General features: G+C 46.4%; 8 protein-coding genes across 20 annotated transcripts; 5 read left to right on the top strand and 3 right to left on the bottom strand.

Moving 5' to 3' along the window:
• The first annotated feature begins 42,095 nt into the window (after positions 1-42,095).
• tnni4a (troponin I4a) lies at positions 42,096-47,126 on the top strand. Its single transcript, XM_062483035.1, is given in 7 exon segments — positions 42,096-42,234; positions 43,787-43,822; positions 44,839-44,880; positions 44,985-45,116; positions 45,636-45,725; positions 46,195-46,362; positions 46,570-47,126. Coding segments are annotated over 6 exon segments (528 nt in total). The 5' UTR covers positions 42,096-42,234; positions 43,787-43,807; the 3' UTR covers positions 46,651-47,126.
• A 3,515-nt stretch (positions 47,127-50,641) lies between these two features.
• cald1a (caldesmon 1a) lies at positions 50,642-87,177 on the top strand. Of its 10 annotated transcripts, none has more exons than XM_062483004.1 (17): positions 50,643-51,038; positions 54,563-54,612; positions 68,413-68,495; positions 74,587-74,730; positions 75,845-76,244; positions 76,348-76,392; positions 76,476-76,763; positions 77,825-77,937; positions 78,170-78,437; positions 79,154-79,294; positions 80,663-80,706; positions 80,883-80,958; positions 81,061-81,201; positions 81,370-81,462; positions 83,076-83,144; positions 84,320-84,356; positions 85,633-87,177. In XM_062483004.1, exons 3-17 carry the CDS (start codon positions 68,422-68,424, stop codon positions 85,644-85,646), a joined length of 1,947 nt encoding a protein of 648 aa, XP_062338988.1. In that variant the 5' UTR covers positions 50,643-51,038; positions 54,563-54,612; positions 68,413-68,421; the 3' UTR covers positions 85,647-87,177. The 10 variants fall into 10 exon arrangements, 9 of the variants coding, with proteins under 9 accessions (XP_062338993.1, XP_062338988.1, XP_062338991.1 ...); XR_009932549.1 differs by lacking the exon at positions 54,563-54,612 and adding an exon at positions 83,358-83,405 and having other exon boundaries at positions 50,645-51,038; XM_062483009.1 differs by lacking the exon at positions 74,587-74,730 and having other exon boundaries at positions 50,642-51,038.
• Positions 87,178-94,091: 6,914 nt separating this feature from the next.
• Positions 94,092-98,408, top strand: LOC134037623 (troponin T, cardiac muscle-like). 2 transcript variants are annotated; one of them, XM_062483032.1, is made up of 10 exons: positions 94,092-94,127; positions 94,330-94,351; positions 94,434-94,497; positions 94,584-94,700; positions 95,277-95,354; positions 95,442-95,555; positions 95,752-95,864; positions 96,059-96,149; positions 97,072-97,109; positions 98,201-98,408. In XM_062483032.1, exons 3-10 carry the CDS (start codon positions 94,435-94,437, stop codon positions 98,241-98,243), a joined length of 657 nt encoding a protein of 218 aa, XP_062339016.1. In that variant the 5' UTR covers positions 94,092-94,127; positions 94,330-94,351; position 94,434; the 3' UTR covers positions 98,244-98,408. The 2 variants fall into 2 exon arrangements, with proteins under 2 accessions (XP_062339016.1, XP_062339015.1); XM_062483031.1 differs by lacking the exon at positions 97,072-97,109 and adding an exon at positions 96,430-96,470 and having other exon boundaries at positions 94,093-94,127.
• Positions 98,409-98,754: 346 nt separating this feature from the next.
• On the bottom strand, positions 98,755-104,975 carry LOC134037604 (dynamin-1-like protein). 2 transcript variants are annotated; one of them, XM_062483000.1, is made up of 18 exons: positions 104,746-104,975; positions 104,176-104,317; positions 103,906-103,952; positions 103,710-103,781; positions 103,413-103,499; positions 103,041-103,203; positions 102,821-102,941; positions 102,561-102,692; positions 102,272-102,478; positions 101,977-102,097; positions 101,712-101,867; positions 101,506-101,595; positions 101,312-101,404; positions 101,144-101,197; positions 100,206-100,337; positions 99,983-100,092; positions 99,673-99,832; positions 98,755-99,504 (listed from the first exon to the last, which is right to left on the bottom strand). In XM_062483000.1, exons 1-18 carry the CDS (start codon positions 104,845-104,847, stop codon positions 99,448-99,450), a joined length of 2,046 nt encoding a protein of 681 aa, XP_062338984.1. In that variant the 5' UTR covers positions 104,848-104,975; the 3' UTR covers positions 98,755-99,447. The 2 variants fall into 2 exon arrangements, with proteins under 2 accessions (XP_062338984.1, XP_062338985.1); XM_062483001.1 differs by lacking the exon at positions 101,144-101,197.
• Positions 104,976-105,519: 544 nt separating this feature from the next.
• Positions 105,520-107,951, bottom strand: LOC134037620 (dnaJ homolog subfamily B member 9-like). The gene is made up of 3 exons (XM_062483028.1): positions 107,828-107,951; positions 107,088-107,327; positions 105,520-106,738 (listed from the first exon to the last, which is right to left on the bottom strand). Exons 2-3 carry the CDS (start codon positions 107,302-107,304, stop codon positions 106,272-106,274), a joined length of 684 nt encoding a protein of 227 aa, XP_062339012.1. The 5' UTR covers positions 107,305-107,327; positions 107,828-107,951; the 3' UTR covers positions 105,520-106,271.
• A 108-nt stretch (positions 107,952-108,059) lies between these two features.
• Positions 108,060-111,005, top strand: LOC134037612 (THAP domain-containing protein 5-like). 2 transcript variants are annotated; one of them, XM_062483019.1, is made up of 3 exons: positions 108,060-108,412; positions 108,550-108,723; positions 108,887-111,005. In XM_062483019.1, the coding sequence occupies exons 2-3, from the start codon at positions 108,583-108,585 to the stop codon at positions 109,676-109,678; spliced, it is 933 nt and encodes a 310-aa protein (XP_062339003.1). In that variant the 5' UTR covers positions 108,060-108,412; positions 108,550-108,582; the 3' UTR covers positions 109,679-111,005. The 2 variants fall into 2 exon arrangements, with proteins under 2 accessions (XP_062339003.1, XP_062339002.1); XM_062483018.1 differs by having other exon boundaries at positions 108,062-108,412; positions 108,537-108,723; positions 108,887-111,004.
• A 1,684-nt stretch (positions 111,006-112,689) lies between these two features.
• On the bottom strand, positions 112,690-114,181 carry avpr2l (arginine vasopressin receptor 2, like). The gene is made up of 2 exons (XM_062483027.1): positions 113,371-114,181; positions 112,690-113,115 (listed from the first exon to the last, which is right to left on the bottom strand). Exons 1-2 carry the CDS (start codon positions 114,080-114,082, stop codon positions 113,036-113,038), a joined length of 792 nt encoding a protein of 263 aa, XP_062339011.1. The 5' UTR covers positions 114,083-114,181; the 3' UTR covers positions 112,690-113,035.
• Positions 114,182-115,721: 1,540 nt separating this feature from the next.
• Positions 115,722-125,292, top strand: pnpla8 (patatin-like phospholipase domain containing 8). Its single transcript, XM_062482995.1, has 10 exons — positions 115,722-115,893; positions 117,097-118,245; positions 118,385-118,534; positions 118,635-118,786; positions 118,982-119,076; positions 119,346-119,517; positions 119,687-119,744; positions 119,890-120,084; positions 123,642-123,837; positions 124,237-125,292. The coding sequence occupies exons 2-10, from the start codon at positions 117,274-117,276 to the stop codon at positions 124,506-124,508; spliced, it is 2,262 nt and encodes a 753-aa protein (XP_062338979.1). The 5' UTR covers positions 115,722-115,893; positions 117,097-117,273; the 3' UTR covers positions 124,509-125,292.
• The last annotated feature ends 4,371 nt before the right edge of the window (positions 125,293-129,663 follow it).

Raw genomic sequence — 129,663 nt, forward strand, 5'->3', positions numbered from 1 at the left:
ATAAGCAGGATGCACGCCACGCTAGGGTAACGAGCGGAATGTTGGGGCAGGGTGACATAAAAGAAGTGCTTCTGGTCTCGAACATTCCAGAGGAATCTTTGATGGCAGTACGTGATCTACCCTTGTCTGGTGACTGAAAAGTCTGGTCATAAATCTGTGACGCTCCTCATCCCAGTAATGGAGACTTGGAAGTTAATCTCTTGTTTGCCCATTTCTGTACATTTTCTCTATGACATTTATGGCCATTCTCAGGTTCCAGTGACTGCACAGAGGAGAAAATTGATACGAGCTGTTTGATATTCAACCACGGATTCAATATTGCTAATTCCACTTTTGGCCCAGAGAAAACATTAGGCCATGACTCAGCCCGACAGCACAACAGCCTAACAGCGGGGTAAATCTGAATGAAACTACAACTTAAAGAGGTCCCTCTAACATTACTCACCTGCCGACCTGTGATTTCTCATCATGCATTCTCATCCCAGTCCATGCAGACTTCCTGGAGAAGACGACCTTCCCAGTACGGAGGTGGCATAGGACGAGATTGAAATGGAAATCGTCAGGATGAAACGGATCCAAATTTTAAATCCTCCGTTTGACGTTAGAAGAGAAGGATGAGTGGAGGAGGAGGAGGAGGAGGAGGAGGAGGAGGAGGAGGAGAGGTGCCTGTCGTTGTCCTGGGTAATATCATTCATGGAGGAAAACAAAGAGGAGATTTGCGTGTTCACAGGGCGAATCGCAAGGCGTCGGCACCAGGATTGACAGTTTATTTAAGAGGCCATTAACTTTACATACACTGCTTTGAAATGAAATATAGAGCAGGTTACAACTGAGGCCCTAAGGCTCCGTATCCCAGCATGAAACTGTCTGTGACTGTAGCTGGTCGGGCGACTCTCTGATTGCTTATCTACTGCTACATCATCACTTTGTTGGCTGGCCCGGTCTAGGATGGGGGCTCAGGAACATTTACATGATGTTGTTCCTACCCTGACCATTCAACAGCTAATAACAGCTGTATGAAGTGCTGCACATGGAAGCAGCACTTGGCCAATCAAGCGTAACAACAACCATTATTTAATCAGCGCCTATTCCAGTAAGAGTGTGGAGGCCCATTGATGTAAGCCGGCAACAAATATATGTACTTGAATGGCAGTATCTCACTGGATGTAATGAAACACTTCTGTGTGTGTCATACCACACATGAGCAGTGTGCTGTAAATAAACCAAACACTCCTGGTTTGCATGGTTACTTGTGTTACCCAGTGCTGATGTTTGACAGGAGCTTCCTGATTGGATGGATGGAATTCCACTGCTGTAAGCGTTGCTTAAGTGGTGTTGAGCCAATCAAGGCTGGTAGAGGAACCGCTGAGTCAGCACTTTGGGCGGGCCGCCATCTCTTTGGCAGGGCTGAGCTGATTTAAACCTCTGCTGAACCAGGGCTCAACTTTCATTAGACTCAGTCATTATTCCTCTCCGCTGTCTGACAGATGGCATTGTGGGATATCGGATTTTTATGGCAGGTCATCTTTCATATCCCATTTCTTTTCCCATTTGATGAGAAGTTCTCGGTCCAGTCAAATTCATTCAGCATTTTGAGTATTGATATTTTCTCCCTCCCTTTCCCTCTCTTCAAGCTCTCTCTCTCTCTCTCTCTCTCTCTCTCTCTCTCTTTCTCTCTCTTTCTCTGTCTCACTCTCTCTCTCTCTCTCTCTCTCTCTCTCTCTCTCTTTCTCTCTCTGCATTGGATTTTTCCTGTAATATTCTTTCCTTCTTGGCACTCAGACTGACACCGATGCCTGTCGTCCAGATGAGAAGTAAAGTAGAATAAAGTATATAAATAAACATGGAGGAGGATAGGGACTCTCCCTTTATCAATCCACATCGCAGGAGTTCAGAATAAATCAGTTAATGTAAATAGGTAGTACAGGATTGCATCTCTAAAGGACACCAGTAATAAACCATGTCGTAAATAAGGTCAGCAATGTATGGGATGAGTGTAATCTTCTTGGAAAGTACATCATACAGGCAGCGTGTTCTGGGCCAGTGATGCAAAGAGTCCTGGCATCTCAAACACTTTTAGATGTAACCAGCGGTCAGCTGTACGTGGAGAGGTCGCCAGGGCTCAAAAGGACTAATGGAGGTCCTCAAAGGCACAGTGGTCAAATAGCTCACAGAGGTCGCTAGGGGTCGTTAGAACTCAGGGAGGTCACACAGCAGAGCTAGAGGCTGGTCATACTTTTTCATCATCTGTTGGGGAGACGGCTTCTGATTGGAGGACCTAGGTAGCCTATCCTGTTTGTGTTCAGTCAGACCTGATCTGAGAGGGCTTCTTACACCTGTTCCCCATGGAGACCTCACTGACAGACGGGCAGACAGACAGAGAGTCAGACAGATAGAGAGTCAGACAGATAGAGAGTCAGACAGACAGAGAGTCAGACAGACAGAGAGTCAGACAGACAGAGTCAGACAGACAGAGAGTCAGACAGACAGAGAGTCAGACAGATAGAGAGTCAGACAGACAGAGAGTCAGACAGACAGAGAGTCAGACAGATAGAGCGTCAGACAGACAGAGAGTCAGACAGACAGAGTCAGACAGACAGAGAGTCAGACAGACAGAGAGTCAGACAGACAGAGATAAGTGCAGACAGACAGGCAGAACTGTGCTGGAGGAGGTGTGAATCTGCAGTGTCTGGACAATAATCCCAGGCCCCTGGTATGTCTCTCTGCGGAACAGGCCGAGAGCTAGGCAGAGCGCCAGACATAACATTCTCTCCTGTACAAGCTGGGAGCGATGGCTAAGTAGATCTGGGAGATGAATAACTCTTTATCATTTAAATATGACTCGCTTCAGCAGCACCAGGAGATATTTAAGCTGGATGGAAACGAGTTCTTTGTCGCATTAAAATAACAAATGCCTGGCTTGAAAACCGGATTTATTAAAACACCCTCCTAAATGACTTTACGGGCAACCTTGATTTGAGACAATCTGGTCAGAGAGTTTGTGAAGCATGAAGGAACAGATTTGTGCCGCATAGCTGCCATTGTCTTGGCGCAATATTGCAATTTGAAGAGTGATCAAGCATGATGTAATAGAATAGAATAACATTCTGTTTAAATGCGGTTTGAAGAACCACACTCACTACAAAAAACTCTAGCGGCAGGTGGTCAAAGAGACTAAACTAACAGTTCAGAACTTCTGCCGTTTCAATTAATTTTATTCAGGATGTTCCTAAATCGATAGCGTGTCACACCATCATCCTGTAAAATATTAACATCCCCTTCTGAACTCAGCGTGGCTTTGCCATCAAGCATGCAATCTGAATGGAAACTGATAAGCCTGCAGGGCAGTACAACATCCCAGCAGACTGGGGCTTACAATGGCCATCCGTCTCTCCAACCAGCTCCCAGAGGGTCAGGGGAGTCTTGATGGACTGGGAGGGTTTAACGGAATGCGTCACGGTCACACAGTTGGGGAAGGGGGGGGGTCTGTGTGTGTGTGTGTGTGTGTGTGTGTGTGTGTGTGTGTGTGTGTGTGTGTGAGGGTGTCTATGTGTTGGGGGGTGGGAGGGGTTCAGACACCAGGCTAACGGTGTGTGAAAGAGGGGACTCCACGCTCCTCGGGCGGGCTGGGCCGGCACCTAGAGGGGTTCTGATGTTCAGTGGAGCGCTGGAGAGAGGGAGGACAATACAAAAGGGAGAGAGTGACACACACACACAAACAGAGAGAGAGAGAGAGAGAGAGAGAGAGAGAGAGAGAGAGAGAGAGAGAGAGAGGGAGGGACAGAAATAGGAGAAAAACTAAGAGTAAAAACACAATGAGGATCAGAGATAGAAATAATGGAGGAGGCTCTGTTAGGAACGTCAGCTTGCCATGATCTCCGTTGTCCCTTGCACTGAGCCCTGGAGCTAAGCTGCAGAGTGTGGAACACTTTGGAAAAGAGTTCCCATTGGCTGGGAGATGACTCCCGGTGTTGTCCCACACACAGGACAGGAGAGGGGAGGCCAAATCCCATCACCATGGGAACGGGTCCTCCGAGGTCCTTGGAAGAGTCTTCAGTTGAGGGGGATGAAGAGGGCAAGTTAGTGTTTGCGTGTGTTTGTGACTGAGTGTGTGTGTTTGTGTATTGCACCTTGGCTGGCATCCCCAGCTCTGTGCTGAGCGTCTGGTGGAGGAGAGGGCTGTCAGGGTGTCAGGCAGCCCAGAGAAGGGATGTCACGCCTGGCTGCGCCTGGAGATTAGACAGCTGACAGGGCGGTTCTCCAGCCCTAAGACCACGCAGTGTTTACGGTGAAACACAAGAAGGAGAGGATGCTGATAGGCTGGCCAGAGGAGTGCTGGAGCCATCTCTCTGACTGTCATATCAGTCCCAGATAAATGAATATATTTGCATGGAATACAAGCTGGGGTTTTAAAAAGTGCTAGGCCTCCTTGCTCAGGGGACGTACGGGGCCTTGTTCTCGTTGGCAACATGGCGTCTGAAAGCAAGGCTCTCTGACAAAAAAGGACGGGCTCGCCAACCTTTTGTTTTTGTTTTGAGTCTTTACTTGAACATATTCTCCTCCTCGCCCCCTGATATTGATTGAACTTTGACACTTTTCATTAATTTCTTTTCATGCCTCCGGCCTACAGGATAAACAAACAGATCCATACCTGTGACTGTGCGTCAGATGAACTCATTTAGTGTTTTCGTCAATATATCATGGCCTGGTGTACCATGAATACAACTTCAGACTATGATTCAGGGATGGGTTGAGGTTAAATGGAAAAAGCAGACGATTCGATTCTCACCCAGAAGTTCTTGTCACTTTTCTCCCACCAGTCAGATTTTTATTTTTTGCCCACGGAACATGTTTCCAAAGGCTGGGTGCACACCCTCTATTCTCTGCCTGTCACTCTTACGTCTGAAACGACAAAAGCGTGGAGAACTGAAAGAACGAAAGGCAGCTCTTTGAAGTGCTGCAGCTTGCAGAACATGCAGAGTTAAGATCTGTCAGCTCCAAACAGCATAGAACTAACAGTATAGGACCGCGGACGAGATGTTAATTTTTTTAAATGTTAATAATTAACAAAGAATCCCTTTCTTCTCTATGTGGATGTGGTTTTTCCACTGGAGACAAGGATTCATGCTGTTTTACATCAGTGTGTGGCTGCTCTTGTCTGTTCCAATGTAAGGGTTTAGATAAACAAGTTGTTCTTGAACCATAGTTCCCCCTCGTGTGATGACTCTCCTCTGAGTCACTCAGAGAACTACAGCACTAATGAGGTCCATTGTTTAACGTGATGGTCCCACTTGTCTACCACTGGCATGACATAACATCAATAGAGGCCAGGACAAGCTTCACGGGGCTGTTTTCATTTTAAAACTGGCACCTCTGCTGAAGTGTTGTTTTTATTCAAAATGGCTGCCAAACTCCAACTGATTAGTCAGTGGTAAATAATTCATGATGGAGTTGATTCGAGCAGTAAGCAAGTCTTTGTCATCTGTAGTGTATGACAGTATGCAGCCAGAGCTGGCCTGCTGTCCCACCAACCTGCACAACACAAGTTTACACAAGTTACTTACTACCCCTCTTACCAACCTGTAGGAAGCCAACACTATAGGCTGTCCCCAAGAGAGGGCAGCGCCCACGAGTGTTATTGTCCACTTTCAGTCTACCAGGTATGACATGGAACAAGAGTGTTTTCTCATTTAGGAACAAGGTAAGTAAGGGTTCGTGAAGGCACATCAGAAAAATCATCAGGCAGGTCTTTAAGAAACACGAAAGAAAGAAATTCACCTTCACTGTCCTTATCTTGTAGGTGTAAGAAATGTCTGTCTTTTCCTTTAAAACCTTCACTCACACCATACCAGGATGATTTATGGAGAGAACTGAGAGAATTATCAAATTAAGTTTAGTTTAAGACCATAATTGCTACTCTGTAATTGGAGAGTCAGCTAATTTGATCGGGAATCTGATTGGATCACAGTCAGAGGGATGAGAGTGCATCTATGTGTTGCGAAGGCTGAAGACTGAAGACTCGGGTGTGGTGAGGTGTAAAGAATTACCCTCAAATGGGAATAGTTAATGGCCAGGAGCTAATGAGTGACTCATACAGTACACACACACACACTCGCACACTCACGCGCACACACACACTCGCACGCGCACGCACACTTTCCCCCTGGTTTGAGTGAGTCACTAAACAGGTTCAATGTTTCGAGTGAGAGTAAAGGAAGTTTTCACCATTCTTTGAAGAACACCACTATCTCCTAGTTTGAAACGATGTCCTCAGAGAGTCACAAACAGCTGAGTCACCTGTTTGTGACTCAGCTTGGCTCCACCTGGATAAGATAAGGATGGGAAGAAGGAGGATCGCCTCCAGGGAGAAGTATCACTTTAAATTAAGGTTACATTAACTATTGACATATCAATAATAGCAACATTGTAGTTAAATACATTTATTATTTTATCAGTAGGAAATGTTTTTGTGAAGCACATGTTTGCTCAAATAAACTTCACATCCTTATAGCAATCAATAAATCAAATGATCTGACCGTAAAATGAAATAAATCTAACATCTGTAGCCATCGCAGGACTGTAATCAACACAATCAATCATTGTGCTCAGACCGAATGCAATGATTGGACGGCATAGGGAACAAATGCAATGATTGGATGGGCTACTTGCCTGTCTACCTACCTACCTGCGCACACTCTGCAAGTGGACTCATTCAGGAAGCTCCTTATGTGTTTTGAGGGAGGGGCTTTAAAGGAAGGGGGTGGGATATCATTTTAGGTTGGATACTTTCAAACTCAAACAGAAATTGCTAGTTTCGCAAGTTGTAAAGTTAAGCAATCCCTGAAATTCCATAGCCAGTTGCTTGGGTGGTTGTGTTGTGAGATAAACACATTGGGAGAGAGTGTCGTTGTAAGTACCTTAAGTTAACTGCTTATGAATGTTGCATTTGTCCTGCATTATTTACCTGTGCAAATCACTTCAAATCAAGCCTAACTATTGTAGTAAATACTTAAACTGTTTACATGAAAAGTCTTCCTTTGTCATTCCATGTCAAGGAGAAATCAGACATTTGTATGTTCGTTAAATATTTAATGTTGTTTACATCAGCAAGTGTGTGTGTGTGTGTTTGTGTGTGTGTATGTATACAGGTGAATAGAAAATAATATTACACAAATATAATTTACTGTCTGTAGATGTTTATAGCCATCCACTGTATCTTTCCATTAAATTGATAGGAAACCTTCCTATTTACTCCATGTCAGGTGAACCCTCCATTACAAAAATAAATGTGGCAACAGCCTGGCCTTTCACTTCCACATCAGTCCAAGCAGGCATTCCTGCAGTATATAATGTAGGGTGCAACGTCCTGTACGGGGCTGCGGTGTTTTCCTGGTCTACATGCACTCATCTGTCAGAATCTATGAGGCAGTGTTGTGCCTCCAGGGGTTTCCTAAGGGAAGCAGCATCATGCACGGATTCCCTGTTGAACACCTACGTGCCCAGACTGGGCCGTGGAGGACAGCCCTACATGGCCAGGCCCTTCTGAGACTGACGTCCACTTTGCTACCATTCCTGTATCCATTATTTAGAGTGACAGGAAGAACGATGTGCTATGTTTTGTTCCCCAATGCCACCTATCAACATGCATTTGAGATCAAACTCCATGGCAAGAGCATGCTTCAGCGCTTGTTGAGATTGACTTGGCCTGGGTTGTGCTATTAATAGGTAATGTGTTGAGATTAAAACATGACCATGTTGGCAGCAAATTAAAAAAATGGAGAACAAGGTGAGACTTGAATATCTTGTGGCGAAAAAATGATCAACAAAAATTGTGCTTTTTTCTTTTCTTTTTTTCTGCCTGTTAAAAAGAGTGGTCACTGCTCGTGTCCTGCGGTGTATTTCATCTGAGACAAATGGCTCATAAGTTGCCTTCCTGTCATTGTGAGGTGCCTATTACAAGAACTCTCTCTCCAACCTCCCTGCAGGTAGAGCTGCAAAATTGAATGCTGCAGATGTCATTTCAACAATCTATTCTGGAATGAGTTGTGAGCGCATACACAACTGAACACAACGGATGTGTTCAACTATTGTTCTGAAGCGGAATAAATAATCCACAATGCTGTTTCCACATTTAATGTAAATCTCACATGTCACCATGAATTCAACAACAGGTTTGATAACTTTGATCTAAGTGTTGAGATGGAACTGAAAGCATTGTTTGAAGTGTGGCTTGATTGCAAATTTATAGTCATGGTTATAGGTCAGAAGGAAACTTGGACCGTTTTAACTGGTGCAGTGCAAAGAGCACTTTTTCAACTATGTGGAAAGAAATGTCTGAACTTATTTCCCTAAAGAGGAGATAATACGTTTATGCACACAATGTAAAATTTGATACAAGAAATACTTTTCAAATATATTTTCAATCCTCCCTCTGGGTTTTTTTTTATTAGCCAAAGTCGAAACTATGATTTTTTAAATGCTAGGATTTTCCACATATAGTAAAGATTGCATTTTCACTTTATTGGAATCCTAATAATATAATTAATATTTAGGAGACAGACCGTACAGAGTGAAGAGCTCTCAATGCAATAACATTTGTTTGTTGTGGCCTTCATTCTCACTTGAATATAGCAACATTTTAATTATGATAAAAGTAGGCAGCAATGAAGTCCTTGAAGTACACAACACACCACGGTGACATTTGGAAAATAACCAAAAATGTTCAGAGATATAATATTTAATCTCACATTAACCATAGTCAGTGCCGCGAGACAATATTAGTTTTGGAGTATTTCTGTGTCTGAGAGCAGTTTCCCCAACTCCCCACTCATGCTGTAAAATGTTGCAGAACATGCAGCTGAGACGGCTATTTGGGCCTATTTATCTCCAGTTCAGTAGCCCTGAAATGGCATTTAAAAATGTTATAGTGCGTTTCATGAAAGGTCGGCATCCCTCATTGGACAGTGGGTGTTCACTGGACTGTAATGTACCTTGCAAGTGCTACCCCTACACACACACACACAGACATACACACAAGTCTAGGTACACACACACAACACTACATACACACATGCACCCACCTCGCTAACCCCAGTTCCCTGAAGATGGGGTAGTAAGTAAAGTTGTGTGGGCAGACCAGGCCCTACCTAACTCTCTCCAGCCTAGCCAAGAGCACTTAGGCCAGGCGCAGAACAGACACACTCAACGGCCCTGCTGTTTCCAAGCAGTCAGCACACCTGCAACACTGTGGTAGCTATACAACACAAGCACACACAAACGTGAATACTGTACACCATGGTTAGTGCATACATACATACATACATACATACATACATACATACATACATACATACATACATACATACATACATACATACATACATACATACATAGACTACAGTGCATACACACTGCAAATGCATAAACATGGAAACACACAAACATATACAAACAAAAGTATTTATAACCCATACATACTGTGCACACGTGCATGCATGCATAATGTGCCCAAATACATAGATGCAAAGAGACAGACAGTCAGGCAGACATACAGACACACATGCAAACACGTACACGCCTAACAGTGGTTCTTTCATTAGCTAATGGACAGGTGGCACCAAGCCCCCTTTACTGAAAACTCCTGTTTTATTCCTCCCTGTTCTGTGATCTCCACTCTCTAGGCGCTTCAGTTTGCAGAGCTATTGCTGAGCTGTGGACTCATATAAAACGACATCAGTGATAAGAGGTTTCAGTCTTCATCCAACTCCAGAGTGAGATCTGACAGGAACGATCCACCAGTAAGTAGGATCGTGTGTACTGTTATGTTACTGTTCCTGTTCTGTGGTAGTCCTGGAGGTGACTGGTTCCATGTGGAACATAACATTAATGTTACTGTTCTAATCATACTGTGGCTTTGACACACTCTTTACACAAGCGCATTACTCCGGCTGCACATTGTTACATAAAGATGTGCTCTGCTTTACGTAAGGAAGATAAGCACTGTAGAACTAACCACTTTGTTCTTTTTCATTATACTTTTCATCTGCTCTTCATTTTCTCAGAGGGAGAAAGTGGCTGATATTGAGGTTAAAGGTTTACTTTGAAACGATTGCTCAGATTCATCAAACTGTTTTCAATATCCCCACCCTGTGAGGGGGGTTATACTTTATTAAGTGCCCCTCCTGAGGGCCGTGAGCTGAGCACCCTTGTATCCACAGCTCAAAGGATGTGTCGTTGTGTCTAATCAAGTGTACCTGGGCTTGACAAACCTGAGAAATGTCTCTCCACATTCAGCACGTATCCTGTGGATCTAAGCTCTCGACTGTAGTGCTGTACTTGTATGCAAAACCTGCAAGTGAGATCACTTGTTTTCACCTGTCCGGTTTAGAAAAGGTGTGACGGCTCATAACAACCACCTGAGATAACTGTGCTGCTCTGTCTTCGGTGATGGACGAGCAGCTTCCAAACTGCAATATTGGCAGGCCAACAATCCACAGCACTGGTGCTGAGTATTTCTCCAGAGAAATATAAAATACGGTCTCTCAAGGACATCGCCTTGCGAGAGGAGAAGGGAAAGAAGGGGAGGGTGGGGGTGTAAGGGGTGGGGGGGGGGGGGGTTGTTGCAGAGGGCTCGGTTCTGTGTGGCTCCCCAGCTGTTTACTCTCTGCCGCAGTGCCTGTAAATCTGCCTGAGCTGAAGTATCTTGGGCATCATCTCCGGAACCCGTCATTCCCCAAATTACCTCTCTTTTCCCCCACTCTGCCAGGGCACCGTGGAAACGTCTGTCACTCACCCGCCTGGTGACACCAGGATCCACAAGCAACCGTCCTCCATCCATATCTCCAGGTTAGAAGAAAACGTCGGACATTTGCCTCCCTAACAGATGAAAAGGGTCATGAAATGTCCTTCCTAACTGTTTGCCATTCCCCTGAAGGTAGGAGATTGGGGCTTTTAGGATTTAGGCAGAGATCAGAGGAGTATGTCAAACTTTCATTTTCAAAGGAAGCGTTGAAAACATGGAACCTGTCAACGAACCGCAGGGTGCCATGAGGTAGAATGCTGCATCCTTCTACCAGGGTATTGGAGCTAGTTATCCGAACATCAGACAGGTCATGAGGGGATTCAAATCTGCCAACCGTTATTCGCTTGCTTCTCTAAGCCCTGCATAAGTGTGGAGAGACCCTAAAGGCCTGCCTGGGGGCTTCATCCACATCCAGTCATTACCCTGACACTAACTTTCACTGAATCCGAGTCTTTGAAGGGCTTTCTCTCTCTTCGCTATCCCGAATTCTGAAAACTATTGATTTTCTTCGATCGTATCTAGCCTTGTATTTTCAATCAACTTCTCTCTCCCACTTGGTTTTTCTCCTTCCCTTTCATGCCTTTGGCTGTCTAAATCTGTTTTTATTTTTGCAGGCTGGCACAATTGTGATTGTAAACACACATCTACTCTCAGCAATTATCAGAGGGGCAGAGTGGGAGAGGAATTGATCCGGCAGCAAGCTACTTGGTAAACAAAGCCTTCTTCTCCCTTGTGTCCATAGCAATTATGAAGTGCAAGAAGAAAGGGATGTAGCAGAGTGATTGCATGAGATATAAAAAGATCATCATAAACAGCAGCCAGTATTAGCTTTTTTTTTTGGTCCAAGAATACTGTAATTAATTGTTATGTTCAATCACATGCCGATCTTGTTTTTCATCTGAAACGCTTCTTTGACGGTGAGACGCCCTTCCATGGTCAAGTCCCCAGCAGGAAGAATCATGGCTTTGCAACTGAGTTCGCGAAATCCACTGTGTCAAATCTCTTGAGGTCACTGTAACGTAGTTGTATGGCATTTTACATATGAAATGTTATAGACCACACAGCAGCTTCAGGTGTAATTCATTTTCATTATTTTGCTGACTTGGTTTATTCCATAATTTTTCTCCCTCATCCTGTTAGACTCTCAAACGGCATGCATGCTTCTGTGTCCATCCCTGAAAGCCACGCACAATGTTCCATCAGAGTCTGATTCAGAGCCTGATATGGAAGGTATGTGAGCTCTGCACACAGAGATGGATTTATGAATGCCATTCAGAAAACAAATGGATCTTTTATGCTTGTCCTTGAGGGGCGAATTATGGTGACATTGGTTACTGTCGACTGGTTACTTTTCTCAGGTTCCATATCCTGCAGAGCGCCAGAGGTGAAAATGCACTCTGATGTGCGGAGGGAATCACAGTGAAATGGGCTATTATCTTGATGTGTTGTTTTAGAGGCCATGGAAATGGAAAAGGTTTCTCTCATTTGCCCAATAGTAATCAGGTGATAGTATTGTCACAGAATGTCCCAACAACAATCTGTAGATAGCACACAAGTACACCACAACAAATGTAACAACTGGAGTGCTAATTTTACTCGTTGAGTGTTTATATAGGACCACTCTCATCATCACGCTGTGAAATGAACATTTTTAAATTCGCTCTATAGAGATGAGGTGGCTTTGATAGACATATCAACTATGGTGACAATGGCAAATAGTAATGTACACGGTCAGGACAAATATACAGTATTTATCAGAGACAGATTCAGCCTAATAGATCTTTCCGAATCTTAGATTAGGTTTATTCAGCAACAGGAAAGTGCTAATTTTATGTATGTAGTAGTTATCTGAGGAGCTGCAGCATGTGAGACAGTACAGCCATGACAGGTCCAGGCTCTCTCTCTCTCTCTCTCTCTCTCTCTCTCTCTCTCTCTCTCTCTCTCTCTCTCTCTCTCTTTCTCGCTCTCTTTCGCTCTCTGTCGCTCTCTCTTGCTCTCTCTCTCTCTCTCTCTCTCTCTCTCTCTCTCTCGCGCTCTCTCTTGCTCTCTCTCTCTCTCCCTCTCTTAGTTCACACATGAGTGATAGGGACCATCTGCCTAAAAGACCACTGTCAGCGGAAAACATAAAGGACCAAAAAGATTTCAATTATCAATATACCATTTAATACATCGCCTGTAGGCCAAACAGTCTGGCAACCCGACAGGCGGAGATGGAGAATGTTATTCCTCAAACACATCAGCAGTAAACTACAGCGCTCCTCGCCAGCCGTTTGGCAGGGCACATGAAGCAGTTCAGAGTTGAGTCTATCCATCACGGCATGTTTAGAACACGCTGAGGTGGCAAAAGGATTCTTAATGCGTGGCCAATCACATTGGTGCACGTATTTTGTGACTGCTAAAGTTCCAAAGAGAGATGTCTTTTATTGCGATCGTTGGGAATTGCCGTCCGAGCACCAGCACACAGCATCACAAGGGGTGTACCGGATGTTATTGCAGTGGCTCCATTTTACAAAAGTGTGGACGTGTGCCAACAGGCATGGGGAGGAAGATCTTATATAATGTGTTGTGTTCAGTGCCCTGGCTTTGTGTGTTTGCTGTGATTTGGCTGCATTTCCTGGATAAGATGGAAAGTAAACAAACTGTGGTTTTCTATCAGTTTTTAGAGTTGGACTTTTTTTGCATGCAGTATGAATACAAACCCTTTCTCTGCTGCTACTAATCACTTTACGTAACTAAGAAGACAATTATGATAATGTCGATTATGGAAAACTACTTTCTCCCTCTCTCTTTTACCAACCCACCTCTCTCTCTCTATCTCTCTTTTACCACCCCACCTCTCTCTCTCTATCTCTCTTTTACCACCCCACCTCTCTCTCTCTATCTCTCTTTTACCACCCCACCTCTCTCTCTCTATCTCTCTTTTACCACCCCACCTCTCTCTCTCTATCTCTCTTTTACCACCCCACCTCTCTCTCTCTATCTCTCTTTTACCACCCTACCTCTCTCTCTCTATCTCTCTTTTACCACCCCACCTCTCTCTCTCTATCTCTCTTTTACCACCCCACCTCTCTCTCTCTATCTCTCTTTTACCACCCCACCTCTCTCTCTCTATCTCTCTTTTACCACCCCACCTCTCTCTCTCTATCTCTCTTTTACCACCCCACCTCTCTCTCTCTATCTCTCTTTTACCACCCCACCTCTCTCTCTCTATCTCTCATCCTACCTCTGTCTCTATCTGAACATGCTGTTTACTGTAATGAGATTTTAGTACGTGTATCTTTTGTGAGCAGATTCTCTTGTGCAGAACAAAGAGAAGATAACTTTACACAACACACTTGAGAATGCAGAACTTAACCTACACACTATTTATCCAAATGAGAATGTATATAGTACAGTGTCAAGTACACAAAGCTCAGATGATTATATATTTAGTGTATCTAATTCAATGTTAACTTTTAATTGTTCAAAAAGACTAAGGATCAGGCACATTCTAATTAATAGATTAAATCAGCCAAGAGTTAAGGCCATATGATGTAGCAACTACAATGGGGTCTACTTCTGTTGATCCAGTGCATCTATTATGCATTTTAATTTCCCTCCTCCGGTAAGTCTTTCCCCAGTGTTGCTGACAGCATGTGCACCTGAATGAACTAAGTCATAATTAAAAAGGAACAAGTGAGAAATGCAATTAACTTCCTGTGCCCATTCATGGTTCCGATTCACAACTACAAAGAGAGACATGACAGTCGTACATCAATACGCAATGATCGGTTCCTGTACTCCTAAAACGAAAGCCCCTTGTTACAGACCAGGTATTACAGACATCAGGAGAGGCAGCCGTGCACTTTCTTATTTCCATAAAGTTGACCACATTTCCACCTAGTAGGAGTTGCTGGTAGCCCAGTCCAGAGTGCATTTAAGTGTGTGTGAGTTATGCATCCAGGGATGTGGTAATCTGTGTTATTTTTGCCAACATCTGCTCCAGAGCCGCAAGGTTAAAGCAGCCTCTAAGGGATCCATGATTGTTTTGAGCATATGTTGTTTATGAGCTCACTGTGAGCTTCAAAAAACCTACGATGCATCTGGTCCAATACCATCAGGGAAGGGAGAGTGTTAACAAAAATGCAATGCATGAAAACAGTTGCTTCATTTGTTTAGATAGCAATGGTAAACACTTTGTTCTTATGGTAATAACAGTTTATTACAAGCAATTATTTAATTAAACAATAAATTATAGATTATAGATTATTTTATAGATTATAGAGTATTTTGTTTTGTTTACCTCTAAGAGATTATCCAACCTGTATGAGCTATCAGCATGAGAGAGTAAACCTAGCAGACATTTCCCCAACCGTTAAAGTAAGTTGAAAATCACCACTGAAAAGGACACTCACAACAAACAAAAAAAATCTGTCAACAGATGTATTTGGTTGTGTGTTGTTATGCCAGGAGATGCATGATGACTACTGTGTGTCTGGTTGGACAGCAGCAGCTGTGTCTGGAGCGTCCAGATTGCAGCCTGGTCCACTGAGAGGCTGGTCACGTCCTGCCAGGGAGGCTCTGGGGCACGCCAAGACTTCAGCCTAGTGACAGATAACTAAAAACAGTTCTGTCCTGAGGGGAGCGGAACAACATCAATCTAATATGTGCCAATTTGACTTTTTCCCCCCTTCCCTTCCCAAGGACAGGCTACCACCTGGTGAGTGATCGGAGTTTATGTGCATGTTTATGGAGATGGAGGCTCCAGAGGGCTGATGTGAGTGATAGGCTCACAGCCCCAGAGGAAGAGAGGCCCTACTAGAGAAACACCTCACAAGTCATTCATCAAACTGACACGCACAGAAGGGCCACCTGAGCGACCCTCAGTCCTCGACTCCATCAGGAGGACATTAGATCTACCTGCACCACAGGTGGAGGGAACACACAGACAGGAAACACACACATAGACACACGGATATATGAAGAGAGGGTCAAGCAGATTGGTCAGGACACATCTGTTTCAAGGCCGATAAAATACTGCGTTCAGCGACGATTCACATTTTGTTGTGTCAGCCTCAGTATCTCTGGGTTCCATCACACTGGTGGCAAGTTTATAAAGGGCAGATTCTGTTATGCAATGGTGCTGCTCGGTGGGAGATATTTTCACCATGTTAGGAGATGCACCAAGCTTCATAGCACACGTACACATTTAATGTTGACCGTTCTTTCAAATGCATTGACCGTGGACTTAGCAAGGATTACATTGAGCATTGAAAATTTGTCTCACATACATTCCTGCACTTATTATTCAGGAGTATGTATGTGTGGACAGAGAGTTCTTCTTCTTGAGTGCTGCTGGTCAAGACCTACGTTCTTGTACTAAGAATACAGAGTTGCCCTCTGCTCTCATCACTTCCTACATGATAACCTCTGTTCCTGCTCTCCGTATTCATTCTGACACGTGGACATAAACCACCCTTCCCTGAGACAATTTAACCCACGGTAAGGGAGAGACTGCTGGCTGGGTGGTTCACTCTCCTTAAAGGCCCCCTCCATTAGTTTGAAATGTAATTATGCTAATCATTATTGAGGTCAGAGGGAAACCAACCCGTTTTTTTGGTGTGTTTTTTTCCACCTTTACTTTTCCTGATTCACCCTCATCTCTGAGCAGCCTGGCCTTTGAGAATAATTATCCTTAAAAGCATATCATTTAAGCCCTTTAGCAGAGATGAGGTGATTAGGTGACAGAGGTGTGTTGATGATGATGCACTTTAAAATGTTTTTTTCCGTCAGGGGTGGGCGTATGATGTGGATGAGTGGACAAGCAGTGGCATATAGTGCAGAACACACTATATTAGAAAACAATTTGTCTTCTCCATTTTGTTTCATGAATACTCTCTAAAATGTTACTGAAAATGAACACCACTGAAGCTGTATTTGCTCGGATAATCAAAAAGCAAGTCAACAAAGATATACTCGATCCAACCACTGAAACCATATTTAGTGTCTTTCGCCACGCATGGCTGGATCAGTAATTGGGCAGGATTCATAATATTTAGCGGAATTGCCAGAGCTCTGCATCAGATGCATGTGCCTCTGTGTGTCTCCCTTTCCTCATCAATCTGGTCCCTTTCGGCCCCGCTGGGTTCACCCTGGGATAATTAGGCTTAAATGTTCCTATCTGCCTCTGTAATGGCACTGCTTGCCATTCAAGGGCCCTGTTTAAGGCTCTGAGCAGCAGAAGTACTGGATGGAGATGGCCTGCAGGGCCTTGTGCTCTTTTTATCCCCATGTAGACTTCTGGTTGGTGATGAAGATGTAGGATTATTAGGGTCATAGGAAGTTGTGATTAGATTATGAACAGACAGTATGTTGCACTAACCATATCCTAAGGCATTTTAGGATATTAATGAGCAATGCAAATGTGTGGAAGAGAAGACATGTTGCTGTGCATACGTGTATTTCAAAGACAAAGAAAGAGGGAACAGCATGTAACCTCTAGTTATTTATCTGTTTTTATAGTCCATCCACTCTGTTGACTCAGAGCTCCACATTTGGAAGAGAGGTTATCATGGCTGTGCTTCAGCCTCAGCGCTGCAGAGCTGGATAATAATACCATCTGGCCATGTCACCGGGAACGTGGATTAGAGTGTTCCAAAGCCAGGAAAAGGAACCGTGTGGCCAACATGTTGTTTCCAGAGGTCGAGCACATTCTGTGTTCCTGCCCTCCTGCCCCTTCATCACTGGGACAGCAGCCCAATTCTACGCCAACCATCTCCAGCGGCCTGTAATTCAAGAAAAAGGCCTTTCAGAACATCTGTTACTGGAAATATAGCATTCGACTTTCGGCCTTTAAATGGCGAGGACAGTGTTTGATATTACTGTAATGGGGAATGTAAATTGGAGGAAGCCTCATGTCGGATAATAAAATATAGTTTCCGATGGTTTATTTATAGATAAAGCATGTATTGTATGCAAATGTTTAATCACAGATCTGTTTTGCTTTTACCTGATGGTTTACTCTCATTCTTTTCCAATGCAAGTATTCTCTGTAACAAGTCTCTGCTAGGAAGGTACACCCAACTTGTAATGTTTTCTTTTCTTTTAGCAAGGACAGTTATGAATGGATACAGCTTCCATCCATAACATTTATTGAAAACGACACTGCAAATTAAATGGCCACATTACATAACTGATATTATAAGTAGGTTGCAACTTATTAATTCACCAATGTTGTTTTGCTGTGTAACAGCAACGTCTCCTGCTCCCGTCTCTCTCACCCAATCACAAGGTCACAGCAGCATATTACTTGTTTTACAAGAGCCGCGACCACTTTGCTCGATTTCGTTTAGTGTCATTTATTCAGTTATTGAGAATAGTTTACTTGTGCTTCAGATATTTAATGTGACTTATATTGTTTTTAGCCTCCTGTAGCGGGTGGAAGGACTGGATGCTTAATGTACTGAGAAGCACAAAAGTGTTTTGATAATGTATAATTTAATTTGACCAGAAGGCTCCCAGCAGTAGTGTCCCTTCTCAATCTCTGCCAGCTCTCTTCGTTTCTGCTAAGACTGCAGCTATTACCATGTGGCTACCTGATCTGCAATACATTTGTACACTGAATTAGACTCTCGAGACAGTAATTGGTCATTGGATAGAAGATAAATCATTTATGTGTGTTGTCCCTCAGTTGGTGTGCAATTTTATCATTAACAGCAACCGCATAGGCAACATTTATGGGAAAATGTTAATTAGAGGTACTGTCATGACAAAAAAGTACAAATAGTTAATCTGTCTCTGTCAGCATAGGGTGTGCAAAAGGTGTGTGTTATTTGTGCTCTGTCTGTGCTGAGGAGAGAGCAAGAGAGAGGGGGGGGGGGACGGAGAAAGGATGAGAGAGAAAGAGAAGGCGCGGGGATCTATTGGGCAGAGGTGTTGAGATATGATACCCTTTACAGGGCTGGCAGCTCTGGTCAGGCTGGGGACACTGAAGTCACCCACAGTGGGACTTGGCCACACAGGCACTCTCTCTTCTAGCAAAAAACACAGGCAGTGTCCAGGTTCCCTCCACATTCCTTCTATGCATGTATTCGTCTGTAATGTATTTATGGATGTCCATGTGCAGCAATAGAACATTATTCTGTCCACGGTGAATTTGTGTAAAGATACTCAAGGTTTTATGAAATATTGAAAAGAGTCTGACCTTTGGTGTGTTTGCCTCCAACCACACTTAAAAATACAGAAGAATGTTTAACAATGTACACATACTCTAAATCCTTGCTCTTATATGAGAGAAGCTCACCTTTCTCAAATGAGTAGTCTAATATAGAGAATGGTGTCAGCAAGGTTGTTTCTTGTAGAGCCTGCAGGGTTCATGTGCTATGGAATGGGATTAGGTCTTAGATGATGAAGAGGAGAGTGATAGGAACAGTGCTGCCTAGGAATACTACTATTGTGTGTCATTAGGATTGAGCTCAACCACATAAAGACAGTTAATTTATCTGACGTGCTCGTTAGAAGACCAAGAAATTCCCTTCTTTCCATGAACTGAGAGTAAGGCTGTGTCTACGAAGACTCTCATGTCATTCTGACAGCATGTGAACGGTAGCCCATTAATTTTGGCAAGACTGTGCCGCTGACTGCACTGTCATAATGAATGAAACACTTTTGAGAACGCTAGCGAGCCACTGAAGTGTTAAACATGCGAGCACGCAATTAGTATCAATGGCGTTAAACTTAATTTAACCTGCAGGGAGAATGTTGTCCTTCCCGCGGGAAGGTTGGATGGATTGGAACAGCAGATAAACGTTAGGAAGCCGAATAAAACTGACAAGCCGAATGACATCTTGGTAGGTGTCAATGAGACCGTGACGCAGAGCCCAAACACTTCTCCTAATATATTCCATTCCTGCAGCTCCTCACATGAAGACAGGAAGTGTTTTGAAAATTAAAAAAAACAATAAATGAAAACAGATAATGATATCTACAAAGACATCAGAGTGCCCTAAGCATGAAGAACATCTGTTATTGTCCTCAAATAACTGTCCTCATAAGTGCCAGTCATCTGGTGGAGCAAAACTAGTCCAGTGGCTAAACCCAAGGCAGGGGTGAAGGAGAGTACACAAGGATGAGGACCAATCAGAAGGATGGGATGAGAGAAGAGGGGGAGGAAGCACTCCAATCAAGTAGGATGACTATTGAGATTATGTTAGCAGAATGAGCATTCAAAGTGACATAACTGTTTTCTGATTTCTCTACAGCTGCATCAGTTATTCATAATTCCAAAACAGGAAATATGTTTTGTAAATATGAATGAAATTCTGTTTTAGGTACTTTGGCAGAATTATAACCACACTACGCTGAAGTTCATCAAATAAAACATTTATATGCTGACACAAAAATGTAAGGAGCTGGATTGATAAAACTCACATCTCAACTGTGAAACCATTTGTGATTACATTGCAAATCTTATAAATCCCTACAATTCTTTCAACATTCATTGTGTCACACACTTTCCTAAATTACTGTATTTTTTACATACATATTCAGCGCTTCTTGTGAATTTATTTGTCTTATTAATTGACTGTATCAAATTCATATGAAATCAAATCACATGAAATCTCCATCTGTATAAAACATTAATGGATTGAGTGAGTGAGGGTGAAAGTTGCAGCGTTTGTCCTTGAACCCAGTAACAATAGCTGGTAGTAGTGTGACATGAGTCTCCAGGGGCGGGCAAGATTAATCTATCTGCCAATCACACAAGGTACCGGGTCTGCTCATTGGCCCCCAGTGTGTGTCATAATTAAGATGGCGTCGCTGTAAACCAAGAAGAATTTGGTGCATAACAAGACAATACTTCTAAAGTAATTACCATGGACACAACTGGTGTACCAACCTGCTTTTATGTAATTACCTAAGTGACATTTCTGCAAATACTTGGCAAAGCGATTCTAGGGATAGATTGTAAGGGGTGTTTGGCTGTCGCAAGTGCTCTCCTTACCCACATGTTGTTCAAAATCGTTCTCTTTCTAACAGTTTTAGCATCGATTCAGGACCTGCTTGGTTTAAGTGTTCAATATATTGTACCGACATCTGTCTTAGGTAGTATTTTCTTAAATTATTACGAATTAATTATAACATTTTAATGTGATGGCAGCAGGCTGGATTGATGTGTATGAATGTACAATGACTGTTGATGGATGTGCCAAATGACGTGTCCTTGGGCAAGGCACTTCACCCTACTTGCTTCGGGGCAATGTCCCTGTACTTACTGTAAGTCGCTCTGGATAAGAGCGTCTGCTAAATGACTAAATGTAAATGTAAATGTGGATGGATGTTTTGATGTGTATGGATGTGTATAAATGTGTCTGGATGTGGATGAACGTAGGTGGTATGGGTGTAGGTCAATGTACAGGGAACGCATGTGGATGTGTGTGGATGTGTGTGGATGTGTGTGGATGTGTGTGGATGTGTCTGGATGTGTGTGGATGTGTGTGGATGTGGTTGGATGTGGTTGGATGTACAGGTGTGTGGTGCCAGTTGGTATGTGGAGGAGCTATATTAGGGACTCAGGGTAATGTGCTTTCGTGACAGAGACTTGGCAGGGAAATGAGGCTACCTTCCTCTTGGGGTCCGGTCGGTTTTCAATGATAATTGAAAATAATGTAAAAATAGTTGTCTACAGCGAACCTGGGTGGACTCTCTGAGGACAAGGTCAAACCTTCGCCTTTTAGTTTAATTTCCGCATGATTAATTACAGTGTGGAAAGTCTGGAAATAAAATTGTTTTACAAGTTCTGGAGAACGTTGTACCATGTAACTGAAACCTGTCATCAAAGGTGTGTCATGTGACCAGGTCTGGCCTGGAACTGAAAAACGTCCCGAGACTTTGAAACGCAGACCGGCCCACGACCGTGTATTAATATTATTATATTTTTTTTTTTGCATTATGACGTGGCCGTTTGACCGGCCATTCAGGAAATCTCCCGACGGCCAATCTGACCCTGCATGTGACACATAAGAAGAAACTGATGGAGCAGACAGTAAGAAGTTCTGACTTTAACGAACATGTGCAGTATAACACCTAGGATGTTGTTTTACAGCACATAATTTAGCAGTTTTCTGACATGTTGATTGTGAGATTGGTGGGGATTAGTGATTCTGTTTCAAAAGAAGAGGAGAGGCATGTTTTAATATCAGAGGGTTGCCACCTATCAGATGTCAAGTTCCAACTAGATCAAGAGACTTTGTTGCTATGGACACAAGCTTCTAAATGTTGCACCAGTTTGACATATATGACACAAGACATATATATATATATAACATTGTCTTGACTAACAGACGGTTATCACACAGAATATTCACCTTGTCTCATTAGGTTAATCTATAGAAATCTTTGAAAAGCCCAGGAAGTTTTAGGAAGCCCAGACAGGAAAAATAAAGCGTAAAAAGATTTTCCACTAATCTTGGGAATATGATTCTAATCATAAAGTTCAGTAGGATTACATTCACAAAGAACCAGATTACACAACAACATCATGAATCGTTTTAAATTACTAACCATAATTCTATAGTAATCTAATAATTCTATCAGCACAAACAGTGGGATTAAGAAACATTTAGACTAATCTATCCTGTCTTGAATGCAAAGACACAACACCATGTGTTGTGTGTAAATGTCTGTAGTATGGTGATTGAACCCCAGTCTTCTCTTTTCCAGTCCCAGGGATCTACCACTCGACCAAAGAGGCACCGCTGTAGTCCTAAGGTGCGTTTGAGAAAAGTTTGTTTTTTCACACAGACTGCGTCCTGAACTCTCAAGTGTGAATCTCAGTCATGTTGTTTCATGTGTGAAATCTCTGTCAGACAGTCACTAGTTTCGGGTGATGTTATTCATCTCCATCCATCTTAGCGGCTTAATCCTATCATTGATGTTGGAAAGAAACATACCAGTGTCACGAACCCGGCTCAGGGGTTGAGACAGAACAAAGGGGAACACATGCGCGAGAACTATATGCTGTGGTAATTTATTAAAGAATACTAATTTAACATAACTAAACGTGAGGTATGTAAGTCAGTAAGTCAGTGGTGTACATGTGTGTGAGTGTCTCATGATAGTGAGCAGTGTTGAAGGGTGTATTAACAAAAGTCAAAAGGTTGCCACAACTCAAAACAAAACGCGTACTGCGGACAAACGGAAGGGTCCTCTCTCTCTTCCGACGTCCTTTTAAAGGGGAAGAGACACCCCGGCCCAGGTGTATCCACTTAACGGCTGAGGAGGCCATCACACCAGCATCAACAGGTCCTCAACAGGTGGCTCCCAGTGAAACCAAGGCAGAGCAGGACTGGTGGAACAGGTGCCCACAGAAAGAGCCACTGCTGCTCCCATACCTATTTGTATCTCTGGCGGTCTCTCTCTCTCCCAGCAACCTAGCCTGCTTGTCTTCTCTTGGTATCACAGACATGCCCTCTAGGACCAAACCGGCTCATTAAAACAGAAACATGTTAGAGCTTTTTAAAACTTGCTTTTAAACTTTTGTCTTCTCCATTATAGGAACGTTTCAGACATCCACGCATTTTCAACCTAATCACAGGATAGCGTATGGATGAGGGTACTTTTTGTATGCTGTGAAAATGACAATAATGACCATGATGATGTTGCATGGCACAGTTAGCCATTTGCACTACTGTCAAGGGCAAATTATCCATGTACATTTACATTTAGTCATTTAGCAGACGCTCTTATCCAGAGCGACTTACAGTAAGTACAGGGACATTCCCCCAGAGGCAAGTAGGGTGAAGTGCCTTGCAAATGACGTTGTACACAACGTCATTTGGCACGGCTGGGAATCGAACTGGCAACCTTCTGATTACTAGCCCGACTCCCTCACCGCTCAGCCACCTGACTCCCTGATGTATTGTACAGAATGTATTGAAGAGGCTTCACACAGCAGGATCAGACTGCTTCTAGTGCCTCTGCAGGGGAGGGCGTCACGTCATCCAAAAACATGATAGCCACTGCAATGAGGCCATGACCAAAGCAATTGTGATTGTTTTGTAATGGCCTCCCCCACAGACAGAACCGTTCCTCTGCTCGTGATGATAGCGCGTGCGGCTGCTCTATCAAGCTGCCCCACTCCAGCACCGCCCAGCCATATTGCTGATGTGCAATAAAGTAGAGCTCTAATTGCCAATTAATCAGCAGTTCATCAGTGCTCATTAAGGTGCACTTAGGGAGGCCATTGGAAGGTTGTGTAAGCGTTATATGATGTTACGCAACAGCCTGGTTTACAAGGAGGTCATAACAGGTTATATCTTCATCTCCACCACAAAGTCTGCAGTTTGGCAGGGAAATACTATATCAGCAGTTTCCCAACTGTACTTGCTGTGAGAAAGAGGTAAACAGTGAGAGGAAAGAAGTGAGAGGAAGACAATCAGAGAGACAGATAGACTCTCATATTGAAAGCAATGTACGAAAGACCATGATGAAGGTGTTCCGACAACGAAACAGTCTTCAACACCAAGTACAGTACACCACGTAGATTCTTATTTTTCCTTGCTTACAGGATAATAAAAGCGCGCTTTCTTGAAGAGCCTCGAATCGTCCTCTACACTGACACACAGAAGAGATCTACAAATCAGTTTTCTCTGAGACAGTTTTACTGCAGCAGTAACTCTCTCTCACACACACACACACACACATCAGCCATGCAACTCTGCCGCGGCGCCATGGTTGCTAGGCAACACCTCGAGGCCAGCTCCCCTTGTAGCTGACCTGATTAGTTAATTGTGGAATGTAAACTGAGTGAACGGAGAGATCGTTAAAACAGGAACTGATTCGCCATGGCTGGCAGGAGGCGTTAGAGACCAAGACAACTGGCTGGTTCGCTCAGAGGCCATGAGGGTCATGACAAGATCTGGTACAGTTCGCACAAAAAATCTCAGAACATGTAGCATTTGGTTGAAGTTTCGGATGTTGTTACTGTCGTTACTGAGCAGTACTCCATATGTCTACTGGAACAAGGCAGCCATCTTCTGTGTTTTCTACCACGGTTGTAACTAACTTGATTCACCTTATAAACCAAACAATTGATAGAATTAGGTGAGCTAGGTTAGGATTGAGTTATAGGTAAAGGTGTCCGATGACATTGTATTCCATCAACAGCCAGTTGAGAGAACAATATGGTGAAGAATAATCAGTTGTAAAACTAAGCTGACGTGCGCCAGTGCCAATTGAAGATGTGGTGCTGTATGTCCAGGAAACGTGAATACAGATTAATTATAGAAGTATGTGGGGTGCAGATTTATAATGAGAAACATCCTGTGAAATTAATATTGTGTTATTTGTTGTCAACAAGTCCTAGGGATGGATTCATCTCTGAACATATTTTGTCAGGCGTTGCCATGCAAAGTCTTCCCGGCTCAGTCTGATGATGCAGGCAGAAATAATCTGGTTAATTGCTTGGATGCAGATAATATGAAGAAGGAAATTAGAAGATTCACAGGCTTTATTCAGTTAGCTAATTAGCCTTAGTTAACAACAGAAAGTTGCCTGCCTGTGAAAGGGTCTAGTTTCCACAGGGACTCTCACAGGCATGCCCCCTTTCTGCTGGGTCTCCTGCAGTATGTCGTTTTTAAGTCACAGCACAACATTGGCTGATTATCAGTGAATATTCGCCTATGCGAGAACCCTATTGACAGTCAAATCAATTATTCTGCCACTGTGGAAACATAGGAAGAGAAACTCTAACTTGGGCCAGAAAATGACCTTTGCCTGAGAATCCTGGCGAGAAGTCGTTGGTAACCCAATTAAAAGGAAATGTCACGCTGGTAATTATGCCTCACTATGTGAATCATTCTCAGAAGGGTGGCCGCCCAGATTGGATGGAGGGAGGTGACATTGAAGTATCTTACTCTATCCTCCTCTCACTCTCTCTATCTCTACTTTTTCACTCTCTCTCTCGCTCTCACTCTCTCTCCTCTCTCTATCTCTACTTTTTCACTCTCTCTTTCTCTCTCTCACTCTACCTCCCTTCAGGTGATCAAAAAGGGAATGCTTGTCAGATAACCAGCAGACCTCTCAGTGTGTCTCAAACTGTGAGAAAAACAAGACAGAAATAAATAGATGATTCTTAATAAAGTTCTGACATTTGAATCTCAATTTAAATCTCAATACACCATTCCAAAGCCAAGAAAGGTCATTCAGCAGCACACACTGTATTCTCTCACATCCATCCTGGCTTCATCTCACCTTCTGAATCCACATCCTACAGACATCTTATCAACAAGCCCCTTCGTGCTTTGATCTGGTGTGTCCAACCCCAACTTTAACCCTGCAGTGGCTAATCCAATGAGCAGAGTAAAGAGTATGTCATAACCCCGCTCACCATCACTCATTCTACAATCACTGCCACAACAGCACAGGCTCAGTGACATGAACCCTTTTCCCCTTGTTGCAGTGTGCATGAGAAGAGGCCAGATGGCCGCCCAGTCCCTACAGCAGATCAGACGGGCAGTCTAAGCCCCCCGCTGCACAACTAGCCTGGCCTTTGTTCCAGAGGTAAGGCAGCTCCTGATGCCTCTTATCTGGTGGGAAAACAGAAGCTCATCTGACCTGGTGACATGTTTCAGTCAGACATCATAACAAATGTTTGCAAACACAGACTTTTAGCTTTGTTGTGAATTTTATCTGGACCTGATTTTTTTGTCTGGAAACACTGATTGTCATGGAGACACAGCTGACTTGATTACAAAATATTTTGATTGTTCTTTTTAGGGGGCTAAAATGGCACTTCTTGACTGGCAAAATTGTGTTCTGAATTAACTACATGTACTTACTGTTCACAGAGTAACTTTCTCTCTATGTTGATCTCAGTCAGCTTGAATTGGTAGACATTTTGATCAGGTTTGAAGAAAAGTGGTTATACAATCCTGCTCTATGCGTCATCAAAGGATAACTCAAACTGTTTCAAAGCATAGCCACTCTTCCCTGTAACATTTTGAAGGCTGGTTTTAGCAGTAATGGCAGTGAGAAAATCAGGGCCTTGCCTCAAAACCAATATAGAATCTCATCAAAACCAGCAAAAGAAACAGTCCTTTTTCCAGACATCCACGATTCAGATTCACCTCCTATGTTCCTGCATCCCCCTTCTGATTGGATTATCTCCTTCATTATAGAGAAAGCGGCATTAAATGTGTTGGCCAATCTCTTTCATGTATTGTTCCTATCTATAATTGCTTCTTTTCCTGAATATCATGAGGACAGTGACTTCCATGCCTGGTAAATGTTATAGGTCCTGAGTAGATAGAGGGAGCACTGGGGGAAAATGTCACTCTTTGAAAAATACAACAGGTTGACATTCTTCCTGTTGAAGTATAGTGTCGGTTTCTCATTCAATTTTCCAAATTTCCTAAAATACACATATGTTCTGGCTACAGTAAGACATGACGAGAGAAGCCTGGATTCTGGATTATGACAAGGCGAGGATAACTCCAATTCCTGATCTCACAGGTATTTCCATCAGTACCATGAAACAGCCATGGTTGATTGCAGCCTGGTCCTGTGACAGATGCTGTTATAGGAACCTGGCAGAGCTTCAGAAGGTTGGATTAGAGTTAAGGACATTTGAAGCCTCCTTCTGTTTTAATTAGAGGATACCTCTAAAAAAAAATAGCGAGAGATGCTTGGCAGTGACATTGCCATAGAGGGAGGCTCCAAGGGGCAGATTAAGCCTGGGTTTTGCAGGGTTTAATTCCTTCCGAACTACCGAGGGCCTCTCAAATACTTACTATAAGAAGGGTTTAAGGGTTGAGGTTTACGCCTCCCTCTGATTGCTTTGATGTCTAAATGTGATTGCAGTAATGTCTAGATCATAGAGTATTTAGCATAGTGACAGGATTATAGGCATAAGGGAGTCAGTTGGCTGAGCGGTGAGGGAATCGGGCTAGTAATCCGAAGGTTGCCAGTTCGATTCCCGGTCATGCCAACTGACGTTGTGTCCTTGGGCAAGGCACTTCACCCTACTTGCCTCGGGGGAATGTCCCTGTACTTACTGTAAGTCGCTCTGGATAAGAGCGTCTGCTAAATGACTAAATGTAAATGTAATGGAGGTGATATGTGGAACGTCCTACCTGTCACGTTATCCTACCTATTGAGAGTAAATGATGTGTTTACTCACGGTGTACTGTAGCTTTGATTAAAGCAATGATTGCTTTATTGTGGTTTTCTTGAAGGAAACAGTATTGTAGAGAAATTACTGTATAAGTGTAGAGCTAAGAGATGAGCTTTCTTAAATTGTCCACAACAAAAAAAACGTGGAGAAACTCTATGATTCGTAATGTGGTACAGGTCGCTCATTTGCAGTACATGTCCACAAATAGTTCTGGCCAAATTGTGTTCAGAGCCTCTGTAATTGTCCTTGTTTGTAGGGAAAGACCAGCCTCACCCATGTGCGCTCCACTTGCTCTTCCGCTGTCTGCTCTCGTCTGTGAGAGAGAGGGAGAGAGAGAGAGAGATGGAGAGGGAGAGAGAGGGAGGGAGAGAGAGAGAGAGAGAGAGAGAGAGAGAGAGAGAGAGAGAGAGAGAGAGAGAGAGAGAGAGAGAGATGGAGAGGGAGAGAGAGGGAGGGGGAGGGGGAGAGAGAGAGAGGAAGAGGTGAATAGACATTGAAGGAGCGAGAAGGAGAGAGAAAGAGAGAGAGAGAAAGAGTGAGAGAGAGAAGGAGAGAGGGGGAGAGAAAGGGAGAGGGACCAGACCAATTTAGTGTCTCACTGGAAGCTAAAGAAAGGCCCTGCAGCTGATGTCTACTGGTTGGCTCAGAGAGGAGTGTGTCTAAACCAGTCACACAAGACCCAAGATGAAGCTGGAGTTAGTGTCACGTTCTATTTTATGATGGAGACATTTTATTTCGGACATCCATGGTAGCTCCTTTAAATAATGTCCCATCCTTTCATTCAAATCTCTCCGGTCTTAATTTGAAGACAATGGCTGTCCCACTTGTCTTTGCATGCAACCTAGAGAATCTTTTCCCTCCATGATCACTGAGGACTGGCCCTATCCACTGACCTCCCACTGTTCCAACCTATTACCTGCCACAAGCCATGTAGCATTTACCCAGCAGAAATTAAAGTGCAGGGACACACTCTTCCATAATTTATCTGAGAAATTAAACAGTGTTTATTTTGGCTTAAACTGTGGCTGTGCGAGTCTCCTGTGCTATTCATTAGCATTGGCAATTTCCTTTGTGCAGATGAGGAAAGCGGGCTGATTGAATTCTAAATTAAAAATTAAAGAATCGCAAGAGCTGAGCAAACGAACAGTCCGCTGGCTGTAGCTGCTGATAAGGTGTCAAGAAAAGTATGAGAAATGCTGTGTCGTGAAGGGGGAAAACAGTCACTACCTGAATATTAGACACATGCTGTACTGACTACCTGTATTTTCATGTCACTGCAAGTTTAAGGGGGTGGACCTTAAATAATAATGTATATTCTAGGACCTGTTCTTGAGCATCAACATGCATTCAACCTGTAATTTCCTGCAATATTTCATTTTTCATTGCTGCATGAATAAAACATTTCTGAATCAGGACCGAAAGGTAGCACTATGTGTCAATTGTGTCAAAGAAATATATAAGATGCAGTCGTTGACATTAATCAGGAGACTTCAGATAAGTGTTTATTTTGGTATTTCTTAAAGTACCTTGGATGCAATGTAATGTAAATGTATGGTGAATTGCACAGATCCACCAAAGATGTATTCGAATCTATAGCGAAGATTCCAAAAGATATTGGAATCTTGGCTCATCTAGTCTGGGTACTGACAGAACATGGTATGAGACTGATAGATGCAATACTTTTATCATCAGAAATGGGACTACAGAATCTGGATTCATTGGATTGAATAACAGAATCCCTGCAGATTGTCGTCCCCTTCTAATGTCACAAACTGACAGAGGCTGAGAGCTAATTTTACTGCTGCTGTGCAGTGCATTTATCATTTTTCGAGGTAATAGTGTTGAACACGTCATCTCCTCTTCTCAAGTGTTTGGGATTCATCCATTCATTTGGAAGGGATGTGTGTGTCCTCGTCTCCTGGTCTTCCTAGCAGTGCCCCATTAGCATATCAGCAGGGCTCAAATCCCCCACTGTCTCACTCTCAGTGGTGGATCTGGGATAAGTAGTTCCAGTACTGTGCGCCTCATGGATTATGATGATGATGTAATCTCCTGGCTAATAGAACCTAGTCTAATACAGTAAAGCCGAAGCACATGATGATTTATGATGTCAAAGGTAAATTCATTTTCCGAAAGAAAAATACACACTCCCCGACGAGGCCCCCTGTCAACTCTGCGACACTCTGACACTGAGAATTAATATTAGGATTGATAGAGAGCATGGAGGGGACTAGGCCTGATTAATAAGAGTTTTGTCTCTGAGTGTCACTGAACGCTAAGCTAATTACATCCCGAATGCAGAGGTCAAACACAACACTCTTGGAAGCACTGCTGAATGCAAATCCTAAAAGCTTTTTGCCGGACATCAGAGGGATTTAAATACAAAACATGTTTGAAATTAAAGGGCCAATAGGCTATCAAACTCAGACAAACAATTTGTATTATTGTTGAAGAGGTCTAATGTCATTAATGTATTCAAGTTTAGGGGTATAGGGTTGGGGCTAGGCCTGTGCTAGGCCTAGAACTCGAGAGCAGGGAGTTAGTAAGGTGATTGAACTCATCAAAACATGTTGATACAACACTGTGTGAATGCTTTCTTACATCAAGGTTTGAAAAGACAGGAGAGGAGAAGAAAAGAGGGGAAGGGAAAGATAGGACAGTAGAGGAGAGGGCAGAGGAGAAGAGGGGAGAGGAGAGGGCAGAGGAGAAGAGGGGAGAGGAGAGGAAAAGATGGGAAGGGAGGGGAAAGGAGCATGCATTTTTATATTTCTACAAAACCTAAGTGGCAGTACAGTACCTACTGTAGGAATAGCAAAATAAGTGCACATTCGTCAAATTAGATCCCTGACTGTTATCGAGGCAAGGCGCTTCATGTCCCCAGTGAGACTGTGCCTGGCAGTAAGGACATTTTCAATAGGCTCTAATGCGTTTTGCTGTCTCATAACGTTTAGATTTGATGGCAGGCAGCCCAGCAGGTATGGGCTCTCCCCCCTTCCCACCGGCACCACCATATCTCTATTTCTCTCCCGCTCCCTCCCTCTGTCTCTCCCTTCTCAAGTCATCTCCTTCTCTATGTTTCTTCCCTACTTTTCCATCTCTCTCTCTCTCTCTCTCTCTCTCTCTCTCTCTCTCTGTCTCTCTCTCTCTGTCTGCCTCCCTCCTTCCCTCTCACCTCTGTCTGTCAAATTTCATTTTTCCACACAGCTCTTTCTCTGGTCAATTCTGCATTGTAGAGAACGCTACACACCCAGCCCCAAGCGGTGTCTCTCCAGCACAGGAGGCAGCGGTGTCTCTCCAGCACAGGAGGCAGCGGTGTCTCTCCAGCACAGGAGGCAGCAGTGTCTCTCCAGCACAGGAGGCAGCGGTGTCTCTCCAGTACAGGAGGCAGCGGTGTCTCTCCAGCACAGGAGGCAGCGGTGTCTCTCCAGTACAGGAGGCAGCGGTGTCTCTACAGCACAGGAGGCAGCAGTGTCTCTCCAGCACAGGAGGCAGCAGTGTCTCTCCAGCACAGGAGGCAGCGGTGTCTCTCCAGCACAGGAGGCAGCAGTGTCTCTACAGCACAGGAGGCAGCAGTGTCTCTACAGCACAGGAGGCAGCGGTGTCTCTACAGCACAGGAGGCAGCGGTGTCTCTCCAGCACAGGAGGCAGCGGTGTCTCTCCAGCACAGGAGGCAGCGGTGTCTCTACAGCACAGGAGGCAGCGGTGTCTCTACAGCACAGGAGGCAGCGGTGTCTCTCCAGTACAGGAGGCAGCGGTGTCTCTACAGCACAGGAGGCAGCGGTGTCTCTCCAGCACAGGAGGCAGCGGTGTCTCTACAGCACAGGAGGCAGCGGTGTCTCTACAGCACAGGAGGCAGCGGTGTCTCTACAGCACAGGAGGCAGCGGTGTCTCTACAGCACAGGAGGCATGTCTCCAATAAGCGGCTTTCATCACCTGTGGCGATCAACCTTTACTGCGTTGTTTAATTTAATTGAAGTAATTTGAATTAGGTTTAATTTAATTGGACGTTTCTCCTGTTTTTGGCCTTGAGGGCGTTGTGCTTGTTCCGTATGAGACAGAATGACTCTCATGTCTCGCTAATGGTGATGGTGGGGTTGGGAAATTGTGTAGGAAAAGGGCAGGTGACAATCAACACATTGTTGGAGTTATGACCTTTTACAGGTTATCACAGTTTGGGACAATGCATGTGCTATTATAGGAACACTATTCCATGCTCCTGTACAGAAACACACTCATACACACACACACACGTGCACACACAGACACGACACACATACACACATTACATACACTAACATGTGCACAAAGAGATATAAACACACACAGACACAGACACACACAGAGCCTTTGAGCCTTTCATTTCTCTCCCAGAGTGCCTGTCTGAGACGGCTGTGTCTCAGGAGGAGAAGGACGAGGAGGAGGAGACAGAATGAGAAAGAGATGAATGAGAGTGGTAGAATGAGAGAGGAGAGAGAAAGAGAGAGAGGGAGAGAGAGATTACACACACACACACACACACAGAGATACAACACACATCCACACACACACATATATACATGTTTTAGAGGACAGATCTAAGGTGTCAGGAGATCATATTTTCAAGCTTTCTATAGGAGTGCTCTCCCAGTGTTTGACCCCTGTCTTCAACTGGTGTAAACGTACTATCTGTGTGATTGTGCGTGTATGAGCGTACATTTGGAAGTGTGTGGAAACTCAATATTCTGAACACAATTAGCAGTCGGGCAGGGCAAATTGAGCTGATCATCTTTGATTAAGTCAGGACCTCAGGCTCGTGATAGGCAGACTACAAAGGTCATTCAATGTAATCTGATTGGACACTTCCTTGTAATATGTCTGAATATGGTGCAATTCTGGAATCCTAAGCAGATCGAAATAACTTCTTAGTTAAAGATCGAGAATCAGATAGGCCTTTCTCATTAAAATAATTTCTGTCTCGAAGATTTGGTGAGTCATGTCTGATCTTGGGTTGGCATTTCGTATTTTTGTTTCAATAGTAAATAAATACACAGAACTATAAACTGCATATTAATGAATTAAGAGAAAGTACAGAAAGTTCTCTTACATAAACTATACTTACACTAAAGATGTTCAGAAGTTACAACATTTACATGTTGTTCTCATATCTTAAACTATACTAGCATAGCTAGCACGGCTAAGGTAAATAATTTCCAGAATTTCCCCCTTGTGGAACGAATAAAGGTATGTCTTATCTTAGTAAAAATGTGGAGCTGAAATGTGAGGACAGGTGAAGGTGTGGAAAACAGCTGTCTCTGACAATCAACAAGGAGTCTGAAGTTCAAGGGATAGTTCAATTCTTGTTAGATTCCTTTGATCTGTAAATGTTCATGTTCAAGTAAAAAACCCTTTTGAGTTTTATATGTAATTGTGCCACCAAGCTCGAAAGCTTGTCCGCTTTTGTGGTGCTTCAGAACAATCCCAGGTTTCCGGTCCTCGAATGAATCTTCATCCATTTATGTAATTTGTCCAAATTTGTTTCACAAACATGAATAATTCATTCAAGATGCAATAAGGGTGCCTCACGACATCATTGTTCACAAAGCTTTTAACAAAAGACTCTTCTAGAGAGATATCAAAGACAGTCTGTAGATTCACAGAAACATAATTTAAATATAAGCTTTTAATCTGAAGAGAAATGACCCAGAGGACTGGGCTGTCTTCGTTAGTCGATTCATCAGAACGGAATCTCCTCTGTACTGTAGGCGGCTATAAATAAACATGACAAATGTGTCACAGATATGAGTGGACCGACAAACAGAGGAGTGGATTGGATCTACACGTCCGAGCAGAACGGAGAGGCCTCGGTGCGCTCTATGACAGTGAGGTGTTGAAGGCTGAGATGAGGTTTTCCTTGGCTCTCAGTACATCTGGTTTCACATTACACTTCACATGTTCCCTAGTGCGGTTGGCCTATTGTGGGATAAAAAGGGATTTTCAAGATTGCGAGTAACGCTTATTGGAAATTCAGCATAGCATTGTGTTGGAGGAGAGCTGTGAGGCATGTCAGGTGATCCGGAGGTGAGATGGAAAGCCAGGGACTTCTGCTTCCAGGAAGGTTCATGCTCTGCTTCATGTTGTGTTGTTCTGGTGTAGGCGACTAAGATTCTATTCTAGGAGAGAAAGAATTGGAGTCTTTGAGTAACAAAAGCACATTTACTTTAGAACACTTTAAAGAGATTGAAATTTGTGATCTGTATTTAATGGATGTCACTCTTTTCTCTGAAAAAAAAACAGGTTTTGCTGCATCGCAATCTTGCATTGGTGAATCCTTTTTGTTTTGTCAACCCTGGGCACAAAAAATAAACAAGAGCCCTTCTTGTACCACGGCCTGCAATGGCAGGTTTTCAACAGATGTACAGTACAAGACAAAGGCAAACATACTGTAGCGGGGTTTGCTCGTTTAAGATTAGCAATACTTCATTTATAATAAAGTATCTATTTCTTGGGGGCACCACCTCTTATTTGTTGAAGGGACAGAGGAAACCTTATTGAATAATAGCCTTCGTAATAATCAGTCTAATCTTAAGTAGTGAATTCTATGAAAGTAGAGCAGATCAGATAACGTGAGGGATAACGCGAGTATTATAAACAATGATTTATTTAAGGACATGTAATTATAATGAACAAATACCAGAGAAGTTATATGTTAGTTGAGAGTGAGTTGAGTTGAACTGTATACAGTAGGTCCTAAACTATGATGAGGGTTGGTACACGATGGTAGGTTGAGAGCGCGTGGGAAGGGAGAGAGAGAGAGATAGGCTTCTGGAGAACAATGGGAGAGTATGTTAACTAATCCTAACGAAAGTTAGGTTAAATCATTTGCAAACTAAAATCAAACGTAACAAATTAAATCACAATATGCCAATGTTCAAAAGTAAGAAATGTAGCAATATAGCAGTTACTGTTGTCAGTTTGAAGAAGAAGAGTCAAAGTTCCGTTCGTCGTTGTCAAACGGTTAGAGCAAAGGAATTTTTCGTTCAAGTTCCTGGTGGTCCAGTGAGTTGAGGATTGAGAAGGATAGGTCAGATGTGTCGCGAACACTTCCAGTGAATCCTTGCGAAAAAGCGGGGGTGATTGTACGTTTGGGGGTTTTATACTCCAAAGAACAGGGGGGTCCCCGTGAAGGTGACCTCTTTCATTGGTCAGTTACTCCCCACCTGGGCGTCGTCCTGAGATCTGCCCAGGTGTGAAGTGGCTCTTAGCTTTGAGTTCCGTTATTTCAACTGTCCATGGAATGCTTAAACTTCAGAATATAACAATACAACATTCATAAATGGTTTTGTTAGTATGGTACAATCATTTTGATATCAAGATTGGCTGACTTAACTATACCTGAAGGGAAGTTATAATCAAACCTCAATTAAACAACGTTTTAAGTAAATGAGAAAAGCACACATTATAACACATCAACTACTGTCATTGAAATAGTGTCCATGAGCCATGTAGTCCTTAAGATTATGTTCATAAATCCAGAAAAGTTAGTTCTCCCTTAAAATCCTTTGTCTCCATACTGTAAGACCATTTTAGTCTACCTTCTGACCCCATGCTGGGCCAGAAGCTTTGAAGCTCCTGCTCTGGGAAATAAGGACAAGGGGGGAAACCCCCTTTCTCCTTGTCGGGGGTAGGGGAAAGGTGTGATGGCACGTGGTTTGTCGGTGACTTTGCTACAATACATAAAAAACACCTTTCAAAATGACCCACAACAATCTCTGTCCACTGAGAGCTTGTAACAATCTTCCATCTCTCACTAGAAGACAAATAAACAACTGCCAAAGCCATCAAAGAGAGAATGTTGGAAGGACACTGATCTCTGATCTCAGAGTTAAAGCAGAGGCTTTTCCCAGCATACAGTGTCTGGTGTCATTGCCAGCCTAAGGTAGAGATTGCGTTTGGGGCTGAGTTCTCCCAGTTACAGAGTCCTGGTTCCATCAGACTTGTTGCTAAGTGAGGTCAATGAAGCACCAGACGTGAATAACCGTAGCAGAAAAAGAGCAGAAAGACACACAGAGACAGAGACAGCACAGTACTGGGAAGGAAACTCAGGATTGTGGCCCAGATTTCTTTCTCCTCAAGGATTTTAACTTACACACATATACACACACGTGCACACACACACACAGAGAAATGGATGAAAGCCCCACTACACCGACATTGACAGAGCTAAATTACCCTGGCCTTCTGTTATTTGACAAGTGTTGGAATGCTCCCCATTTGCAGAATTTCACAGCACGGATATATTGCACACCACTAAGAGGAATTCATATCCAACCCTTGTGTGTATGTGTGTGTGTTCTTGTGCATCTCTATGCATGCGTGTCTGTGTGTGTGTGAATACCATCCAGACTCAAGTTTTTAACCCTGCCCTAGCTGCTCACTTCTATTGTTACAGATGTCGATACACCTGTGGAATCTGATGAATATGGTCAAAAGTGGTCATACGTTATTTCCACTGATATGTCGTGTTCAAGGACACTAGCCAGCATTCCTCCAGCTATTATGAACAACACTGAAATGTGAGCGCACACCTTACTATGTACCTCGTTATCTTTCTCCCTGTCTAGTCCCCAGTATTGATAATTGCTTTATATCCCCCCGCCCCCATGTGAATCAGACCCTATCTAAGTATTTTGAATAACGCAATCTGGATGGGAGGGTGGTGGTGGTGGGGGTTGGGGGGTGGATGAGTACAGACTCAGAACTGGGCTTTCTCGAGGACTCCAGACGACCGGATGAGAGAGTAAGATAGCATCTCTCTCTCTCTCTCTCTCTCTCGCTCGCTCAATCACATGGCAGCTCTTTGCCAGGCGATGTGTTTGGTATTCCAAATATAGTGCAGATTAAACTTCACACCAAACCACAAAGGACGCTGTACCCAAATTGTCTAGCTCCATTGTGGGTGTGTGTGGATGTAACTGTATGTGTGTGCGTGTATTGGAGTACGTCATGAGATAACCGTATCACGATGTCCGGAGAGCAGGGAAGCTAATATAAATGTGTGCAAAGGACTCTACTCTGCTTGGCTCTGATTTGCTCTTCTCTTCTGTACTGAGAGACCGACTGTGATTGTGTACCATGAATGAAGGTGTGTGTCAACCAATCATAACACCCAGACATCCATGCCATCACTGGAAATATTGTGTGTGTGTGCCTGCAGTGTGTGTGTGTGTGTGTGTGTGTGTGTGTGTGTGTGTGTGTGTGTGTGTGTGTGTGTGTGTGTGTGTGTGTGTGAGTGTGTGTGTGTGTGTGTGTGTGTGTGTGTGTGTGTGTGTGCCTGCAGTGTGTGTACGTATGAGTGTGTGAGTGGATATCATTAGAAGAGTGTGTCAGCACTGTCAGACTGCGGGTCCTTTCTGTGAGCTGTCGTGGGTTTCAGTTCACCTCCGTTTTGAATTAAAACCATATTTATTAGCTTCCAGTCCTCGAGTGTCTTGATGGACGACGTGTCGAGGGATGGATGTCTGTCGCCATCAGGGTTCCTCTCTCCCTTCAACGCCTACACTCCCCAATCATACCGTAACAATAGACGTCTCCGTCTTCTCATTTTATTTGTTGCAATCTATGCAGACAGAGAGTAATTTGTTCAGGGTTATAAGCTAATTAGCAGACACCTTATGGTTCCTGTAGGCTACAGCTTATGTTGTTCCTGGATGTGTGTCTAGGGGGAGTTATGGGAAGTGAAAAGAAATAGAAGAATCTGTGTACCACTTCATCAACAGGAAATTCATCCTGGACCGAAATCTCATCCGACGTAACGGTATTTACAGATGAAACGAGACATTCTCATTCGGCATCACTTGATTGCGCGTCTTTGAACGTACATTCACGTGAATGTAAATCGTATGTTTGTATATGATTAGCAGGATGGAGATGCATGGCAGCATCTCTCCCCTGTCCCCATCCTCCAGTGGGAGTTGGTAAATCCCCCCTGGAGCCCTTCTTCATCGGCTCTGCTGAGGTCTAAAGCCTGACCCACCCTGCAGACTGGGTCAGAGGTCACTTCACCGACGGCCACATCTTAGACAGCCGGGTGTGCCTCCCCTGACCTCTGACCTCTGACTGCGTTCTGATGTGACCCTGCGCTGCCCTCCGCCGTCAGCCATCCTCATCTCCCCCCCTCCTCACCCTCCTCACCCTCCTCTCATGTCTCACGCACCATCAAGTCCCATGACAGCAAACAGCATTTCCTCAAGATCCCCTAGGAGCGGTGCATTTGTGTGTGTGTGTGTGTGTATGTGAGTGTTGTGTGTGTGTTTATGTGTGTGTGTGTGGGGGGGGGTGTCTGCATGTGTGTGCGTGTGCGCCTGTGTGTGATAAATGACGCCACCCCCACACAGCCAGATGTTTATGTATTTGAGTACATTCAAGCACAAACACATAATCTCTGCATGAGTGGCAGCTATAGATGCCACTGTTCACAGCATCCTGCTTTAGAACACCACAACAATTCACAGATGGGACTCCACGATAAACCCTTATCTTTCCATTCCTTTGTGTGTTTGGGGGATATGAATGCATCTATCCATTCCTCAGAGTACATGGGATGGAAGTCCTTGTGGTTTGCTCTGTGGAGCCCCTCTAACTTTGTTTACATATTTACAAGCCTCTCATTAAGAGTTAGCGTTCAAAGCTTCTTCCTCTCATTCTGTCTGCAGTCCTTCAACGCTCGACCCAGCGAAGCCCTGCCCCCTAGTGGTTGAACTGAATTACGCACCACTGCATGTTCGAGTGCCAGTCCAAGGACAGATGAAGGAACCAGAAGAGGTGCTGAATAACAGTGTGATGCCATAACTATAGACTGATGAATGTTTTCTCTACTCAGAAGACCACACTGATTGACTCACCCACACATGAAAGGCCCTGGCTTTCACACACAGACAACCTTGCCTCCCTTTCAGCTCTCTGAGGAATATTTCAAATGAATTCTGGGTAGCTGTAATCCTAAATGGCTTCTAGCTAAAAGCACACCTTAATTGCTAGCAGTTGGAATGGAATTTCTGGAGCTTAGAGTCGCTGGTGTGTGGTGGTTTACCCAACCATGGTGCCAGGATTACTCAGCACAGCGAGAATCATACATATGGAAATTCCATCACCTCATGATCCCCACATTGAAAGAATCCGAGAAAGAAACTAGCATAGTGAAATACCCACCATGCTGTCCTATTTCTTCACTCGGCTGGATTGAGGGCAGGGAGAAGGAGTAAAGGGAGCAGCCTGTATTTATCTCCGTATCCCCCACTGAGAGAGGCGGACTCGGAGCAGAGCTTGGGCCCGTGGTTCACAGATGCTTCAGAGTCCTGTTCAAAGGGCCCCTCTGCCGAATTTACTCCCCGCGCGCTGATTGGTACACCGCTCGGTAAATATTTGATGTTGCGTCCTCCTCGTGTCTGAGAGCCTGGTATCGTCTTCCCACAGTTGTTTTTAGGTCAGACTGAGACATCGCCTGGGTTGCTGTTTCACAGAACGGGACAGGGGGGGGTGGGGGGGGGAGGGTTGTTTGAAATGTGCCCCAGTTCAGAGGAAGGCTTTGACTTTGTGTAAAGTGTGTCAAAAGCTGGTTGAGGGATGGAGCAAGCGAGCGAGGGAGCGAGCGAGGGCCCCCTGCCTCCTGACGCTTTGCTCCCGTGGAGCTCTCTTCCTCTCTCTTTCTTCCTCTCTCTCTCTTCCCCTCTCTCTCTCTCTCTCTCTCTCTCACCCTCTCTCCTTTTCCATATATGAGCCTTTCATCCACAGTGAACCGTACTGTAGACAAGAGCAGCCGAGGCGACACCACCAGAGAGTGAGGAGATGTGTTGTTGACACAAAGACTTCTGTGTGCTTCTATGACTGGGTACCCACCTGTAGGTGAGGGGGTGAGGTGAGGGGGTGAGGTGAGGGGCTGAGGTGAGGTGAGGGGGTGAGGTGAGGTGAAGGGGTGAGGTGAGGTGAGGTGAGGTGAGGGGGAGACTGCACGCAGTGTGAGGCATCGCCAGGATTGTTAGTGTTGAGGGGGTGGGGGAGAAGCTATCTACTACAGGATGGTTCGTTGGGGACCCAGTTAATAGGAAATCGTTATGTAAATCCAATCTAATTAAAATGAGACCCACAGTACTGTAGTCTTAGACACACACAGGGAGGCCTGTGGTAAATCATATTAGAACTGCAGCTCATTTGCATCACCAGTGTTTTTATTCAGGAAGGATATTAGATGCAGTCTTTCAATAAATATTCATACTATTAACATGGGTGTTTGAGGACAGATGTTGTCTGTGCTAAATGTCATGAGGCCTGAATCTGGGCCATCTACTTGGACCAGTATAAATAATTTGTTTTCTTTTAGCAGTAGAATCAATGCAGGATCCAGTCAGAAGGCTCATCAAATTCACCTCTTGGATTATTTCCAAATACTCTAAGGGGTTTGATCAATGTATTTGATGTGCTTGATGTCTGTTATTATGCAATATTTGAAATTGATGTGTCAAATGACTTGACGGAATTGGCCGAGAACCCCGCGCCCGTGCAGCTCAGAGGAGAATAAACAGCCACTAAGCTGTGGGTAATTCCTCTGACTGGTGTTATTATCCTGCTGGTTAAGAAGGGAGCTACGCAATAATAATGACTGGCATTTCTCTCCATCTGCACGAGCCGCGTTGAGACGGGCAAAGTCAAATCAAACACGGGCGCGTCAAATCACTCCAATCAGCAACACACCCGACAGCCTATTAAACCTCTTATATACCACCACACCTGGCTTAGTGTCAGATCAGACACAAAGAGAGCCTGTCTCAACCCCACCCACAGTGTCCAAATACTGGAGGTACGTTTGTTTCATCTAGGAGTCTTGAGCTATTGGGTCTGCTCCATGGCCTGAATCAAGCGCACCCACTAACTGATACAATAGCTGTGATCTGGGACATGGGTCTGTTATCTGATAATTGTGTTGGTTTAACCCCCTGCAGAAGCTGAGTGGTTAACTAGGCTGGAAACGACCTGTATGCGGAGGGGCACGTTGAGATCATAGTGACCCCCCCCCCCCACCCGCACCCCCCACAGGAGGTGTTGTGTTGCCCTGCATCACACCACACCATCAGCTGCTACTGAGCTATTCTGGACCCGGGAACAAGACCAGGGACAATTGCAGGCATACCTGCCTGACCTGTGGCGTGTTTGTGTGAGTCGATACAGAAGGGAGTGGGGTTGAGGGGCGAAATGTGTATGTGTGTGTATATAGTAGTGCCTTTGTTTGTTGGTACATGCCCTCTAACGTTCTATTGTGGGCGGAGAGAGGTCAACAGGGCTTAGGACACAGAGTACCAGTCCTGTGGGCCCTGGTCTGGCTACACACACACACACAATTTATAGATTTCTGCTTCATGGGACTACAGAGTAAATGCACAAAAGCACACACCCACACATATCATCTTCACCTGTAATTAGCCCCTCATCGCTGCTCTGGTCTGATCTCATCCAAGGGCCTGAGGCACCGGTGAATCACAGCAGCGGACAGCCTCGTAAAACGCTCCATTAACCAGTTATGAGTCTTTATGAGCCGCCACCTGACCAGCGGAGCTGTGTTGTCTTTGGAGGGGTCATCACAGGAGCAGATATGAGCGTCCTCCAGCAGAACGGCCTCTGGAATGACTGTTAGGGCTTCCCAGCAAACAGGGCCCACATTTAACACGGCACACTCGCCGAGACACAAGGTTCTCAAGGCCGAGAGAATATGGAGGACATCTCTGCAAGGGGAGGGAGGAGCTGGGGAGAAAAATGTATAGTTCGAGATGCAAGAATGACCTCTTGAAGAGGTCTCTTTCAAACCAAGTCAATCTTCCACAGTGTCTGCTCCATCAGCCTGTGTGTTTGTGGAGTGGTGTGGAGGTGTCTGGAGTGTTCCTGTGAGGGAGTTAGGGTGGGAGTTTGGAACAGGGGTTGGACCAGGGGTTGAACAGGAGAGAACAGGACAGGGAAGGACAGGTGTGTTCTATGGCACAGGTAGGTCAGAGCAAAGGTAGGACATTGATAGGACACGTTTAGGTCATGGGTAGGACAGTTCAGGAGTAGGGGAGACGCCTTGAACTTGGTGTGCCTGTGATGCACTCTAATGTGACCAATGTGGAGCCGAGAGGCGTTGCATCCGGAGGGACTATTTTAGCCAGCCCTGCTCTCAGAGGGGGAACACAACCCATAAATCAATCATCCATATTCACAAACAGCTTTCTGCCATCCAACATTACAGCAAAGCTCACACTGGTTTCTTTCTCTACGGGTAAGTGATCTGATTGTGTAGGGTAGATAGAAATTCTGGATAATGGAAGGGTTCTGACAGAATGTTTGTTATGATAAGAGTGATAAGTAATTAGCCATGTAGGAATGTTTTGTTTGGTAGTTGTTGTATTGTTAACAAGAGGGTTCTGTAGCTGACGCTTTAAGGTCATCATACACAAAGTTTACGATCGGTGTGTGTGTGTGTGTGTGTGTGTGTGTGTGTAACCTCATTCTAACTTGCAAGGCTGTTGTGTTGGAGGTCATAGACCATATCTTCCTTACAATCTTGATATTTCCAACCAAAACTGAATTTATAATTTGTATTTTATTGTATTAGAATATTGTATTTGAATAATGTTAGAATGTTGGAGCACAACATTTAGGGTGTGTGTATGTGTGTTTCTATGTATGTCTGCCTCACACCACCACATGTAAGCCCTCCAGAAATGCGACTGTATGTGTGTGTGTGTGCACGCGCTCAGGGCGTGCGTGTCTGTGTGTGTGTTAACAGAGAGCTAATAAGGCCTGCTGCGCTGTGTCACAGTGAAGGTCACCAGTTCGATCCTTCTGTGTAATGTCAGAGAGCTGACATTAAGGCAGACAGGCCTTTCCTCAGTAGGAGCGCAACGCCTTGGGAGATGAAGCCCCGCTGCTCTCTACGGTCCTCTAAGCCTCAATAACCAGGAAGGATTAGCACCTGTGTGGTAGCACTTTGCTTACGGGGTGTAGGAGCATGCGGAGGATGAGAGATGGATAGGTGAAACGTGTCCACCTGACGGGTAATGTCAGGTGGCTGAGCGGTGAGGGAATCAGGCTAGTAATCCGAAGGTTGCCAGTTGGATTCCCGGCTGTGCCAACTGATGTTGTGTCCTTGTGCTGTCAACGTGATGACCGGAGACAGTAGACTGACAGACCGGCATACTACAGAGAGACAGACAGACAGACAGACAGACAGAGAAAGATAGAGCGAGGGGAAGATCAAGAGAGAGAGAAAATAGATAAAAAGAGACAGGGTGAATGCTAAGAGAGACAGACAGCTTAAAGCGAGAGGAAAATAAAAATCGGAGGGCCTCGCTACAATTACAGCCAGATAATCATCCAGGCTGCAGTCCAATAGCTGCAGCCATGAGTGTGATTTGTGTTCAATTACACCGGCTCATAATGTTTATGGGTGCAGGACAGGGATGGTGCTAACCTATTGGATTCCTTTTACAGTATATGAGAGAATCATTGCTGAATGTAATATTGCTACCTGTGTGAAAAATGATCCAGTAGATAGGTTTTATGTGACCTTGCAGAAGGTGTCATATGCTACACCACACGTCATATCCTAAAGGTACAATGCGTGAATTTATATTATTATCATGTCACACAGTATCTCACACATTCCTGTTCCAGTCTGTGACGGTTATATGACGTGATCATGCGGGTTGTAATCTGTTGTGTATGCCATGTGGAGCCCTCTGTGTGAGGCACTGCCAACTTGGCTCTGCAGTCTACTGGCTGCAGGCTTCTAACAAACACTGACCTCAACTATGTTGGCTCTCCACCAGGGACCCTAGCCCAGCACAGCCATGTCTGAAGGGTAAGTCTCTCCACTGTCAATCAGCAGGAATTACTTTATTTTCACCCTGTGATGGAACAAAGTAACCACCTCTATTTTGGCTTGTTTGTTTGTCTTCTTTTTGTCTTTGTCCTTTGGACGTCTTTTGTTTTCTGATTTCCTTCATGCTTGGCGCAGACCGGTGAGTGTTTTGAAGATATGGATCCACATATCTATGCCCTGTTGTTGTTTGCGTGTGAAATAACAAACCACCTTAAAAGGACCAATTAAATTTAGCTCAGTAAATGGTCCATCCGTAAACATTTTTAATTTTAGTCATAAAAAACTGCACACCATGCCTGTCTAATTGCCCTAACAACCTGCCAACAGCTAAAAGTGCTACATTTAGAAATCAAACATTTACTGGCAATTTCAGAACACCAGCGGGTATTGCGTCACCACAGCCCTGGTCAGGAGTTAATCCACTGCATAATGAAGAGGTCCATCCACTACACTCACACTGCACTCAACTCCACACGACCATTAAGCCGCAGGGCAGGGCCGGCCTCCACAGCCCCACAGGGCCTCAGCCTGGGTTCACCCCCTGGGATTAACACCCCACACTCTCTAATCTACAAAGCAGCGGATGGGCCTATCAGCCCTTGGGGACTAAGTCCATCCAGCTCATGTCTACGTGAACACAGCAAAACACAAATCCCCACTCCCTCCATGGGCAAGACCGTGTCTCTGGGAGCAGAGGTGAGTGTAGGGTAAAGGTGGAACACCTGGACTGAGGCAGTCCTAATCAGACTAGACATCCTGAGCATGGTCCCTGGCCTGTCTGTAATGAGCCCTCAGTATGCAGGTGAGCTAACATCGTTAGCCTGGCTAATGGAGTCTGCTCAACTGTTTGTCGGTGCGAGAGAGAGAGAGAGAGAGAGAGAGAGAGAGAGAGAGAGAGAGAGAGAGAGAGAGAGAGAGAGAGAGAGAGAGAGAGAGAGAGAGAGAGAGAGAGAGAGAGAGGAGGTCTCTGACTATGTCTGTTCTGCTTCTCTGTTTCAGAAAAAACCCAAGTACTCAGCAACCCGCAGGCTATTACTGAAGGTATTGTGGGTCTGATACACACACAAACACACACACACACCCACTTAAAAGGTCTTGTAATGGTAAGACTATTAAAGATGCTCTGTTCTGATCCCTGTTCACAGACCAAACTTTTGAAAAAGGCAGACAGCTTGTTGGTGGAGGAGGCGCAGAGACAAATCGAAGAGAGAGACACCACCCTAAAAGAGAAAGCTCCGCCCCTCAAACTATCCGGCCTATCCATACAAGAGCTCCAGGTTGGTGGCCAATCACAGACCTGGTCAGGAAACATGCACCTGCACAACAAGGAGATTTGACTGTGGTGAACAGGTCTAAACAAGATGTCAGAAACAACATTTATCTGGAAACAATGCTGATCAAAGCCCGTTCAAATCTCCCTAATGACAGCTTCACTGCAGACAGACAGTCTCCTGTCTGATCCAAACACAAATAACTGGGGCACAGACAGACCACTGGCACGTCAGGGGGTGGAGGTGGTGGTTGGGTTGGGGGGGTGTATATGAGCAGGACAGCCTGACACTGAGCCAGTGAAGTTCTCGTCAGGACTAATCCCTGGTGCTTTACTAGAAAACACTCCCTTCATCTCTTTCACATACGCCAGAACAGCTCCACGCAGCCTTCTCCTGTCTGTCAGCCTGACAACTGACTGGAATCCCAAACCTGTTGCTTTTAAAGAGCTTTTGATAAATTTCACACACTTACTGAGCAGTCCTTGGTGGCTTAGATTATATTGAGTGTGTACTATGTGTTCACAGGACCTGTGTAAGGATCTGCACCAGAAGATTGACGTTGTGGATGACGCTCGCTACGATATAGAAGTAAAGGTGGCCAAGAATGACAAAGAGGTACTCTCTTTGTGATGGAAATGAACCTAAGTTTACACTCTTGGGTTTATGATTCACCGAGACACACTCTGTGATTACCTGAAGTAACCTGAAGTCTTTGAAGGAAGCTCCTTCTTCCAGCCTTTGAAAATATTTACATCTCAACAGCTTTTCTCTTAGTAGCTTTTCTCACCATTGGCTTGTGGACCGATTTACCAGGCAAAGATTGCACCCATTCTAGAAATAAAAAAGACTTCTGATTGAAATGAGGTTTATAAAATGAAAAATCATTGTTTGTATTTGTGCTCAGGTCTAGTCCAGACTGAGGTAGCCTGCCACTCAACTGCATCAGTACTTTGATATTTTGCTTCACATTGTGAGCAGCTCTATGTGATGGGTTGACAGTTGGTTGGTTTGACAGTGTTACCAGACAGGCTGTTGATGAGGCTCTGTGGTGTGGTTCTGATGTCTGATGTGTGGTCCCGGACAGATCGAGTCACTGAGCCAGAAGATGTTTGAGCTCAAGGGACGTAAAAGACCTAACCTTAAGAGGGTGAAGAAGTCAGCTGATGCTGTGCTCGGGGCCCTGACTGAAACCAAGTCCATGAAAGCAGACTTCAAGGCCAAACTGAAGACTGTGAAGAAAGAGGAGGAGAAGGTTAGTCACAATCTGGAGAGAAAAAAAAATCATTCTAATATTTTCTGTTTTTTGTCTTGTTTTTGCCTTGGGATTGATAAAGTACCAACCTACCTACCTACAGTATAGCAACAATAGAGGCTCCCAATGTGGTTCATAATACATCACGTGCTTCAAGCACGACTTTTCGCTGCTTCCTGTCTACATGATTTGACTTCCTGTCCACAGAAAGAGGAGACTGACTGGCGTAAGAACGTGGAAGCCTTGTCAGGGATGGAGGGCAGGAAGAAGATGTTTGCTGCACAGTAAGAAACACCAGACCAAGGAGAGCCTGTTTGAGCGTGACCTTGGGACATGGCTAGCAGCTACCCTATCATTCAGCTATTGTAGGAGTTCACCAAAATAAAACGTGCTGTGTTGTGAGGATTATGAAGTGTTTTAAAATGCAGAGGATGTGAGAGACTGACGGAACGAAGCAAACTTTTTGTAACAAAATGTCTGTGAGAGAAGTTGTGATTTTTATTTCGCTGAGAGTTTTCTGCTTATTTTTGGTTGGGAATATTACAGTGGACTGACCATGTGGAACAACCTAATATTATACTTTCATCATATCATTTGTGTAAATACATTTGATTTAGCCTGACGTCAAGCAATCGTTATGTGAAGAATCAATATGTGTGCGTGCCTGTGTCATTGAGATTTATCATTGATTGTCTTTCATTTGATACATTGACATGATGTAACTAAGCATTATGTATAAAACAATAAAATTAATAGCCTCTGTATTTCCTAATTTCTCTTCTCTTCTTCCCAAACTCAGACCAATAAGTTCTCACTCTGGGCTGCAGATGGGAGTATAGGTCATGACGTTGTACTAAGTTGGTTGAACTGAGGAAACATGACCGTTATCACTGTATTGCAGGGCTTTTTCCTCACTGTCCAATTACCGTCCCGAAGTGCAAAATGAACCGTCCCAAACTGAACTTGACCTGTACCAAAATGTAAATTCTTGTGTGTTTGCATTTTGACATTCTGACATGGGTCTAGGTTATTTGCAACACTATTTAAGTAATCCATACAGTCGTGGGGCTCAAATAAATGTCTAAATTTCAATGTGAATACACATTAAACACAATAGAATACACAATGTTCTTGCTTGTTTCATGGTGGGGCTAAAACAATTATTCGTGTGGCTGTAGTAAAAAGTTTCTAAAGGTTTGAAAAAGGTTTTAATTTATTTTTTTATAAAGGTTTTGAAAAATAAGTTTAGAGAAAAAAAGGTTTAGAAAAAAAAGGTTTTGAAAAAAAGGTTATGAAAAAAGGTTTTGAAAAAAAGGTTATGAAAAAAGGTTTTGAAAAAAAGTTTCTAAAGGTTTTCAAAATGTTTTGAAATGTGTAGATGTCACTTGTTATACATGATGATCACAGTAACATACATCACCAGCATCACTGCTTTACTTTATAAACCACTTTCCTCAGGCCTCCAGGGAAATGTGTTCCCCCAGGGAAATGTATTCCCCCTGTGTTCTCAGTGTAAAACACTGATGTATAGATGTAACTTGTTATACATAATGATCACAGTAACATACATCCCCAGCATCACTGTATTGCTTTATATAATTATAACACTGACTTTCCTAATTATTGTACAGTACAACAGTTTATTTGTGCCTTCAACAAAACGTAAGGTTGTGTGTTAAAAACGATACAAACACAATAATCTCATTAATAACAATAAACTAAAATACAAACAACCGTCCTAACAAGACAATGCTAACGAATAACTAGGCATGTTCAGTTCAAATTTGGATATCTTAGTACTGTAAATTACAGTAGTGCTTCTACTGTAGGCTACACTAGACGGATTAGCACTAGCTGTTACAGACTCTGAAAACAGTGACTGACTAATGATTGAGCAATACAACTTATTATACTATACTTTAAAGCCTGTATTTGATTGCAAATTGACTAACCAACATCAAGAAATGTACCTTGTGCTCATGGAAAGTAGGTAAAGTACACTATAAACTAATACGATGATATAAATCACATTCAGCTCAACCAAGCAACAAGAGAAAACTTTTGCACACGCATAAGAAAAGGGGAACTGAATTCTCTGGAACACCGGACAACGGGACGCCGTTAATTTAGAGCCCTGGTCATGAAGTTGGTTGAACTGAGGAAACATGATGACCATTATCCCCTTTCTGGTGTTGTAGTTTGCTCATTTCACCACCAGGGGACACCCAATACTATGTAGACACTGTCCAATGTTCAATGGAGATTAACCCTGACTTCTGAGATCTGCACCTTAAAATGTGTATAACTCAGTCAACGAGTCAATATATGTAGATTTTCTGTGTAACTTACTGGATCCATACTTGGTCCAATGTAAGGGATGGTACACTCTGAAAAGGGTTGTCTGCTTAAATAATGTGGCAGATATTTGCCTTCTTTGATAGGGAAACCATTTAAAGCAAATGTGATCACTGCAAACAAGAGATAGTGCTGATAACCAAAGACTGTGAAAGTTACAGCCCATTCACCACACTGGCCTCTTGTAAACCGGTCCAGCACAATACATGTCAGTGTTTTCCTATGGATCGTAGGCGACATTATGACCCGCTGAATAGCAGACACTCATATTAATGTACTTTCTTACATTTTATGATCCACAGATGGCCATGCTCTGATTGGGTGCAGATGCGGTGTCCGTGGTGATATCAAACATCCCCCTCGATGTAATATCTGACATGGAGGTGAACCCCTGCTTCAACGAGACTTGTTTCACTGCTGCTGTGGTCTGTGTCACTGTGACTTACACTGACACTGCAAAGAAGCTAGACTTGCAAACTCTCGTTTCGATTACCTAAAACGGCTGGTTATCGAGGGCAATTTTCAACATGCAGTTGTGCGTGAGATGCTTTGAGTATCTACAGTATAGAGTATCGCCCTCTTAGCCACAAAGTCAGATGAGAACCAGACAATTGTAGTGTCCCATCCTCATTCTGCTGTTAATGATTGTCTGCACAGTGACGGCAATGAGTCAGTCTTCTACCAGGCTGACAACACCATACAGCAAAATCACAGGTGTTATGTTCCAAGCATTCGTCCAACAATGTATTCAACTCTTCTGTGTCAAATTATTGGTTGGATTTAGGATACTCACAGATAATCTTTCTATTGGTGATACATGTTATGTTCACATGATGTCTCCTATAATGACTTGTTGTCAGTCCTCTTTACAGAGGAGACCACACATGTCTACAGAGGCAGGTGGGTTTCTTTTCCATGCAGGTAAAGCTCTTACCACAAGCTCTATGCATAGCAACGCTCATCGCTACCCAGACAACAACATAGCCATGTTTAGCTCCGGAGAAGTCTTTGAATCTATGAAGCCCCAATCTCCAAATATGTCCATGAAGTCGTATTGATAAACCCGCTGCTCATGTTGTAACTCCATCAGGGATTAAGTAAACCAAAATCTACTGTGCTGTGCTGAACACATGATGTCATCATGTAAATGTGGAACCTGCAACAACCATTATAACCTGTATACATGTCCCACATCCCAGGCCCAGTAGATAATCTAGGGAAATGATGCAGCAGGAGAGTGACGGTGGTTTAAGGTCCAACTGAGCGGGGTCATGTGTCTATCTGAACATGTTAAACTGGAGAGGTATTGACAGCTGTGACTGTACTTCAGTTTCTAATCCTCAGGGGGGTTTTAATATAAGCCGCACAGTAGCATGTTTGCTGCTGCGTGTGGCATTGTTGCTGCAAGGGATGTAAATTTCTGCTCCAGTGAACTAATGTTCTTAAGCACATCCTTTGTCCTGGTGATCATTGTTGCAACCATGGGACAAAGAACAGTATCCCTGTTCTAGTTCATGTAAAACAACAGCTCTATTGTGTTTCCAGGTTGGCCCTGCATCCTCAAGCTTGCTGACAAACAAAAGGTCAATGAACAGAGGGATGGAGGCCTGGTGTGATGTGTGGGCTGGAACTACTGGGGTGAAGAGGGACGTTTCCATGTCTGTGCAAACACGCGCACGCACACGTACACACACACACACACACACACACACACTTGAGTTGTCAGAAGTTTAAAGTGCCGTTGTATCTGCCTGTATCAATCAAAAGCACATCCAGTAACGACTTCAATACATTTTACGCTGCCTCTAAGTGCTTGTGCAGACGGACCCTTTTTCGCCAAGATTAACATTTCATATGATCGTTCCTGACGTAGGATTTTCTTCTAGAGGCCCCGTAAAGGATAACCAAAAAAGGGCATTCTCGCCTCAAAGGGAGCTCTGGCTGCTTGCTAAGATTCCAATACTTTCACTCCGTCAGTATTCATATCCCGACTTTAGCTCTTTGAAAACTGGAAGGTTTAGTTCATAACTTCTGCACTCGCTTCTAAACTTTTTTTCTTTTTTCTTGGCTACTTCAGTAACCGTTTTGGTTGGTGTTGCAATTAAAGCGGACCGCGACGATGTTCAGAGCCGGCCAGCTCATATGAGAGATGTGCGATTACTGTTTAAAGGGAGGGGCTTGCACAGTCCTGTAGTAGGCTATCATTGAATCCTGAGAAAACCGAAGCTCAACTCTGTTCCTCTCCGCTAACTGGCCTTCCTGGCGTTGTCTGTCTGCGGCGAACCCGAATTAAGAACAATAACTGTCACTCAACTCAACAGGTAAGTGCCGCGTCTTGAACAAGTAGTTTGCGATTCTTTTATTGTTGGATCGCATCAGAAGAAAAGTGTGCAGGCCTGGACGGCCACAATGCTTTGTATCCTGTAGTTTCACGATTCTCCACTGTAATTTTGTTAAAAAGCTATGAATGCACATCAGCGGGCGACGTCTATCCCATTACACCACTGTAAACTACATGCATCATGTGAACTAAGTTATTTGAACATAAATCATAAGCTAATTTACTTAAACTAACGAAAGCTTGAGTTGTAGTTTGTCTGTAGCAATTGTTGTGGGCCTTTTATTGATTTATTCTATAAAAAAAGTAGTGCTGTTCTCTCTGCTCTGTAGCCTACTTTGCTTCTGATTCTTATCTGAGGTGCAAGCACAGACCGGACTCAGGTGGGCCTCGAGCTATCTCCGTAGTACAACAACATAACAATCCCAGTTTACCAAAATGTGGTTTACGCAAGCAGTTGGGTTGAGGTGATGATCAAATCGCATTTGACATGGGAAATCAAACTCTACTGTTATGCCAAAGATGTTCTCATGTGGGGTTACTCTTTAGGCTTTTTAGTCGTGCAGTATGCAGGGCTACTCATCACAAGAGCGTTGTTCTAGACAGCCTCGCATACACCGGGACGCGGGGGAGCACCTGTTTGCGGTGTTTACTCCCAATTCCTGCATCATGGGATTTGAAGTTCTTTTTTTAATCTCTCCAAACCGTCTTGGAACAAAGAGCTGCCATACCACCAGGTGAATCCACATCGTTTCAATGTCACATTCCTCATAATCCCTCAGTCCCTGAGGCAAATCTGCCTACATATTCCACCTCACCTAACTGTTCTCATGTAAGTCTGTCTCTGATCTCTCTGCTTTCAGCCTGCAGCTCTGTCAGAGTGTGTGTGTGTGTGAGAGAGAGAGAGAGAGAGAGAGAGAGAGAGAGAGAGAGAGAGTTTGTTTGTGTGCCAGAATGTGTGTTCAAGTATGTGTGTCTCCAGCTCTATAGGGGCTGAGATTTCTCTGAGCAAGACAGGGCAGTAATTGTCCATGAAACGTCATCTGATAAGTCTGCCGTGTTTGTGAAACATGCAGGGAATGCCCTGACCTTATAAGGAGCAGAACCAACCTGGTGACAGCTGATTGGAATAGCCTCTGGAATGCATAACAGCTCAGGGTCTTCAGGCTGAGAGGGGAAAGAGAGGAGAGAGGAGGAGGAGGAGGAGAGGAATCTGGAGGTAATTCGTAGCAGTGATAACAAGGGTTTGGCAGCATGGGCTAGGCCAGGCAGGATGTAGGGAACACTGCCCTGTGTTTCCGGAGTCTGATGCCTGGCCTGTGCACTGCGGTGAGGGCTCTTGTTACGCACTCTCTCTCTCTATCACTCTCACTCCTTCCCTTTCCTTTTTCTCTCCGTCACTCAAGCTCACTTACTGTTGGTTTTTATCTATCTATCAAGCTGTCTGTCTCTCTCTCTCCCTCTTTCGCTCTCTCTTTTTCTAAGACTGTTTTTGGATCAGCTCTGTTCACTATCGGAACCATTGTCCTAAACCGCACAGCTGGGCCAGGGGTGTAGGAGGGGGTGGAGAGCAGGGAACTCACATACCCAAGGCCTGGAGGTTAGAGGAAGGGGGTTGGTTGGTTGGTTAGTGAGTCAGCCCAGAAATGTGGCCTCAGACTCTGTCCTGGACGCAAGGCTGGACCTGGAGCTAAGGAAGTGGATGTGGGCGTTATTGGAGCGTTTATTGTGGTGAAAGAGTGTTGATGTGTCAAAAGTAATCCTCCTGACATACCCTTTGTCACTGTCCATGTTTTTACAGTGTAATTAACATTGACCATATCATATAGTATATTGGATACGGTAATATGGCTGTGTTCAGGGTGTCAGCAAGCAAGGGTGTTTGACCGGGGCAGAGGGTTCTTGCAATAAGTAGCTTTCACTGGAGGGTTCTGTCACAGAGGGGTCACAGGAGAACGTGTTCACATTCCTATTCTTTAGGTTCTGTTCTAAAAAAATTGTGATTGACAGGCAGCTGGAGAGCCAGGGAGCGAGTCCTGGATGGAGGCCACGGTAGCATACTCCCTTTCAGTCCTCCAGCCTGCTCAGCCTTTGAATCCAATAGCATGTAATTTGAATGCACTGTACCCAGAACCGCACACTAGGTTCAATAATATGATGAGGTTGGAGCACATTCAGGGTGGAATATGCGGAATCTGTGTAACTCTGAACTGGGTGTCGTTCAATAAGTGGGAAAATCAGGGCATTCCTTGTTTGTGAAGTCAGAACTGGCTCGAGCTGAAACTCAAGATTCTATTTATTTAGGTTCCTTAAAATGTGCAACTAGAGGCTTTCATATGTTTGGTTAGTAATATATAAATCAAATCTAAAATTCCTCTCACTTTCTTTTTTCATATCTTTCCTCTGATGGAAATTCCTCTCTCTGTAATTTAGCTTTGGTTTGTTGTTCTTCGTTATCCAGCTAGGTTCTGCCAGAGAACGGTTCTGCATCAGAACCAGTGCCAGGATGGGTTCTCATGTTCCTGCAGTGCTGACGGTCCTGTAGAGTAAGCATGGAAGCCAGGTTCCCTCCTGGGTAATATGGAAGGAGGCTGTCAGTATTCACTTGTACTTGATTAATAGGGTTCAAAGTCAGTTGTTCTGGAAGTCAATTAGCTCGGTGAGCTTAAGCCTGAAACTGTAGCTCGGGGGCAATCATTGGAAAGGTTTCGGGGCTTAGAAAAGGCTGGCTATGGTTTCAAAACATCTTTTTATTCCCTTCAAGACACAGTGTACTTTTTCTCAACGCCCAACACTCTAATAGCCTGAATGGCAGTGTTGATAACAGGCACCTTAAACACTCAGACATATGTTTGCCAACAGTGTAGGCTTCTCTCCAGAGGTCTAACCACAGTAAAAGGCTATTTTCACATCCATCTGTTTTCACCCAAACTGTCTTTAAATGGTTGGTGTTGCAGGATCTCCCCGACTCCGACCGTGGTCTTATAAGGTAAAACTTTCCTGTTTGCCCTCCAGGTCTGGATGCTCAGCATCATGGGAGATGGCGGGTGCTGAGTTCACCATCCTTCCTCATCCATCCACCATGATGTCATTCCTAAAGACTGTTCTTTAACTAGAGCAAACTGTGTGTGTGTTGGAGAAGCAGGACATTGGCCCCTGGGCATCTCTTCATCTGATAAAGCCAGTACAGGAAATGTCTCCGTGAGCTGATTTGCTCTGTGTTTTCCTCTGGCCTCCTCCCTGTGAGACCCAGGCCATGCCAGTGTGTACCTCAGACTGCTCCAGTCTCTCTTCCAACCAGCACAGTTCAGTTTAGGATCCTACAACAGTCTGGATGATAATTCATTACATTCTTTATGTGAAGGCTCTTCAAATTGATTGTTAATATTAATAATATCCCCCTAATCACCCTTTTTTCTATTCACCCTTTCTATTCGGATCGCCCTTTTCTCGACCATCCATCTCTTCATGCTCCTCTTCCTCACCCCCTTCATCTTCTCACCCCAGAGTCCCCTCCCCATCCTCGTCCACAGCTGCCCTAAGCCAAACAAACACAGGTAATCACATGTTTAGTCCCATAATGGGGTACTCAGGGCTGTGTGTACTTAGTGAGGTAGGGGTGATTGGGGTGATGTGTGCAAACACTGAGAGCAGTGAAGTCATGTATTTACAGAATTAGCTAGGTTAGCTTGGGATACCGGGAACAGACACAGCAGTGTATGGCTTATAGGCCCTGTGGAGGCATAGGGAAGGTGTGTGTGTTTGTGTGTGTGTTTGTATAGGAGGTTGGAGTGTATGGTTTGCATGGGGGAGCGTGGTGATTTTATGATGAATGCAGGCTCTCATGGGATGCAGTGTAAGAGGACTCCTAGGTAACGAGCTCTCGGGGACTGACCCCAAGTTCACGCTCTGGCCTGTGTGAAGCACTCAGGCCTTACATGGTAACATGCATCCAGCTCGTACCTCTGCAGCATGGATCAGACAAGGTACTTGTGTTTGTGTGCGGAGCAGGGCCACATAGCTAGCAGGACTCAATGCAGTATCTTTGCGTTATGATCTGAACGTGAGCTATATATTTTGTCATAGTCTCTCCATCCATCCACTCTGCCTCTCTCTTTCTCTCTCTCTCTTCCCCCCTGCATCTCCCTCTCTCTTTCCACCTCTCTCTCTCTCTCTCCTGAGCAGGCCTGCCAGGCTGCAGCTTTCTGGCAGGGGGAGGAGCAGTAGTTACTGTTTAAGAGAGCATTTATAGAGTGTAGTGACTAATCAGAAGCATACCCAGCTATTTACATGCAAGCCTCAGAGGGAAGCGCAGGAATGCAGCGAAGGGAAAGAGGAGCGAAGGAGCGCGCGCCTCTCCTCCTCCATGTCTTTCCACTTCACATGTCACTGCTCCTCGAGGGGGGGTGAGGGGTGGGAAGGGTGAGGTGAGGTGGGTAGGGCAGGGTGAGGGGTGGGGGGTGGGAGGTTAGAGAGGGGGGGTGGAAGAGGGAGAGTGAAATTGATTAAAGCTGAAGATCAAAGACTTAAAATGGCTGACATGAAGTCCCCCCCCCCCCCCTAACACACACACACACTCAATATAATTTTGATCTGTGCATGTGGGTGTAAGAGAGAGAGAGAGAATGCCAGTTTGTACTCTACCATTCCATGGATCCTGGTAATCTATCCACAGAAGAGGAAGAGAGGAGTACAGAAGGTTAGTTTAGATTTGAATCAGTACCCCCCGGGTGATTCATCATTTAGCTTTGGTTTGTTGTTCTTCATTATACAGCCAGGTTCTGTCAGAGAACGGTTCTGATGTAGAACCAGTGCCAGGATAGGGATGCCGCATTTTGGCATGGGCACAAGCACTCCAGAAATACAGCCTTTCAAAAAAGCCATTTTAATCAGACGCACTCTGTAGGGAGAGAGGTTGGCATTGAACAGACTCTGACCTCATTAGAGACCTGCCAAAGGTAATTGGGCGAAACAATCAATCACAAATATTATTAGATACCCATTAGATGCCCGTTACAATTAAATAGCGAGACCTGGGGATAGGTGCAGAGACAATGACTGGATAGTGGCATGGCTGGAACATTCTGCAGGGCTACTTTCCTACAAAATAGATTGCAGAAATGTTAGAACAGAAGTAAATATTAATGTCAATGTTTAATATATTTAAAGAATCTGAAACGATTTTCTATTAAATGCAGTGTGTGTATATGTGTACTGTAGTGAGATGAACATTAATCATCCCTGAGTGCTGGTTCATTATCAGCTCGTTAGCTAATGATGAAGTTATTAGTAATCGAGAAGTCTTGTCTCGTTAATGCTGAGTTGTCAAATGCAGCCCTGTCTTATCTGTTCTTTACCTGCAATCTGAAAAGATTGAGAGTGTGGTGTATTGGCTGGATAGATGGAGGGGTGAGGTAGATGAAGGGGTGAGGTGGATAAAAGGGTGAGGTAGATGGAGGGGTGAGGTAGATGGAGGTGTGAGGTGGATAAAAGGGTGAGGTAGATGGAGGGGTGAGGTGTATAAAAGGGTGAGGTAGATGGAGGGGTGAGGTAGATGGAGGGGTGAGGTGGATAAAAGGGTGAGGTAGATGGAGGGGTCAGGTAGATGGAGGGGTGAGGTGGATGAAAGGGTGAGGTAGGTGGGGTTAGAATCGAAGTAAAGGGGGTTTAAATGGGAGAGGGAGGGGTGACAATCTGGCTGGCCTCATTAAAATCTGCTTTAATGAAACAAAACACAGAAAGAACAATGAGGTGTTGTTATGGCGAGCCTGGCTCTATGTCTGGGTCTGTCTGCGTAAGCCTCGACTGGCAGCGTTTCATGGGACAGTGTGTGTCTGGCCTGACCCCCAACCCCCACCACTACACACACACACACATGCACTGTGACAGCCATCTAGGAGACCACCTGGGATAATGGAGCCATTAGTTAAGCTTGGAGGTAATGACCAGTAATGGTACACCAGCAGAGAGCCTGGACCCAGGCCGGGGCACTGCCCCAAACACCCGTCACTCACACACCTAGGTAAACACAGCAGGAGAGTATGAAGCGTGTGTGTGTGTGTGTGTGTGTGGTGCAGGTGGAGATGGGTGAAGTCCCTAGGCAGCCCATATGCAGAGGAAGGGGTTGCGGGTTTGGACCCGGTCCTGTTCAGAGACTGGGTCTGTGTTCTTATCTCATTTACAGTTTTGCCACCAGCTATAAGAGGACCCACCGCCTCCTCACCACAACCTGAGAGACTACCCTCCAACAGCAAGGCTCAATTATTTACAATTTCATGCTTGTCTGAGATACGTGTTATTCTAATAAATGTAGGAATTAGGTGGTTTAAATACCATACGTTAACCTTTTGAGGTAGAATTTTATCCTCCATTAGGCAGAGAACGTCCCTGCAGCTTGATGGGAACTGTGGTAGAACAGTGTTGGTAGTGTGTTATGTGTCAGTGGTTCAACGTAAGCACTACTATAAAAAGACTTTATGGTTTAGAATTGTACAACAATGGCACAATGCCGATATGTTAAAGTAACTGAGACAGTCAAACACAAGAAAACTCAACACGGAGCTTCCTGGCCCACTGAGAGAGACAGACTGACAGACAGGAAGAGAGATATAGACAGTGAGCGAGAGAAAGGGAGACAGACAAAGAAATTGAGGGACAGAGGGGGAGAGGGGGAGAGAGAGGAGTCTTTGTTATGTGTTACTAGAGCTCTAGGGTTTCCTGGAATTTTCTGGCAGTGAATTCTTCGGTCCCATAACCGCAGAGAGACAGGAGGAATGGTGAGGCTTCCTGACAGACAGACAGACAGACAGACAGAGAGACAGACAGACCTCCTCGACAGACCCCAGGACAGACAAACGTGGAGGAGAGTAAAGAGCGAGCGAGAGCGAGAGGAGGAGACCTACCTCCCTGTGTACCTGGTAGATTAACGAGCCATTCTAGCCCTAGGGGGCCACACACATCCCCCTCCCCACCTCCCCATCTCCAGGACGTTGGCCGGCTGCCAAGCTAAGAATAACAGCCCGCAGAAATATGCTGCTCCAACATGAGCTGTGCTGCGGAGTTAGATGGTCGTAGAGGGCGAGGCCTAGCGTGGAGAAGACTGGAGGCACGATAAGGGTTGTGTCTGCTCACTATGGAATGTGTGGTAGTGAGACTGAGGACTGAGACGCCCCCCATGCTCCCCCCGGCCCACCAGTCTCAGAGCTGCCCCATGTCTTCTCTCCTCTTTACATGAGCTCGTGTCGTGAAGTTATCCTGCCGCTGGTGTTTTAATACAGTTTGTTTTCGTGGTGAACCAGTGTTTCCTACAGAAGACCTGTCTCACCATCTCTGTCTCTCACCCTCTCTGTCTCTCGCCCATCTCTTCCCCATCCCCTCACCTCTGTCCTGTATTCTGGTGAGGTCATCACTTGGCGCTCCAGTCCTCCTTATCTCCTATCTCCCCCCAGGAATGCTACCCCTTAGCTTGAAAGATCTCTTGTCACGTAATACCCTTGAAATCTTCAAACAGGCGCATTCCTCCAGCTGATTTACACATCTGAGCGTCATTCAAACCAGAGGTTGGATGGAGTTATACGCACCTCCCAGGAGAGAGAAAGTGTCGGACTGCGGTGCTAAGATTAGGTGTGGGGAGTAGGGGTAGGGGTGTCAATCATTTTTGGGAGGTGGGGGGCAGAAAAGGTCCTGGGCCCGTCCGGCCAGTGAAGCAGGATGTAGGCTACACAGGGAAGGGCCAGGAGCAGATGTAGGATGTGTCCTGGGGACTGTGGTCCTGTCAGTCGAGGGCTGGAGGGGGTAGAGGGCTGGTGTCTCCATGGCCTGATGGAGACTCCCATGTTTCCATGTAAGGCATGACTGGAACACGTTTCTCCCTGTGTGGGACTGACTGACTCGCCACTCTATCTTTACCCCGTTTTTTTCCTGTTCTTCTCGCCTGTTCTTTTTCTGTTCCTGAAAAACTTGGTATTTAATGGAGCCTGTCAGAAATGTACAACAGATACTTTACTCTTTTTTTTTTTTCTTCTTACTTCTTCTTCTCTGTTTGCGTTGTGGGCCCAGGGTCATTTATTTTACGGGATGGCAGGTGTCCGGAAATATGTCTCTGCAGGAGGACAAATCTTCTCGGAGGTAGAGAGGAATGGGGAGAAGGGGAGACAGGAGGGTGGGCGTGGAGGGAGGAGGAGGTAGAGAGGAATGGGGAGAAGGGGAGACAGGAGGTTGGGCGTGGAGGGAGGAGGAGGTAGAGAGGAATGGGGAGAAGGGGAGACAGGAGGGTGGGCGTGGAGGGAGGAGGAGGTAGAGAGGAATGGGGAGAAGGGGAGACAGGAGGTTGGGCGTGGAGGGAGGAGGAGGTAGAGAGGAATGGGGAGAAGGGGAGACAGGAGGGTGGGCGTGGAGGGAGGAGGAGGTAGAGAGGAATGGGGAGAAGGGGAGACAGGAGGGTGGGCGTGGAGGGAGGAGGAGGTAGAGAGGAATGGGGAGAAGGGGAGACAGGAGGGTGGGCGTGGAGGGAGGAGGAGGTAGAGAGGAATGGGGAGAAGGGGAGACAGGAGGGTGGGCGTGGAGGGAGGAGGAGGTAGAGAGGAATGGGGAGAAGGGGAGACAGGAGGGTGGGCGTGGAGGGAGGAGGAGGTAGAGAGGAATGGGGAGAAGGGGAGACAGGAGGGTGGGCGTGGAGGGAGGAGGAGGTAGAGAGGAATGGGGAGAAGGGGAGACAGGAGGGTGGGCGTGGAGGGAGGAGGAGGTAGAGAGGAATGGGGAGAAGGGGAGACAGGAGGGTGGGCGTGGAGGGAGGAGGAGGTAGAGAGGAATGGCGAGAAGGGGAGACAGGAGGGTGGGCGTGGAGGGAGGAGGAGGTAGAGAGGAATGGCGAGAAGGGGAGACAGGAGGGTGGGCGTGGAGGGAGGGAGGAGGCAGAGAGGAATGGGGAGAAGGGGAGACAGGAGGGTGGGCGTGGAGGGAGGAGGAGGTAGAGAGGAATGGGGAGAAGGGGAGACAGGAGGGTGGGCGTGGAGGGAGGAGGAGGTAGAGAGGAATGGGGAGAAGGGGAGACAGGAGGGTGGGCGTGGAGGGAGGAGGAGGTAGAGAGGAATGGGGAGAAGGGGAGACAGGAGGGTGGGCGTGGAGGGAGGAGGAGGTAGAGAGGAATGGGGAGAAGGGGAGACAGGAGGGTGGGCGTGGAGGGAGGAGGAGGTAGAGAGGGTCATTAGTCAAGCTCTGGGGTACTAAGTGTTTGACTGGGTATTTCTTGTCTTGGTGGGGAGCGTTCACTCACTAGAAGTCTGTCGGGTACATCGCCGACATGCTGTATTTGTATGCTGAACAGTATACATTGGGCCAAAACAGATACTTGGAGTGCATTTTGACAACATGTGTTCGCTGTAGACCAGACTGTTCAGTCCAGCCCTGCGCTGTAGACCAGACTGTTCAGTCCAGCCCAGCGCTGTAGACCAGACTGTTCAGTCCAGCCCTGCGCTGTAGACCAGACTGTTCAGTCCAGCCCTGCGCTGTAGACCAGACTGTTCAGTCCAGCCCAGCGCTGTAGACCAGACTGTTCAGTCCAGCCCTGCGCTGTAGACCAGACTGTTCAGTCCAGCCCTGCGCTGTAGACCAGACTGTTCAGTCCAGCCCTGCGCTGTAGACCAGACTGTTCAGTCCAGCCCAGCGCTGTAGACCAGACTGTTCAGAGACTGCCGGCAGGAGCGGCTCAGCTCAGAGAACAGCGACGACGCCTCATGACAGGGGCTTGGGAGTGTATGTATTGAGATTAGCTGACACTCTGGCTGTTTGGATCCAAACCGCCAACATATTATTTCAGGCGGTTTCGTAAGAGCGTGAATCTCCTCGAGCTAAAACCCTCCCAAACTCTAGCAAATACTTGTGGAAGGAGACGTAGCTTATTTATCACTCTGTTCTCTGTCGGACTAAACCTCCTTTCATCTCCTAGCCTAGGGTCTTCTACATCTGTGACTCTGTGACTTTATTTGACTTTATCAGCCTGTGTTTTAGTGTTTGTCAGGTACCCTGCTAGTCCCACAGTGTAGCAGCCAAACCTATGCTAATAATACTCTGTGTTCTTGACATGGTCCCAGAGATGCCAGTATAGAGTAACCATCACTCATGGAAGTCAGACAAAAAGCCAACTCCAGCCCTCTTCTGTGGTGTGTTTGCATGCGTGTTTCTGTGTCTGTGTTTCTGTGTGTGTGTCTGTGTGCGTGTCTGTGTGCGCGTGTGTGTGTTTAACTGTGCGTGCCTGCGTGTGCGCTCGTGTGAGAGCTATATCTCGCTGCACAGCATGTTAGAAAGGCACTTTTTTTTCTCAGTGAGGTTACGAGAAAAGGAGCTTTTTTTCCTTCCATATTTGGTCATATGGAGCGCGGCCAGCTGCAGTAGCCGTTTGATGCCGTACAAACATCCATGTTCTGTGGGATCTGTTCTTGTTGGCCCTTTCCCTCTCCCATAGAATCTGATAGAGGCTAGGACTAGTAAGAAAGTTGGTTTTCAAAGCACAAGGCCCCAAACCTCAAAGAGGAGAAAAGATTGCCCTTCTAAACTTGATCACCCCTCTTAAACCCTTCTGTGTACGCTGCAGTACATGTAGATAAAGTCAACAGTTTCCCTTTAAGAGGAAAAACATTTTGAACTGCATTATATACATTATATAATAAAAAGCTTTTTTACTGACATCCACTCTAGATTGTTGAGTCTCGAGTGTGTTTCTAGTGGAGGAGAGCCCATATGCTAACCTACCTCCAGAGGAGTGGACTGCATGTCGCCTACTCACAGTCCTAATGGATAGATGACTCACTGCCCCCATTGTCAGAAATCCGCAGACAAAGCTTTTTTCACAACCCTGTTTGTAGAAGGTTTGACTAGATTCCCTGGCATGTGGAGGTGTGTGTGTGAGTTCCTAGCAAGATGTTGGCTTGTTTATGGATGCAAAGAAAAAACGGTTCAGATTGAGTCATGCTGTGGATAAAGCGTGTGGCTCGGGCCTTGTCCGGTATCTCTCTGGTATGGAAAGTAATTTATATGTTAATAGAAAGTACATCATGTTTTTATGACATGTTAATGTAGTGATGTGAAGTTCATGAAGGGTGTGTTCCAGTTGTGAACAAGGGTGAAGTCCAGCATGAAACTTAACAATGTGCTCATGGATGTTAAAAATAGATGTGATTCATGGTCTAAATATACTAGAATATATCTCCCTCACACGCGCACGCAGACAAACACACACACACACACACACACAACAGCATCGCCAAGCCAAGACCAGGTTATCTCCCTGCCAGTGGAAAATGTCTTAAACCTTCCACTCTGTTCAAGTCAAAGAAAGGAGTTCCTTATCAGGATGATTGAGTGAAAATAGAGAGGATTGCTAGCCATGTGTTTTTGTATCGAGTAATTATGTCACTTATAATGAATACCTGTGGAATAAGATCATGACAGCAGTTGTGTAGTTCACAGTTGTGGCCAGCTGGCTCTGTATCCTGTGTGTTTCAGGGTGTTTCAGGGTGTTTCAGGGTGATGAGTGTGTTCCAGTGCTGTGTGTTCCAGTGTCTCCATCAGTGTGTTGAGTGAACCCCTTTGTGCTCTGGGGACACAGTGTTCAGGTAACCTCAGCAGTCTGTCTGTCTGTCTGTCTGTCTGTCTGTCAGGCTGATTCACAGGCTGAGGAGACATGGTGAGGAATGTGAACCATTGTCTGGGAATGCAGGGCTTTCCTTCTCCTTCTCCTCTTCCTTTCCCTGCCTCTGTTCCCTTCCTCTACTCCTCTTCTTTCCGTCACCCCATCTTGTCCTTCTCCTCTTCTCTTCAATGGAAACTTCCAAGGCTTGGAGCAGATTTTGATCCAGTGTGAATCTTCCTCCACCCTTCTCCTTTTTCATCATGTTCCTCATTGTGCTCCGCTTTCTATCGCTCATCTTCTACTCCTTCGCCTCATCCCCCTCTTCCTCCTCCTCCTCCCACTCTTTCAGGCAGCCGTGGTCAGCAGCAGAGAGGGGTGGAGGCAGTAGTTTGGGCTTGTCCCTGGTTGACCCGCCTCCCCCCTCAAAAAACTGCCTCTCATCCACAGCTCTGCCTCAGTAAGGCTGCCTTCGATTATTATGAAATAACCATCAAATGCTTGATTGTTCTTACCCACTGTAATAAAACGCCAACTGTGGACCAAATCAAATGCACTTCAGATACTTCCAGATCCATTCATGTAATCAATCCTCGTCATTGGCCCCCAAATCCGCTCTCAGGACCCTCGAAGAACAGAGCCTGGTGACATTCACAGAATTCCTTCTGGTTTGAGCTCGGCCACATGTCTGTGGGAGAGAGAGTTAGTGTTGGATGAGAGGGAGGCTGCATCTGCAGCAGCTGGTTTAGAGATCGAGCTGAGCTCCGATGCCTCTCGCCACCTCATATCCTGTCTAGAACGTGTCCTAGCTAAAGCCCTGCAGTTTGACACCACAAGCTGGAAGCTGGCTGCCTTTGGCATCAGGGTGTCTGGGTTGTGCAGTCAGACACACACACACATGCAGACACTCAACACACACACACACACACTCTCCTGCTGTAGGTAGTGGGTATGGGCACATTGTCAGCAACTGCCAGCAAGGCATGTCTTTATTTTTGGAGAGAGAGAGAGAGAGAGAGAGAGAGAGAGAGAGAGAGAGAGAGAGAGAGAGAGAGAGAGAGAGAGAGAGAGAGAGAGAGAGAGAGAGAGAGAGAGAGAGAGAGAGAGAGAGAGAGAGAGAGAGAGAGAGAGAGAGAGAGAGAGAGAGAGAGAGAGGGGATGAGTGAGAAAGGGAGAGAAAGAGACGGAGGAGTTGAAGCAAAGAGAGCTAGAAATCCTAGCCTTTTATTACCAGAAACTGGGGTGGATTTATGTGTGGTTGTCCAGGTTGGATCCAGGCTGTGTAAATACATTGGAGCGTCAGACGACTGAACGTGTGAGAGGAGATGCACTTCACACAGAACCAGAGCCGACCGCAAACACACACACACACACATACATACACATACACACAAATGCCCTCAGAGAGAGGGAGAGAGAGAGAGAGAGAAAGAGAGCTATGCTTCATGTATGGAGGACGTTGGGTGCTGAAGTGTCTGTGATGATGCGGGGCGTCTTGGCTCAGTGTGGTGGTGCTGAGAGGTGGAGCACACAGACCCGGCCTTGTGCCAGCACTGACACAGCAGACACCTGGGACACCTCTTCCACCTGCCGCCCAGCGCACCTGCGCCGTCGTCACAGCAACACATTCTCCACTGACCTGCAGCTACAGGCCTCTCGTTGACCCCAAATTCCTTTCCTAGCCTCTCTTCTCCTTCCCTGTCCTTTCTTAAACTCGTCCTTGTGTCTCCTTTCCTCTCCTTCACCTAACTTCTCCTCTCCTGTCCAAATATCTTCTAATTCCTCAGCTTTCCTAACCTCTCCTCCTCCTCCCCTTTCATCTCCTACTGGATCCTCTCCTCCTTTTCTAACCTCTCCAAACCTCTCCTTTCTTAACCTCTCCTCCCCTCTCGTCGGTGCTTCTCTCCTCACCTCCACCTCTATAGAAACTGAACAGTATGTTCCTATGTGTGGTAGGGTTGTTCATATCATGACAATGTTTGTTTCCATGGCTTTTCGTCAGTAAACTGAGCAGTACTAACACAGCTCTGCTGGTGCTTTTTAAGGATGTATTGACAGAAATTCTTATTTGGGAGATTGGTTTTTGTTGGCAGGGCAGGTCTATCTCCCTGCCCCCTCTCTCTCTCATTTTTTCTCTCTCCCTCATCTCTTTGTCTTTTCTCAACAGTTCATTTACTTCTATGCTAAGTGCTCCATAACAGCTATGATCCAAAAACCAGTGGGTGGCACTGTAAATATGTTTTCTTTTAATTCTTTGGACTCAGTCACAGGAAAAGCTGTCTCCTTAAAACTACCCCTCTCTCTCTCTCTCTCTCTCTCTCTCTCTCTCTCTCTCTCTCTCTCTCTCTCTCTCTCTCTCTCTCTCTCTCTACTTTGGTTAATCCTAAAGATCCCCCTCTCTCTGGTTTAGCCTAAGGGTAGACCTGGACTGTGCTTGTATCTCCTCTGCCTTCACACAAAGCTAACACACACAGCTAAAACCAGCCCACTGCTTTCAGATCCGTTTGTCACTTTCAGTGGAAGAATTTTAAATGTTTCTGTTCACAGAACTGTCATGGCATGACAGTTGATGTCATGACTTCACCCCCTGTGTGGAATTTTCTGGAACTATTGAAGGGGCTGGGTCAGGGTCTTTTACTAACACCCAAGGTTCAATAGCAGCATTCCTTACATAGCTCAAGAGACATACTGCTCAGATTGATGTGTTTGTCTAAAAGTTAAACAGGATGGAGTGAGTAAACTGAGTATCACTCAGACAACTCTCACAAACAACAGTGGGGATTATTCTACATGCAGCACGCTGGCCATTACGTTACATTATAACCATACAACATCTCCCACAATTTCCCGTGGCATCATTTAAATGCTGCACAGACCTGTTCTCCTCTTGGTTACATTTAGTCATTTAGCAGACGCTCTTATCCAGAGATCCAGAGCGACTTACAGTAAGTACAGGGACATTCCCCCCGAGGCAAGTAGGGTGAAGTGCCTTGCCCAAGGACACAACGTCATCTGGCACGGCCGGGAATCGAACTGGCAACCTTCTGATTACAAGCCTGCTTCCCTAACCGCTCAGCCACCTGACTCCTTGGTTGTTTGAAGTTGTTTGGTTGTACATGTATGTTCGAACTGCTTGTTGCCCTTTCTCTGTGTCCATATATGTCCATATGGATGGCTATGTCCGTGTGCATGTAAGTTAGCTAGCAGCCAGCATGGGTGGTCTGCTCCAGAAACACCCAACTCTACATTTCAGTATTTTACCAAAGACCCTCCCTGGAATGCATGGGCCTCTTGTAGACAGTGTGGTTCCATGCAGATGAGGCAGGGCATGCTGAGAGGCAGTTTGACCAGTGATGTCCTAATCTCCAGACGAGATCTGCTGGGCCGTCTAGGGCCTATAGGACAGGCATAGTCAAACACGCTTGAGAGTCCAAATGCCCACTGGGCTTATGAAAGTCATATTCCTTACTATCTATCAAACCATGATCAGACTGGCGTGTAGTAATAAGTGTAGTTAGCTACAGTAACAATGTCCTGGCGCTGTTTCTAGGAAGTGTATGATTATGTTGTTGGCTTTCAGGTTTTTAGTTATTGCTCTCATTTAGCCTAATTACAGTTGTACGAAGTGCCAGAATCCAAGTGCCAATTTTCCTCCCGCTGCAAATGGCATAAGTGCATCTAAACATAGCTAGCAAATTCTTGCGGTTTTGGAACTATCTGCTCTGATAGGAGAAGGGGGGAGACAGGGGGAGAGGGGGCCAGGGAAACCGGACCTGTTTTTTTTAAATTCTCTAGTACAAGTGAGGATTCTGGGAGAGGGGAAATAATGGATAAAGGAGGAGAGAGGGATGATGGAAAAAGGAAAACAGACAAAAAAGAGAAAGATATTGCCTACAAGGAGGTTAGGGTTAGGGTATCGGGCTAGTAATCACCCGGCCGTGCAAAAATGACGTTGTGTCCTTGGGCAAGGCACTTCACCTTTCTTGCCTCGGGGGATTGTCCCTGTACTTACTGTAAGTCGCTCTGGATAAGAGCGTCTGCTAAACGACTAATTGTAAATGTAAATGTAAGGAATAAGGTGGACCGAAAAGCTTGCAGAAAGAAAAGAGGGAAGGATGGGGACAGAGAAAGAGAGATAAAGAGAGAGAGGAAGGGAGGAATGGAGATGGAGTGTTACAGTTAGAAACATGGGTTTAGGAGCATACTGTAACTCCTCTGTCCATGCTCTTCCTGTTCCCCTGTTTGTGTGTGTGTGTGTGTGTGTGCAGTTGGGCACAGTGGAGCAGGCTCAGTTCTGCAGCACACACAGGAAGTCTCCAGCACTGATCCCAGAACAGTTTCTCCAGCCAGCCACTGACAGCCCCGTAAACACGACAGGAAATACTGGAGAGAGGGGAGAGAAAGAGAGAGGGAGAGAAGGAGGGTAAGAGGGGGGAGAGATGGAGGAGAGAGGAGGGGGGGGGCAGTGAAAGGGGGGTTGGAGGAGGAGGGGGAGGGAAGGCATGAGAGAGTAGGGGGGGAGACGACGAGAGACGAAAGACTGCAAGAGAGCGGGAGTTGGAGGGAAAGAGGGAGGGATTGTTGGACAGAAAGAAGGAGGGGCAGAAGTAGAAGAGGAGAGGCAAGCGTCTGACTTCTCAGGCAGTGGACTATCTGGACAGAGACATTGCTGTAGATGGAGCGTTGTAGCTCTGTTGGCAAACAGTAGAGACAGTCTGATATGGTACGACAGGAGGGAAGCTAATCAATAACTGCTAACTACTGCTAAGGTAGGTTTCCATTGTATTCCACTGCCTAGTGGTTCGCTAAGCTACTGTCATGTCTGTCTACTAGACTGTGGTTCAAAGGCCTGTACTGAATTGTACTGTACTTGTTGTAGTTGTACTGTACATAGGCAGCGTTCCTACCAGTGTGTCTGTAGATATAGTTTTCCTGTGTCTGTAGACAGTGTTTCTGGCAGTGTTTCTGCAGGGGGAGAGTGTTGATGTTCAGAGTGAGGACTCTTCTGGGTGGTCCAGCTTCTCTGCACTCCTCACTGCTCAGTCACGTAGCTAGCGGGATATTTTTACTCCCTGTCTTTCTAGCTGATTGGGTTAGCTTCCTGTCTGCTTGTATCCCTTCATCATCGCCATCCTCCCTCACATTCTCTGTCCCTCACAGTCTCTCTCCCTCACATTCTCTGTCCCTCACAGTCTCTCTCCCTCACAGTCTCTCTCCCTCACAGTCTCTTTCCCTCACATTCTCTGTCCCTCACAGTCTCTCTCCCTCACAGTCTCTCTCCCTCACATTCTCTCTCCCTCACAGTCTCTCTCCCTCACAGTCTCTCTCCCTCACATTCTCTGTCCCTCACAGTCTCTCTCCCTCACATTCTCTCTCTCTTCTTCATACTCTTTCTCTTCCAAACGGTCTCACTTTTAATCCTGGCTCAGAGGCAGCAGCCGATGGTCAGTACATACTTATGTTTCAAGAACTTGAAAACCAGTTTTCCCTGTTTGAGTCAGTGCACACTGGTCAAGGTAGTCGCTAAACATGTGTGAGGAATCAATAGCACACTTAGATTCTGTAAACATTGTCCACCCATCCAGGCTGTACTGTAGGCTGCCTGTTGTGTGTGTGTGTGTGTGCGTGCATGTGTGAGGACTGGCAGATAACCGGACGGGATAAACATCCCCTGGTCCTTCCCTCCTTCCTTCCTGTCTGTAAACTAACACACGATGATGTCATCCTGCAGGGCGTAACCATGGACGACGACTTTGAGCGCCGCCGTGAGCTGAGGAGGCAGAAGAGGGAGGAGATGAGGCTGGAGGCCGAACGGTAAGACTACTCTTCATCATCATCATCATCTCTTATTCCTCCTGCTGTCTCAGGTCCTCGAGTAACTGTGGTGGTTGGAGGACCACTCATAACAGTGCTCCTCTTGGTCAAATGGGAGACCTCGCATTTTCCTGTACATGTGACTCAAAACCTTTGGCTACAATCGAGGTGACTCAAAATCCACACAGACATTAAGTCTGCCATAGTACACCTCGAGTCCTCATAGAAAGTGCTGGCTCAGCATGCAAATCACTGACCCTGCCTAGTCCTCATTAGGAAGTTGCAGTTCCGTCAGTTGGCCAGAAGGGGTGCAAGTGGCCTAATCATCTCCACCTGGCCTGATGACCTCAGTGCTCTCTCCTCTGTCCATATATGGGTCAGAGGCACTGCCTCACCAGACTGGTTTTGACTGTGCTGCTACTTCTATCTGTTAAAACCCTTCACAATACAGTACCAGAGGAGTACAGCCCTATTGCATGGTCATAAAACACCACTGACATCAAACAACTTCATGTAGAGGATGGACATGCAAATGTTTCTCGCTGTGACCTGTGTACATAGTACAATGTACAGGGGCTATGCACAGCTCATGAGTTGATATGGACACTCGGCAAACAGAGGTTGAGTCTGAATAACCCTTCATCAGATATGCTTCTGCGGTGGCCATGTTTACTTCCCCAGTGTTGATAAGCTAATGATGGCGTTCCAGGGCAGTAGATGAATGCTTGGCAAGCAGCATCCCATGCATGTGAGAAGTGTGTGTGTGCACCCTTGCAGCTCTTGCATGCTCGCTCTTGGCTTTGTCATGCAGTCAGTGTTTATTTGAACATTGCTGAACGTATTGTGGAAACCGAAGACTTCTGCCAGAAAATGTACTGACCGGGAGCATTAGTTATGACTTAGCTCCTATCTCATCGTAGTCATCTCCACTCACGTCCAGCAGATGTAATCTAGTGCGACGTTGCTTGATGTCTTCACCATCAGCCTGCACTGCTGCCCACTCGACTGGGAATGGGGGATATTGTTTCATAAAGCGCCTCCAAGTCAGGGCTTCGGGATGTTTGTCTGAAATTTGGCAGAAAATTTCAAGTGAGAATGAGGGAAAGTGTAGAGAGAGAAAGGGAGACAATGGACTGAGATAGAAAGAGAGAGTGAGTAAGAGGAGGATAGGGGAAATGTTTCCATGGTGGGAGTATGTGCACAAGTTTTCTTTTTTGGGGGGGGGGGGGTTCAGCTAAAGGAGTCATTTCAGTTGGCAGGCAAGACTGGAATTCTAGTTGAACATTGTGTTATTGATAAAAGATCTCTCAATTGAAATGTTTACATTTTTGCCAATATGCTGTAACACACAATATTTACATGTCACGCATAATCTAGCTAGTCAAAAGCACGTCTTTGGCCTCTGCTTAACCACCACCAACTTGTAAATATGCTGCAAGAATGTAAAAATGTATGTGTGTGTGTATGATAGGAGCAGCAAGACTGCCAGATGTCTTGCTATGATAATACACGTTAACTGGAAAGGTGACCAGCATCAGCTTCATAGCTGAGCATCACAGAGCTGTTTAATGAGCTACAGCTTGGCATAGATGAATCTGAGACTTGAGATTGTGTGTATACATGTAGCAGATGGCTGAGAAGGGTGTAGCCAGCCTGGACCAGCCAGAGGCGATGAAGCCTTGACGAGCAGCATTTACCTCCTTTATCTATGTGAGCCTAGATCTAGCATCCCGTGTGTGTGAGAGTGTGTGTGTGTGAGGGTGCTTGGGCGTTTCGAGTCCCCTGTCCCTGTTCTGTGTTATGTCAGACTCAGACCAGTCTGCTGACAGTGAGGTTCAACCAAGCCCACCATGTTACGAGTCTCTCTCTCTCTCTCTCATATACACTCTCACACACATGGTCCCCTTGTATCACAGCAACACTGTTTCTCACACCGGACTGTGAGCTTGGCCCTTCCTGTGTCCAAGCAGCAACCCCACCCCCCACACACACACACACACACACACACAAACTGGAATGTTTTGACTGCTGTTTTTACTTCCCTTCCAGAGAAATGGACATGGAATGTTCCCCAGTCTTAGCAGTGAGGGTGAGCAGCATCCCAGCTGGCCTGTGTCTTGTGGAGTGTCTGCCCCTAAGCTCCAATGACATGTTCCTCACAGTGTCCAGCAGTGGGGACAAGCCAAGGCCTTGTTTTAATAAGGGTTCCCAAAGGGAAATTAATGCGAGACCGTTTTGACTCATGTCACTGAAACCAGGGATGCTGACATGACGTTCATGAATGAAAAACATGACTTCAAAATGACGCATGGCATGAGAAAGTCATGAAACACCACAGAGTGAAACGAAATCTCAGAGATAATGAATAGTTAACCCCTGTGAAAATAAATAACTTTGAATGACTGAACTCGGAGACATATTTATCTGTGAGTGGAGCTCAGCACACCCATGTGCAGCAGCCATGGTGCTTCCTGGTGTTGGTGTGACCCCGCCTCTCCTCCTCCACATCTGCTCCAGCCCTCCTGAGAGACCAGGAAGAGCTCAGGAAATAACAACCATCCTCAGTGAATGGGCCCTTCCAAACATCCCCGTCCTGGAGAATGGACCTGCTGTCTGTCCTGCCCCTGAACTGGGGCTGGTCTGTCAGGGCCTCTGGGCCGTGGGGGCTGGGGGACACGGATCTTCCCCTCTCACTCATCTGCCTCTCAGGTCAGTGTTTGGTGACCTGCTCCAGCGATGGTTGGGCTTCCCCTCACACCTGACCCCAGACTTCCCAGAGCTGCAGCCTCTGTCCTGGGCTGGGACTGTGTAGTAGACCAGCAGCAACTTGACCTGAATCTGGACTGAGAGGCCAGAATGTAAAACATTATTCTCTGGGTGTAAAATGACTGTATAGCCCCGAGCTCTCTCCTTCTCTCTCTCTCTCCTCTCCTCCTGTCCTTCTCTTTCCCTTTAGGCCTCTTCCTCTCACCTGTTCTCTCTGGGCCTCCTCCTCTCACCTCTTCTCTCTGTCCTCTGGGCCTGCTCCTCTCTGGGCCTGCTTCTCTCTGGGCCTGCTCCTCTCTGGGCCTGCTTCTCTCTGGGCCAGCTCCTCTCTGGGCCTGTTCCTTTCTGGGCCTGCTCCTCTATGGGCCTGCTCCTCTCTGGGCCTGCTCCTCTCTGGGCCTGCTTCTCTCTGGGCCTGCTCCTCTCTGGGCCTGCTTCTCTCTGGGCCAGCTCCTCTCTGGGCCTGTTCCTTTCTGGGCCTGCTCCTCTATGGGCCTGCTCCTCTCTGGGCCTGCTCCTCTATGGGCCTGCTCCTCTCTGGGCCTGCTCCTCTCTGGGCCTGCTCCTCTCTGGGCCAGCTCCTCTCTGGGCCTGCTCCTCTCTGGGCCTGCTCCTCTCTGGGCCTGCTGCTCTCTGGGCCTGCTCCTCTCTGGGCCTGCTCCTCTCTGGGCCTGCTCCTCTCTGGGCCTGATCCTTTCTGGGCCTGCTCCTCTCTGGGCCTGCTCCTCTCTGGGCGTGCTCCTCTCTGGGCCTGTTCCTCTCTGGGCCTGCTGCTCTCTGGGCCTGCTGCTCTCTGGGCCTGTTCCTCTCTGGGCCTGCTGCTCTCTGGGCCTGCTGCTCTCTGGGCCTGCTCCTCTCTGGGCCTGCTGCTCTCTGGGCCTGCTGCTCTCTGGGCCTGCTGCTCTCTGGGCCTGCTCCTCTCTGGGCCTGTTCCTCTCTGGGCCTGCTCCTCTCTGGGCCTGTTCCTCTCTGGGCCTGTTCCTCTCTGGGCCTGCTGCTCTCTGGGCCTGTTCCTCTCTGGGCCTGCTGCTCTCTGGGCCTGCTCCTCTCTGGGCCTGCTGCTCTCTGGGCCTGTTCCTCTCTGGGCCTGCTCCTCTCTGGGCCTGCTGCTCTCTGGGCCTGCTCTTCTCTGGGCCTGCTGCTCTCTGGGCCTGTTCCTCTCTGGGCCTGCTGCTCTCTGGGCTTGGTCTATGGAGGAAGTAAAGTAGCTTAGTTACTGGGGGAAGCGTGGGAATGGGTCAGAATGTCTGATAGGGTACGCCCTCTCTCCCCCTGTCCCTCCTCCCTCTCTCCTCACCCTCTGACTGCTTTCTTCCTCCTCCCTCTCTCTCTCTCTATTGCTCTCTCCATCCCCCTCCCCCCTCTTTCTTCCTCCTCCCTCTCTCTCTCTCTCTATTGCTCTCTCCATCCCCCTCCCCCCTCTTTCTTCCTCCTCCCTCTCTCTCTCTCTCTCTCTCTCTCTCTCTCTATCTCTCTCTCTCTCTCTCTCTCTCTCTCTCTCTATTGCTCTCTCCATCCCCCTCCCCCCTCTTTCTTCCTCCTCTCTCTCTCTCTCTCTCTCTCTCTCTCTCTCTCTCTCTCTCTCTCTCTCTCGTCTCAGGGAGGTGAAGAAGTCTTTTCTCATGGGGCTCTTTCTGCCTAAAATGTTTTCTCTTAACATTTCTGAGATGTTTTGCTGTAAAGAAAATATTTGGACATATTTCTGCTAATGTTTCCGCTGAGTGGCTGTGTGTTGACTGGAGGTTTTGTAGTGAGTGTCGTTAAGGAGGGGTTTACTGGACCTAGCGTTAGTCCTAAATCAACTTTATTGTTCTCATTATGAAACAGAACGTCGTCGCAAGTGTAGGTTTGGGGCAGTTAAACAAACACAGATCTGTTTACTGGGGGGGAATGTGAACACGGAGTAGACATGTCATAAAACAATTAAGTTGGTTTCCAGCCACAGTATTGTTTCCACATGCTCAACATGTTGGTGTGACGACAACTTATAAAAGTGGCTCTGCTCGTGCCGTGTTGAGGAGAGGAGAGAGTGCTGCAGCTGAGGTGTGTGCAGCATGTTATGAACTGTCTGTGGCTGCCTCAACAGAGGGCTCCGGTCCGAGACAGACCACCCAATGAGAGATGGCTGTGGCTGTACAGACAGACATACAGACTTGCCTACCTGCTGGTTATTAAACAGACTAGCCTCTCACAGTCCGACTGCAGACGGAGATTTATTATCTGGAATATATGATAAGATCTCTGCTGGCCTTTGCTTGCTTTTTTATATTTTTTCCCCCTTCTCGCTTTCTCTCTCTGTCGACATGTCTCTCTCCATCTGTCTCGATCTCTCATCCCCCATCTCTCTTCCCTCACCCCTGGCCCTACATTCTTCCCAGAGATTTGTATCTCTCATGCAGGTCTCCAGGAGGTCGTGGGCAGGAGGATATTACATAGGGGCCTTCTCTGGTCTGCCCGTCCACAGGCCCAGAGAAGTGATGGACAGGAATGCTGATTCACTTCTGAGCGGCTTGTTCTTGTTGTCCTTCTAGAGAGCCTCCTTACCGCGCCCCGCTTCTCCATCGAGGGTTTGTCTGTTCTGTTGGGGCTTGTCTCTGTTTCCCAGGACAACTCCACTGTTTGGAGGACTGTTCTCCAGAGACGGGTTCTCTCTGGAACCGCTGGGTCTACTCCAACAGCACAGGGAACAGAGCCTGCCCATAGTCTCCATGAGGGCTTCAGCTACAGAAACATTTGAAACTGTTGTGAAATATCTAGTTTTTCTGTGAAAGATCTGGTTTTGATGTGAAACATCAGATTTTGCTATGGAAGATCAGGTTTTAGTATAAAAGATCTGGTTTTGATGTGCTTTATTATTACTAGCTCCATTGTGTCGGATTTCTAGTGAGTTCATATCTCTATTTGAGGGCCCAGAAACACACACACATACATGCTGACTCGTGCAGATGCTTGTACTCGTACACACACACACACACACACACACACCATGAGTAGTGAGAAGGAGAGGGAGAAGTCTGCTGTGGTGACATCAGGGTCTCCCAGGTGGAGTCTGGGTGTTGACAGTTCTATTATGTCAACGTTCCAGAACCCGTTCTCGGGCCAGAACCCCAGGATCACCTCTGGTCTGTGCCTGCACACCTGGCCCCTCGCTCAGGCTTCTGTCAGCGAGCTCAGCCCATGTCTGTGTGCCTGACCTCAGGAGGAGGAAGAGGAGGAGGAGGAGGAGGGAGAATACACCCAGGCGGCACCCTCTCTCTCTGCTCTTTTTTTAATGGCCATACATGTTGAGTCTGCTGCGGCATCTCCCTCTCTCTGTCTCTCTCAGAGTGGCCTACCAGAGGAACGATGAGGATGAGGAGGAGGCGGCCCGGGAGAGGCGACGCAGGGCGCGCCAGGAGAGGATGAAGAGCAGGGAGGGGGAGGAGCCTAGCGGGCAAACAGACACCTTGGCCATAACCAACAGCCACAGGTATTAATAATACACACAGACACTCACTCACACAGAGGGCTACCCTCGGCCTTACAGGGCTGGGAGGTCGTTAATAATAGATGCGTGTGTAACCCTGATCCACATGGGGAACAGCAACATCGGGAGTGAGGAGGTCAGGTGAAACAGCCCAATCACAGAAAACCAAGTCTTGTGACTTTCCTAATCTTTAAAACACACAAAAAAAGCCTCAAGTGTGATTTGTGAGCCGACTCAGGCTCTCTACTATCGACAGACCTCTGGCTGTCAATCAAAGATAACCCAGCTGAAGCCCCGCCCTCGACCCTGCCTAGATGAGGTCATTGACAGTGGGATATGGACATGGTGGGAGATGTCTGACATCCAGACAGACAAAAACAGCTTTGTAGTATCAGCGTTTCCTACCAGTGAGGTCACACAGACACACTCACACACACACAGATACACACATCCGGTGGCTGTGGAACAGGGCTGGGGCTGTGTGATCTGCTGCATCAGAGGCAGCTCTGCTATTGTCGATTGTGTGCTGGCGATATCCTAACGTTAGGCAAACAGTTGGGTCAGCATATCTACTTTATTGCTGTTCTAGCAATGTCAATGATGTTACAGGTCTTAGACTCTCCCTCTCTCTCTCTCTCTCTCTCTCTCTCTCTCTCTCTCTCTCTCTCTCTCTCTCTCTCTCTCTCTCTCTCTCTCTCTCTCTCTCTCTCTCTCTCTCTCTCTCTCTCTCTCTCTCCCCCCGTTTCTTTAGTTCACACTTATGACAGGGAGCGAGTGTGAAAACATTGTTTGGTCAGTGATGGTGACTCGGGAAACTATGCAGAGTGGACATACAATCCCTTAACAATATCCTCTAGTGACCTTGTGCTTATCAGAAGCACCTGCTCCAGACTCACACACTACCTTCTACCAGCCTCACTGCTGACATCATGTGAACTGCTCCAGCTCCTAGTTCACAAACAAATTCCGACAGATCCACTGTATAAATAACAGACCAGATTTCACACCTGGAGGTGTGTGAGTGTCTGGGCATGTGTGTGTGCAGGCGCGTGTTCGCACTCTATGTGTGTTCACGTGTGGATCTTGTGACTGAGGCGTGATCTCTCCCTCTCCTCAGCGTGACGGAGAGTTCCGGAGGAGGAGGAGAAGGAGGCGGAGATGACGAGGAGCAGGCTTTGATGGAGCGCATGGCCAAGAGGGAGGAGCGACGCCAGCGACGCCTGAAGGAGGCGCAGGAGAGACAGCAGGGGACGGACGCCCGCGACAACGACCGGGACCACGGCGACGCCGCGGCCAACAGCGCGGAGGAGGAGAGGCCGCTCGGCCGCAGGGGGCGTTACCACGACAACGAAGAGGAGGAAGAGCAGGGGAGGAAGACGACGGTGGCGCGTGGCAGAGAGGAGGAGGAGAAGGAGGAGGAGGAGGAGGAGGAGGAGGAGGAGGAGGCTGCCCCAGAGGAAGAGGAGAAAGAGGAAGTGGAGGAGGACAAGCCCAGCAGGTCTTACATGAGAGAGCAGGTCAGTCTATTGGTCTCTCGGTCATCCCCTGCTTTGACATGTGGCTTTTAGCTCCTCCGCGTTTGTTTGTAAACATGTTCCAACTCCTTGTTTACCCCCATAGGAGTCCTGTGAGGAGAAAACTAACATGTCACACATGCAAAACGAGGTACAGTTGTTGGTTGGTTGATGTGGCTGAGGCCTGGTGCTGGGATGGTGGTCCTGTCTGAGTCTCTCTCATTCTCCCCCCAGGACCAACAACAACAGCTCAACTCTAACTCAGTATTAGAACAGATCCCAGATCAGCATGAGTCAGATGAGGAGCAGGCAGGAGGAGGAGAGGAGGATGAGGGGATAGACAAGGAGGAAGAGGAGGAGGAGGGGATAGAGAAGGAAGAAGAAGAGGAGGAGGGGATAGAGAAGGAGGAAGAGGAGGAGGAGGAGGAGAGACTGCAGGAAGTGGGAGAGAAGAGGGAGGGCAGGATACGAGCCAGAGAGCAGGAGGAGGACTGTGAGAGAGCAGAGAATGGCGTGGGCCTGGTAAGACATCAGGGTGTGTAGAGGTGTGACAGCACCCAGGAGAACCTCCCAGTCTGGGAGAGGGCCAGCCCTGTTCCCTCTGCACTAACAGCATATTAAAAGCAGGGTTCAACCCATATCAACTGACTAGAGTAAACCTCAATTCCTAGTATTGAGCCCAGACCCAGACCAGAACCCATTGATATGGTTCCCAGACTGGCGTCTCTACCCCAGGGCTGGTCTTCATCTGTAGAGCCCCCCCCCAGCCCCAGCCCCAGCCCCAGCCCCCCCCCCAGCCCCAGCCCCAGCCCCCCCCCCCAGCCCCAGCCCCAGCTCCAGGCAGGGTGAACAGACCTCTCCCAGACAGTGAAGTTGTCCATGTTCACCGTGTGGTTTGCTGTGGTGGATACGGAGCCTGCACGAGAAGGTGTGGCCACGACCGTGTGGTCATCAGTAATGGCGTTCTCATGCCATGCCATGAGTGGTCAGGGTGCGGTCTCGGTCACAGTGTGCTGCATGTCTTCCTCTGTTGTGTTCTGCCTCGACTCCATGGTAACTAAGGGGAAGTAGTTGACTCCATATTGCAAGTCTGTATTTCAAGTCTTGAGTTTTATAATTAGTACTGTATGGCACTGTAACTACACCCGGGTAGATATACATGTAATCAAGTCATTTGGTAACAAGCAGGTACATGCTCTTAAGCAGAGACAGGGCCAATGCAGACAGCTTCAAACTTGACAGCTCTATTTAGGAAGCAGGGAGGAAGGGATGGGGTGACTGTTGGCTGGGGGGGAAGGGTATCGGGAGTAGTATGAAAAAGATAACTAAATACACTGTTGGAGTACATGACCTGCTAGTTACTCTGGAGTAGGGGCTGGCTCATGTGGCCTGAGATTCTTCATAAGACCTCACACACTCACACACACACTCACACACACACACACACACTCACACACACACTCACACACACACTCACACCCTTGCTTTGCTCCATGTGTGTCACCGAGTGGAACCACTGTTGCTCCCGAACATTCTGTGACCTTCCTCCGCTGCGTGTTGATTGGCTGGTTCTGTGGCTGCAGGTGTCCCAGAGGGGCGGGGCCAGGGAGCAGGGGGAGTGGCAGAGGAAGCAGAACGGAGGCCTGCATGAGGAGACTCCGCCCATGCAGAACAGGAAACCAGAGAGAACCCTCAGGTGCCGTACAGAGTCTCAGTCCCAGTGGTGACATGACAACACACATCCCACACGCACACACACACTGAAACACACACTCAGACACACACACACACAGGCAGCGAGTGTCCTGGGGCAAAACTGCTGTATTTGACACGGGTCACCTAATCCACCTCACAGAGGACAAGGACACTGTGGACTGAAACCCTACACGTACTGACACCTGAGTAAAGGTGTGTGTGTGTGTGTGCAGTCGCGGCAGCATGCGCGCCCCCGAGCCGGGGGTGGGGGAGGATCCGGACGACGCAGCGCGCCAGGAGGCGGAGCGCAAGCTGGAGGAGCTGAAGCGTCGCCGTGACGACGCGGAGGTGGAGGAGTTTGAGAGGATGAGGCAGAAGCAGCAGGAGGCGGAGCAGGAGCTGGAGGAGCTGAAGAAGAAGAGGGAGGAGAGGAGGAAGGTGCTGGAGCAGGAGGACAGGCAGAAGAAGCAGGAGGAGGAGGAGAGAAAGGCACGGGAGGAGGTGAGGACGACAAGCAAACCCCCTCTCTCTCTCTACTGTCTTCCTCCTTCTCTCTCTCTCTCTCTCTCTCTCTACTGTCTTCCTCCTCTCTCTCTCTCTCTCTCTCTCTCTCTCTCTCTCTCTCTCTCTCTCTCTCTCTCTCTCTCTCTCTCTCTCTCTCTCTCTCTCTCTCTCTTGCTCTCTCTCTCTTTCTCTCTCTCTCTCTCTCTCTCTCTCTTTCTCTCTACTGTCTTCCTCCTTCTCTCTCTCTCTCTCTCTCTTTTCTTCTGCCCCTCTTGTTCCTTCCCTCTCTTTCTCTGTTCTTCTACCTTCTACCTTCTGTCTTCCTTCCTTTTTCTCCCTCTCCCCTCTCTCTTTCTCTCTTGCTCTATCTCTGTCTCTCTCTATTTCTCTTTCTCCCCCCTCTCTCTCTCCCCAGACAGTGAGCTAGATAAAGTGGTGTTCTGTGTAACACCTGGTGGAGATAACAGCCACTCCTCTCCCTTCGTCCAGCTTCCCCGTGACATCATCTTGCTGTTCTTCAGACTTATCTGTCCTCCCCCCCCCCCCGTGTGCAGGCGATAACTCTACTGTCTGTCTGCCATCCTTCTCTCCGCTTCACCATGACCTCATACTCGCGTACAGCAGCTAGCGTAGCGTGTGTGCGTGCCTGTGTGTGTGTGGGTAGCAGTTGAATCCTCGCAGCGAGTGACTGTTCGCCTCCCTGTGTCCATCAGGAAGAGAAGAGGAGGATGAAGGAGGAGATCGAGAGGAGGAGAGCAGAGGCAGCGGAGAAGAGGCAGAAGGTGGAGGACACGATGGAGGGAGGAGAGGCCAAGCCCTTCAAGTGTGTCAGTCCCAGAGGGTCGTCTCTCAAGGTCAGACCCCCCCCCCCTCCAGCCCTCTGTGACCCGTCTAGCCACGCCCACACAGGGCCACGCCCTCACAGGGCCACGCCCTCACAGGGCCACGCCCTCACAGGGCCACGCCCTCACAGGGCCACGCCCTCACAGGGCCACGCCCACACAGGGCCCTGCATTCGCTGTCTTCTCCGTAGACGTCGTATTTGTTCTAACCCTCGAACAGAAACCTGAAAGCCCAACCCAATCGCTGTGGCAATAAATATTTGTCATGGAAATGTGGGTTTAATCCACTTAGATGTGAGTGAACAGTCCAACTTCGAATCAGCTCTCACGCCGTGAAACCCGGGGGGGATTCACAGAGGAGAGGAGAAAATCACATTACTGCCATTTAGCTGTAATGACCATCTGGTTGTGTTGGCTAGCCTAACCTCTCTGGCTTGTGTGCTTGTTGAGGCTCCATGATTAGGTATAGCTATGTGTGTTTGGTTGTTGTGTGGGTAAACATTAACCTTGTCCTGCTCCTATTCCTCCTCACAGCTTTACTTTGTCGTCATGTTTACTGTAGGTACCGCTGTTTGTGTTTGTTTCTTGTTCAGTTCACTTTTGACTCTGTTTTCCTAAAGATTAACACACCCCAAAGTGATGTGTTGATTTTGTTTGTGCTGTGATGCTGTGGGGTGTCTGTAACTGTTCTCCGTCATCTATCTCTGCACTGAAGGCCCTTCCCTAGACGTAAACTACAACTCCATGCCGTCTATGGTAGCTTCCTGGGGTGCAAACCCTCCTCTGTGTTCTAGAACACTCCGAGGACACCGGGTTCCAGAAGCTGGAACTGCTGTTGAGTGAAGCTAGATAGATACTAACAGCCCAGTCTCTCAGTAGGGGCAGGCTTACGCGGATGCAGGAAAACGATTAGGGTTAATAGGATAACTGGAAGCGCCTTCGTACGCCTGCAGCACCACACAGCATGCATGAGAATGGGCAACTTCCTGACCGGGGTATTTTAGGAACTCCCACAGCACCAACTCCCACAACCCAGCAGACAAGATGTGGGGTGTCCAGGGAGGGGTGGAGGGTAGATGGGGGGGGGGGGGAAGGAGGGGGTCGTGGGATGGTGGTATTTTCCTCCAGGGGTACTTGTGTTGCCCCTGTCCCAGCCCTGTAGGTGGTCTGTCATGAACAGCAGCCTGACATTCTCACCAGTATGGCCTGGGAGATTCACACACCGGTCAGTCAAACAGCCAGTCTAACCACACCAGAGAACTGTCAGTCAACAGTGTTTGTGTGTGTGTGGGTGTGTGTGTGTGTGTGTTTGTGTGTGTGTGCATGCGTGGGTATGCACTGACTCCTCATTGACGTCTTTCCTCTGACCTCTCCTCCCAGATCGGTGAGAGGGCAGAGTTCCTGAACAAGTCGGCTCAGAAAAGGTGAACACACTCCACTCTTGACACCACACTGCAGAAGTGCAAAACCCCAGTCACACCATGCTGGCTTTAATCCTGGTCTAACTGTGTGTTGTATGACTTTGTGCGTGACCGTTTGTGTGTGACTGTGTGTGTGGTGGTGTGTGTGCAACTGTGTGTGTGTGTGTGTGTGTGTGCAGCTCTCTGAAGCTGGCCCACTCCCCTGTGGTGTCTAAGATCGGCAACAGGCTGGAGCAGTACACCTCAGCAGCCCAAGTAGGAGCAGCATCACCATCACTGTCATCATCCAGGGACCACGCTGTTCCCACCACCCAGGCTAACACTGTGTCTGCCCCTCTCTCCCCCTCCCTCCTCCAGAGGGAGAACAAGGACTCTCGCTCCCCGCGCTCCGGGGCGGTGGACCTGCCCATGGTCACAGACGGCATCCGCAACATCAAGAGCATGTGGGAGAAGGGCAACGTGTTCACCTCCCCTGGAGGGGCAGGGGGAACCTTCAAGGTAGGTTTGGTGTGTGTGTGTTTGCGTGTCTGTGTGTGTGTGTGTGGGAGTGTGGGAGGGGAGGAGAGGAAGGGGCACATTTGACTGCCGCTTCCTGTTCGGCCCCCGTTGTCGATGACGACCAGGCGTCTCTGACCTTCGACCCCCCTCCTCCTCCTCCCCAAACAGGAAGCAGCTGGGATGAAGATAGGCGTGGCCGGCCGCATCAACGACTGGCTGAACAAAACCCCTGAGAGCAAGACCCCAGGAGGCAGGCCAGCGGTAGGTCGTCTCCACGGCAACCCCTGCCCTGTCTCAACTGTGGGAAACATATTTCCTCGTCCTCTCCCACTGCAGTAAACTGCATAAGTCAACCCATCCTCACAGTTCCCTGCATGTTGCCGTCCCTCTCACACAATGGAGGATGTGTGGACTCACACACACATAGCAGGCTGGCCGTCATGCTACCTTGCTGTATGTGTGTGGTGTACCGTAAATGGTAACGTTTTGCAGAGTGTGTCGGTGGAGGTTTGTACACTTCAAGCAGGCCTCAGCTGAAGCAGGCAGTGATCCACTATGTTATAAAACCCCCCAAAAAGTGCTAGGTCAGCTTGTGTGTGGTGATCTCACTGTCTCTTAAACCTGTAGCGGCAACAGGCGTACATAGACCAGACATCACAGCTGTGGACATAATGATGAGATATGGAGCTTAACATCCACTTTATCTTTCCATGGTCTGACTCTATCACTGGGAGCTGCCCTGTCCTCATGATGCATGGAGCTGTAATCGCCTGATAGCGCTATGCTGGTTGGCCCGGGTGCTAGATGTGGTCTGTCTCCCCCTGGTGGACATAAATCACACTGACGTATGAATACAGACCCTCCCCAGAGCTATCAGGGCAGAAGGTATTAGACGTCTTGTTATCAGAGTATGTGATATATAGTCCCATATCCGTTGTGGTGTTAGCTTAACACTAGCTCTGTGGGTCCTGTCTGGATCACATGCGGGTTATCAGGGACCAGGCCAGACAGAAGGCTCCACCTCTCTCACTGTTCTCTGGAAATGGCCACGTTCCAATACATCCATACCTAACCTTCTCTCACCGCAGTCCTACCCAAGAACTGTAATGCATTCCCTGGGTCTGGCCTCGTTCCAACACGTCCATACCTCCTCTTCACTTGCCCTTGTCCTGGACTGTAGATCACTTCAGATCTGTGTTTATTTTAAGGCGTTGAGGTTATTAGCTGCCAGTATGTTCATACCGCTGCAGACAGTCTGAGGTACGAGGATATATGAATGGAAACTAGCACAGCCCTGCCTAGCACAATGACCATGCTGGACTTTTCTCTTCACGTTGGCGTGATACCACTCGTGGCCACCAGAGGGCCTGTTACTATGGTGATACGGGGGTCGTCAGAGGAGCGAGAGAGTGTGGTCGGATCTGCAGTAACATGACACCTGATTCAGTCTAGTGTGTAACTGTGGATGGTTCCACATAACTTTGAAAGGGATTGTGGGAAAGTGAAGTCTGGCTTAAAATGTGCGTGGAAGTCTGTCTCCCTCTGGTGGTCCAAGCAGCTGAAGCAATGACTGTCAGAAATACACTGTTATAACTTGTGTGTGTGTGTCTTTTCTTCTTCTCTGCTAGCTATCTCCTTGATAGTCTCTGTCAGCTTCTCTTCCCAATGGACCTCTCTGTCCTCTGCTCTGTCAAAACCTTTCTAGGCGCCAAAGGTATTGTAGATAAAGCAAAATGACTTTTCTTTCCAAAATAACAGTTTCATTCAACTTCATCAACCCAGTGTGATTTGAGTTTTATTCCCTCCCTCCCCCCTCTCTCTTTTTATCTCTCTCTCTCTCTTTCTCTCTCTTTCCATCCCTTCCCCTTATCCAGGACCTAAAGCCAGGTGATGTCACCAACAAACGGAGTCTATGGGAAAACAAAGGAGCCTCTCCTACCAAGGTAAAGAGCTCTCAAACACACACCTACACACACACTCACAATCACTTTCTCCCAGAAACATCTCTCTGTGCGTGGAGAGTCAGTTCGGAGCTCTGAGGAGGCTGACCAGATCATGTGACATGACAAACGGTTCTGTTTGTCAGCTGACTGAGACCAGTATGTTTCTCAGCAAAGGGGAATAACCTTTTGTTGCTTTTCTTTTTGTGTTTAAAGATGTCTCTTAGCTAGTTGACTTCTCTTCAATCTGGAAAGCCTGCAGAGGTAATAATATATATATATATAAAAAGACACCTCTCCTCCCTGCCCCACACCTGGTCTAGATCAACAGTGTCACAACTCTGCTTCTGCCACCGCTGCTCACTGGCTGCAGGTGAACGGTGCTCCCCTCCTGTGTGTCAGCCAGTCCCCAGGGGCTCTGCACGCTTTGCTCTCAACCTGTCTGCTGCTCTGAGGCGCTTTCACAGGTGCTTCCACACAAACGCCTGCTCTCTGAGATGTCTCCTATTTTTGTCCACGTTCCGTATGTGTCCTGGCTTCCACGCTTCGTCCCGGGCAAGCCCACGGCCCTGCTGATGGTGTTCATAGAGACCCCTTTATAGCCAACCATGTCCATTGAGGCTACTGTGTCTAGAATATGCCCGCCATCCACTCCTTCCTTTTCAGGCATCAGTCAGGGCAGCTTTGTGGTTCTGGTCCTAGGGCCCTCATCCTGGCAGTGTTCTGTGTGAGAGGTAGTGGAGGTATTGCAAGCCTGCCAGGCAAGGAATAGACATCTCTTAATGGTTAGTTAGCGTGATGCAAAGAACAGGGAGGCCAAGTGAGGCATTGGATGGATAAAGGTTTGTTCCTGCTATAGATGCTGTGTGTGTGTGGCTCCAGCACTGGCCTCTGCAAAGGTCCCAGTTCATTCTGAAACGCTGTGTCTGAAACAACTTCCATAAACTCTACTGTTTGGTGTTTCTGCTCTCTATATAACTTTCTCCATCCTTCTCTTTGCCTGATTTATCTCTTTCTCATTCTCTCTCTCATTCTCTCTATCCCCCTCTCACTCTCTCTTCTCTATCTATCTCTACTCTCTCTCTCTCTCTCTCTCTCTCTCTCTCTCTCTCTCTCTCTCTCTCTCTCTCTCTCTCTCTCTCTCTCTCTCTCTCTCTCTCTCTCTCTCTCTCTGACAGGTGACAGGCCGAGGGGAGGCTAAATCAGTCACCAACGGTGAGTCCTTTTAGTTTCTTTAGAAGAAAAATTGAAATGGGGAGAGAAAGAGAAGGAGAGAGAGAATGGAAAAAGGGAGTGAGTGAGAGTGTTTTCTAATGTGTTTCACGAACAGAAGCCAGAAGGACAGAGGTTATGGTGAACCCGACTCTGTAAAAGGACAGGAACGGGGGTCTGGTATAATTTACAGACCGGCATGTGTCCCTGCAGTCATATCTACCCCCCCCCCCCCCACCCACCCCTCCTCCAGGGCCCAGCCTGTAGTAAATCACCAGGCCGTGCCGCAAGCTTCTGCTGGCTCTGCTGTGTTCAGATGCCACGCTGGCATTGTTTGCTATTTTTTACAGCCCCCACGTTCTGACGCCCCCCCCCCCCCCTCCGACCCGCCCCCACTGTCCCAGCAGTTCGGCCTTCAGGGATACCGTACGTGCCTCTGTAATGTGTCGTTCACTCAGCACACCCACACCACCTCCACCCTGGCCCACTCCTGTCCCTGACCTGGTGTCTGTTCCTGGGCCCGGGGCGGGAGACAGCTTGCCTGGCTGGGTGTGCAGCTGGGCCACCTGCTGAATTGTCACATTAGGAGGTGGGCTTGTAGTAGATTAGCAGGCCATGCTACACCATCACCATGCAGGCAGACCAGCGGGGGAGGGACACATTAAACGTGTGCAGAAGATGGGCTTCTGTTTGGGTCAGTCTTGGAACTCTGCACAAGTGGTTGTAGACTTACACGCACACACACACGTACACACATACTGTATGCCAAGGCACACACACTCATAGACACATGCACTCATATTTGACCTAGGCTCATCTTACATAGGGTGTTGATGAGTGAAGGACAACATTTTTGTCAGTTATTTAAATGGGAGCCGAGGCCAAGACCCCAGGGGAATCTAACACAACATCCACACACGCACACACACACTATCACTTTGTATCATGGACTACACACATTTGAACCCTCTCACAATCTACTGCTACCTAGGCAATAATGACAGGCAGCTAAACTCAAACTGAGAAAAAGAAAGCAAAGTAACAGTGCCATGCGATATCCATGTCAGATTAAATTTAGCCAGTGGAATACTGATGTTTCAGTGTGTGGTGCAACCTCTGCATGGGAGGTGAGTTAAATCAAGTTCTCCTTCAGGTCTGATGTGGGGGGTTTAACATGGTGACCTCCCAGGCTGCCCAGGGCAGAGTATTCTGCAGCATTACTGGTGTCCGGCATGTGGTGTGATAGACTTGTCTCTTTTTGCCCACCTTCTGTCATCAGGCATGGGACACTAATGCTTCAGAGAGATGATGCAGGCGGGACCAAGACAATCCTAGACTCTTCTTTACTACGTGCATGTAACCAAAGCTGCCCTCCTAGTCCCAGCCACCCCTGTGGAGGAGAGGAGACACGAGTCACATCCAGGACCTGTGCTGGGAACTCCCAACCATCACAGCACACCACCTTTGCACATTGAATTTACCTTTCTAAAAGAAAACAAAATGCTGTGAAATTTGGACGTTTATGATTCTATGATATTCTTTTTTTTTTTTTTTTTTTTTTTTTCTTTCTTTTTTTTTTGAAATATATTTTATTTCAAACCTGCAAGAAAGAAAGAAAAACAGAAATTGAAATTAGATGTATCCCTTGACACTCAATTGTCTTTTATTTGTTTTGATGAGATAGAGATCGCTCTTAAAGATGACTCTATGTCTCAGTGTTACAAAGAGGGTTCAACATCAACACTCTGTCAAAAACACTCTATCTCACCAACTTTATTTATATTTAAGGCAGAAGCTTCACTCATAGATATTTTATACCTGGTCACCAATTCAGGACATACAGGAAGCACTTATAGATCTAGCTTATTTCACTTTTATATGTATTATCAATAGTGCAACAATGGTCTGAGTAATATATGTTAGCATATACATGTTTTTGATATATGAAAATCATACTGTAACCTATACTACAGCTTTATACTCTAAATGTTTTGCTTTTGTACTCATAAAATGACTACCAATCAAGAAAGGGGAAATCAATGGAAAGTAAACAAATGATAGAAACATTAAGAAGGCCAATATAGCTTTTACTATACTATTGTCATTTTAATTTATGTTTTTTTTTTTTACATTTTTGTCTTTTTTTCTGGGCTTATTTTTGTAACTTTTATATCTGTTGTTTGTAACTTTTTAAATTACAGACACATTCCACTTCGTACACATTCCTCTGCCTACACACTCGTTTTGGGTTTAACAGATGAACTTACGCAGGAGGTGACACATCACAGAGAGACAACACTGTTCTCAGAGGCTCCTCTGATCTCTCCCACTGCAGATCTGTACACCAGCTGAACCAGACCCAGCTGGACGATTTAACCATCCACCATGGCCATACATCTACTATTTTACTCTTGTGTAGCTTAGGTATTAAGCCCAATTTATACTTAGGTCGCAGACACTTTTGAAAAGGTCGCCGACAGAAATGACGTCTCGGTCGACACTTTTAAACGTCGCTTAGAAGTGTCGCCTACCAGGAGAAATTTCTACTGGCGCAGATGTCGTCACATAGTGAAAAATTAAAATTGCCAGTTTCTCCGATTGATCACCTAGGCTACAAAGCGTTAACAATGTAACCATAGCTATGAATGTAACTGTAAAATTATTCTGTTTACGTCACGCGAACCTTGAGCACAGGCGACTGTTTTCCGAAGTATAAATGCAGCAGCCTGAGCGACACTTTTTGTTTTCGTCGGCGACCATTTCAAAAGTGTCCGCGACCGAAGTATACATAAGCTTTAGTCAGCTTGGTCTCTGTTGGCTTGTCTAGGCATTGGAAGCTTGTCTAGGCATTGGAAGCTTGTCTAGGCATTGGAAGCTTGTCTAGGCATTGGAAGCCATAGACATAGGCACAGGCTAGTTACATAGTACTGTAAACCACTAAATCATCTTCTTGGCCTTGTGATCTGACCACTGGTAATAGCATTTAAGCGCAATGTACTCCTCTGCACTGTACTGTTGCCTGATACCTACTAAGTGGCATACGATTTGGTTAACTGCAGTTTTTTTTATACTTCACTTTCAGTAATTTAGTTAATTGTCTTTCACATTCCATTTTTTTTTATTGAATTAATATTGCATGACTTGCTTGGTTAAGGGTGTGGCAGGTTGTCAGAGGCATTCGATTGGTCGATGTTTTACGCTATACTATGACACAACTGTGACAATCACATTCCATGACTTCTGGCGTCCACCAAGGGGAAGTCTGACCAAAGTCTTTTTTGTTGTGTTTCTGTATGTGATATTAATAATAATGTTCTTTTTCATATTTTTGCTATTTGATGTTTTGCTTTTTTTCTGTCTTTGTATTTCCATGTTAAACACCTGCATGTATATGTAGAAACCATGAACATATGTAGTGCTCACTATCTGTAGTGTTCAGACACCTCTAGTGTGGTGGCAGTGATGGGTTGACCCATGCTGAATGAATGTTTTAAACATTGTACCGCTGACCCAGCAACAGAAATAAAAACATACAAATATTCAAATGTAGCCTGATCTGTCCATATATTATATCGTTCAAGGCGTTTAGGACAATGCATTGTCTACAGTAAAACCAAATGTAAGGATTTAGGTAGGAAACATTGAAATACTAATGATAATGTAGTACTCTTGTCTATATTCTGTCCTAAATACATTTACATTTTACAGATGCTCTTATCCAGAGCAACTTACAGTAAGTACAGGGACATTCCCCTGAGGCAAGTAGGGTGAAGTGCCTTGCCCAAGGACACAACGTCAATTTGCACGGCCGGGAATCGAACAGGCAACCTTCTGATTCATAGCCCGGTTCCTTAACCACTCAGCCATCTGACCCACACTAAATAGTTACACGTCTAACAAGTAGACCCATGGACGAGTCATGACAACAGGTCTCATTGTCAAGGTGTCATATATATAGTATTAGGGCTTCCTCTCAATCTAACAATAGACTTCCCTCTCCCAGCCAATCCAGAGAGGCAGGGGGGGTCACATGGGCGGGCATGCTTGTATTATGTGAGTCTGTGCAGAGTGATTGAGATTATCTGGTTCTGGACCTGAGAGAATAGGACCATCTGCCACCATCAACTCTCTCTGTTGGACCCCTAGGTAAGGCTGATCTCACCCAGGACTGGTACCGTCCGGCCCGGTCCTGTGAAGGGGTCTTCCGGTGGCTTCTTGTAGTGCATGTGGCCCTTGATCTTAGTCTGGCCTGGGAAAGTAGAGAGGGAGATGCAGCTTGTTCAGATGTAATAGAGTTGAGAAATGCTGTACTTGCACCGCTTGATCAGAGAGGTTTGAAACTAGGTGTAATATGAAGAAGTGAGCTTGATTCGATTTGTTTGATTGGATTGATCTGGTGCAACCTGGAGGAGTGGGTGCTCAGCTGGCCTCTGGTAGAATGGGGTGTTGGTAGATTGCTTTGGGCTTTGGCGTAATGCTGCTTAATGCTGACAGCAGCAGCCACAGCATTCCTGCCCCTGTCAGAGAGTGTTATTCCACAGTTCCTGCCAGGACGGGGCTGACCACACACACTAAAACAAACACACTTTTAATATTGCCGTCCACCCGTCCTCAGAGGCTGTGAATTCTTTCTGGATTTTCAGTTAAGACACGCTGAGACGCAGTTCCAACACTGATGATCCATCTGCAGCTCTCTCGCCCTGCTGCGAGCTCTGTCAAATAACTGACTGGAACATCTTACTCATCATCACACAATCCTTCATTATCACACTGTCCACGTAGCCCTCCAATAGAACGTCACGCGCTGTCAGAAGGGTTTTATGCAGAAGCCGTTTACAGTTTTTGAAACAGCACAACTGTGTTTTTTAATTTTTTTTGCTTGAGAGATTTTTATTTATTAATTTTATTTGACAGGGACAATGCAGATAAACATAGCTGTAGAGCAAAGTTTGCAGCCGATGTAATGCACATAGAGATTATAGCAAGTGCTAATTTTCAACTCCCGTCCCTGGATGGGCCTTTTCTACAATAACACTACAATAAAAACAATATACAATTTTAAAAATCCAAAATAAAGAAGTACAAAAGTTCAAACATTTACAAATGGGTACAGTTTTGGTTTGTTTTCAGCCATGCCTTAAGCTTAGAGATGAACATTTTAAACTCAGAAATGTTCTTAATCTCTGTGGGCAGTGAGTTCCACAGTTTACAAGCCCTGTACGGTAAGGTCACTGTGAAAGGGAAATACATACGAGACGAGAGGGATGTCAGGACCAGGGAGAGGAGGTCAAAAGAAACAGATGGGCTGGAATGTCATGATTTTCTAGCCCAGGTCTCAAGAGTAGTGGCTACTGTCACAGCTAAGATGAATAATACTAAAACTAGCTCCAAGCTCCTTGCTCTTAGTGTCATACTGGGATCAGTATGTAATAGGATGTTTGCTGATGACACACGCTGAGGTGATGGCTGGTGCTGCATGTAGCTAGTTTCACCGGCTGTCCACATTCACAGCTCCGAAATAGCTCTTTGTAGGAAGGGAGGGAAGGAGGGAGGGAAGGAGGGAGGGAGCATATAAGTATTGTCGTTGATTTACAGAGCAGCCTGGACCACATGAACCAAGATCATTGTCTGGGAGAGACACCACACACCTGTTCAGAACCCTACTTTATAGTTCCTATGAATAGACCTCCTCAATAGATCAGACTACTGACACCGGGTTTACGATCATATGATCTACTTCTCAATGGAAATATGTCAGACAATGTAATTGTGCGCAATAACATTCTGACATTCAGAGAGTTAAATATAGAGATTTATTGCATGTTGTATCTGCTCCTGTCTGTAATGATGCTGACCTTGAAGTTGTGCATACACATGCCCAAAAAAGGCTTAAACTCTAAAGAGTCTCAACAGCATTGTTAGAACAAAACATTGATGCATACACAGGCATATTGTCCTTGACATTAGGACATTACCATGTTAGTTTAGTCTGAAGTTGTGAAGGTTGTGGTGCTCCTTAGAATTTTCTGGTTTAAAAAATGTAACCAACTTTAAGTGATATAGTTTACTGTATGTCAGTGTATTTAATAAGGACACCTAATTACCTACTACAGTTGTATGGTAATATATATTTCTCTGTGGGTCTCCTACATGCAGGAAATCCAGCACAATCATGGCCGACACAGAGGAAGTTGAGGAGGTCCAGTAAGTATAAACCATTTCCAAAACGCCTGTACTCTCCAAGCAGTTTTCAATTCCCAGACAGAACTGAAATATTGATTTTGTGTATTTATGTTTTGTTTTCCAGGGAAGAAGGTATAGTAAAACTTTGAGACTCCCATTCTTTCTTGACAAATTGTAGATAACTGCTTCAGGCTTCCTTGTTTCCTTATTCTAAATTGCTGTATGTCTACCCAGTGGTGGAGGCAGCAGAGGAAGGTAAAAGCGTGCATGGCATATGGGCTCTGGCAACTGAATACACCCCCAAGCTGTCTGTCCATAGCTGCTGTGTGCTGTGGCACTGTGGGAGACCTCGAGTCATTGACACCCTTGCATCATATTTGTTTGTGGTAGATTGAAGAGTTTTCTTATGGAAAATAGACCCTTTGATACAGAATGTGCCGTATTTTGAGTGTCTTACTTTGTGCACTGTTCATTTTAATGCATTGAATGCTATGTTTATTTTGTCGATGACGTACATAATGAATACTGAATGTTGTGTCGTCCTTATTCTGTGGATAGACTGTTCACATGCTAAATGTGATTTGTATACATTTTTTACCCCACACCCACTGAAGCAGTTCAGCGTAGTCCATCTCTCATCACTTTAGTCCATTAACATATCATTGTCAATCTTTACACAGTTTGCACTCTAGAATGGACCTCAATGTTCTGACCAAGGTTGCATGAGAGGCTTGTAATTCCAAAGATTCCAAGAGTCCAAAGATCTTTGGATGAGATTCACTTTGATCTGAATCTGAATTATTTCCAACTCCACTTGCTCAATTTGCCATACAGTACATAAACTCTGACTCTTAATTCTTAATGGATTGTCTGCACAAAGCGTTGTTAATCCACTAATCCGTCTCCTGAACAATTGTGGAGGCCCTGGCAGAAGTAGGTAAAGCTTGGCTCCATGTTGGCTATGTTGTGCTGTTCAATGCAATTATATTGTTTGGTCTGTAGCAATAGTCTTTAGGTTACTCAGAGTGTTATGATCTTCAGAATGCATGGCAGCTTCCAGCTTTCCTAATCATTCTTGTGTTTTTGCTGTAGCACCCGCACCTGAAGTAGAAGGTAATGCTGTTCAACACTCATTCATGTAGTCTCAAGTTTTCTTTTTTACAATTACCCAGCTGACACATAGTTGTGTACATTGTGTATTATATACAGAGGAATGAAATATGGTTTACTTTACAAAACATAATACAATACTGTCATACTTAGTAATACTACATCTGCTTTGTGCTTCATTAGCTCACTAAATCTTGCTTTTCTAACAGAGCCACCTGCTGAAGTAGAAGGTAAAACCGTTGGCTTGGTTGAAATGACATGAGCAGAAAATATGTATTTCTTGACTCCTCTCTTGCTGACTAATCTACGACTTTACAACAGAACCTCCTGCTGCTGTAGAAGGTATATCTTTTAACTGCTTCACACTTTTAACATGTTTTATCAACATATTTTAAGCATTAACCATATTTGATCAATCAGCTAATCATTCTCATGCCTTTTACCATAGAGCCCACACCTGAGGTAGAAGGTACGCATGGCTACATTTTTTGGGGCGCATGCCGGTATGGATGGTGCTCCAGTATAGCTGCTCGACAGGCCTTTTAACCCACTGCCATGGGTCCCTTTCTATTATTGTCAACCAGGAACTTATGTTATGTAGTCCAACTGTCAAACTATAATTAATTACATATTTTCAAAAAATGTGTAACAGGCTTGCGGTGTAGTTCCCTGGTTTTGACCTGCAATTTAAATAATTCTCTTTTTATTTGATATTAATTTCTGATTATGTCGATGTCCTTCTTTTACTCTGACTAACGACTTCACTTTAGAACCGCCCCCAGAAGTAGAAGGTAAATGCATATTTTGTCAGATTTCACACATACATATTACTGCAGTGCTTACTGTGGCACTTAAAACCATAAGAAATAACTATATTGAACATACTCTACCTCATACGACACTGATGAGTTGTCTTTTCCATACTTCATCATTGGTGGATTGTCGTCCTGCTTCAATCCATCGCTCATATACATATCCTTACACAAGAACCTGCTGTAGAAGGTAAAACACCTATCTATGTTTGTAATTATCCCAGCTTTCAAATTACATTGAGCCTGTGTGTATTTCATAAACGGTTTAGATAACAAACTTTCTGCCGCTTTTATTCTAACCCTTCACAACAGAGCCACCACCTGTTGTCGAAGGTAAAGCTTCTATTTGCATTTACTGACCAATACATACAGCATGTGTTATATTTATTTGTTTCATGCTTTGAATCCTCACTAATCAATCCTATGCTTCCCTAACAGAGCTGCCCCCAGCTGTAGAAGGTAAAGATTTCCTTAGCTCTCTTTTATGAGTGATCCAGCAAAAGGCAAAAATCAACAGACCTTTTCTGCTATACTATCAAATATTTACAAGTTACTACATAACCAGCGGCTGTCTGATGCACTCATCTCTCTCATATCCTTTACTATAGAGCCTACCCCTGCAGAGGAAGGTAACTGTTGGTTTGGCGTATCTAAGCTACTTGCAGAGCACTGTCATTTAACAGCATGTCACTGTGGTTCTATGGTATACATGAGTGCACAGTGTCATTTTAGTTTACTCCTATGTGTCATTAAAGTTTTTGGACGTACCTTTACACTGTCCAAAGATATGGGTTCATGGTGATTCTAAGCTGTGATGGGCATTCATTGATGACATACCTGTGATTCGTTAAAAGAATATCTTACAATTACTAGAGGACCTGCATGTTTTATGTTCATTTCATCCATTGTATTTTAAATATACTTATTCCATGCTCACTTGTCTGTTGACTGCCATGTTCAAAATATCACCTACACAAATGGATGCATCATAAGCATGGACACTCCATCTTTGGCATCTAATACCTGTTCCATACCATTCCTGTTCATACCAACTGTCAGAACATTGAGTGTGTCTATGTAACTCAGCATCACTCCATCTCTTATTATCTCTGCTGTGGATGCTGTGGATATCTCTGCTGTGGAAGTCTGGATACGTTTCACACTCCTTTATGACAGGCTACAAGCAATATTTGACGGGATGACTAAATAATCTGATTTTTTGTTTCTTTTAACTCTGCTCTGTTTATCTTCCGTCCCCTCTTATCTGTTGGGCTTCCATCTACAGAGGAGAAAGGTATATCAATGACCAATAACGACCCTTCAAATTTGTGCCTACATATGAATCCTTTACCATGTCTGTTAAGATAATTAATTCAGGTGTTCTCTCTTTTTCCAATCTTCATTGACACAGTCGAGGAAGGTATGTCTTGGCAGTCATTTTGTTTTGGATCATTGATGGATTAAAGGATTTCCTGTCATTGATAACACTTCCTGTTGTTGTTTTTTGGTCCTGCTCTGCTGCTCTGTGCCACCAGGAGAAACTCAAGGTGAGTGTCGCCTCTGGTTGATACCGTAATCTAGTTACGTAATGAACTAACCTCTGATTGTCTCAGTCTAAGATCAGCTCTCTATTCTCTTTTTGTTTCATGAACAGCTGAAGCAACTGAAGGTAACTTCAGATGTAGCTTTGAAAAATGTTAAGTTTTGAAAAAACAGCTCTTGATGAACTTTTCCAAACCCATAAAGGGTTTGGAAAACCGTTTCAAAACTTCAAGATTTTTCAAAGGTAGTTGGGCCACTGTCTTCTCTAATTTGACAGTCTTCTCTAATTTGAATTAAACACGATTGCTTTGTTTTCTTGTCAATTGCAGATGAGACGAAACCCAAACCAAAGTAAGTGTGATGGTGCACATGACCTGTGGACAGGAAGTACAGAAGTCACTGTTGCAGGCTAACTAGGATGTCTTTCTTTAAGGATGTTTGTGCCAAACATTGCTGCCCCCAAGATACCCGAGGGGGGGGACAAAGTCGACTTCGACGTGAGCGATCACTTCATATAAAATATCTAGAAGCTAAAGTAATGTTATGCAAAACACCAGTCACATCTGTGTGTGTGTGTGTCCAGGACATCCACAGGAAGCGTCAGGAGAAGGACACGGCGGAGCTGACGTCTCTGATCGAGGCTCACTTCATCCAGAGGAAGAAGGATGAGGGGGAGCTCATCGCCCTGGTTAACAGGATTGTACGTCCTCGTCCGTCTCCCCTCTCCCCTCACATGTCCTCCTGGTCTCCCCTCACCTGTCCTCCTGGTCTCCCCTCTCCCCTCACCTGTCCTCCTGGTCTCCCCTCTCCCCTCACCTGTCCTCCTGGTCTCCCCTCTCCCCTCACCTGTCCTCCTGGTCTCCCCTCTCCCCTCACCTGTCCTCCTGGTCTCTCCCCTCACCTGTCCTCCTGGTCTCCCCTCTCCCCTCACCTGTCCTCCTGGTCTCTCCCCTCACCTGTCCTCCTGGTCTCTCCCCTCACCTGTCCTCCTGGTCTCTCCCCTCACCTGTCCTCCTGGTCTCTCCCCTCACCTGTCCTCCTGGTCTCTCCCCTCACCTGTCCTCCTGGTCTCTCCCCTCACCTGTCCTCCTGGTCTCCCCTCACCTGTCCTCCTGGTCTCTCCCCTCACCTGTCCTCCTGGTCTCTCCCCTCACCTGTCCTCCTGGTCTCCCCTCTCCCCTCACCTGTCCTCCTGCACCACCTGGACACCCACATGAGACTGACCGGCGAGTCTCAATAGCGTCATGTGACCTTCTTCCTGTGTGCGTGCGTGTAGGAGAAGCGACGCACGGAGAGAGCGGAGCAGCAGAGGATTCGTACCGAGCAGGAGAAGGAGAGGCAGGCTCGTCTGGCGGTGAGTCGGTCAGCCGTGCGACAGCTCTGAGGCCTGGTCGCTGTGTCTGACCTCTCGTGTTCCTCCCCCATCGTCTCACCCCTGCAGGAGGAGAAGGAGAGGAAGGAGATGGAGGAGCAGCGCAAGAAGCATGATGATGACGCCAAGAAGAAGAAAGCTCTCACCACCAAGACTCACCAATTTGGAGGAGTCCAGCAGAGGGTAACTATTCACCTAGCACACACTCTCACACATTTGTTTAAGGGACTGCTTTTTGCTTGTCAGGCAGGCAGTCTTATTATACGGTGCACAACTGCCATCTAGTGGAGGTCTGAACTATTGTGTCTAATTTCTTTCTGCATTTCTCTCTGTAACTTTCTCTGTCTCACATTCACTCTTGTTTCCTTTCCTAATACAGCAAGAAGGTAAGAAGGGAGCCAAGAAACAGACAGAGAGAGAGAAGAAGAAGAAGATTCTGGCTGACAGGAGGAAGCCACTCAGCGTGGACCACCTCAGCGAGGACAAACTCAAGTATGCCCTGACCCCTGACCTCTCACCCCTGACCTCTCACCTCAACACCTTGTGTTGGATGACTTATACCCACATTGAACAGAGTTCATGTTTGAAGTTGGCTTAGTTCTCTTTCAATGAACGAAAGCCGAAGTGGCGCACCAGCAAAATCACATGTCCTGACTGCTTGTCTGCTATTGGATGCTTCCCTGCAGGGAGAAGGCCAATGAGTTGTGGCAGTGGATGATGGAGCTGGAGGCCGAGAAGTTCGACCTCAGCGAGAAGCTGAAGAAACAGAAATATGACGTGAGTTGATCAGACATGAGACAGAAAGCAACATTATTCAATGTTTTAATTCATCATCCCCCTCGATGAAAAAGGCCTGATGATGATAACGCCATGGTAACTTTGGAGACACGATAAAAAACAAACAGCTACACACACCAAACTCACAATACACAGCAGGAATTCTGACGGTGTTAATAAAAAGCCATGAGATTGACTCAGTGCTAAAGAGTTTCTCTGCGCTGGCCTGCATGGCTGTCTGAGACTGTCCTCTCTGAAACCTGCTGTGACCTGCCTGCAGATGAACGTGTACCAGACTCGCATCAACGAGCAGCAGAAGTTGTGAGTAGACGCTGCCGAGGGTGTCACATGGTCCGGTTGTCCTGCCGCGTTGCCCGTGTACCGTAGCACTCGCTTGAGTGAGACGTTGCTTGTTTGTTTAAAGTCGGGGTCACGGTTACCTGCCACGCCACCTGGTCAGGTGGACTTAAGGTGAACAGGTTGGATGACAGGGAATGGGCTACGTAAGTTGAAAGGTTATTTGCTGGTGTAGACACAGAAGTACGGTCTATTCAGGAAAGTAGTAAACAACCCATCCAGGATCACAGCTGGACAACTGAACCAACCACAGGTGAAAGGCATGTGGGACGTGCTGTCTCTGATGACACATGCTACTGTAGCGGCAAGCGTACAAAGACTACCATGGTCAAGTGGACCTCAGTCAGACCTCAGGTGAAAGACTCCACAGGGGAAACACTCTGTAAGGCCAAGTGAGGATGATGGTTTAGGTGTGAGATGATGGTGTCCCAGATCTATCTGGGGGGATCTCTTTCCAAGTGTGTGTGTGTGTGTGTGTGTGGGGGGGGGGGGGGTGAGAGTGTGTGTGTGTGTATGTGCATTCGTGCCCCGGTCTCAGCCAGCCTTCGCTATGTGTCCTCCACAGATTAATCAGCTCCTGGCCAGAGTTCAGGACCACCAGAGGTAAGATTCAGAGTCACACTGGTCACTTTCTCCTTTAAACCGCCTGGGGGAGGCAGGTCCCAAATTGAGATTCCCAACATCTGGTTTACGAGACCAACAAGTCTCACAAATACAATCAGGACATTTTAAACTGGGGGTTGCCCAGTGACAATTTAATCACTGGGCTCATTTCCTTGCCACGGATCTAAGACCTGAGGGAACTAGGAATGGTATGGGTCCTATTGCCTACTGTGTATCTGCATCCCTTTCCCTCAGACCTTGAGTGGTGTGCAGAGGCTCAGTTGTTTTCCAGAACATTCTCTATCCTGCCCAGCTTCACCCCCAAGGCTTTTTAAGGTCACATGATCCCAGGTGGGGTAGACTCTCATCATGTAACCCATCCTGTCATGTGACAGAGGAGAAAGCATTAGGATCTTGGTGCTGGATGATCCTAAGATGACCAGTCTGTTCTGTGGCTCCTTCTTTCATTCCTCTCATTCATCTAGAAACTTCCATGTAGTCATTCACCTTGACGTCCTCCAAATAGACCTCCCTTTATTCACACCTTCACTCCTTCATTCATCCTTCCATCTAGAAGCTAGTAGTTTGGTCAGATCTTGATCCTAACTAGCTGAGTTGAGTGTTTTGTGTTTTCTGGAGAACATTCATGGCAGGTAACAGTTTTCTTTTCATACTATTTATAGTCCAGGCTACCAGGAAAAAAAGCTTTTATACTTAAGTGTAATGATAATGGTGATAGTTTGCGAGCAGAGCAGAGCTTCAAGGTAAGACAGCTAACAATAGGACACGATCACCTGCTACTCATGTTAGTGCTCACTTATCCCCCTGTGGTGCGTGTGCAAGATTTGCCCTCCCTCTCCACCAATCGCATGACTCTCCCGAGTATGGCTCTTTCTAATGCTATCCATTCTCCCTCACTTTCTGTTTAACCTTTCTCTTTATCTCTCCATTTTCTGTTGACTTTCTCTTTATCTCTCCGTTTTCTGTCATCCTTCTAAGTATTCCTCACACCAATTTCAAACATTTATCTATCTCTGATCCAACAAAGATACAAATGCGCCCTGATTTCTGGATTTTGTGTTGTTGAACAGTGCCAAAGGCAGAGGCAAAGGCAAGGCGGGCCGGCTGAGGTAAAGACAAACAGGAAGCGGGAAGCCTCCAGGAAGCCAGAGGACCCATATGGGCTTATTGTTGTTCTTGTTGTCACTGTACACGCTAGTGATGGAAATGTACAATTACAGTTTATTGTACATGTAGATACAAACAATAAACAGAGATCATTGCTTTTGATTGTGATTTTCATTTATAACCTGTGTAAAGGAATATTGTATATATGAGCTAATGCCACACTAAATGTCCAAAATATTAAAATATGAGCATCTAGCGCCTTGTATAGATGTTTCTCGTAACTCGTAAGAATATGAAATAAACTCTTACCTCTGCACTCTTAGAGATCATTATTATAGTGGATGATCCATGATAAATCAGAAACGTTGCATCAAAATCGTTCTATATGTTACTGCCTTGAAGGCAGTTTCCGCAAAGCGCCGGTGCATTTATAGATCGTCATGGATCAGAGATACATGATGCCATCTCTGCTACTTAATAAACACCACAGGTGCCAAAACATCACTAAGCCATTTCATTTTGGGAAATAAAATCTTTTTTAATGAAAAACAAACAGAGCACCACAGCGCACCATTTTACATATGAGCTGCACACATGTACAGTAAACACCGAAGATGAGGACATAATCACATTTAAATAGCATATTTAAAAATAAAATGCAATGTGGGTTTACAGTATTTAAGTGTTCTCTATACATGAAGTGGGATAAACAGCGTATGAAATCAAGCCAAGTGAGTTCTGTAGTATTTCTACAGGGTGCATGGCTGGCGTTCTTTTAATGTAGGTCGCAGAGAACAACCCATTCTTGAAGGAATGGAACTTAACTCAGACTAGTGGTTTCCCTGATGTATAACCCCCAAAACACAGTGACATTTACATGAAGGATCATTTTGTAAGAATGACACGGTTTAGCCTTAATGAACCCCTCCATGAAACTCTGGTCCTTAATTCCTAAATGTTCATACTACCTGAACCGCAATAGTGCACTTTAACAGAGGCAGCCTTCTGTCTCTCACAGACATATAGTATTTAGCTTTCCCATACACAATATCAACATCCTCCCATGACTCTTAACGCTAACAGTTTATATACTCTTGAATGTAACCGTAACAACAGTGCATTTGAACATTGGCAATTTGGAGTCCTTCAGACAAGATGAATAAACGTGGACCTCCTTCCAGGCATGATAAGAAGATGGCAGAGCAGGTCCTCACCACAGATGCGTCTCTCTGATCTCGGCAATCACCTGGCTGGCCTTCTGCAGTGCCTATGGACACAGAAGATGGCCTGGTCAGCCAGTACAAAGGCTATGCTACGCTACATGACAACAAATCCCATCACTCTACATCAACAATGTGCGGTAAATGGTGAATTCAAACAGGTTCGAAGTCTGAATACTGATTGGTCTAGGTGAGACAAGGGGGTGTTCCCATACCTGCAGCATATCTGCAGCCTCCTTTCGTCTCTGGGCCATGTCCTCCGACTCAGTCAGCAGGTCGTTGAGGAGGCCGGACTTGTAAAGTTGACCAACCAGCTCGCTCTGGAGGCTGTCCTTCACGTGGTTCACCAAGAAGTGCATCACTGCCTTAGGCACACTGGCGGACGGAGGATGGGGTGTAGGGATGAAAGGATGGAGGGAACAGAGAAGTATTATTATAATTGAGGTAGAAGATGAACTAAATGGTTTGGGGAGAAGAGGGGGATGGAGAAGAGATTACAAATATTTGTGAAAAGCAGGAAGTCACCTGTCTTGGATATTCTTGCGAACGATGAGAAAGTAGGACTTAATGAGGCGCTCGATGACCTCACAGTCCCGCTGCTCCCTTGACGACAGCTTCCTGGCAACAGGCACCGGCTGGGGAGTGGGGAGGGAGAAGAGCTTCAACCAATGACTCAACAGAATCACTTCCTAGACCTTTGTACAACAGAATGCCTCCATCGTTGCTGTACCAGGAAAAACACGCTTACCACGTCCAGCAGGTTAACGGCTCCTTTCAAGGGGCTTCCTGGTCCGGAGGAAGGAGCCTCATCTCCCTTCTTCAGCATGCCTCTCCAGTTTCCCGTCCCCTCCCCTTCTCCTGGGGGGGCAGCTGATGATGCCTGGGGGGGGGGGGGGGGGGCACAGAGCACGGAATGACAATCTCTAAAGCTAGCAAGACTGTTAGCACTGTTCGCCATCAGCAAGGTTGTGTCCTTTTTGAATCATCGCCAACACCACAGCCAGCCTGATTAGTGCCAAGCTGAACAACACAACGACGGACACCTCAACTTTCCCGGAAAGCAAGAGATGAGCTGAGTGTTAATACAGGATGTTGAAGAGCAATGGAGGACAGCAGAGAAGAGCAGGGCTGGAGTGTAGAAGGTCAGACAAAGACTCGACCTAATGTTGACTACAAGATGCATGACAGTCAGCTATCTTGAATGCTCGACATGTCTTCAAACAAAGCTGACACACACACACATACAATCTCCATCAGCATAATAATCACTACCAGACTGACACCCTGCACATCTATCTGAACACACGGTTTTTGTGCTATACTGTAGCATGACACTGATTAGAGCAAGGACCATGCCAACATCCATGCCCAAGCCCAGACACAGCCAGCCAGGGGTGGAGCCCACCTTGGCACCCTCTGCTTCCACAAGGCCAGGGGGGTCGATAGGGAGGGGGGACTGGCCTGGATGACCTTTAGCAGACTAGGAAGAGGAGAAGAGGAGGAAACCAGAGAGAGAGAGAACTGAGAGGAGGTGAAGAGCAGAGAGATTGGCAGGGACATTTACCAGGTGAGTGTGAAGATCTAGATGGATACAGGAGATGAGAGGGGGAAATGCAGAACATCAAAGACTTGATCCTGGCTGTATTCTACCGGGTACATTAGTGGGTGCTACAGGGCAGTGTTTACCTTGTCCCTGGGAACTGACGTGGGCAACTCTCTCATCCTGTTCCTCCGGGCCTCCTGGTATCCACGAACATGACAGGTTGGAAAGACGCTTGGTGTCACAACCTTATTCAGGCTTTTTTTGTTGTTTTTATGTGTTGCGATGAATGAACAGAGAAGCAATCAAGTCACCTCTATGTTGTTGTTCATGACTCCACACGCGTCAGCAAAGTCCGGGTGCTTGGTGTTGATGTAAGCCAACTCTATGGCAACCAGGTTATGAACCTACAACAAGACAGCCACAGTCAGACAGAGTGACTGACAGTGAGACGGACGTACTGGAGAGCCTGGATGCGGCTCATCTTCCTGCGCCAGGCCGGCCTCACCATCTCGTTGGTGATGGGAAGCCTCTTCCTCAGAAGTGACGTCACCACCTCCACGATGGCATCATGGAGCTTAGGGAACCGCAGAAGCTCCTGGAGATCACACACACACGCCAGGCGGTGAATAGTCAGGGGTTGTTTGTGTGTGTATATGTATGTTTGTGTGTGTGTATCTGTGTGTGTGTGTGTGTGTGTGTGTGTGTGTGTACCTGTGTGCTGTAGTTGCTGCAGTGCTGGATGATCCTCTGCATCTCCTCGTGGACCAGCTCCACGCAGCGCAGGCTGGGCTCCTCCAGCCTCTTCACCTGCTTCTTCACCAGCAGCTCGAACGACACCTCCGGCACGAACAGGGAGGGCCGGGGGCCCTGGGGGCGGAGATGGAGACAAGAGGGAGACAGATTCATTCACCCTGTCTGAGCTGGTTTTCTGGGGGAGTTTCCCCATAGCCAGTCGTCCCCCCTGTGCAGGACTGACCGTGGCGTTCCGGATGGCGGTCAGGATGTCCAGGGTGTTCAGGCCTCCCAGAGGGTCCACAGACTCCAGCGTCCGGCCAAACGTCTCGTGGAAGATATAACAGATCCTGGCTCCACCACACCTGAAGCACAGAGAACAGCACCAGGTTTGACTCTACTATAGGATTGTGGTCATTCAGGTAGTGAACATGGCTATGAAATGAGTCTCAAGCTGCTACAATGGGCTTGCATCGTCATGTATGGTGGCAGGCCAACGGCGCCATCTGAAGGCTGGTGGTGGTCCTAGTTCTACTCACAGCTCGGCGGTCTCTATGTATTTGGCGGTGCCCTCGATGGTGTTGCAGTATTCGGCGGCAAACTTGGTGATGAGCTGGAGCAGTGTGGCACTCTGGTCCTCCACGGGTTCTCCGTAGCTGTTGAGCAGGGACTGGTACTGGGCTGCCAGCACGTTGATCCGGGTCTTCAGGTCTGGGAGGCAGTCCCGGATGTGGTGCATCAGTAACCTGGAGCAAGCATCACCCGGTTAGTTCACTTAGTCGGTCGGTCGGTCACATCATTGAATGAGTGTGTCCGTGCGAGTCAGACCTGTTGAGGGTCCTGGCCAGGTACTTGGTTCCGTTCCTGTTGGCCAGAGATGGGTACTTCTTCTGCAGGAAGGCATGTTCATCTCGGATGGCATCGGCGACGGTTTTCTTGTTGTTGATGTCCAGCTGGCTCCTGGACACACGGGGACAAAGACAGAACGGAGAGGGATGGTTGACATGATGGTACAATATGTATGTGTGTGTGTGTGTGTGTGTGTGTAAGCAGGCCTTCATTTCGAGCCCTGGTTCTGAGGTGCGTACCGATTGACCACGCCAATGAGGCCCAGTTTGACAGGGATGACCCGGCCCATCAAAACATCCATGGCATCGGTCCCAGCATCCATCAGGTCCAGCTTAGTCACCACGGCCAGGGTTCTCCTGCCTAGACACACACACACACACACACACACAGGAAGAACTTACACTTCAGGGAACATAGGTCTGGGCCACAGACACACTTATAATTCCGCAGTGTTGGTACCATCGAGGTCGACCTCGCGGGCCACCTTGAGTGCCTCTGAGGTGGCCATGTCTGTGTTGGCGGCGGTGACGGCCAGGATGATTGAGTTGGGGTTGGAGATGTGCTTCACGATTAGATCTTTGATCTGAAGCTCAATGTCATTGGGCTGGTCCCCCACTGGCACCTGGCGGAGGAGGACACAGAAGCACCAAGGATGAACCTCAGCAAGGTTCTCTTCAGCCCTTCTGACTTCCCTCCTCTCCTCTATCCTACTCCCTCCATCTCCCCTTCCTCTCTCTCTCTCTCCCTCCCTCCCTCATCTCCCCTAATCCTCAATCATCCAATCATACGGCAGATATTACAGCGTGCCTGTGTGATTTATGGTGGTGTTACCTTGGTGATACCTGGCAGGTCCACCAGAGTGAGGTTGACCACGTGAGGGGAGAAGATCTTCAGGTGGATGGGCTCATCGCTAATCCCCTGTAGAATACAGAGGCAGACGCTGGATCTTTATCTCTCATTATTTTCATTATAGAGGGTGACAATTAATATGACCGGATTAGTCCCAATCCTGGATTGATGAGCCCCTTCAATAGGGATTAGACGGGTGTTCAGTTCTACAAATAGGTTTATTCAGGTTCTGAGCAACTAATACAGTTAACGCTATACTTCTCTGTCTGATCGTCTCACCTTGTTGTTTCCTGAGATTCTTTCCGTTTCGTTTTCAATCTCTTGCCGGATTTCATCAAAGTCTGTGTATATCTACAAAATGGAAACCTATTTAGTTAGGAATGTTCTGGAAGACAAGCATGTTGTATAAAACATAAACATGTAATAAACCTGTAATAAATGTATGTTTTGATATCTTGACATTTGACAGTCATACCTTGTTTTTGGTGTGTAAGAATTTCCCCCATTCTTCACCCTCTGTGCCTGCAGATTACAGTGTGCTTCATCATCTTTACTGAACGTTCAGTTTAGACCGTTTCAGTGATAGGGGCTAACAGAGGCGTTACCAGATCCTGCTCCTCTAGCCTACTACTGTGACATTATTGTTGAGAGTCACAGTAACCAACAGCATGCATGCTACCAGCCTATAGAAGAGAATGTTATTAGGCTTTAAGTGGTCTGTCTATGTGTTCTCTGTGCTGCCTACCGTTCTCATCACTCTTTCTGACATCTCCGGGGTCGACGTGCACCAGCTGCAAGATCAGAGGCCGTCGGGTCACAACACCGGTCCCGCGTGGAAGCAGGTCGCGACCAACCAGGCTTTCCAGTACCGAACTCTTACCACTGCTCTGGAGACAGAATGGACAGTCACTCGATAAACAGTGCTGAACCGAGAACAGATGCAGCCTGATGTTACATAATTACGCTGAACTGACGTGAGCACTGTGTTATACGCTTCACCTGCCCTGAAAAACGTTAACATTGCTAATGAGCAAAATAAATAAATAAATTGAGTCAATAGCTCGACAAATGGATAATCAAAGCGCTACTTCCAGATGAGACTTTGCCAGAGCAGCAGTCTCTGAACAGCGATGGCCACACTATCACTGGCGTGTTTTCAGATTGTTTTGAAAAATTGAAATGTCTTGGAATTAGACTGGACCGAGCAAGCCAAACAAATAGCCAAATGGCTAGGTGGTCTCTATTCGTGTATGTAAGGAGATGTAGCAACACCGCAGATGTAAAATGTTTCGCCCCCTTATCGAGGTTTGCTTACCTGGGTGCCCACGACCGCGATCTGCGGCAGCTGAATGATGTCCGCTCCCACTGTGTTGAAGACATCTTGAAGCTTGTTTATGACGGGAATTAGGGCCTCCATGTTCAAGAAGACCAGAAAGACTTTTTTCGCTAAATGTAATGATCTAAATATATTTTATGTCCTCCTTATTGCGGGCACTGTCATACAAAGTCATTCAATGTCCCGAAGACACCATTGAAACAGCCCACTCTGCGTGCAGGCCGAAATTAAATGAGATACTGGGACTTGTAGTTTAAAAGATGCAAATTATTGTTACGACAATCGGAAAACGACTACATCTCGAAGGATCCACCGTACGCATGTCGTCATTTTTATGTTCGTCATGGGAATTGTAGTTTACTAACCTCCTATCGCAAGGAATGCACTCAGTCATGGATTGAGTAATACATACTGGGATGCAATTCATATTTATAGCTTACAGTAAATATTTTATTTTCCAACATTTCTAATCACTCACCAGATTTTAACACACACACACTCACTCACACACAACTTAGCAAAAGTGCAGGTATGTTTTACAAGACAGCAAGGTCTGAGGCAACATGAATTTAGCTATGACGCCAGTTGTCTATATTGCACATTATCAGAAGGCAGATCAGGCAACATTACAGAAACAAACAAACAAAGGAGGTAACAGTCGATTATGGTGAACTGTGCTGAAACTGTTTTGTTTCATTAAGATGTTTTACGATCTGGATTGTTAAGAAGTTCTTGTGATTGTTCTATGTGAAGAATAGAGAAGTGTAAAGATGTCCTTTACATGGAATTCCTCTGAGTTGAATAATACAAAATTGGATTAATACAATCTTAAAGGGTTTGGCACTTTGGTGCCCTGTTGGTAAAAATATTCACAATAGCCTACCATTCTCAAGTGAAAAATCCAATCACAAAGCTCAGAAACTCACGTCTCTGAAGAAACCTTATTACTTTGTGGTCTAAATATGGTAGGCTAAATCCTGAGAATGGAGGGTGAAGGCATCAATATGATAGTCTCTGACTGACTGATGTAAACAAAAACTATTCAAACCTAAGTCAGACGCAACATGCAACGACTTTCAAAATAAAAGATGAGTCCAGCTTGACAGGGTCAAACATGAGCATTATTGCTTCCAAGCCTCTTATTGTACCATGAAATCAAAGTCGTTTGTTTGTAGAGATAATAATCCTAACCACACATTCCCTCAAAAAGTGATAATTTAACATCAATTCAAAAACAAAACCAATCAGTTCTATCCTACTTCCTAAGTGAAAATAGGAATATTATGTTTGAAAATCTTTGTCCAGATACTTCCTCCCAGCAATCACACAAACGTGTAGGTCTTAAAGGGGATTGGACAGGAGCAGACTCAGCTAACCTCTGATAGGCTAGCTGATCTGTCCCCATCTTACTTAAATATCCAATCCTTTCTAGAAAACACAGTAGGGCCTCTGCGTTTGGGCGCTCTGGGGGATGTATCTGGGCAGAGCGTGGGCTAGGCATTGCCTCAAGAGCAGTCTGTGTATGTTGTCACCATGTTCCCTCTGCGCTGTGTCACTGTCCTGCAGTGATGCTTTGCTGAGCCTTGGAACCTGCTCTCAGTCCTTGCAGAGTGCCCGTTGAAGGAGAACATCTTCTCCAAGTCCTCAAACATGTCATCAAACAGTCCTTCACCTCCAAAGCCACCCTGGAGTGGCCTCTTGTGTCTGCCCTGGGAGGCCTCCTGGTGGGCATGGAACTGACTCTCAAAGTGCCTCTTGTGGTGGGAGTGCTGGTGGTGGTGGTGCTGCTGTTGCTGTTGTTGGCCGAACGAGTCAAAGTCTGCAAACATGTCGTCAAAGTTGAAGCTGAAGGGCTTGTGGTTGAAGTGCTGACTGCCCCCTCCCCCTCCTCCTGCTCTCTCCCAATCAGATGGCCCGTGGCCAACTTGGTCATACTCCCTCCTCCTCTGATCATCTGATAGCGTCTCATATGCTGAATGAGAAACAGAGACACACCGTTAACTTTTCTATAGTTATGTGGACAAGTGAGCATATAGGTGTGTGAAGAACTTAATGTTTTGTCACCTAGAAACGACAGCCATACATTTACATTTAGTCATTTAGCAGACACTCTTATCCAGAGCGACTTACAGTAAGTACAGGGACATTCCCCCCGAGGCAAGTAGGGTGAAGTGCCTTGCCCAAGGACACAACGTCAGTTGGCATGACCGGGAATCGAACTGGCAACCTTCGGATTACTAGCCCGATTCCCTCACCGTTCAGCCACCTGACTCCCCATAACCAAGTTTTGAACACCTGACTGCCTCTCAGGCTAGACTCACCTTCTGCTATTTCCCTAAACTTGGCCTCGGCCCCTGGGCTCTTGTTCCTGTCAGGGTGGTGTGTCATGGCCAGCCGGTGGAAGGCCTTCTTGATCTGGCGCTGGGATGCATCTCTGGGCACCCCCAGGATGTCGTAGTAGTCCCCCTTAGCCAGAATGAACTCTGTGATCATCAGGATGCACACTGCTAGCAGCAACACAGACTGGGTTGAGGCCATACTGGAGCTTCACCAGGTCTCCAGTGCAGAAGAGAGGGTCGAGTCTGTGTTACCAGTTGTTAGTTTCTAATGTCTGCAAATGACACAGTTGAGAGTGTGAATGAAGTGTGAAACACGTGGTGAACTAGAAGCTTTATGAAAGTGGTATTTTAACTTCTCCATTAATTTTGTGCATATTTGAGCATATTTGTCCGTATCTCAGACTGAGAGTCAACCTAAGATATAATTGTATTCTCTGTATCGATAACAATTACCTGTTCCTTTTAAAGACGTGCACTCATGAGCACTCATGAGCTCAAAAGTTACGATGATTCAGCAAGCAAGATAGCTACTGTACAGTAGCAAGTTAGTTAAAGTTACGGCATACAGTAGGTTACTGTAAAATTTAAATTAAATACAACTGCATGTATCGGTCCATACCACTAGTAAGATACCAGCGTTAACATCTATAACATTTATAGAAACTAAATCAGGATATTGACTTAGGCTACTTAAAGCAGAGGCGACAACACCCTCGGGCAAGTAACGTTACCTTCGAAAAGATTCCAGCTGATGATGTCGAACCGAAAAACTGTCAAACCTTAGCAGCTGCATGCCAAAGCAGTTACACCACGAATCGCAACACCATTGGTTCGTTTCTTCTGACAGTGACTCACATCCCTGTGATTGGATCGTGCCAGGAGCACGTGGAAGCTCTACGGCCAAAGTCCACGGCGGAGCGCTCTGCTTCTGAAACCCTTTTTGGGTTGCCATGTTTTTTGCTTAACGAGCGAAAGATGATTTCTTGATAATAAGTGTCATAAAATAAAAACAAAGATTATCACTATTTACTGCATAAAAATTTATAATTATAATAAAAACCACAAATAGCATACTGTCCTTGGATATTATTTAGTTTCATTTCACAGAGACGGATATACAGGGATTATTAACACTTCTGGCAACCACGAGTACACACTAGGAAGTCGAGTGTTTTCCAAAATATTGAGTCTTTGTGTGTAAATGTAATGATCTTCAGGGCAAACATGCCGCGTTATTGTGCAGTAAAAGTTTGCAAAAGTCGCGGAGGGACTGCTTCTAAAGACAACAAGAGAATCAGCTTTTACCCGTGAGTATTAATTTTTTCAACACAATGCCATAGGACTAAATAAAGCAATGCATGTCTACAGCCTAGCTCCGTAGGCTATGGATTATTTGGTGGCAAAGTTGTTGCATAATCAATTCCGTGGTAGGTTTCCTTTGCAGGATCAGGCCAGACTGCAGAGGTGGGTTGACAATATGAGGCGAGACGAATGGGCCCCCAGCCGTCACCAGTACCTCTGCAGTGCGCACTTCACTGAAGACTGCTTCGATGTCAGGTGGGGGATCCGATACCTCAAAAATACAGCAGTCCCCACCATCTTCCCTTCCAGCCAAGGCGTAAGTCAGTGCAGACTTAAATTAGGTGTAATCTTATGTCAGTCAATATATTAAAATGTAGTTATACACTTGACCAAAGCCCATATGAAAGGCGGGGTTGGCACTTTAATAACCGTTTTGTTGTTATCTTGCGGTTGTTAGTAACACATCTTTTCTGCGTTAGGATGGGGAGGAAAGATCCCCTGGTAGGAAGACATCCAAGCCCAGGACCAGGTCTTGCAACTCTGAAATCCAGCCTGTCAGACCAGACCCCCTACCCAGTAAGAAACCAATCATCCTCAGAAGAAGAACTATACCAGCTGATTTGTCAAATGACAACCCCAGTACTCCCAACACTGTGGTCAACCAATCAGCTGTCCCCGCAACCTCAGAAAGAAGGCTGTCATCGTCCCTCAGCAGGGTTGCTTTAGATGAAGTGTTGCCCTCAGAGACCCAGACAGAGGTTTTTAGCTGTTCCAGCCAGCTACCTGGAGACATCGAAGGGGCTCTGCCTTTGTCCTGCTCGGTTCTGTCAGTAGCTGTGGAGACCCAGCAGGCAGACTCCACCACCGCTGAAGTAACGGTACTCCGCTGTGAGTCCCTAGGCCCGGTCTCAGAGAGACAGACCCTTCCAGCTACCCTGGAGGGACAGATGTTTAGGATAGTCCCTGTGGAGCTGAAGGGGGAGGGTCAACCAGACGACCCCAGCTTCAGGGAGTGGGTGGTGCCAGACGAGGCTGAGCCTATGTGTGCATATGAGCACTCCTACTCCAGACAGGACACGGACAGAGAGCAGCTGTGGAGCCGGATTATGAGCCTGCACGCTAAGATCGTTGAGCTGGACAGACGAGAGGAGACCACCGTGGCCAAGATCCACTCTCTGGAGAGCGAGATTGCTCATCTGAAAAGGGACAGCGTGGTGTTTGATGAGAAACAGAGAGTCTTGGAGGATTATATTTCGTCTGTGTTGCTTTGAAGTCTTGTAGTATATGTCGTTTTGTGGCTATTTAATTTAATGAAGTGTGTGTGTGTCAGTCATACATCTTCCACTTGGTGGCACTGTAGCTCTGAGAGCTAAAACACTGTGTAGTAGACAGTGAGTCTTGCATCCCCAACCATCTCCTCATGAGATATTATCAGGGGAGTCTTAATGTGGGATGTATGTTGTCTGTTCTCATCTCATTATTCTCATATCAAGCATTCCATTTTTGTGGGATATCGTGTATCGTCTCAGTTTAGTGATGTGCATCAGGAAGTTTGCAATTTGCGTCTTCTGTATAATGATACGAGTTTCTAATTTTATCTCTGAGAGGTTTGTGTCGTCAGTTATTTAAGAGTTCCATTATCCTTGTATGAATCAACATTTCCACCAGTTTTTAGACTTAACGTGTTATTCAGATGCAGTGTCTTGAATTGGAGGTGTTTCATAACAAGGTCATTTATTTCACACATCTTGGTTGGTCTACCACTCTACTGCATGTGGAAAGTATTGACAATGTCTGTTTAATTTTATGATGCTGGAGACAGTGGGATACTGTTTTAAGTGTCACATGTTCCAGTAAATAAGGATATCGATTTTTTTTATCTACACTCTGATTAGAGTGAGTGTCTTGTCTGGTCCCTCAGTGCCAAAACAGTTCCATTCAATATTATTAATTGTCTAGCATACTACCTAGGCTTTAACCACAGTTTACTGGACCACCTTATCGGAAACAACATCAACAATAGCTAATGTAATGTTATCAAAAACTCATTTGCCTTGACTCCCCTTTGTATATGCATGTCTCAGTAGAATAACAGAAAATTGTATAAACTTTAGATGGAAAAATTACCCTCAAATAATTGTCCTGGAACAACAGAAGACTGTGTATAGTGTTTGTATTTTCCAGTACAAAGCTCTTGTGTCCTCAGCATTTCTTCATGAGTATGACATATTCTATGAGCTCACAGCTCTCACGGCAGGGTGACCAGTGTCCTGGTTCATCAGGCCTGGGGCTCGGTCTGAATCACCAGAAATCTTGTGTCTCAGGCCCAGTAAGAGAACTAATCCTGTTCCAGGCTGCTATCTAGACTGCAGACAGCCATGGGCTCTGAGACTACAGCATACAGCCCTGATAAGAGCAGAGAGAGGTGCCCTGAATGGTGGAACAGTTATGCCCCACCCAAACAGAGGAAAAAAACGGGATATGTTACTAACTAGTTTTATCCTTATGAAAACCATAAGGAATGACAATAGGAACAACCATACACAGTGGTGCAACACAGGGCTGCACCATCAAATGAGTTACGCTTTATTCAAAATAACATGCGACAAGAGGTCTGTAGGTGAGTCTTTGATATAGACTTGTATCAAATACAGTTAGCAAGAAGTCCCTTGATATTAAGAAGGCTGGTACTAGCAATGAGAGGCCTGGCTTCAGTCTCCTCTGTTATACTTTACTCCTCTATAGAAAGAGACATGTTGTTTATCCTTCCCAGGAACTGTCTGGTTCCTTTCAGCTGAACCTACAGTATGTGACGCAGGAGATCTCCAAACTCTGCTTATCCATTAGTCTTTACAAACATAATTCAGGGAGGGGGGGCATTGCTCTCTAATGAAAGTTAAATTATGTTTATAATAATTGCATGTTGCGTGGTTGATTTTATGAAAGCGTAATGCCAGTCAAATCAGAACTAATCCTGGCTGTGACAGAAGGAAAAACACTTTGAATATATCAAACAATTCCCTTAAGAGTCTGTATGAAGAAGGAATAATATGTATGGGTTTCCTCTGGGGTAATTGGGTTTACTGGGTTGTAAAACAAGTTACAACATGAGGTGAGGATTACGGCTATAATATTTTATACTTTTTAGATGACTATAGGGGGTTTGCCGTCCACACAATATCCAGAAGTACACGTTAATATCAATGCATCCCACCATTTATGATCTAGGATGAGGCGGTTTTAATACATTGGCGAGATTCTCCTAATCCATATTTGTCAAACTAAGGCTCTGTCTTGTAGCACCAGCCCATTATCCTCGGTCTAAAGAACAGTCATTATCAGACATGTGAAAGACCTCATGCTCTGGTTAAGTGAGTTAGAGATACACCTGAGGAAATGCCAACAATAGTTTCCAAGTGAAAGGAGAGAACCAGTTTCTTTAAAAGTGTATGATTAGCACTGACACATACTTGGATCAGATCTTTCCACTCAGATGTTAGATAACCAACATTATTAACTCTGACTGACACTAACACATACTGGACAAGCTGCAGGCACTGGGCAGGTAAGGAGCACAATAATCGTTCTAATTTTAGATTAAGTAATTATGCCATTTGCATGAGTCAGTGGTATCCAATGCTTTAAGAAAGAACCTGCTTCATTTTGGCATATTATTTTGCCATCATTCTACACAAAATCCCCCAGGTACAATTATACATGTTAAAACATTAAAAATAGTTTTACATTATTTGCAAATAATAGTTTCAAGTATATTTTACATGAGACCCTTTGCTATGACACATGTAGTTCCTTGTAAAATATTTTGGACACAATTTAGAAAAGGCACATTTCACTTGTCAGAACAAAAACCAAGCCACAAAGTCTAAGGAAATATGTTTACACCTCGGAGATATTAAAGAATTGTCTCTGGTCTAAAACTCTACAGTTGAGTAAAAACATAAATTAGCATTTTAGAAAACAACTGTGGAAAAGAACAATAGTAGGCAACTAAAAAGAAAAATACACACTACTATACACACAGTCTAACCTAAGCAAATTGTACAGATTAGCATTAGTGTATCCTAAAACCTCACTAACATCAATGCAGATCAGTTTTGGAACAGTGTCCAGGAACTATGACTGACGAAGGCTGAGATTAGCTTCATGGTTGGCTGAATCCATACTACACTCTCCAAACTTCATTCGGTTCAACATCCAAACAATAGCATGATCCTCAGAACTTTCAACAAAGGAAGTCCCAAGACATCCTGCATCTGCCTGACCAAACTCCTCTCTTGTGAGGAGCAGACACGTGGTTCAGCTTAGGCCTGAATACGAGTCAAACTGCCAGTAGATGTGAGTGTAATAAGGTTATGGATGTTTTAAACAACAGTGCCAGGCACGATACCAGCCTGTAGCCCATGGGCACTGCTCGTCTATCAGTTCTGGCCTCTGCACACTGAAACTGAATGATGTTTTAGGTTTGTTTATGGCTGTTTTAGCTTAGACCGATCAACTGTTTATAGTGTGTAGTTTAATTTGGCAGTGTGTTGTTTGTGTAGGATAACAATCCCTTTGTCTACTGGGAGGTGGATTTCCTCTCCATAGAAGGTCATCTTTAATATGTCTTAGCTGTAGTAGAGGTAGATCCAGGGATTGGTGCAGCTGTTTAGGCTAGCCAGCAACATGATGATAACAAACACTGGTCCTGGAGGAGAGGACAGGAAAAGAGAAGGCAGGAGAGAAGAGGAGAAAGGAAAGGAGAAGGAGAGAAAAGTTGGAGAAGAGAGGCTTCAATCATGTGAAGTAGGTTTACTGGCCTATGCAGAGGCATAAACATTACATATTCAATTATAATTCTACAAAACATTTGGCTAGATTACAATTAAATTATAATATTTATTGCATTTAATAGTTTACTATGATACTAAATGTGTACTTTTCTCCTGTGTGACTGACTGACCGTTTATAGGTACGTTACTTGGACTCCAGGCAGACCACAGCTGGACCACGAAGAACGGGCTCCAGCAGATGGTGTAAACAATAATAATAATAAACGTCATTTTCACCGTCTTTAGCATTGCACTGGACATCCCTTTGGTGCCTGCGCGGCGTTGGCTCTCGGTAGCCTGCAATGACTTTTTTTTAATGTTGAAATAAATGGTAAAGCAGATTTTGATTTGGCAATAGAGCAGTATCGTTACTGGTAGAAGGAACACCGATAAGGTGATCCAGCTTATGTAGATCTTGCCACCCCAAGGTTCTATGAAGGTAGCCCAGCAATCGTACAGGTTGTCCTCCACCTCTTGGAGAGAAAATATGAAAAGTTGTGGCGTGCTGAAAGCAAGAGAGATAAGCCACGCCGCGCCGATGGCCAGGTACCTCCGGAACGAGCTCTTGAAAAACGAAACCATGGGTCTGCAGACGGCGTGGTATCGGTCTATGGTCATGGCTACGATCATGTAGGTAGAAGCGAACATGCCTACTACCTGGAGGTATTTAACCGCCCGGCAAACGAAGTCGGAGCCGCGGAAGTGGTGCGTAATCTCCATGGAGAACTGCGGCAGGACTTGGAAGAAGGCGACCACCAAGTCTGCTATGCACAGATGCAGGAGGAACAGATGTGTCCGAGTGTTCCTCTTTCGTTTCTTCCACATAGCGTGCAGAAGGAACATATTACCACAGGTGGCCAGGACAAAAATCAGCCCCAATACTGCCGCTTTGACAAGCGCAAAGTGTCCCACCGCCTTGACCTCTTCCGTCGCCCCTGCCTGTCCTCGTTCACCGCTGCCATTACCAGTGTAATTCGCCTCCAAACTCATGTTATGTTCTTTGACTAGCTGTGCTCACTTAAAAATATTTTGGGGGGCTGAACGTTGACGTTGTAACCCGTCGTTGGACTGAACCTCCTCTTTAGCGCAGCAGCGCTTCACATCAGCAACAAGTGTTGACGCCAATCAAGCTTGGAGACCTGCGGCTAGTGCTCAAAATGAGTCAGAATCCAAGTTTCCTGACTGGACCCCACAGGCTACTAATCTACTATTGCCGACGTTTTCAATGTCTTTCAGTCATAAGTACATCTTCCAATTTGACAGACTTCTTTTGATATTTGGCAAGTGCATATTAATAGAATGTCATTATTATGCAAAAACACGAATGTCAGGACACACGTGCTTTCTGATGATATGTCATCTACTTACCTCTGAAATTGTTTTTGGTGACTTGGAGTGCACCAACATCTTAGAAATTGTGTAGATGGCTTTCTTAAGGATATAATTACAGGATGCTTAGAAGCACAATGCGTATTTTGCTGTGTGTGCATTTGTGTGCATTTGTGTGAGTGTTTAAGAGAGAGAGAGAGAGAGAGAGAGAGAGAGAGAGAGAGAGAGAAAGACAGAGACAGAGACAGAGAGAGAGAGAGAGAGAGAGAGAGAGAGAGAGAGAGAGAGAGAAAGAATGTTTCTGAGAGAATGTTTCTGAAAGAATTTGCAGACACATAGCATGTAGCCCATAGATATATAAGTCTTTATATATATATATGATGTAGCCTACCTTTATAACAATAGAAGAATGGTCTGTAATTATACTGAAGCTGTGTGGTTCCATACATTTACATTTAGTCATTTAGCAGACGCTCTTACCCAGAGCGACTTACAGTAAGTACAGGGACATTACCCCGAGGCAAGTAGGATGAAGTGCCTTGCCCAAGGACACAACGTCAGTTGGCATGACCGGGAATCGAACTGGCAACCTTCGGATTACTAGCCCGACTCCCTCACCGCTCAGCCACCTGACTCCCCATACATGGAGTGGTTTGGAACCCTTTTTTTTTTTACCACAAATTACTTACTGTTACAAAACGGCCAATTTCTTCTTTGAGTGCATGGCTGAGCTGCAAACTCAAATCACAACCTGTGTTCATATTCAATCTTTAACCACTTCAGCATGTTCTCTCAGGTGGTAGAAGTACAATACCTGGTTGCTATGGGGATGTAAAAAAGTGGGGTTTAAACAATAGCCTCAATTTGGCCTCAATCATACATACTCACCTCACAGGGGACAACAAATGTTATTCTGTATGTTATTGACAGCGTAGAGGTCAAGGATCAAATTCCCAGATACACTTTAGGCTTATCGGCTTGACCAAACCTTAGGTTAGGCCTACACTACGAAGATTAAAAAGAACAAAAATTGCGGTCGCTATCCTTGGTGTGTTGGTTATCCCTCTCCATGGTGCTGAAAAGATTTCTCTAGAGATAAACAGTGCGATTTGATTCTTCTCAAGAGAACGATGCTACCATCTAGTGCTACGAAAAATACTTCAACGGTAAACACACTCAACATGTAATCCAATCAAAACGAACATCCTTGTCACATGGTGTAGTGCACTTCCTGTTTTTTTCCGATTTGTCTGACTGAATGAGGAAGCATACACAACAAGATAGAAAATGATACATTTAGTAGCGGTGATACAGTTTTGACTCTGGTAAGGATTTATTTTTACAACCAAATTACTTCAGTCAGGTCTTTATTAATTTAAGTTGCATCAGTGCTCTCTTGCTTGCTCGCAGCAGCAGGACAGTAGCTATCTGCTAGCTACTGACAATATCAGACTAGTAGAGAGCTAGCTAGTAGTGGTACGTACGCTTAAGTAGTAATCTGTTCAACTTAATTATATCGCCTTTTACAACGTGTCAATTTTTATTAGTTTAAAGTGTACATATGGTCATTATTTTATATTTTATCTGTAAATCCGTAATATTACGACACGGTGAATGTTAGCTAGCAACGGTTAGCCTCGCTGTACAGGCAACAGCATACAGACAGTACTGCACATTTGGGACGAATTTGGTCTAGTACTGTTGCTAAAAGTTCACTGTGTCTTGAAGCAAAGTCTTGCTTTCGATTACATCCTTCAGCCACTTCTCTCTGAACCTGGATTTCCCCGGTCTGTGAGCCAGACGGTTAGACTCTGTCATGAAGTAGACTTCCACGGGTAGGGTCTGGGGTTTGATCTTTGATATTTCGATGACAAAATATACACTGGCAGTGGCCTTTGGAATAGGGGTGCGCCGAGTTGGGATGCTCCACTGAGCCCGGTAGTGATACTGTTTGTAAAACTCCAGCACGCTCTCCCGGATAAATTCAAGACTGAACAGCCAGCTAGGATGCACCTCCCAAGTTTGAATGTATTCTTCAATTTGCCTTTTCCCCAGTTCTATGGTAAAGTTCTGGCAAGTAATCCAGTCGATGTTTTTCATATCGTATTCAGGAAAGTCCACCTCTTGCTCTGTTTTAGAGAGTGAGCTGCGTGCGTTCTCCAAAACAGTGTTCACAATTTCATTCGCTCTCAAACTAAGATTAGATGATGGGCGGTCTTCTATCGTGTCTTCCATGTCTCGACGGCAATTTGCAACCAAACAAGTACTTTATTCTTGGCAAATAAATTAGGCCAGACTACATGACTTCTCCAACTTTGTATTGTTGTTTTGAATCGTCACCATGGCTACCATCGAACTGGGTAGGCGTACATCCGGGTAATCCAGCAGGGCTCAGTGAAATACTGTAACCACAAACAAATGTTCATAATCAATCGGTGCATATGAAACTTGGCACTATGATCAAAAAGTACTTATTGCAACATTTTAATTCTCTATTCAGTTGACATGTAATTTATCTTCTTTGTCAGAGAGAAAATAGGGTACAACTTCCCCCCCAGGCCTAGCCAGCCAAACGGCTGACTGACAGAATTACCCATGGCAAATTGCATACCAATATGGCAAAACAATATCCACCTACGCTGTATCCAGTCTAGTCTGTAGACTAGCCGTTTAAATCCATCGTTGTCCTTCAAGTAAGCTGACGCATGTCGCGGATCAGAACCACGCTGGACACCGTTACCAAAGCAGTGGGAAGCACGGACCTCATCTCCAAGTTCTCTCGCCTTAAAACCAGTTCTGGATTCGGCTCCGCCTCCCATGCTGATAAGGTTGTCGGGCAAGAGGAGTCTCCTGCCAGCGAGTCCGTTGCCTCTGGAGATATGAAACCCCCCGAGGAGGACAAGGGGAAAGTTCCAGAACCACCGCAGCAGGAGCGAGAGGGGAAGCAACAGCAGCAACAAGAGAAGCACTCTGCAGAGAAGCCCTTTATGACACCTAAGCAGGTACCATCCCATGTGGTAGCTAATGCAACCTGCACAGGATCCAGCTCCTCCATGGTGGCCAAGCAGACCCTGCAACTCTTTCACCCAGCAGCGCTGTCTGCCAACATTGAGGATACCTACAGCTACCTGTCCCAGCACGTCAACAGCTACTTTGGCAGCAAAGCACCCGAAGATGACGGCAAGAGGGTTCCTCAGAGGCAGGACAATCCCCCAGCAGCTTCTCTGGCTGTTGGGCCTAGCCTGGTGCAGAAGAGGCCTGGGGACCATATCCCTGTGTTGGTCCCTGTAGCTGAGGCCAAGGCCATAGAATCTGGTTCTCCTCCTCCCACTGATCCAACCTCAGGACAAGGCAGCCCAGCGTCAGGTGTACCCACCTCAGAGCCACCACCTGCAGACAGCAATGCCACAGTCACCCCTGCCCCAACCACCTCCCCCAAGAAGGGAATTAGCCAGTACCTGTCTTACCCCGGGCCCAGCGTTCAGGCCTTCGTGGGCAGCTACTTCGCCCCACTGGTGCCTAAATTCAGGGCGGAAACTAAGAGCGTTACTGTGGAGAAGGAGGACTTGTCTCCTGTCGACGGAGACTTGGCTAAGAAGACCAGAGAGAAGGCAGAGAAGGAGGAGGAGAAAACTGCAAAGGACAAGGCTAAGCAGCTCCTGAGCCAGAGAGAGAAGGTACATGACATTCAAGCAGCTTTATATCCACTGTAGAAGCATGACACAGACCAGTCGGCCCCTCATTAGCACACACTCCGATCTTGTCAGCAGCATTAACAGATGTGTGTTTACGATGGTGATGTGTGTGTTGTGTTAGATCATAGCCAGGGTGAGTGTGGACAACAGAACCAGAGCTCTTGTCAAGGGTCTCCAGAGGGTGACGGAGGTACGGCTGCTGACCAACAGGGTGGAGGAGCTGGGATACCACCTCCTGGAGTTCCCAGAGACACGAGGAGTGGCCGTCAAGGTGTGTGTGTGTGTGAGACACAGTCCATTCCCTACTGTCGGTTGTTCGTGTGCACCTATACATGCCATGTGTTGTGTCCCGACCCTCACCCCCCCCCCAGGAGCGCGTGCTGCCGTGCTTGCTGCGTCTGCGCCAGGCCAGGGACTCCTCCCTGCAGGCTGCTGTCCAACAGGCCCTGGCCCTGCTGGGCTACACCGACCCCGTCAGGGCCAGGGGGATACGGGTCCTGGCTATCGACGGAGGGGGAACCAGGTACAGCGACCACACCTGGCTCGCACCACACCAGGAGCTTAGCCAGTCCAGGATATGTGTCATGCTGCTGCAGAGGGAAGATTTTACACGTGCATTCCAGATGCCCAGAGACAGCATCCGGTTTTGATTTCCCCTCCAGTGTGAGATGATGTGTGTGTAATGTAGTCTGTTCACTCATGGCCGCTTGGTTTGCAGAGGCTTGGTGGCTCTGCAGACTCTCCACAAGTTGCAGGAGATGACCGGCAAGCCCGTTCACCAGCTGTTTGACTACATCTGTGGGGTCAGCACAGGTAGGACCACCTCTCCTGCTCCTTGCCTTCTAAAACACTCTGAGGACATCTATAGGAACCATTCACTACCCGTATTAACCTAGCAGCCTGTATCTTTCAGTCTGAAGTGGGATACAGTTCGCTTCAACCTGATTGTACTTTTATAAGTCTTACATACAATTAAAGCTACACAAGGGAACATCAAATAATACTGTAGACACATGACCTTTGTCCTGTAGATAAAGCCACCATAAAGTAATGATTCACCCACACACACACACCCTCCACAGGTGCCATCCTGGCCTTCATGCTGGGGGTGTACCGCTACCCCCTGGACGAGTGTGAGGCACTGTACAGGAAGCTGGGCTCCGACGTCTTCAAGCAAAACGTCATCGTAGGGACAGTGAAGATGAGCTGGAGCCACGGCTTCTACAACAGTGAGACCTGGGAGGACATCCTCAAGTCAGTATGGGTGCACCTCCATACTCTGTGCTGGCTTCCTGTGCCTCGTCTCAATACTTTACTCTGGTTACCTCCACTCTAGTTTGTTCGACCAGGCTCCTTCCATACCGCAATGATGGAGGATACCCACTGATGCAGTGTCTTATGTTGTGTGTTATGTTTGCTCCAGGGAGAGAATGGGAGAGTCCTTGATGGTAGAGTCTGCCAGGGATCCAAAATGCCCCAAGGTGAGCTGGCGCTTTCTTCATCTGTTTACCCGACACCTTGCATGACACTGGACGTAATCCCACTACACACTGAGAATGATAATCAGAATGCAGTGTGTTTTCTTGGCATTTAGTTTGTTTTTGCCATTCCGCATGCGTCCACCAGGTGTCAGCAGTGAGCACGATAGTGAGCCGTGGGCTCCCTCTGAAGGCCTACGTGTTCAGGAACTACAGCCTGCTTCCTGGGGTCAGGTCCCATTACCTGGGAGACTGCAGACACAAGATGTGGCAGGCCATCAGAGCCTCCTCTGCAGCTCCCGGGTACTTCCAGGAGTTTGTCCTGGATAAAGACCTGCACCAGGTACATCTCTCGCTCTCTTGCTCTCTTGCTCTCTCGCACTCTCTCTCTCTCTCTCTCTCTCTCTCTCTCTCTCTCTCTCTCTCTCCCCTCTTTCTCTCTCGCTCGCTTTCGCTCTCGCTCTCTTGCTCTCTCTCTCTCTCTCTTTCTCTCTCCCTCGCACTCTCTCTCTTTCTCTCTCTCTCTCTCTCTCTCTCTCTCTCTCGCTTTCTTGCTCTCTCTCTCTCTCTCCCCTCTTTCTCTCTCTCATATTCACACAGCACTGCTCCACAGAGACTATGACATTGCTGCAGCCCATTAGCTTGAATGTGTGTGTTTTCCCCCCACCTCAACAGCAGTCAGCAGCTTGGCACCAGCATGTCTTTGTGCCTCATTCAGAGTAGCAGGCGTGCCCAGCTCTCATCTCTCAGTTCTGGGAAGGCCCTATGCGTCAGTCCCAGGTCCCCTCCTGGAGGTTCCGCCAGGTCATGAAGCAGGAAGTCAGCAACCGGGCCAAAGCAGCTGTCAGTCAGGTTCATAGAGATGCTGGTTTCCATGGACAATCCCACATTGGACCATGTGGAGTTGGGCTGGTCATCAGCTACCTTCCTTCCTCTTAGCACACACCTACACATGCATACACACACACAAACACTTTTTGTCCCTCGCTTCAGTTGTTTAAAATGCAGGGTCTTTAAAGAGACTCTGGTGCAGCCTACTCAGACCCGAGCTGACTGACCTCCTCAGGGGGCTTGTTGTTCTTGTAGTCCAGCATGTTTTGTAGTTTTAATCAGAGCTGCGCCAGTACCCGGGGTAATCCCCATAGGTCCTGTTTGTTGTTGTTTATGGCAGTCATTTTGTTCTCAGGCCCGATGACCCTCCCTTGCCCTCCTCTTAAGCTTCCTTAAATATACGACTCATTACATCTCTAAGATACACATAGCTGTAGCCTGAACCGCCATGGTCAGTACTGACTCTAATGGTCAATAATCCCCACATTCATCATGCTTGTATCGTTCCCTAGCGAGGTAATGCTTACATCCATTCACACTGGAGAGTGAGCCCCTGTCCTGACTGGTAGATCCATGCAGAGAGAGAGCGAGAGAGAGAGAGTAGTTGATAGTTATCTGTGTTGCTCGATACATTCCTCTTGGAGGTGTGTTGTGTACCTCTGGCTGCCTCGAACCCCTGACAGAACCTCTGGACTCACACATACACTCCACTTCTCATTTCCACTGCGGATATTTCTGCCGTGACTGAAGAGAGCAACAAACACACACACACACACAGTGTGACTGAAGAGTTGCTCTGTTTCTCACAGTGCTGCGCAGGTCTTAGCAGTGTTGTCTCAGTAGAGATACTGAGGAAGGGTATTGAGTAGAGATGAGGCCGAGTTGATGTGTTGTGAAAGAGTCGGAGCCGTGTGCTGCAGCTCACTGACATCTGCATCACGGCTTTAACGTCGTTAGTGAGGTGGTTAGTGCCCGGACGGTTTGCTGTGGCAGACCCCAAGGAGCTGGGCTGAAGCTGTCAGCAGCCTGTGGGGCTGTTTCCCCAGTGGGCTTGTTATCACAGGCAGCGGAATCTCTCAGCCTCAGGTGAAACCCACCCTCCCTCTCTTTTTCTACTTTACCCTCCCTCTCTCTCTCTCTCTCTCTCTCTCTCTCTCTCTCTCTCTCTCTCTCTCTCTCTCTCTCTCTCTCTCTCTCTCTCTCTCTCTCTCTCTCTCTCTCTCTCTCTCTCTCTCTCTCTCTATGTCACTTTCTCCCTTTCTCTCTCCCTTTTTCCTCCTTTCTATCTCCATCTTACAGCTGAGGAGTGAGCAGAGAGGTGTGTGTGTGTGTGTGCTGATGGTAGTGCAGGAGATGGACCTGAAGGACAGTGCTGTCAGACACCCTGGCTGTAGTCTAAAGTCCCTTGCTTTATACCGCTAGCTATGCCAGCTATATCCATCACATTAACTCATTAGCTAGGCTAGCAGCTGCTACGGCTACCATTAACCTCGCAAGTTGTTATGGTCGTGTTATTGCGCAAGTCTTAATTAGGGACTAGCCGTTAGCTTACGGCCTGTTTAGTCTCCAGGCTTACAGCACAGTGTCCAGTCAGGTTAGAGGAGCGCTCTCCCTTTTGCTTGCTCTCTCTTTCTCTCCACACAGCCACAGCCACACACACCCCACACTCGTTATCTCCTTCTCTCTCTCTCTCTCTCTCTCTCTCTCTCTCTCTCTCTCTCTCTCTCTCTCTCTCTCTCTCTCTCTCTCTCTCTCTCTCTCTCGAGTACAGCCCTGCTCTCTTTCTCCCTCCCTCCCCCTCTGCCTGAGTTAGCCTTGTTGTCCCACTCCGGTTGACTTTCACAACTGCTTACGTAAATCATTTGGTGAATAATTCATTGGGCTACGTCAACATTAAAGGAGGTCTCTGACTCTGGGGAGAGGACTTTGTTGTTGAGGTGGAGATGTTGTAGGCCAGTACCTCCACATCACGGTGAACTACTGTGTGATGTATGGTTCCAGTTTAAGGAAGGTAGAGCAGTATCCTGATATCAAACTGGCCTGTCTCCTTTAAACAAGGTGCTAGAGGTTACAATCCCGACAACTGACAGGTCAGCCTGCCCATCAAGGAGCTACTTCGCCAGGGAGCCCTTCCCTCCAGGCCCCCAGATGCTGCATATAGCTTATCTGTGTTTGATTGATTATTATGGTCTGATGTGGAGATCTCAGAGCAAGACCTGGAGCTAACATGAGCCCCAAGCTGCTGAAACACACTCATGAATGCCATGCTGTGTCTGTGTGTTATTGATTTGATGGCAGGGTTGTTTCATTAAATCCTGATCCCAGCAAGAGACAAGTAGCAGGAGACACACTCTGTCTCTCTCTCTCTCTCTCTCTCTCTCTCTCTCTCTCTCTCTCTCTCTCTCTCTCTCTCTCTCTCTCTCTCTCTCTCTCTCTCTCGCTCTCTTTCTTTCCTCCCCTTGGGATCCCCATAGGTGACGCCCCTGGCAGAACAGCTCTGTCCCTAACGAGATGTTGCTTGTCTCACACACACCCTCGCATACACACACACGCACAACTTCATAGCTCTAGGTAAAGTATGAGTCCATGCAAGTGTATCCCCAGGGTTATGGCTGGTTAATTGGCACACATTAAAGCTGAAGTGAATAGCTGTCCCTGGCTCTGTCTGGCCTCCTCTCCCTCTTTTGGCCGTCCTCCCCAGTCTGGTGTGTCGATTGCTGGAAGCGGGTACGTTCATCAACCGGAGGCTCCGGACAGGAAGCTGTGTTCATCTAATCGTTTTGTTGAGTGCCGTTTCCTGTCTGTAAACCTTTATTGGTACGGTAGGACACTAGGTACTGACATATGGAGCCGTCACATTTATTTTAAACACATCGACTCAATCTGAATGGGACTTCCTCACTTCCTCTACCCCAGTCAATATTAGCTTTGTCCTTTGTCCTTGAGTGATAACACCAGTGGTAAAGGTTTGGTTGGGTCCAGATAAGGGTCGTCTCCATTAATAAGCATGGTAAACACTGTCCGGGCATGTAAACATGGAGGTGTGCCGTTGTTGTGTTGTTCATTCAGGACGGAGGCCTCCTGATCAACAACCCCACAGCGCTGGCCATCCACGAGTGCAAGCTGTTGTGGCCCAACACGCCCCTGCAGTGCGTGGTGTCCCTGGGCACGGGCCGCTACGAGTCAGCCGGCAAGAACAACCAGACCTCCACCAGCCTCAAGGCCAAGATCACCAACGTCATCAGCTCAGCCACCGACACAGAGGGTGGGCACGCGCGCTTGTTGTGTGTGTGGCTGTGTGCCGTGCCTGAGTGGGTGCGTGCATGTGTGGTGATTTTATTTTTTTCCCCACATCTGTCCTGTAACAGGGATTAAATCCCATGTGTTTATTTATAAACTTCAGATTAAATCCGGTACACCCCCACTCCCTCCTCCCCACTTCCTGTGAATCACTCTCTCTTGCTGTCTGGTTTCTCTCTCATCCTTGAGGTGTTTGGATTCACTGTGGTTTTATCTGGGCCTCAACACTGCACGATCAGAACCTTACTATCCTAGACAGGCTTTAACTAAGTCCTAACGTTTAATCAGGGCTCTGACATTACCCCCCCCTTCCTCTCTCTCCCCCCTTTCTCTCTCCCCCTCCTCCCCCCCCCCCCCCCCCCAGAGGTGCACACCATGCTGGATGCTCTCCTCCCCCCCGACACCTACTTCCGTTTCAACCCCTACATGACCGAGGACATCCCGTTAGACGAGAGCCGGCGCGAGAAGCTGGACTTCCTGCAGAGCGAAGGGGAGCGCTACCTGATCCGGAACGAGGACAAGCTGAAGAAGGCGGCTAGCGTGCTGAGCCAGGAGAAGAGTGCTATCCAGAGGCTGGCGGAGTGGGCCAGGCTCAAGGCTGACATGTACGATGGACTTCCCTTCTCTAAGCTCTAGAGGCCATGTGTACAGTACACTGTCAGATCGACAGCTAAAGGTTTAAGATTTGATGAATTGTACTAAAGGTGTGTGGGTGTAGGTGTGTTTGGGTGGGTGGGTGGGTGTGTGTGGTAGACATGAGGATTTGTGAAGGGAACTACCTACCATCGCTACCTAGCATGTATAGTACGTCCAATTACTGTAAGTATTTGTGAGTTACTGACCTTTCACCCGCACCTCGTGTCTGGTAACTTGAAGTAGGTGTTAAAACACGTTAGGCATGTACGACAGTGTTAACAAGCATGCTGCCTTTCACTTCACTTCTCAAAGAAGACAAGCACTTTGTATCTCAATTTATCTTACCTTATGTCTCGTGTACATAGTTTGATAATTAGATTTTGATTATCAATTAATTTATATCATGCTATCGATTTTAAATTTGATGATAGACTCTGAGTGTAGTCTATTTTGATTAAGCTTGAGAATATGAGTGCTGACTTTATCCCTCATTCAGTGTCTGATACCAGAGAACAATGACTAATGTTACAATGAAACTAATATGTAATAGTAATAGAAAACTTGATACAGTGTAATTCACCCTTGGAGGGGATTCATTTAGTTAATACTTGTGCTTTGCTACTGTGTGAGGACACAGAGCATGCCCCATACTCATCAGCCAGGAACCAATCACTGTCTTTCATCCTGTCATTGTTTGCTGACTTATAAAAATGAAAATCTTTAGTATTACTGATAATATAAATTATCATTCCATGAAAATTCAATAAATGTTTTTTGAATTGTATTCCTTTCAAATCAGTATTCTTTACCATTAACTCTATCTCTCTCTTGTCAACCCTCTCTCTCTAACACACTCACATGCTATAGAGATGTCAGAATGGAATGCTCGTCGTCCTCTCAGTGATTCATTGCTTTTCCAGGCCTTCTCTGACCTATTGTTTTAACCTCCATTGTGGTGAGAGAGATGACATCCCCATTCCTCCCATTCAGATGAGCATCTCCCCAATCAACCTGAGCCAGAGAGCAGGGTCGTTACATCTCACCCCACCACACAGGGCCTCATCCTGCTCCCACCACAGCTGTCAGGGGCCCGGCCCCCGTGGACACTCAGCACAATGTCTCCTTCATCTCTTTGCTCTGGGCTGTGGAAACAGCCAGGGGCCTAGTAACCGAACAGGACTTGAGGTTTGATCCCAGCATGGTGTACACACACTTGAACCCTGTGAGAATTCGATGGCTATGTGGTTGTAAAGTGCATGTTGTGTGTGTGTGTGTGTGTGTGTGTGTGTGTGTGTGTGTACTTAGACGTTGTGACCTCTTGGTGAGGTCGGAATTCTTTGTTTATGTCGTTGGTGGACTAGCACTACCTCGTTCTGGAATGTTCCTCGGCCTCCTCTCTCTCTGAGACTCACTAGCATGAGGAATCCTACAGGTGTGTGTGAAGCGGCACTAGAAAGCAGTGGAGCTCTGAAACAGGCACTTGGTGGGCCTTCCAGATGGAGCCTATGTCTGGGGCCTTGCTGGGGAGCAGGAGAAGGCCTCGTCTGCGTTGTGGTTGTTTGGTCGGCATGGAGAGCTGTGGGCCTCTAATAACATGCAGGAACAATCTGCCTCTCTCGTCTGTGGCCATGTGGACAGAGCTGGCTTCTGGGCCAGATCCCAGGCCCTGATAGGACACTGGCCAAGATTCTCAAAACAGGACTAAAAATCCCAGCAGTTCCTATACCTAAACACTGTTTTAACCCCAGACTGTGGCATAGATCTTAGAAATGCTCAGTCTTCTATGGACTGGGCAATGTCATGCATGAACACTTTTGGATCCTATGAGGTGACTGAATAAAAATATTTTGGCATTCCACATTCCAGCAGATGCTCTGACAACCACTTCCTGGTTCACAGAGAGGTTGTAAGGCAGAGGTCAAGTCCTGCAAGTGAGAGTTTACAGAACAGAGCAGCAGGACTGATGATTCTCAACCTGATGGTGCCTTGTCCCCTGCAATGGACTCAACAGCCTTACCCCATCTCTTTCTTTCTCTCTCCCTTTCTTTCTTTGCCCCTCTTTCCCTCTCCCTCCCTCCTTCTCTCTCTCTCTCTCTAATTTTCTCTGTGTTGTTCCCTAGCAACCACCCCCAGCCTCCTCAGTGTAATGTATAGGAGCTGTCCTGAGCTCTCCCAGTCTGGCCCAGACATATTACACAACCAGCCTGTTACCAGGCTGCCTCTGAGGTTTACATTTACATTTATGCATTTAGCAGTTGTGTGTTTCCGTCTCATGACACCTGTGAATTAGAACATGATTGGTTCTACTTCTCAGACATTTCAGATGTAAACAATGGGGGGTTTGGTTATGGTGTTCCTAACCTTCTGGTTGCTAGCCTCTCTGCTCTGCCCTCAGACTGAGCAGGGTCACTGGTCACCCTCTCCTGCTGCTGTGGAATACAGTTCATCCTTCTGATCGACTTTACTGGTACGTTGGAATGTTTGTTGTTGTTGTTGTCGTAGCTGTGTATTTTTGTCAGATTCTCTAGGTGGTCTTCTCGTTGTGTTATCTGTGCTGGATGTTTTGTGGAGATAAGGCCAGATCCCGGTAGTATCAGTAGGCACCAGTATCTACTCCTGCCCTCCATTCACTGAACAGCACCCACCCAATATGTTCTCACATGTAAACACATGTAAACAAGCACCGAACAATCTCTTATCAACAATAGATTACAGACACGTGTCTCAGAGTGAAGTCGAGTGTTAGTGTGTCGGTGTGCATGTGTGTGTGCTTTCATGCGTAGTAAGCGTGGGATTATTACGATTTTGGCTTAAAGATTCTAAAACATTTGTTTTTGATTGCTCAGAACTCCTAATGGAAGTGACAACCGGACTGTTACTACCGCCACATCCTCAATAGACAAAGAAGCAGCATAATGGAGCACAAGTGATCTGCAGTGTTTTCCTCCTGACATTCCTTCTCTTCTAGCTGGCCCAGCAGCGTGTGAACACGAGCTGCCATTACACTTCTCTGTGTTGCAGTGTTGAGAAGAGAGGAGAGTCATCAGTCATGCAGGTCTTGCTTTCCCTCCCTCTTTCTCCCTCTCTCTCTCTCTCTCTCTCTCTCTCTCTCTCTCTCTCTCTCTCTCTCTCTCTCTCTCTCTCTCTCTCTCTCTCTCTCTCTCTCTCCTCTCTCCCTAACTCCCTCCCTCTCTCCCTAACTCCCTCCCTCTCTCCCTAACTCCTTCCTTCCCTCCCTCTCTCGCTCCTTCCCTTCCTCCACCTCGGGCCAAGCTAAGAGGTCTGAGGTGTATACACCAACGTTTGTCGCAGCTCCCTGCTTCAGCTCATACTGACAGGTAAGCACACAGACAAGAAGGCAGGCAGAAAGACAAGCAGTCAGACCAACAGCCGGGCTGGTAGGCAGGCAGAAAGGAAGGAAGGCAAGCAGACAGACGGACAGACCGGCAGGCGGGCAGTCGGGCAGGCGGGCAGGCGGGCAGGCGGGCAGGCGGGCAGGCGGGCAGGCGGGCAGGCGGGCAGGCGGGCAGGCAGGCAGGCAGGCAGGCAGGCAGGCAGGCAGGCATTGTTTACAGTTTATTATTCTTATTAAGCTGTATTTATACTGGTAGGTCAGGAAGCATTTTATTAACACTGACAACCTACACAAACGCTTAACAAAAAGAGAACAATGTGTTTTAATCCTGTGGTGTTTCAGTCCAGTCTGAGAGGTCTCTGCTGTGTCCCACTGTAAAACAACACGTGTCCTCTGGCCCCTCCACTCAGTGTGCACATGGCTGAAACTCTCTCACACTGGAGTGGCTCTCCACACATCAATGGCTGTCAGTCACACACACTCCCTAGCACACACACATACTCACACACTCTCTTTCACACACCCTCTCTCTCTCTCTCTCTCTCTCTCTCTCTCTCTCTCTCTCTCTCTCTCTCACACACACACACACACACACACAGACCAACTGAACCTTACACACACAACACTAACTTATTAAAACACAATCTCTGGGTCCTGTCTTACTAACACACACAGTCATAACTTATACACACATGGGTACACCAGGAACACGCGTGTGCAGTGCACACACACTCGAGGTCCCCGCATCTCTCCCCTCGAGCCTCACACAGCTCGGAATAATCCTATTACTCATAACTGTTTTACTGTGTTACACACACGTACACACACAGACTGCCCTGGAGGTGAAGATCCAGAGCCACAATTAGCGGCAGCAGCAGCAGCATATGACTCCAGTCCAGAGGTTATGGTTCACCCTGCAGGCTCTCACAGAGACAAGGCTTATTGGACTGAAAACTCTCAGAAGAAAGATGAACTTGACATATGGTCTGCATATTAGTCTAGCCATTTCCCTGCTGTTTTGGTTACCTCTGGTTACTGTGGTGTGCTCTGAAGCAGAGCAGACACCATGGTGATGATGAGTGCAGTGTGTGGCAGAGATGGATGTGTGTGAGTGAGTGAGTGAGTGTGTGTGTGTGTGCGTGTGTGTGAGTGTGTGTGTGTGGTTTAATGGTGGGACATGCTTGGGCAGCTCCAGACTGAGAGGGGGATATGTGGAGTCCATTTGCATAATGACAAAGATGTCTATAAGACAGACCTCCATTTGGACTCATCCCTCCTCATTTTCCCTGAATGGAATTGTGATTTGAAAGCCATGCAGCCTTTGTGTCTGTGTGCAGTGTTTGTGTCACTTGTTGTGTTAGTGTGTGTATATGTGTGTGCATGGCCGCGGGAACTATGGGTGCTGAGGGTGCACGAGAATTTAAAATGATATGACTTGACAATCCACCACCGCAGCACCGCCCCGCAACATTAAGCCCCCCCCCCTTGATAAAATATGTTCCCGCGGCTATGTGTGTGTGTGTGTGGGTGTGTGTGTGTTTGTGTGTGTGAACAATGAGTGTTCACACCTGTGCACCTGAAACGTTCTCCAAGTAGAATGATCATTTTCTCATATTATATATATATACTATGTAGGATGATTTGGTAGGATTGTCTGATAATATTTGTATGGGTTCCTCCAAGCGGCTCAGAAGCACGATTATTATCCTCTTTGTGTGTCCTGTAAGAGACGACACCATTCAGCATGATGCTTTTCATCCATCTCATCATCATCATCATCATCATCATCATCATCATCAT

Source organism: Osmerus eperlanus, chromosome 17 (genome assembly GCF_963692335.1).
Source record: "Osmerus eperlanus chromosome 17, fOsmEpe2.1, whole genome shotgun sequence".
Taxonomy (NCBI): Eukaryota; Metazoa; Chordata; class Actinopteri; order Osmeriformes; family Osmeridae; genus Osmerus; species Osmerus eperlanus.

Bases quoted from the DNA above. Each gene is read 5' to 3' on its own strand.
- avpr2l (XM_062483027.1), bottom strand. From the start codon at position 114,082: ATGTTCCTTCTGCACGCTATGTGGAAGAAACGAAAGAGGAACACTCGG. The intron at 113,116-113,370 runs GTCAGTCAGTCA...CCTCTCCTCCAG, and splicing joins AAGTAACGTACCTATAAACG to GACCAGTGTTTGTTATCATC.
- LOC134037623 (XM_062483031.1), top strand. From the start codon at position 94,435: ATGTTTGTGCCAAACATTGCTGCCCCCAAGATACCCGAGGGGGGGGAC. The intron at 96,150-96,429 runs GTGAGTTGATCA...ACCTGCCTGCAG, and splicing joins TGAAGAAACAGAAATATGAC to ATGAACGTGTACCAGACTCG. The intron at 96,471-98,200 runs GTGAGTAGACGC...GTTGTTGAACAG, and splicing joins ATCAACGAGCAGCAGAAGTT to TGCCAAAGGCAGAGGCAAAG.
- cald1a (XM_062483004.1), top strand. From the start codon at position 68,422: ATGGACGACGACTTTGAGCGCCGCCGTGAGCTGAGGAGGCAGAAGAGG. The intron at 80,707-80,882 runs GTGAACACACTC...GTGTGTGTGCAG, and splicing joins AACAAGTCGGCTCAGAAAAG to CTCTCTGAAGCTGGCCCACT. The intron at 80,959-81,060 runs GTAGGAGCAGCA...TCCCTCCTCCAG, and splicing joins AGTACACCTCAGCAGCCCAA to AGGGAGAACAAGGACTCTCG.
- LOC134037612 (XM_062483018.1), top strand. From the start codon at position 108,312: ATGATCTTCAGGGCAAACATGCCGCGTTATTGTGCAGTAAAAGTTTGC. The intron at 108,413-108,536 runs GTGAGTATTAAT...ATTCCGTGGTAG, and splicing joins AAGAGAATCAGCTTTTACCC to GTTTCCTTTGCAGGATCAGG. The intron at 108,724-108,886 runs GTAAGTCAGTGC...TTTCTGCGTTAG, and splicing joins TCTTCCCTTCCAGCCAAGGC to GATGGGGAGGAAAGATCCCC.
- LOC134037604 (XM_062483000.1), bottom strand. From the start codon at position 104,847: ATGGAGGCCCTAATTCCCGTCATAAACAAGCTTCAAGATGTCTTCAAC. The intron at 103,953-104,175 runs GTAGGCAGCACA...TGTAATCTGCAG, and splicing joins CAGAAAGAGTGATGAGAACG to GCACAGAGGGTGAAGAATGG. The intron at 102,479-102,560 runs GTCTGACTCGCA...TGCTTGCTCCAG, and splicing joins CTGGCCAGGACCCTCAACAG to GTTACTGATGCACCACATCC.
- pnpla8 (XM_062482995.1), top strand. From the start codon at position 117,274: ATGTCGCGGATCAGAACCACGCTGGACACCGTTACCAAAGCAGTGGGA. The intron at 118,535-118,634 runs GTGTGTGTGTGT...CCCCCCCCCCAG, and splicing joins CACGAGGAGTGGCCGTCAAG to GAGCGCGTGCTGCCGTGCTT. The intron at 118,787-118,981 runs GTACAGCGACCA...CTTGGTTTGCAG, and splicing joins ATCGACGGAGGGGGAACCAG to AGGCTTGGTGGCTCTGCAGA.
- LOC134037620 (XM_062483028.1), bottom strand. From the start codon at position 107,304: ATGGCCTCAACCCAGTCTGTGTTGCTGCTAGCAGTGTGCATCCTGATG. The intron at 106,739-107,087 runs GTGAGTCTAGCC...TTTCTCATTCAG, and splicing joins GTTTAGGGAAATAGCAGAAG to CATATGAGACGCTATCAGAT.